Consider the following 104,718-nt stretch of genomic DNA (forward strand, 5'->3'; position numbering starts at 1 on the left):
TGATCTCAGGTAATCCACTGTGTTGGCCTTCCAAAGTGCTGGGATTACAGGAATGAGCCACCGCACCTGGCCAGATTCTGTATTTCTAACAAGTTCCCAGGGACTCATGCTGCCAGTCTGAGGATCACGCTTTGAGTAGCAAGTACCTAGGAAGCTTATTTAAAATGCTGATTCGTGGGCTCAACCTTGAGATTCTGATTTACATGATCAGTGAGAGGGACCCCAGAGTCTTTATTTTTAACAAGTGCCCCAGGTGATTCTGATCCAGTGGTCTGTGGATGTATTTAGAGAACTTATGCATTTGTTTGTCATAATGAAGAGTAATGAGCTAACAAGCTGCCTTGAATAAAGGTGGCTAAAGAAATAGCTAATGGATTGCGGGCATGGTAGAGAAGGAGCCCTTTATACAGGTACTTTCTTATGGATGATGAGGAAGAGTGATGTCAATATGATGTTTGCAGTACAATGTTTGCAAACAGCCTTTGTTCAGATACCTAAAAATTTCCAACACAGAAGCTCATGAATGTGCTAGTGAAGTCGTGAGTTCTTTAGTCTCACTCTGTTGCCCAGGCCAGAGTGCAGTGGCACAATCTTGGCTCACTGCAAGCTCCGCCTCCTGGGTTCACGCCATTCTCCTGCCTCAGCCTCCTGAGTAGCTGGGACTACAGGTGCCCGCCACCACGCCTGGCTAATTTTTTTGTATTTTTAGTAGAGATGGGGTTTCACCGTGTTGGCCAGGATGGTCTCGATCTCGTGACCTCGTGATCTGCCCGTCTCAGCCTCCCAAAGTGCTGGGATTACAGGCATGAGCCACTGTGCCCGGGCAAGTCATGAGTTCTTAATACAGAGTTTGGCATTGTTCATAACAACAGGCCGGGATTGATATTTCAGGAAATAACCAGAGCTACAGCACATGTGTTTTTGGAAAGCTGATTTTCACAGGCAGTTAAAAGTATAGGATTAAAGTCTAACTTAATCCCCTACACTCTACCCTTTGCTCGCTCTGCTCAAGCCACATGGCACCTGACTATTCCTCCACGTGACAAACACATTGCCACCTCATATCTCTGCACTCACTTGCCCTTCTGCCTGGAACGGGCTTCCCCTAGAGATCTTCTCTTTTAATGCAGCCAGGTTTCTGCTCAAAGTTCTCCTGTTTAGAAAGGATTTCCCTAACCACTTTGTCTAAAACAACCCTCTCCTCGGGCTTAATTCTTCTGCATAGGCTTATCACTACCAGACACTGGAGAAAGTAATTGGTTTCTTTTCACCATAAAATAGGACAAGGTCAGCATAGAATGTATTACTTCAGGTGACTGGAAAACTTTAGGTGAACTTCAAGTTGACACAGGTACTATACAGGACATCTGGATGACACAGTTCTGGGTCATGAAGAACAAGCCTGAGACTACAAGAGGCCGAGACTCATTGGAAGACAAAGAACACATGAGTCAGGCAAGACAGCCATAGATCAAGCCCAGGCTGGAAGTAGATGTTGACTGCCTAGAACAGCGTCAGCAAACTACGATCCATGGGCCAGATCCTGCCCACTGCCTGATTTGTAAATAAAGTTATACCGGAACCATTTGAGTATCACCTATGGCTGCTTTTGTACTCCAACAGTACAGTATTGTATAGTGGCAACATAGACCAGGTAGCCTGCAAAGTCTAAAGTGTTTACTATCTGGCCCTTTACAGAAAAAGTTCGCTGGGTTCTGGTCTAGAAGCTCTCTCCTTGGTACAATTACTGTCTGAGAAGTGAAGATGGGCAGCATTTGTTCGAACACTACTGGGGAGACTCAGAACTTGTGGACTCTATATCTCTCACAATGTGAGACTCCACAAGACAAAGTTTGGTGTTTATTTGTCAAGGGAAGGGGAAAGGAAGGAAGGCACTGGAGACCCAGGAAACAATGCAAGACACAAAGGGATACAGAGGCAAAAGGAAGAGTTGAAGACACGGGCAACGTTGCCAATTAAACCACGGTACTCAGCTGAGCTTGCCTGAGTGCAGAAGGAGCAGGGACACTAGAAGTGTGCCCTGGCCCATGGGAGGGGCGTGTTTCTGCAGGTGCAGAGATGGGGTGAATTACTCAGGGCCTGGGGAAGGAAACACAAGGAAGACACATTAAGCCCCTGAGGGCAGACCTTAAGAACATCACAGCATCTTCAGGAATCAGAGGTGAATCTCTAACTGTGGGCCCTCATACTCCCACACTAGTCAGTTATTGGATACGGCCACCCCCGGAGGAGTGCTGGCCTTGGGTGAGGCTGTTTCTTCAGCTGACACAATTTCCAATGAAGGTTACAGCTGAGGACCTTCTGCCAGCAGTTCCCAGCAGCTGGGGAAGAAGCTCTCTCTTCCTGCAGGAGCCTCTAGGCAAAGCTTTGCAGCATCTGCCACGTCTACAAAATGATTTAAGAGAAGCAGATGTCGCATTCTTTTGGAACTGACATTATTAAAGTAATGGACATTTACTCTGTCATTCACTCATTTTTATTCTGTAAATTGTATAATTATATATATATGTATAATGTGTAATGTTATATACATTATTTATATGGCAGGCTCTAGGCATATAAAAGAAAGCGTGAAACAAGACCTCTGCCCTCCAGAAGCCCATAGTCTGGAGAGCAGGAGAGGGACAGACAGAGGGACATACATAGCCCAGCTGAGTGAGAAGTGCTCTAAGGGAAGCAAACACAGGCCTTGGCACATCACAGAGAGTAGAGGGGCCTGTGAGAGACTCAATGAAGGCTTCTCGGAGGAGGTGACCTCTGAACTAGCCTCGGTGACTTTGTTTGCAGTCATAGGTGGAACTGAAAAGAGTTTCTGTTTACCCACCTGCACCAGGCAGAAAATTGGCTGATGCGGTGTTTGACAGCCTTCTTTCCTACATGGTACTGGGACCCTGAGATCAAACTTTCTGGTTCCTTGTTCCAGCAAAAAACCCAAGCTGGTTACACTCACTGCCACTAGATGGCAGTACTTGGTTAAAAGTGCTTGAAACCAGGGTTTTATTACACATCAGCCCTAGGTCTGGTTTTGGTTTGGAGGGAGGAGGAAATCCTTAGGAGTGGCAATAGAATTGTATGGATTACAAAGAAAATTTTCTTTAATTAGTTAAATTGCAGAAGTCATATATATTCATGTGCCAAAAGAGTTTAAAAATCAAGCAAATATTGGCTGGGCACGGTGGCTCACACCTGTAATCCCAGCATTTTGGGAGACTGAGGCAGGCAGATCCCTTGAGGCCAGGAGTTCAAGACCAGCCTCGGCAACATGGTGAAACTCTGTCTCTACATCAAATACAAAAATTATCCTGGCATGGCACCATGGGTCTGTAGTCCCAGCTACTCAGGAGACTGTGACCCAGGTGGTTGAGGCTGCAGTGAGCTGTGATCACACTACTGCACTCCAGCCTGGGCAACAAAGTGTGACCCTGTCTCAACAAAAAAAAAAAAAAAAGAAAATCAAGAAAATACTAAGGTGTTATAGGCTGCTATAGCCAAAGCAGATTGGAAACTATTGCTAGAAAAAAAGAAGAAAAAGGAGGAGGAGGAAGAGGAGGAGGAGGAGAAGAAACAATAAATGCTTTTCCAGAAAATTATCAGCATTGGAATTTTTTCTATGAGAATTATCTTTCCTTAGTATATCCCTGCTACCTCTTGGTTAACTACCAATTGTGTACCCACATTAGTGATGTTATATTTAATTTGTTTTCCTTGATCTCCAAGTAGCAGTAGCTTAAGCACTTTTCCCTGTTCCCTCACCTTCTCTGTTAAGTAGATGATGATCGGAAAGCAGCAGTTGTCTAAAATGTTTGTAACATATTAGAATCAGAAGATAGGTTGGACCTTCCCCTACATTTTACAGATGCAACAAATAGAGTTGAGGCTCATCTTCAAGGTCACCCGACTCCTTTTCCAGTACAGGCATGCCTTGGAGATACTGCAGTTTTGGTTCTAGACCACCACAATAAAGTGAAATCAGCAAGTCATATAATTTTTTTTGTTTCCAGGTACATATAAAAGCTATGTTGACACTATCCTGTAGTCTATTAAGTGTGCAATAGCATTACGTCTAAAAAGCAACGTACCTACCTTAATTTAAAAATACTTAATTGCTAATGTACACAAATCAGTAGCTCTCTTATACACCAACAGAAACCAAGCTGAGAATCAAATCAAGAACTCAACCCCTTTTACAATAGCTACAAAAAAAAATACTTAGGAATATACCTAACGAAGGAAGTAAAAGACCTCTGCAAGGAAAACAACAAAACACTGCTGAAAGAAATCATAGATGACACAAGCAAATGGAAACACATCCCATGCTCATGGATGGGTAGAATCAATATTGTGAAAATGACTATATTGCCAAAAGCAGTCTACAAATTCAATGCAATTCCCATCAAAATACCAACATCATTCTTCACAGAACTGGAAAAAACAATCCTAAAATTCATATGGAACATAAAAAGAACCTTCATAGCCAAAGCAAGACTAAGCAAAAAGAACAAATCTGGAGGCACCACATTACCTGATTTCAAACTATATTATAAGGTCATAGTCACCAAAACAGCATAGTACTAGAATAAAAATAGGCATATAGACCAATGGAACAGAATAGAAAACCCAGAAATAAACCCAAATACTTACAGCCAACTGATTTTCGACAGAGCAAACAAAAACATAAAGTGGGGAAAGGACACCCTTTTCAACAAATGGTGCTGGGATAATTGGCTAGCCACATGTAGGAGAATGAAACTGGTCCTTATCTCTCACCTTATACAAAAATCAACTCAAGATAGATCAAAGACTTAAATCTAAGACCTGAAATTATAAAAATTCTAGAAGATAACTTTGGAAAACCCCTTCTAGACATTGGCTTAGGCAAGGATTTCATGACCAAGAACCCAAAAGCAAATGCAATAAAAACAGATAAATAGCTGGACCTTAATTAAACTAAAGAGCTTTTGCACAGCAAAAAGAACAGTAAGCAGAGTAAACAGACAACCCACAGAATGGGAGAAAATCTTCACAATCTATACATCTGATAAAGGACTAATATCCAGAATCTACAACTCAAACAAATTAACAAAGAGAAAAAAAATCCCAACAAAAAGTGGTCATGGCTAAGGACATGAATAGAAAATTCTCAAAAGAAGATATACAAACGGCCAACAAACATATGAAAAATTGCTCCACATCACTAATGATCAGGGAAATGCAAATCAAAACCACAATGCAATACTACCTTGCTCCTGCAAGAATGGCCATAATTTAAAAATAAAAAAAAATAGATGTTGGCATGGATACGGTGAACAGGGAACACTTCTACACTGCTGGTGGGAGTGTAAACTAGTACAATCACTATGGAAAACAGTGTGGAGATTCCTTAAAGAACTAACAGAACTACCATTTGATCCAGCAATCCCAGTACTGGGTTTCTACCCAGAGAGAAAGAAGTCATATGAAAAAGATACTTGCACACACATGTGTGCAGCACAATTCACAATTGAAAAAATGTGGAGCCAACCCAAATGCCCATCAATCAACGAGTGGATAAAGAAACTGTGATATATATATGTGATATATATATATATATGTGTGTATATATACACCTATATATGTATATATACACACATTACCTGATTTCAAAGACATATATAAGATATATATATATATACACACATATATATATGATGGAATACTACTCAGCCATAAAAAGGAATGAATTAGTGGCATTCGCAGCAACCTGGAAGAGATTGGAGATTATTATTCTTAGTGAAGTAACTCAGGAATGGAAAACCAAACGTATGTTCTCACTCATAAGTGGGAGCTAAGCTATGAGGATGTAAAGGCATAAGAATGACACAATGGACTTTGGGGACTCAGGGGGAGAAGGTGGGAAGTGGGTGAGGGATAAAAGATTACAAACTGGGGGCCGGGCACAGTGGCTCACGCCTGTAATCCTAGCACTTTGGGAGGCCAAGGGGGGCAGATCACCTGAGGTCGGGAGGTTAAGACCAGCATGACCAATGTGGAGAAACCCCGTCTCTACTAAAAATACAAAATTAGCTGAGCTTGGTGGTGCATGCCTGTAATCCCAGCTACTTGGGAGGCTGAGGCAGGAGAATTGCTTGAACCTGGGAGGCGGAGGTTGCCGTGAGACGAGATCGTGCTGAGACGAGATCGCGCCATTGCACTCCAGCCTGGGCAACAAGAGCGAAACTCCATCTAAAAAAAAAAAAAAGACTAAGAATTGGGTTCAGTGTATACTGCTTGGGTGATGGGTACACCAAAATCTCTCAAATCACCATTAAAGAACTTACTCATGCAACAAAACATCACCTGTTCACTAATAACCTATGGAAATAAAGAATTTTTTAAAATTAAAAAATAAAAATACTTAATTGCTAAAGCCAGGTGTGGTGGCATATGCCTGTGGTTCCAGCTACTTAGTAGACTAAAGCAGGAGGATCCCTTGAGACCAGGAGCTCCTGTCTAGCTTGGGCAACATAGCAAGACCCTGTCTCCCAATAAAAATAAAAATAGATAAATAAAAATACTTTATTGCCAAAAATGCTAGTGGTCTTCTGGGCCTTCAGCAAGTTGTAATATTTTTACTGGAGGAGGGTTTTGCCTTAATGAGAATGGCTGCTAACTGACCAAGGTGGTGGTTGCTGCAGGTTGGGGTGGCTGCAGCAATTTCTCAAAATAAGACAACAATGAAGTATGCTGCACCCATTGACTCTTCCTTTCACACACAAAAAAATTTCTCTGTAGCATAGGATGCTGTTTGATAACATTTTACCCACAGTAGAACTTATTTCAAAATTGGAGTCAATTCTCTTAAACCCTGCTGCTAATTTATCAACTAAACTTATGTCTGTTCTAAATCCTTTGTTGTCATTTTGACAATGTTCACAGCACCTTCACAAGGAGTAGATTCCATTTCAAGAAACCGCTCTCTTTGCTGATCCATAAGAAGCAACTCTTCATCTGTTCAAGTTTTAGCATGAGATTGCAGCAGTTCAGTCACATCTTCAGGCTCCACTTCTAATTCTAGTTCTCTTGCTGATTTTCACATCTGCAGTTACTTTCCCCACTGAAGTCTTGAACCCCTCAAATTCATCCATGAGGGTTGCCATCAACTTCTTCCAAACTCCTATTAACGTTGCTATTTTTACCTCCTTTCATGAATCACAAATGTTTGTTTTTCTTTTATTTTTATTTTTTCTTTTATTTCTAGTTGATGTGTAATAATTGTACATATTTATGGGATACAGAATACTTCAATACATGTATACACTATGTAAGGATAAAATCAGAGTAATTAGCACATCCATCATCTCAAACATGTATTATTTATGTTGTAAACATTCAGAATTTTCTCTTCCAGCTTTTTGAAAATATACACTAAATTATTATTAATTATATTCACTCTACAATGCTACAAAATACTATAACTTATTCCTCCCGTAGAGCTATAACTTTGTATGCATAACCAACCTCTCTCTATCTTCCTCTCTCTACTACTCTACTCAGCACTTAATAACCACAGTTCTACTCTCCACTTTTATAAGCTCAATTTTTTCAGCTCCCAGATATGAATGAGAACATGTGATGTTTATCTTTCTGTGCCCAACTTATTTCCGTTAACATAATGTCCTCTGGGATCATCCATGTGGCTGCAAATGACAGGATTTCATTTTTTTATGGCTGACTAGCATTCCACTGTGTACATATACCACATTTTCTTTATTCATTCATATGTCGATAGACAGTTTGGATGATTCCATTTTTTGGCTGTTGTGATAATGTTGCAATGAACATGGAGGTATAGGTATCTCCTTGACATACTAGTTTCCTTTCCTTTGGGTAAATACTGGATATTATTGCTGGATGTTATGGTAGTTCCATTTTTAGTTTTTTGAGGAACCTCCACACTGTTCTCCATAATGGCTATGTTAGTTTACATTCCCACTAACAGGGTATAAGAGTTCCCTTTTCTTCACATCTTCACCAGTGTGTGTTTGTTTTTGTTTGTCTTTTTGATGATAGCCATTTTTACCGGAGTGAGATGATAGCTCCTTGTGTTTTTAATTTGCATTTGCCTGACATTAGTGATGTTGAGCATTTTTTTCATATATTTGTTGGCAATTTGGTTTTCTTGTGAGAAATGTTTATTCAGATCATTTGCCCATTTTAAAATCAGATTATTTGGGCTTTTGGCTGTTGAGTTGTTTGGGTTCCTTGTATATTCTGGATATCAATGCCTTTTCAGAGGAGTAGTTTGCAAATATTTTCTCCCATTCTCCAGGTTGTCTCTTCCCTCTTGTTTGTTTCCTTTGCTGTATGGAAACTTTTCAGTTTGATATAGTCCCATTTGTCTATTTTTGTTTTAGTTGTCCATGCTTTTGAGCTCTTAGCTATAAAATCTTTGCCTAGACCTATATCCTTGTTTCCTTTACCATTTCTTCTAGTGGTTTTATAGTTTTGGGTCTTATATTTAAGCCTTTAATTTTTTGAGTTAATTTTTGAAGATGGTGAGACATAGGGATGAAGTTTCATTGTTCTGCATATGGATATCCAGTTTTCCCAGCACCATTTATTGAATAAGATGTCCTTTCCCAATGTATGTTCTTGGTGCCTTTATTGAGAATCAGATATAAATATGTGGATTCATCTCTAGGCTCTTTATTCTGTTCCACTGGTCTATGTGTCTTTTTATACCAATACCATGCTGTTATGATTACTATAGGTCTGTAATATATTTTGAAGTCAGGTATTGTGATGCTTCCAGCTTTTTTATTTTTGCTAAGAATTGCTTTGGCTATTCAGTGTCTTTTGTAGTTCCACAGGAACTTCAGGATTGTTTTTTCTATTTATGTAAAGAATGCCATTGGTATTTTGATAGGGACTGCATTAAATCTCTAGATTGCTTTGGGCAGTATGGTCATTTTAACAATATTAATTCTTCCAATGCATAAGCATGGAATGTCATTCCATTTTTTCTGTTCTGTTCGATTTCTTTAATCAGTTTTTAATTTTCATTGTAGAGATCTTTCACCTTCTTGGTTAAATTTACACCTATGGAGTTTTTTTAGAAATTGCAAATGGGATTGTTTTCTTGATTTCTTTTTCAGCCAACTTGTTTTTGGTGTATAAAAATTCTACTGATTTTTGTATGGTGATTTTGTATCCTGCAACATTACTGAATTTATTTATCAGCTCAGAGTTCTTTGGTGAAGTCTTTAGGTTTTTCTATATATGCTATTATATCATTTGCAAAGAGGGATAATTTGAGTTTCTTTTTTCCAATTTGGAAAACTTTTATTTCCTCTCTTGCCTAATTGCTCTGTCTATGACATCTAATAACAGTGATGAAAGTGGCCATCCCCCATTCAGTATGATATTATCAGTGGGTTTCTCATATATGGTCTTTATTGTGTTGAAGTGTGTTCCTTCTATACCTAATTTGTTGAGGGCTTTTATCATGAAGAAATATTACATTTTATCAAATGCTTTTTCTGCATCTACTGACATGATCATGTGGTTTTTGTCCATCATTCTGTTGATGAGATGTTTCACACTTATTGATTTCTGTATGTTGAACCATCCTTGTATTCCTGAAATAAATTCCACTTGGTCATGACATATTATCTTTTTGATGTGTTGTTAGATTTAGTTTGCTAGTATTTTGTTGAGGATTTTTGCATCAGTGACGTTAATTTTCCATTCGTGAAATTGACCTGCAGTTTTTGTTTGTTTGTTGTGTACTTGTTTGGTTTTGGTGACAAGGTAATGGCCTCATAGAATGAGTTAGGAAGAATTTGCTTCTCCTCAACTTTTTTGAGGAGTTTGAAAATAATTCTTGTTCTTTAAAATGTTAGTAGAATTCAGTAGTAAAGCCATCTAGCCCTGGGCTTTTCTTTTTTGGGAGATTTTTTTTTAAGTGCTTATTCAGTGTTACTGATGATTGGCCTATTCAGGTTTTCTATTTCTTCCTGGTTCAATCTTCATAGGTTATAGGTGTCCAAAAATTCAACCATTTCCTCTAGGTGGGCATTTGTTGGCATATAGTTCATAAAAGTCTCTAATGACCCTTCTAATTTCTCTTATCAGTTGTAATGTCTTCTTTTTTGTTTCTGGTTTCATTTGGGTCTTCTCTCTTTTTTCCTTGGTTACTCTAATAGCTTGTCAACTTTGTTTATCTTTTCAAAAACCAACTTTTCATTTCATTGATCTTTTTGATTATTGTTTTAGTCTCTATTTCATTTTGTTTGTCTCTGAATTTTTATTATGTTTTTCCCTTCTACTAATTTTGAGTTTGGTCTGTTTTTGCTTTTCTAGTTCCTTGAGGTAGATTATTAAGTCATTTATTTAGTCGTCTTTCTTTTTTGATTAGGTGTTTATTGCTATAAACTTCCCTCTTGGTATTGCTTTTCCTGTATCCCATAGATTTTGAAGTGTTGTGCTTCCATTTTAACTTGTTTCAAATAATCTTTTGACTTTCTTAATATTTTCATTGACCCATAATCATTCAGGAGCACATTATTTAGCTTCCTTTATTTGTACAGTATCCAGAGTTTCTCTTGTTATTGATTTCTAGTTTAATACCATTTTGGTCTGAGACAATATTTGATATGATTTTGCTTCTTTATTTGTTGAGATTTGTTTTCTGGCCAAATATGTGGTGTATTCTAGAAAATGTTTCATGTGCTCATGAGAAGAATGTCTGTTCTTCAGCTGATGTATAAAATGTTCTGTAAATGTCTATTAGGTCCATTTGGTCTATTGTGGAATTTAAGTTTGATATTTCTTTGTTGATTTTATGTCCAGGTGATCTGTCCAATGCTGAAAGTGGGGTGTTGGAGTCCCTAACTATTATTGTATTGGGGTCTGTCTCTCTCTTTAGCTCTAATTATATTTGCTTTATGTATCTGGGTGCTCCATTGTTGGGTGCATATATATTTGCAATTGTTATATCCTCTTATGCAACTGATCCCTTTACCATTATATAATGATCTTCTTTGTCTTTTTAAATTTTTTTTATTATACTTTAAGTTTTAGGGTACATATGCACAACGTGCAGGTTTGTTACATATGTATACATGTGCCATGTTGGCATTCTGCACCCATTAACTCATCATTTAACATTAGGTATATCTCCTAATGCTATCCCTCCCCCCTCCCCCCACCCCACAACAGGCCCTGGTGTGTGATGTTCCCCTTCCTGTGTCCATGTGTTCTCATTGTTCAATTCCCACCTATGAGTGAGAACATGCAGTGTTTGGTTTTTTGTCCTTGCAATAGTTTGCTGAGAATGATGGTTTCCAGCTTCATCCATGTCCCTACAAAGGACATGAACTCATCATTTTTTATGGCTGCATAGTATTCCATGGTGTATACATGCCACATTTTCTTAATCCAGTCTATCATTGTTGGACATCTGGGTTGGTTCCAAGTCTTTGCTATTGTGAATAGTGCCGCAATAAACATACGCGTGCATGTGTCTTTATAGCAGCATGATTTATAATCCTTTGTGTATATACCCAGTAATGGGATGGCTGGATCAAATGGTATTTCTAGTTTTAGATCCCTGAGGAATCGCCACACTGACTTCCACAATGGTTGAACTAGTTTACAATCCCACCAACAGTGTAAAATTGTTCCTGTTTCTCCACATCCTCTCCAGCACCTGTTGTTTCCTGACTTTTTAATGATTGCCATTCTAACTGGTGTGAGATGGTATCTCATTGTGGTTTTGATTTGCATTTCTCTGATGGCCAGTGATGATGAGCATTTTTTCATGTGTCTTTTGGCTGCATAGATGTCTTCTTTTGAGAAGCGTCTGTTCATATCCTTTGCCTACTTGTTGATGGGGTTGTTTTTTTCTTGTAAATTTGTTTGAGTTCATTGTAGATTCTGGATATTAGCCCTTTGTCAGATGAGTAGATTGCAAAAATTTTCTCCCATTCTGTAGGTTGCCTATTCACTCTGATGGTAGTTTCTTTTGCTGTGCAGAAACTCTAAATCTCCTGAAGCTGTTAAGCAACTTCAGCAAAGTCTCAGGATACAAAATCAGTGTGCAAAAATCACAAGCATTCTTATAACCAATAACAGACAAACAGAGTGCCAAATCATGAGTGAACTCCCATTCACAATTGCTTCAAAGAGAATAAAATACCTAGGAATCCAACTTACAAGGGATGTGAAGGACCTCTTCAAGGAGAACTACAAACCACTGCTCCATGAAATAAAAGAGGATACAAACAAATGGAAGAGCATTCCATGCTCATGGGTAGGAAGAGTCAATATTGTGAAAATGGCCATACTGCCCAAGGTAATTTATAGATTCAATGCCATCCCCATCAAGCTACCAATGACTTTCTTCACAGAATTGGAAAAAAGTACTTTAAAGTTCATATGGAACCAAAAAAGAGCCTGCATTGCCAAGTCAATCCTAAGCCAAAAGAACAAAGCTGGAGGCATCATGCTACCTGACTTCAAACTATACTACAAGGCTACAGTAACCAAAACAGCATGGTACTGATACCAAAACAGAGATATAGACCAATGGAACAGAAAAGAGCCCTCAGAAATAATGCCACATATCTACAACTATCTGATCTTTGACAAACCTGAGAAAAACAAGCAATGGGGAAAGGATTCCCTATTTAATAAATGGTGCTGGGAAAACTGGCTAGCCATATGTAGAAAGCTGAAACTGGATCCCTTCCTTACACCTTATACAAAAATTAATTCAAGATGGATTAAAGACTTAAATGTTTGACCTAAAACCATAAAAACCCTAGAAGAAAACCTAGGCAATACCATTCAGGATGTGGGCATGGGCAAGGACTTCGTGTCTAAAACACCAAAAGCAATGGCAACAAAAGCCAAAATTGACAAATGGGATCTAATTAAACTAAAGAGTGTCTTTTTAAATTTTTACTTTAAAACTTCTTTATCTGATATAAGTATAGTTACTTCTGGACAGTTTTGGTTTCTGTTTGCATGGAATATCTTTTTCCATCTCTTCACTTTCAGTCTATGTGTGTCTGAAACTAGGTGGGGTGAGTTCTTGTAGGCAGCATAAAGTTTGGTCTTTTTTTAAATTCATTCCATCAGTCTTTATGTTTCAGTTAGGGAATTTAAACCATTTACATTAAACATTATTATTGATAAGTGATAAATTACTTCTGTCATTTTGTTCATTGATTTCTAATTGTTTTGTATATCCTTTGTTCCTTTCTTTCTCTCTTATTATTTACTTTTGCAATTTGGTGGTTTTCTGCAGTGATGTTTGATTCCTTTCTTTTTCTCATTTGTGTAGCCACTCTCTCAGTGAGTTTTGTACTTTTGTGTGTTTTCATGGTGGTAGACATTGTTTTTTCACTTCCACATGTAGGACTTCCTTAATATTTCTTGTAGGGCCAGTCTAGTGGTGATGAATTCCTTTAGGTTTTGCTTTTCTGGAAAAAAAAAAACATTTTTCTCTTCTATTTCTGAAGGATAGCTTTGTTGTGTATAGTATTCTTGGCTGCCACTTTTTTTTCTTCCAGTACTTTGAATATATCATCCCATTCTCTCCTGACTTATAATGTTTCTGATAAGAAATATGCTGTTAGTCTAATAGAAATGTCCTTATATGTGACTTGACATTTTTCTCTTGCTGTTTTTAGAATTCTCTCTATATCTGTGACTTTTGACAATTTGACTGTGATGTGCCTCAGGGAAGATCTTTTTGGGTTGAGTCTATTTGAGTACCTTTGAGCTTCCTGTATCTGAATGTTTATATCTCTTCATTTACTTCGGAAATTTTTAGCTATTATTTCATTAAATAGATTTTCTTTGTTTTGCCCTATATATTCTCCTTCTGGAACTTCCAAATTTGAATGTTTGTTCTATTGATGGTGTTCTCCATGTTATGTAGGTTTCTTTACTCTTTTTAATTTATTTATTTTTTTTTCTTTTTTGGTCTGACTGGGTTATTTCAGATCTGTCTTCAAATTCAGAAATTCATTTTTCTTCTTGATCTGGTCAATTGTTGAAGCTGTATTATATATTTTTTCATTCATTAAATTCTTCAGTTTCAGGATTCTAGGTTTCCTGTTTGTTTCTTTTTTTATGATTTCTACTTCTTTTTAAAATTTTCCATTCAAATCATAGAATAGTTTTCTTATTTCTTTGTATTATCTATCTGTGTTCTCTTGTATCTCACTGAGTATCCTTAAGATCATTATTTTGAATTCCTTTTTCAGTCATTTCATATATTTCATTTTCTTTGGAGCCTGTTACTGAAGAATTAGAGTGTGTGTGTGTGCATGTGTGTGTGTTTCAAATGTCATGTTTCCTTGCTTCTTCATGTTTCTTGTGTCCTTATGTTGATATTTGTAAATCTGGTGTAATAGTTGGTTCTTCCAATTTTTGGAGTAGCCTTCATAGGGAAAGTCTTTTTCCTATAGATACATCCATAATGTTGGTTGGGTAGGGTACTTTTGCTATGGCTCTGGGTAGGCACCATAGTGTACTCTGCATGATTTATTTGGCTATAATCAATGTCAGTGGTGTCAGTGAGTTTCTCAGTGGCTTATGCTACTATTGTTTGTAGAGGCTGTGGTGAGGCTTTCCTGGGAACTGTGGTGCCAGGCAGGCCAGTTCTTAGGCCCCTGAGTGGTGTGGCTGAGCACCATCTGTTGTGGTTGCAAGCCCTGATCAGTCTGGTCCTTGGACCCCTGGGCAGGGCACACAGGTGGCAATAGCAGTGAGATGAGTGGGACAGTCCTTGGGCCCCCAGGAAGCATGTCAGGCAATTGAAATGACAGCAACAGTTAGGGTGAGCTAGTTCTTGGGACCCTGGCTAGCACACATGAGTGTCCAAAGTGGTGATGGCATGATTGTGGCAGCAGGCCAGGCAGGCCAATCTTTGGGCCCCCAGGTGGTATGTAAGAGTGTGAGCAGTAGTGGTAGAAGTCCAGGAAGGCCAGTCCTCAGCCTCTTGGGCAGCATATGCAGGTGTCTGCGATGGCAGTGGTGGTCAAGGAAGGCCAGTCCTTTGGCCCCTGGGCAACAAGTGCAGATATATGCAGTGGCTGTGGTGGTCTGGGCAGCCAGCCAGTCCTCAGACCCCCATGCAGCATGCATGAGCAACTGTGATGGCACTGGTGGCCCAGTCAGGCTGGGTTTTTGGTGGCCAGATGGCTCATACAGGTACACAGCAGCCCCTTCTCTGGAGGGAGTGGGACTACAGTCAATGGCAGTGGTCCCAAGCAGGTGGCTCTCAAATTCTGTGGAACGTATGTTTTGGCTCCCTATGTCCTAGGAGCAGCCTCCTTGAGGCGCTGAACTCTCTGTTCCCTGGGGTGTAGGCCACTGCAGGGGCTTGGATGCTAGGAACACAACCACATTGCTGGGTCCAGCCAGGGTTGTAATGCTGCAGCTCTCTGAGTGGATATGTATCCCAGGGCAGGATGTTGTGTGGTGTTGGCTCCACTCTCAAAATTGTGCCATGTTGTAGCATTTGGGTCCCAGGAGAAGGATGTGACTCAGAGTAAATTCCTTCTCTGGGACATTAGGCAGCTCTCTATACTACACTCAAGGCCTGTGAGGGCCAAGGGGCTCTCCTGTAGCTAGGATTGCAGGTGTCTGTGGTGAGAATGTGAACCATCCCATGTAAGTGGGGAAAACAAAGAATATTACACTACTGAGTCCTTAGCAGACGACCCTTTTTAAAAAAGCGAGCATAAATGAAAGAACAACCAATGAAAAATTATGGAGTATTTTATCAACACTGATGAATTGGGAAGATGATATACAGTGAAAAGTGTGCCCGCAGGGGAATGAAAACACTGGAGCATAGGAGAAGGGTAGCAGAGAGGTTGCAGGTGGACCTTGCAAATCAGGAGAATGCAAAGATCCCCTCCCTTACCTGCATGTTCCTACTGAGGTTTGTTGATGATTCCTAAGTGTGTTGTAGCATCAGGGAAGCTGTGGAAGGCAGCTAGGAATATGGGTCATAGAGCAGCTCTCCAGTGCTTTACCAGATAAACAGAGATTGAACCTGCTGTGACAGGTGAAGTGGGGTAAGTCAGTTGTGCTTCTGGAGCATTCCCTGAAATGGAGATGATAGGGGTGTGCCCAGGTGGGCACCTGAAAACCAAATCAGTCTCATGATCCTTAATTTCCATGATAATAAATCAGGTGATACTATCTCAAGCTAAAAGGAAAATAAGGAGGAAAATGAGGAAAAGGAGGAAAGAAAGCTTATAAAAACATGCCATTTAGAAATGTGGAGAAAGTAGCTAAAAGAGTTGAAACTGGTTACAGCCATCTCATTACTTCATCTTTTTTTGTGTGTTTTTTAATTTGGGGAAGGGTCCTGGATTGCCAAACTTTAGTGTGTCCCCAAAACACCAGGGGAGCTTGCTAAACACCTAAGCCCTGTCCTGAGACACTCTGACTCAGTAGGTCTGTGATGGACCTAGACATCTGAATGTTTAACTTGACATAGGAAATGAGTGGACCACTTTGGGGAATTCTGCTCTAGATTCCAAGTGAGTAGAGAGTGGAATGTAGCAGACTTCAAGTTCTCTTCCAGCTCCACTCCTTCCTACCTGTGTGACTTGTGCAGATTACTTCACTTCTCTGTTTGCTCATTAGTTAACAAGGGATTGCATTAAGTCAAGGCTTCTTGAACTTTTGGGGAGGTTAAGTTTGAGAATCTATTGAAAGCCTTATCAAAAAAATGTAATCTGAAATTTTACACATAATTCGGGTGTTTCTGGGCTCTCTAGGCTCCTAAAGACTCTCAGTTATAATTTCTTAGAATAAATGTCCTTAAAGATCTGTCAACTTTGACATTAATGGATGATCTGGATTCTGGATGCTGTGGGCAAGCTGGCTGGGGAGAAGACACAACTCGCTTTAGACAGCAGGTTTAGAATCCCAGCCTGTGGGTGGTCTCCTGACATACATTGAACCAGCACCTCATACTGCCTTTTACAGGGATGAAGAGCTGGTCACTAACTTGGCAGATACAAACAGGACACAAATCTCCCCCACCTTCACCAAGATAATGGTAGCTAAGCATCCTGGGCATGCTGAGTGACCAAGGACATCCAGGGCAATAAAAAAGCAGAATATCTCAAAAGGGTTGCATTTATCAGAAACTGACTATCAAGAAAGATAAACGGATCAGCCTGAGGAAGTGGCCTGAGCTCTACCCTTCTCTTTCAGATCCTAGAATAAATGGCCTTTCTAGAGAAGTACAAAATTTGTTATAGTAGTGATTTTGATAATGGCTGCAGTGCTAATTCCTCATTCCATCCATGGACACATAAATGAAAAACTGGGCTGGGAGAGTTCACATTTACTGGGAAGAGGTGAGGCAATCTGTGTAGTCATAGGTTCAAAGGTCTGTAGTCAACTTTGTCAAGACTGATGAGACCTTTCACCTAGAGGGGAGCCATGGTACAGCTCTGCCCATTTTCTAGGGTCACTGGAAGCCTCTGGGATTGAGTGTTGACTTCATACTATCCAGGTCTAATCAAAAGAGCCATTGATTAGATTGCTGCTTCCCAATCTAAATAAGACTATTATGATATGTGGCTCATGGCCAGATGGTCAATGGTCACAGGGCCAAGTTTTTAGATAGGAAAAGTAGGCTCAGGGTCACTAAAGGTGTGAGCCACCCCACTGGGACATACATGCTGGCACCGGCCTCCTGACCTCTGTTTTCCACTCCTCCCAGTCTAGAGTGGGAGGCCGTCCACATGGGAGTGGAGAAGTAGAGAGGACCTGGTTTGACCACGAGGCACACATAAGAAGACTTACCTGCCAAAGATATTAATTTTGTTATCAGCCTGCTGTTCTATCTTTTCATTCCCAACCTAAAAACCCAACTATTACATTGTGACTGGGTTACAGAGCAAATCAGAATCAGGTTGCCAACTGGGCTCAGATTTTGTCTTTCTTGCCTTTTTTGTTAGTTATGTTATGACGTGATCATCTATAGTAATTATTATTTTTATATTTTAACATCTTTGCAACCAAAATTCTAATGTTATTGGTTTATGAATTTTAAAAACCAGAGACACTGGGGTATAAAGCAGGATTGCTAAAATGCCCCTCTTCACTGTGCCCTGCCCAGGTCTTCTTATTCTGCTAGACTTCTTTTATCACTTCATCTGGTTGACACAAAAAACCATAAAACAATGAGAATAGGCAATATACTTTCCAGGGTTATATGCCCTATATTTCAATAGAGAAGATTCACAGATCAACTCAGAAAGGAGGTACTCTCCACAATAAAAGTTAAAAATTATCCAAAAACCATCAAGATCTGACTTCATTCCCATTCTTTCCTCAAGCACTCACTTCTCTAGTCACATTGACTATTTGCTTTCACACATTTCTGCTTGGTATATGCTTTTCCTTCTGCCCATAGTGCCATTCCCCTTTGGTCAGACTGTTGAACTCCAGTTTATCCTTCAATATTAGGCCTAAGTATTACCATTTCTGTGAAGTTCTTCCTGACTTCTCCCACCCTCTTTCTTTCAGGCAAGTCGTATGCCCTTTATCTCTGTGCCCATAGTAACCTGGACGTATCTCTTGTTTAGCATCTAACACTCTGCATTTGAAAAAGCTGACTTGATTTTCTGCCTTCCCTATTAAACTCTGAGCTCCCTTCCTCAAAGACTCTATCCCTGGCTCTTTCTACACCCAGCACCTAAAGTACAATTCTTGGCATACATTTGCGCTAAGGAGATCCCTTGGACTCAAATGAAAAACAAGGAAGCAAGTGAAATTGATTGGCTAAAACCTACACCAACTGCCATAGTTAAAAACGCAAGAAAACTTTAAAATTTAGAATAAAACAAGATAATCCACTATTACCATTATTGTTATCACAGTTCTGGCAGTCTTAGCCAAGACTATAAGGCAATAAAATGAAATGATATGTAGAACAATTGGAAGGAAAGAGCTAAGATTATTGCTACTTGAAGATAATATGATTATCAAAAAAATTTTAACTCCTGTTTCTGGCCAAGATTAATCATTCTGCATGACACAACCAAAAAACAAACTATATAAGATAGTTTCCAAGACACTAGACATCATACAATGAAGGAAACTGATCTCTAAGAACCTGGAAATAAATTATGAGAATCTTACAATTGCCCCAGCTTATTGCTTTGAGAGGGTTTCTAGGCTATGGCACACTTAGGCAAAACCCAGGCAGACTGTGGTTAATTCCTTGAGTTGAGGAGACAGAGCTAAGGGTTCAGGAAGACCAAGTCAGCAAGGATTGCAGAAAAGAGTACTGGAGAGGAGACAGATGCACAAGTAAGAACTCCAGAGATCTGCAGATCTTCAAGTAGTCCCCAGACAACTGATCAGCAAGGAAATTATCCAAGGCTAAGGAAAGAACCAACCAAAAGGATGAGAGGGTAACAGTATCTGGCACTCACATAGGGCCAGGAATAGTGCCTGTTTCTACCAGCACAAATGAAAAACCTCATGATTTATGGGCATTGAACACATTATGCTAAAAGGTCTTGTCTTAGTACTAGGTGAAGGATTAGCCCTGGCCAGACAGTCCTGCCTATCAAATCTTAAAAGCAAGACTTAAAAAGATCGAAGTATTTCAAAGTAACTAAACTGCATCTCAGAGCAAAAGACCCAGAATATTTATGGGAATACAAAACTATTCTCTACTCAACACAGTAAAATTTACAACATATGGCATCCAATAAAAAATTACCAAGCATGCAAAGAAACAGGAAAAAATAGCCATAAAAAGTAGAAAATTCAATCAATTGTACCTTTTCAAAATTTATGAATATGCTAAAAATAGAAAACAAGGATATTGAAGCAGTTGTTTTTCTTGTGTTCTATATGTTTACCATGTTAAGTGAAGATAGAAAATATCTAAAAACCAACCAAACAAAACCACATTGAATGTTTAGAGATGAAAACTGCAATGTCTGAATGTCTGAGATGAAAAATAAACTGGATGGTATTAAAAGAATATTAGCAACCAAGCATGGTAGCTCATGCCTGTAATTCCAGCACTTTGAGAGGCCAAGGCAGGAGAATTGCTTGAGGCCAGGAGTTCAAAACCAGCCTGGACAACATCGCAAGACCCCGTCTCTACAAAAAAATTTAAAAATTAGCCAGGTGTGGTAGCACACATTTGTAGTCTCAGCTACTCAGGAGGCTGAGGTGGGAGGATCACTGGAGCCCAGGAATTCAAGGCTGCAGTGAGCTATGATTGCACCACTGCACTCCAGTCTGGGCAACAGAGCAAGACTTGTCTCAAAAAAAAGTTAGACATTATAAAAGAAAAGATTAGTGAACTTGAGGACACAGCAGTAAATACTATACCAAATGACAAACACAGAGACAAATAGAATTTTAAAAATAAACAGAGCTCCCTCTGTGAAGTTTCCTCTGACTTATCCCACCAGCTTTCCTTCAGGCAAGTCATGTGCCCTTTATCTCTGTGCCTGTAGCCCCTTGGACATTTCTCTTGTTCAGCATATGATACATTGCACTTGGAAGAGCCAACTCACTTTCCTGCCTTCTCTACTAAGCTATGAGGTAGTGAGCTATAAGACTTCAAGTAGCCTAATAGAAGTCCGATTGGAGCCCCCAAAGGAGAGGAGAGAGAAAGAGGTATGGGAAAAATATTTGAAGAAATAATAACCAAAGCTGTTAACATGTAGATCCAAGAAGCTCAACAAACCCCAAGCGCAAGAAACATGAAAAAACTATACCACAGCTCATCATAATCAAATTGTTCAAAAATCAATGATAAAGAGAAAAATATTTAACACAGCCAAAAGAAAAGGCATGTTACCTAGAAGAATAAAGATAAAAATTATAGCAGACTTCTTATAGAAAACAACAGAAGCACAGAGTGAAGCAACATCTTTAAAGCAGTGAATGAAAAAAAACCTCTGTCAACCCAGAATTCTATATCAGTAGAACTACCTTTCACAAATGGAGGCAAAATAAAGACTGTTTCAGACAAACAAGCTGAAAGAATTTATAACCACCAGACCCACACTACAAGAAATATTAAAGTCTTATAGGAAGAAAGAAAATGATGCCAAATGGAGATCTGGATCCACAAAAGGAAAGAATACCAAAGGAAATGGTAACTGTGATGAAATTTTAATTATTATTTACATCTCTTTAAAAGATAGTCATTTAAACCTAAATAATAACAATGTAGTCTGAAGTTTATAACATACATAAAGGTAAGATGCATGATAACAGTAGCACAAAGTTCTAGAGGGAAGAAATTAAAGTCTACTACTGTAAGGGCCGGGCGTGGTGGCTCATGCCTGTAATCCCAGCACTTTGGGAGGCCAAGGCAGGTGGATCACCTGAGGTCAGGAGTTCGAGACCAGCCTGGCCAACATGGTGAATCCTTGTCTCTTCTAAAAATACAAAAATTAGCTGGGCATGATGGCAGGTGTCTGTAATCCCAGCTACTCAGGAGGCTGAGGCAGGAGAATCACTTGAATCCAGGAGGCGGAGGCTGCAGTGAGCCGATATCATGCTGATGATCTCCAGCCTGGGTGACAGAGCAAGACTCCTTCAGAAAGAAAGAGAGAAAGAGAGGAAAGAAAGAAGGAAGGAAAGAAAGAAAGGAAAGAGAAGGAAAGAAAGAAAGAGAGAGAGAAAGAGAGAAAGAAGAAAGGAGGGAGGGAGGGAGGAAGGGGAAGAAAACTACTGTAAGGTAGAAAGAAAGAGCGAGAAAGAAAGAAAAAGAGAAAGAAAGAAAGAACGAAAAAAGAAAACTACTGTAAGGTTCTTGTACTATATCTGAAAAGACATATTATCACTTAAAGATAGCATGTGATAAGTTAAGATGTGTACTTTAAACCCTAAAGGAATCACAAAAATCATAAATATTTCATATCTAATAAACCAAAAGAAGACAGAGAAAAGAAATCAAAAATACATTAAATGGGACAAATAGTAAACAAATAGCAATATGATAGATTTCAACCTGACTGTTATCAATGAACACTTTAAAAGTTTATGGTCTATAGGTTTAGGCAATGGTTTCTAGATACAACATCAAAAGCACAAGTAATAAAAGAAAAATGATGAATTAAATTTAATCCATCATTTTTTTGCTTCAAAGCAAACTCACAAAATGAAAGTGAATATTTGAAAATTATATATCTGATAAGGAATTTGTGTCTAGAATATATAACGATCTCTTGCAACTCAACAGCTAAAAGACAAATAACCTAGCTTTAAAATGGGCAAAGAATTTCAATAGAATTTTCCCCAAAGGAGATATATAATTGGCCAATAAATGCTCGAGATCGTTAGTCATGGGAGAAATATAAATCAAAACTACAATGCAATACCACTTTATACCCACTAGAATGGCTATACTAAAGATGGAGTTATAACAGCAGTTGGCAAACATGGAAAAATTAGAGCCCTCATACACTGCTGGTATATGAAAATGACTGTGTTTTGTTAGCAAGGAAGATGGGTAGGGGATGTTAGGAAGCAACCAAAAGTGTCTGCTGCATTAATAGATATGTGCAGAAACATTCCTGGGTTAGTAGTTGCCTTGCATTTAGGATAAAGATATGAAACGGAGGCATCTCCAACGTTGTGGAGACCGTTCAAGATTACTCTCAGAAGACCTGCCTTCTCTGCTGTTTCCCGGCTGTGTGGCCTCAGGCAAGACACTTTCCTCTCTGAGCCTCAGTTTTCTTTCTGGTAAAATGGAAGTCAGTGTATACGTGTGTCTACCAAACAGGTAGTTGGAAATGAGTAAGTCTTGGTGAGCTGTGCTACGTATGATAAGGTTTCATCATTTTATTATAGTCTTCAGGAATTCGAAGTCTCTTTGAATCAGTCTTTCAATTGATGTTAACCAAAAATATATACAAAAACCAGGGTCAGGAGTTTGTCCACTTTGGCTTATTTGGAAAAGGAGTCAAGTGAATGGTTTGAAACCCCTGAATGGTCCCATTTATCCCGCATATCTCTGTAAATAAAGGTTTGAATCCCAATTATCATGGCTAATCCTGCCCCTTCCCAAAACACTAGGGTTTCACTTTGCTCTGACTTTGGAAAACGATTCCCATCAGAGCTACTTTCAGTAAAAACATCCAACGAAGGCTGACTGCTTCCAGTCCCATGAGTTATAAGGGAGCAGTTTAGTCAAATAATGTTAGTTGAAATTTAACCTAACTGTCAAAAGCTTTGGTCAAAGAGGAATTTGGGGTCAAAGTTGAACCTGTGATTTAACCCGTCCCACATACACACACCTATCAGCAGATGGGGTGATCTGTCTCACCCCCACTCTCAATGGACAATGTGCATTTTGTGAGCTCTGCCTGCATCATGCAATCTTGTACTTCCCAGGCAATTTCCCTGGGGCCACTTCCCATCTAGGGCAGTGGGCTTTACAGTTTCTATGAGATGCTTATAAGAATATTGCTAAATAGAGTCCTGGCTCTATCTCATAGACCTCTAATTATTCTCTCATCTTCACTCATGCAAGGCATTTGTTTTTATGTGTAACCAAAGATCCTGCCAAGAAGCACTTGTAGATGAAACTGGAGACATTTGTTTTATTCTTATCCGTGCACTCAGGCATTCAGTAAGCACATTATCAGTGCCTTCTAATCTCAGCAACTTTGCTAAGCTCCAGAGATACAAAAAAAAAAATAGTCCCTGCCCTCAAGAAACTTACACAAGTAATAAGCAGAAGAAAATAGAAAAAGAAATGTCATTACAAACCCAAAACCTCCCTGTCCAATTTTATCATCGTACCCTTGACTTAATATTATGATTAATATTTCCTAAAAGTTGAAATCCTCCTAGTAATAGATCAATAGACTGAAAGTAAGCAGTAGAAAATTTGCTTTTTGTGCTTTCTGAAAACTTCGCTTCTTAACCAAATTTTCTAATGTTTTAAATTTAATAGTTCAACCAGAGTTTGAGGCACAAAGGGAGAGATAGTAATTCAGGGAACCTCAAGATTTTCCCTTCAACCTCCGACTGAATGGAGCCTTCAGTACCTCTGTGCCTATTGGCCGTGCTGCAGGAAAGCTCAGTTATGAAAGCTTCCACTCTGAGATCTTGGCAGATCAAAAACTATACGGAGCATTTGGCGAGGTACCATTTATGTGAGGCAGTCCCAAATGTCTGGCACATTTATGGGAAGCATCCTGATGAAGGATTTACAGTGGTTTCTTCTAACTGGGATCACTCCTAGGTCTAGGACTAATAAAGAGAAGATCGGAGCAGCTTTGACATGAATGGATCCATCTGCCCTGACCTCCAAACAAGTTTCCTATGAGTTTGGTGAGTGTGGATTCCCATGGATCATAATCCACCTGGGAAATCGGATGGAATCTGACTTCTCATCTTGCATCAATGTGACTGGTAGGGATGGGTTCATGCTCTGGAGCTGGACTCTTTGGGTTTGAATCCTGGCTCTTCTGTTTCTGCCCTGAGAGAACTTGGCTAAGTTCCCTTACTTCTCTGTGCCCCAGAGTGCTCATCTCTAAAATGAATTATAATGTACTGTAAATGGGAAAATTAATATAGTGTGCCTAATAGCAGTGAGCATTCAGCAAGTATTAGCTGTGTGTGTGGCTGTAACAGCCAAGGGCCGGCTGGAGGAATGCGGTGCCTCTACAGCAGTGCACCTCTGAGTCCTAGGGAGACAAGCGACTGTGGTCCAGGTCTGGAAGGAGACTGGGCAGCGGCTTTTCTCATCTCTACAGTTGGGAACTAGCACTCATCCTTCTCAGGGAGAGGGAGAGAGTGGACTGAATATTTCTCACAAAGCAATGACTGCCTCATTAAAAAAAAAAAAGTAATCATATAAGAAATATGTGAAGATATTGTGAAAAAATCAAATAAAACAAGTAAAAAGTACCTTTATATTCCCCTTCCCTTCCCACTGCTCTCTTCAGAGGTAACCACTATTCACAGTCTGGGATGTGCCCTTCCAGACTTTGTGGATGTGTATGGGTGTATGGCATATGTAATTTTGGTTACTGGGTTTTTAATTGAAGTAAAATCATTCTACGTATTTTTCTGTAACTACCTTTTGTTACCTTAACTGTACATTTTTGGAAAATATTTCCAAGTCATTACCAACAGAACTCATTCATCCTTGGTAATGGCTACACGGTAGCCATTCACATCACAGATGGTCTATAATCTAGGTAATTGATCTGTAATCAAAACTGCTACCAGCCAGCCTGGGTAACAGAGCAAGACCCCATCTCTAAAAAACAAACAAATGAAAAAACATGATAGATATTTTGGTTATCTGCCCCCCAACCTATTTCTTCATGAATCCAAATAAATTCAAACTTCTTGGTTATTCCAGGTCACAGACCCTTAAAGTAATTGTTTAAATGAGAAGATGCTACATTTTCAAGCAGAGACTGATTCACTGTAGCTTAATAAATTTTTACTGAGCCCATACTGTGTATATTTTGTCCTGAGCTTCAGAAACCAGGGAATCCCATTGGTTAAGGGGAGCCTGGTGCAGGGATCAGCAGCCTGAATGAATTCTGCTAAACAACTTTCATCTGGCTTTAGCTATTTCTGTTGAGCTATCAACACAGATGTTGGGTTTTGCTCTCAGAATTTTAAGGACACCTGGCAATGGACAGACAATCTACTGGAACTGGAGGAGAGGGGGAGGCGTAGTGTGCAAACACACAAATGGCCATTGTCCCAATATTACAGCCATTGCTTCATTCACCAGACATGTATTGAGCCTGTCTGCGCCAAGGACCAGGAAAGACCAGTAGGGGAGACAAAATGAATCCCTGTACCCTGCCACCGAGCACCTTAGTGTCCAGAGGAAAGGAAGGCATAACCTAGGTGAGGTTGTAAGATACAGTGGTCTAAAAAATAAGAGGCCCAGTGATCTAGAGCAGGACAGTTCAGAGTGAAGAGAAATGCTTCCAGCTAGGAGAAGGGGGCAAAAGGAGGGGCAAGGATGACTTTTCTCCCTACATCGCTCTCCTTAGTGGGTGCCATTAACATCCCCATGGTCACCCAAGCTGGGCTTCCAGGGGTGTCTTCAGCTTCTCCTCTTCCCTCAAGCCTACCTATGATGGACCCCCAAATGTTCTCTGTTACAGTTACAGAATGTCCCTCCAATTCATACCCTCCTGCCTACTCCCAAATTCAGGTCCACATCCTCTCTTGCCATAACTTTTGCCAGAGTTTTCTAACCCATTTCTGTACCTCCAGGTCTCCCCCCATCCCATCTTTCCTGCTGCCTTGGAAGTCATCTTCAAAAATCACAGATCTGACCATGTCACTCTTCTGCTTGAGAACTTTTGCTGACTTTTCATTACCTACCGCAGCAAATCCAAAATTTTGTCACTAGCATATCAGATTCACTATTTTAGTTTTTGTCTTATCTTTGTATGTCCTTGTGCCAGTTGTTTACCTATATGTCTCAGCTCCTAACCCTCACTTCATCACTCTATTCTGTATTTGGGGATCATGGTGTCTACACATTATATTTTCCAGACTTCCTTGCTAGCTGTGTCTCTGCTAGGACTAGAATATGTCAATCACCTGCTCAGTGGGAATTAGAAGTCAGAAGTAAGAGACAATCTTCCTTCTGCAGCTTTGCTGGAAATTCTAGTGGTTGCTATTGTGGCTGCAGCCATGCAGTGGGTCTAGCTCCCAGCAGCCCGAGCAGAGGAAGCACCTTTTTCACGGTTCAAACCCTGGTGGAGGTGACACCACTTTATTGAATCCAGAACTGAAGGCACTGTAGAAGCAGTTGTAGATACTTGGGTTCCAGGCCAGGCATTAGCAGCTTTGAATCCTTCTTTCTCTGCTCTCCCAGGTCTTTCCACTCTTGGTAACCAATCTCATGTATTAAATTCCCTCATTTGAAATGCCTAGGTTAATATCTGTCTTCCATATTGGACTCTGACATGCTCTTGTACTATTTTATGCACTATTTTTCTCTCAGTGATTCCCTAAAAATGCTTGACCTTATTCTAAGCAATAATATCCATGAGATCATAAGTTGGTCTATATTTTTCTAATACATATTGGACTAAATGCTTAATTATTAATATTAAAAATATTCATCCATGTACCATCTAAAACCATCTCAAGTGCTGATATATGCCCACTCTGGGAAAGCATGGTCCAGTCCACCTCCCTCTCACTAGCTAGTGTGGTTCCCTCTCCAGCTCCCGCATCCATCTCCCCACTCAGACTCTCCCATGTTCCTCTCTATCCTATCCTGAATCAAGGCCTTGCTTCTGCAGCATTTTTTATGCTTTTGCATGCTTCGCTCTTTCTTCTTGAAAGCATCTTGACTTCTTCCCTGACCAGAAAATTTCTTCTTGCTCTTAATTCAAACATTCTCTAGATTTTGAAGTTTTATTCAAACTTCATCCTATTCAAAAGGCAGCTTTAACTCCCTTTATGTTTCCTACTAGATAGCAAGTTTTTCATACATTCAAAATGTTAGCCCAGCACAAATCTCACATAATAGGTCAGAGGATGCTTGATGAGTGAATAATTAAGCAGTGGATAAGTCGTCTGATGTCTTGTGGCTTCAGCAGGATCTGAAGTGGAAGAAGGAAACCCAAGGGGAGGGAATAGGATGATGCTTGTGATTATGATGAAACACAAGATATATAATTACAGCATGACCCAGATGGGGTATTCCAGTAAATACAGTATTGGAAGAACTGTAAATCCTTGCTTTGAAGAATTGGGATTCAGTATATATGCTTTACACTGAACCTCTGATAAACACAAGAGTCCAGCAGCCACCCCAGGATCCTTAATTTCTTGAGATCTCTCTTCATGCACATGGACTGTCAGGCTCTTTGTTCTGGAATAACAAGACATTTCTGAACCAAGAGTAAGCCATCAATGAATGACTCAAGAAGTCACTGGTGGCTAGACTATTGTCCTGTCAACATTTTCTAGTCATATACTCCATGAAAAGTGTAGTGCTAAGCTCCAGTTTAGAAGAATTTTTAGGAGAGAAGACAAGCTATATCTTTAAAAATTATAATATGGAAATAATAAAAGTCAAAAACACAAGCTTTGGAGTCCAGCAGGCTAGATTTGTGTTTCTACTTGGCAACTTCCAATTTGGGCAAATGAAGGCAGTTATGGACCTCTTTATATCTTAGTTTTCTCAACTGAAAAATGGGAACATATTGCTTGTCTTACAGTATTATTTTGAGAATTCAATGAGATAGTACAGAGAAAGCACTGAGTATTAAATTAATGAAAGCTGTTATCATTATTAGTGTATTAGAATAGAATAGAAATTGCTTTGGGGATGTTGGTCTAGGGGTGCAGAGAAGGCAGAGACCTCAGGAAGGCTTCATGGAGAGGAACCAAAGCTCTGAGTTTTGAAGGAGGCCAGGACAATGCCGCCGTGGCTCTGAAGGGTTGATTACGCCGTGGCTCTGAAGGGTTGATTACCCATGGCTTTAAAGCAGAGAGGATGCAGGGTTGCAGGACAGGGGTGATAAATGGGTCCAGGATTGCTTGGGAGATATTTCTCTTTAAAGTGTCAGGCTGACATTAAACCGCCAACTGGACATTTAACCCTCAGGGACAAGAGACATGGGACAAATAAACAGTATTAGCTCTTACAGCCAAAATAGGAACCTAATGAACCAGGCTTGCGGGTAAGTTTTGGGTTCTGTCTTGATTACATCAGCTGACACATGATTGCCACTGCCTGCCACGCCATCCACGGGCTCTACCCTCTACCATGTAAAGGAGAGCTTGGTGGGAGTCCTAAGGTAAATCATGGGAAGGCCTCATGTCATACAACAAGGACATTCCTAACAAGTTATCATGTAAAGGAAAAGACTGTTCATTCAATACACTTTTCTGTGTAGTATAATTCATTTGACAGTGCAAACCGCCACCCACAATTTTTGTTCAGCATATTTTTATTTTTGCTCCTCCCCATGGGTTCTTTTAGCAGGGAAGCCTCTAAAAATGCTTACGATATTGAATGGTTCATTAGAGCAGGTCTCATTCTAAATACTGTACAGCTGTTACAGGGGAATTCTTTAAAGAACTTACCATGATTGAAGAAACAAAATTGGTGTATATAAAATAAGTCTTAGAAATATCCTTAAATAGTTTTTTGTTGCAGTTTGCACATCCTGAAATTCTACCAAAAGGACTGAAAACAGCACGTAGTAAAAACACAAGACTTTCAGGACCAATGACATGGCCAATGAAGCTGATGCAGACTCTTCCCGCAGCATGGCTAGAGTGTCCAGGTTGAAGCATAATAATTTTTCAGCTGAGGTCACAAGAAAAAAGGAAAACCCCAGATGCTAGGAACACAGAAGGAGCTAAAAGTCAGAGCAGTAAGCAGTGAGCTGAGTCTGGGGCACCTGAGGTGGTTGCCAGAATTGAAAATTGCTCAGATGGCCAGGAGCTTGGGTTTTGTTGCCATCTGGAGAAGGAGATGAAGCCTTGGCACTGCACAAGACACAGCTGTACCATCAGGAAACCGGGGAATGGAGGCACTACCCACTGGCCCAGAGAGATGGGAAGGAAGCTCGTCCCCCAGCCAGGAGATGGAAAAATTGGTCCTCGCTGGTCATACCTCTGGGACATCTGACAGATGCAAATGCAAAGTGTTCTGATCCCCTGTCATATGAGTGTTGCATTTCTCATTTCTGAAGGACTTGACAGTTTACACAATTCTTTTAAAATTTTTTTATTTTTACAATGACCACTTAAAGTTTTTTAAAAAAAATTTTAACTTCTATTTTAGATGCAGGGGTACATGTGCAGGTTTGTTATTTAGGTAAAATGCATGTAACAGGGGTTTGGTGTACAGATAATTTCATCACCCAGGTAGTAAGCATAGGACCCAATAGGTATTTTTTCTGATCCTCTCCCTCTTCTCACCCTCACCCTCAACTACGCCCCAGTGTCTGTTGTTCCCCTACTAGTATCCATGTGTTCTCATTGTTTAGCTCCCACTTGTAAGTGAGAACACACAGTATTTAATTTTCTGTTCCTGTGTTCGTTTGCTTACGATAATGGCCTCTAGCTCCATCCACGTTGCTGCAAAGGACATGATCTCATTCTTTTTTATGGCTGCATAGTATTCCATGGTGTATCTATACCACGCTTTCTTTATTCAGCCTAATGTTGGTGGGCAGTAGGTTGATTCCATGCCTTTGCTATTGTGAAGAGTGCTGCAATGAACATACTCATGCATGCATCCTTATGGGAGAACAATTTATATTCCTTTGGGTATATACCCAGTAGTGGGATTGCTGGGTCAAATGGTAATTCTGTTTTAAGTTCTTTGAGGAATCACCACACTGCTTTCCACAATGGCTGAATTAATTCACACTCTCACCAGTAGTCTGCAAGTGTTCCTTTTCTCTGCAACCTCGCCAGCATGTTATTTTTTGACTTTTAATAGTAGCCATTCTGACTGGTGTGCGATAGTATCTCACTGTGGTTGTGATTAGTTTACACAATTATTTCACAAGGCAAAAAATGTTATGACCATTTAACAAATAAGCAAGTAGAGGCTCACCAAGGCTCCACATCAGGTATAAAGAAGATCTGGGCCCAAACCCAAGTCCTTTCCCTCTGCAGCCCTGCCTGTAGCAGAATTATGGGCTCCTCGGGCCACCTCCTATGTTCAAAACACCCAGGAAATGGGCAGGCTGGCATTGCAGGCACTGAGGTCAAAGGTGCTTGTTCTAAAATGAACACCTGTCATATCCTGGCCACCAAGAGGTGACTCCCCTCCTTTCCCACACCTGCATGCTACCCATCTGAATAGGGATGTGAGAAGAGGGGATGTCTAGTGTGGAGTGAGCGGGGCCAGAATCTTTGGACACTCCAAAGCTGTGCCCACAGAATGGGAGTCTCTTTTTTTCTTTCCTGAAAGCCACTTGAACTTTGTCATTGCAATTAAGCTTATCTCTTCTTGTGTTTGCTCAGCTAGTGGGTGGAAGATGTCATTAACCTCTCCTAACTTTATGGAAAACTCATGAGTATTAATTTTTGAAATGGCTACTAATCTCTGTGCCCTCAAGATTCACCAAAAAAAAAAAAAAAAAAGACAAAGGGAAGTCATTGGGGGTTGCCTAAGAATGGCCATATCTCAGACCTGGGGGAGAGGGGGAGTCCTGCCCCGGCATTGATCAGCTTGATTTACTTGTCAGGCTGCCCATCTGCCAGGGAAACTGTCAAGGCTTCACTGGTTGTGCCAGGCCCTTGACCAACCTCTGGGTCAGCTGCATTCCCAATGCTGTTCTGAGTCTGCAGGTGTTGCCTGGACAGCGTAGGCAGGAAGTACAGGGTGAGGCAGAGTGGTCCACAAGGAGACAGCTCACGGGTCCTGCTGTTCCTCAGACACCAGGAAAGGTGCACCTGGTCCCTACTTCCCCTGAGGCCTCTGGGGTTGGTGCTGACTTGCTCTATGGAGAAGCTTTCATGACGCTCCTTCCCACTCCCCTCCATAGATCCCAGAAAGCAGCAGTGTGGGGCATGATACTTGACATTTGCGATCAAGGGGAGAGGGCCTAGTTGTGGAATGTATAAGCCAGACATCCCTTTATCTGAGCGGGATGTCAGGCAGGCAGCTGGGGGCATGAGAGAACATGGGCACTTGCAGCAGATTCTCCCAAATGAAGCAACTGATGAGTGTGATGGGAGTTGGGCATGGTAATGGCTCTATCACGGTCATTTTCCTTGGTGATTATTTCATTGATTTTAGGCCGCAAAGCTCCTAAGCTCCCCATCTAAGCAAGTGTTTATGTATTCCTTCCTTGACAAATGCTAGAAGAGCTCTTTAGGTAGGTAGTGAATAGAGTCTCAGGTATAGAGGTGAATTTAGCCCTGGCTGAACCTTCACATGGTCATTAGACAGACATTTGCCAGCTATTGGCGCAGGCTTTAGGTGTCACATGTAACCCAGATGAGATCTAAATAAAATGAGCTTGAATTCCTCCAAAGCCCTTCCTAGGATTTCTAGGGACCTGGGGAACGCTGTAGGGAATGCAGCCCCACAGACACTCCACTTCCTGGTACTGCTTCTGCGTGTGCCATCTCAGCCCCATCACATCCATCCAGAAATAAAGCTCAGCCTTGCATCATTTTCCACTTGCTCACATATTGATTCAGGCACTATATTTTGCTGAAGCTTTTGAAATAGTTGGGGTGGAAATTAAAGAAAGATGGATGGGGATTCACTGCAGCAAATGAGCAGCTTCAAAGCCAATGCCATCCTGGAGCTCTTCTTGCCTTGTGGTCACTGGGGGTATCTCAGTGACCCATCACCCCATGGGTGGCCCCTCTCCTGCCTGCCTGCCACATTCCTCTCTCTTCTTTCTGCAGTCTGCGGGAGGGACAGGAAGACACACCCAGCCTCTCCTGGTCTCCTGCGTGAGGGAGCTGCCCTTCTCTTCACCAGCTTGGCTCTCGCTGACACACGACGGGTCTGAGGTCTGGGGTCTCACACACTCTATCTCCCAGGCAGCTAATCCAGTCATTTATACACACACACACACACACACACAAACACACATGAGGAATTCTCATGCCAGTTCTTAAGATAATGGATTTTTTACTTCCTTACATATACAAAAATGAAAAATCATCATCTCATCTGGAGACCAGGGTCTAATATGGACCCCTTTAGTACAATGAGACATGTTAAAAGATGTGTAATCAAAGCTCAGAGCAAGATGAGAGAAGGACTGTGGGTGTGCCCATCCTTCTTTGAGCCACCTTGCTCCTTGCTGCCCGCTGCTCAGGTAGTCGTGGTGATTATAAAAAGCCATAAGTTCTCAGCACGCAGGCCCACTTTGCTTGCTGCAGGGACAGCCCCAATTGTGGCCTGGGAGGCACCTTGTGTCCTAGACACTGTCAGAGGAGGGCCAAGCAGGGAGGGCCAGAGCACCCCTCTGTGCTGGAGGGAACGGTCTGCTGGTGCCAGAATCTGCATGGCAGGACACTCCATTAGTGAGTGTTCTCTGCCCACACTGCTCCAAAGGTGAGGACCTCCCTGTGGCAGGGTACACCTTAACACCACCTGTCAGGGATGCCATAGAAGGACCCTGGCACTGGGACTGTGGGTGGAGGAGAGAACTTCTGAAGTGCTTTGCTGGATCAACATGTCCAAATGTTGGAGACCACGGAGGGCAGAGAGAGTGGCATGGATGCCCCTGATGTGTCCACTTGGCCCTGTGGCTGGAACTGTGGCTTGAGGAGAAGGAAGGAAAAAGGATGGAAAGGTAGACTGGAGTTGCCTTTTGAGGGCTGGCAGCCCTGCTAGAAGTTTAGGCAATGGGAGTCATTTTCCAAGCCTAAAATTAGAACTCATGATAGGGAAATGGAAGTGTTATTGGGGGTGGCCATCATGACCCGTCACGTGACACCAGGCCATCCAGGACCTGTGGCCTCTGAAGTGATGGGAACCACCGAGGCTCATGCCTGGAGCAGTGGTGCGACTCAGCCTATGCTTCAGGATGATCTGTCTAACCACAGAGTAGAGGAGGCCCAGAGGACGAAGGCTGGAGGCTGCGGGTGAAAAGGTTGACTCCAAAGTCCAGACAAAGAAGGGAGAGAATCTGGGGGTGAGGGGGTGCTTGTAAAGAGCCGCCTCAGAGGCAGGAACTGGGACATGTGCACCCATTGGGCACCACACCTCTCTGTGCTTCACAACAAACTGGCACATCCCAACGCCACTGGAAGCCCTGCTGGGCCATCTCCCCAAGGCCAGTGCTGTACACATAACCCTACAAGACCAGTTTCCTACACATAACCCCCCAGATCCCTTGTCCTGTCTTCTCAGCGGGGCTGGAGCAAGTCAGCAGGTGCCACTTTCTCCTGCCTTGTCTCTGCCTAATAAAATGTGTCTCAATGTTTTACACCTGCCATTTAGCATGGACTGCTTTAACACCTCAAAAGGCCTGTGGAGGAGCCTATAATCATCAAGGAGGAATTCCCAGAATACAGAATAGCACTAGCAGCTGATAACAACCTAAAAATTAAGTTTGTGTAATAATGGGGGTGAGAAGAGATCATAAGGTTATGTAAGTAAGGTGAGGTTTTGAGTTCAAAGGAATTCTCTGGTATTTTTCTGTGTGTGTACACATGCACCCACACACTTGTGTGTATATGTGTACAGACATATATAAACACTTATGCATATAATGTGTATATATGCATTACATATATGCACATTCACACATCTTTATGTACATAATACATATATGTATATATAAACACCGATGAACACATATGCACACATCTATATATATACACGTGTGTGCATATATACACATACATGCATATACACACATTTCATGGAGTGTGGAGAGTCACTTAAAGGCTGCAGGGCCATAAGGCTTCCTGCTTGACTGATATTCATTAATGTTTGCTGAATTACAGCAAACCTTTGCTGTGCCCATCCTGTTCTTTATCATTGACCATTGCTCTCAGGAGTTAATGTTTGAACCTGGCCATAAAGGAATCAACAGCTGCTGACCTCTGGCCGCTATTCGAGGGGAAGAGAGCCCCCTATAAAACAGCCTACAGTGGACAGTCTGGTCGGCAGAGCCGCAAGTCAGTCGTGAAGAGGGAGCTCTATCGCCACCATGAGTTTCTCCGGCAAGTACCAACTGCAGAGCCAGGAAAACTTTGAAGCCTTCATGAAGGCAATCGGTGAGTGCTGGACTGAAAGGCAAAGCTGTGGGTCACATCGATGAGGGTCTGGCTCTACCAGCAGTGGCTATTTAGGGTCCGAATGTTGAGATGGGGGGAGAGATTGAGGCTATATACACAAACTAGGGGGCATTTTACTGACTTCTGGAGTTATTTGCAGCAAGTCCTCACCGCACAAGGCCACCCCATAGGCAAATAGAAAGAGCACTGAACTAGGGTGTGGTCTGGATTGATGGCCATGTCATTGGCACTTCGTTGTGTGATCCTCTTCCTGCATTTATTCATTCTTCAAACAAAGAGTGATTCAAGGCCAACCACACACTGAGCATTGTGCTGCATAGATATCAGAGAGACAGATGATAAAGGTAATAAGGCATTTTCTTATCAGGGAAGAGAAGAGAAGAAATAAAGGTAATAAGGCATTCCCTAAGGTGTATGGAGCGCTGACTGTGCCAGGTGACTGTGCTGACCATGGGATATGCAGTACCCCATCTATTCCTTGCCAAAAAACTAAGCTGGGTACCATTGTTTTCCCAATTTACAGTTGCAACTGAAGCCCAGAAAGGTTTAGTAATCACAAGCAAGGTCATGCAAGTAGGAAGTGTTTAAGTTAGGATTGGAAGCAGGCACTGGTTCTCAGAGACCCTGCTTTAACCCCTGTGCCTCCTAGGGTCATGTACAGGAGGATGTGGCTCACAGAGAGCATGGGGGGATGGCTCAGTGGAGGTAAAGAGAAGGCTCAGGCTGAGCCTTGGAAGACAGGTGTCTAGGGAACTGGGGGCAGGGATCATGCTCCAGGCAGAGGGAGCCCTACAAGCAAAGGGTGTAGCATGGCAAGGGAGGGTGCCAAGAATGAGAAGGGTGCTGAAGACAGCAGAGGCAGGGAGAGAAGGACCTTCAGCGCTGCCAGAGAAGGATCTTCTGCAGGCAAGTCATACCACCTCTGTGTCTCGCATCTCTCCCTCGTGCAACAGGACCCTCTGTGCTCACTGTCCACCCACATAATTTTTGTGAACCTCAATTTGTATAACAGCATAGACAAGTTCTGAAATTGGTAAAGCTCTATCCCAGGGCAAGGGATTGCTGGTATGTCTTCCTCCAGAGCCTTGACTGCAGAGGTGGACACAGGCTTGCCTGGCACAGCACCGCTTTGTGTGTGTTGGCCTGGCATGATTATCAATAGCTCCCCTTTCACCTGCAGGAGGGACCTAGCTTGGAAGATCAACTGTCTGGTCACCAGGGGTATGGGGAATGAAATGCTCACACTCCAAGAGCAAAGTCATCAAAGGAGGAGGGAATGAGGAAGGAGAGTGAGCAAGAACCAGGGTGCTTACAAGAGGAACGGTTCTTCAGGCCAGAAGAGTGTCCTTTTTATAAATTGACTGGCAAGATAGCAGCAGGCTAGGCGAGGTCACTGTCCCTTCCTTCCTGAGGCCACAGCCCACGCTGCTCACAAGCCCCCAGTGAGTTTCTGTGGCCCCTTGGGAGACACAGTGCCCTTCTCTGTCCCTCCATGTCATGTCGTTTCTCTCACCTACCTACCACGGTCATGAAACTCCCACCTCTGCCCATATCTAAACCTCAGACGGTTTCCACCAGGTCTGCCGGAAGAGCTCATCCAGAAGGGGAAGGATATCAAGGGGGTGTCGGAAATCGTGCAGAATGGGAAGCACTTCAAGTTCACCATCACCACTGGGTCCAAAGTGATCCAAAACGAATTCACCGTGGGGGAGGAATGTGAGCTGGAGACAATGACAGGGGAGAAAGTCAAGGTAGGAGGACATTCCTTCTGCTGAACTTTCCTTGGAACCTGGCCCTGGGACCTCATTCCTCAAGGCTCAAACCTCACAATTCCACCCACAGATACCGTCTCTGAACCCACCTCCCATGTGGGAGAAGCAGAGAGACAAAGGCAGCTCTTAGGGAAGAATATTATAGGGAAGCTGCTCTCCTCTTCCCAGGGACTGTCTGGGGGGTGTTCCAGCCCCTAAAGTCTGAGCTCTCCCATATGGAGGATATGGGGGAACCAGGCATACAGCAGGATTCTAAGTCTCAGGTTCTCCCAGGCCTAGTGCTCCTAGCACTAAGAGTCTTCTAAGCAGGGCCCAGGAGTGGGGCAAGTGGGAGTTTGTGAAAAACCCTTAACTGAGCCCAAAGTCAACTGACCTTCACTGAACCTAGAGCTGGTGGTTATAGGGAGAGACTTCTTGAAGGAGGTGCTGGCAATACCAGAATACCAGGGCCCCAGACAGGTGCTCAGACCCCGCCTTCAGGGGTGGTCATGAAGTCTCTGGCTTCAGCCACCCCATCTGTAAAATAAGAACAGTCAACCTCCCTAGACTGAAGGCAGTGGGCAGGGCAGCATCACTTCTGCTGGGCACAACTCAAGGTGTGCAATGACAGCTGGGGTGTGGGCTGTGTGAGTGGTTGGCAGATGGTGGCAGGGGGATCCTGGCAATGGGGGTGCCCATCTCCTCCTCCCTCTGAAACACTCCATGCTCTAGTAGCCCTCTTCTCTCCTCCCCGCGGACAGCTCTGTTCATTGGGCTGGACGTATTTGTCTTTTTATCTCTTCTGGTCACTCTTTATTTCTGCCTCTCCAATTAGAACATTATAGGTCAGGATGATTTTAGGAGGAAAATATTCTTGATGTGCTCGTGGTCAAGGGATTTAACTATGGGCCTTTTCCAAATTTTCTTTTTGGAGGCAAAATGTTTAATGTTGCCCAGGGTCTTCGGCTCCCTGCTGGGTTCCTGTCATCTCTTCCAGGATGTATAAGGGCTTGCAAGGAGGCCACAACAGGAAAAGTTAACGCTCTGGGAAGAATAATACATACCTGGTTGGGCGGGTGACTCATGCCTACAATCCCAGCACTTTGGGAGGCTGAAGTGGAAGGACTGCTTGAGCCTAGGAGTTCAAGACCAGCCTGGGCAACATAGCAAGACCTCATCTCAATTTAAAAAAAAAAAAAAAAGAAGAATACATACCAAAGCAAAATATGTATTCTCTACTGGTCAATATTTGAATTTTGCCACTACCTCCCTCCGTTAGCTTGGGAGAATTGAGATTTTACTTGATTTGATTTTAGCACTTGTATTTGGGGCCACTTAGGTGTTCCATGCTCATTTCTAGATCACATGCCATAAATTAAAGTTCTGATAAAAGAACTCCAGGCATTTTATTTAGTTCTTAAATGCACCTCACTTCTATTTGGAGCCAGAGAACTGGAGGCTTGGGATCATAGGAACCAGAGCATTTTGGTTGTTATGAGCTGAGACCTGTGCAGAAGAAGCAACTTCATTAGCAAGGCTCTTGCCCCCCATCACCCCTTCCTCACAGGCCACCTCTCTGTTCCCTGCAGACAGTGGTTCATTTGGAAGGTGACAATAAACTGGTGACAACTTTCAAAAACATCAAGTCTGTGACCGAACTCAACGGCGACATAATCACCAGTGTAAGTTGGTGGTGCTCTGAGCATGTGGCTCCCAGTGCTTGAGGGGAGAGGGGAGGTGATGCATGGGGAGCAGCTCACTTACCCTAATGCCACCCTTCCACCCTCCAACCCCCAAACTTCTTTCCTGTGGTCAGTATCTGCCAGCACTTACTGAGGATCCATAATGTCCCAGGCAGTTTACACACATTATCACTAATCCTTTCTGCTCGGCACTAACCAACCAGCCACAGAGGCCTCCACCTGCCCTGCATGCCCAGGGTGCTTCATAAATGCCTTTGCCCATTTAGCGTTTATAAAGAGAATCCCATTCATGGTCATATTATGGCAGCTTACAAGCCTGGCACAGTCCAGTTATGCAGTCAGCCTTGGTGCCTGGCTGCCAACCACATCCTATACCCTATTTGGGGGTGAATGGTGCAGTGTTTTTCCTGCAGGTATGTCCCCCTGACTCTTCTTTGCCCCCAGAATATGCTTTAGGGAGTCACAGACAACAGAACACTGCCTCAGGGCACTGTCATCACTCTGTTCAAATGGAAAAATTCTTAAACTAGAGAGAGTGTGAGCATCAACCACCCAATGTGCAGTTTCCACCTCCACCCCAGCACATTCCCAGGAGAGCAGGTGAGCAGGAGATGAGCTGTCCTGCAGTAAATCCTGGCCAATGCCCTTTGATAGGTTCCATCTCACCTAATCCTCCTGTCTCCTTCGAGGGAGGCTGGATGAGGGATTCAACAGACAGGTTGACCTGTCCAAGTCATCGGCTAATAAATGGTAAATCCAGGGCTCAAACCCATCAAGCAGCAACCATTGCATTGCTGCTGAAGCTGAGGGGCTCCTTTTCACCTTGATGACATGGTATGTCATTCCAGCAGTCTCATTCAAGAGAACTGGCAGGGGTGGAGGGAACATCCTTAAAAACTCAAAAGCTGATGCATCCACTGTTTTTATACGCTTCACAGCTCTAGGAGGACAATTATGCACTACCCACTGCCTTCCAGGCTGTATGCCTAGTTGTGTCCATGTACATGTATCCTTGGTGCTCAACATGTATTTGGTGCATAGTAGGTACTCAATGAAACTTTGAGAAATTGGATTGGGCTGGTTTGGATGGTCTTGCTATAACAGACATTGATGTAGAAAAGAATTCAGTCAAAGGCAGGAGGACTTTCCAGGTGAGGAGGAGAAGTGACAAAGACTTGGCATAGGATTTTGGAAAACATTGCCAACCTTTCCTCCGGTCCTACAGGAAACCAGATGAATTTTTGAATTGTTTCATATGCCAACATATTTGGTGCCGTTTTTTAAGCTTAATTTTGTTTTTTACAATACAACATCAGATGAACACTTCATAATTTCTTTTCTGGCTTTCAGACCATGACATTGGGCGACATTGTCTTCAAGAGAATCAGCAAGAGAATTTAAACAAGTCTGCATTTCATATTATTTTAGTGTGTAAAATTAATGTAATAAAGTGAACTTTGTTTTAAAAAAATGTCTTTTCTTCTCAGTGCCTTTTCATTGATGGTGCTATTGCTCACCATATTCTCGTAAATATATTTTCGTAAATGTTGATAATCCACATGATCCACACTACCAGGTCAAATCCGAAGAGTAATTCCCTGAAAACAAAACCCATGCTGTACACTCAGGCGTTCTGCCAGGAAAGCCAGGTGTGGCTAGATCTGCAGGAAGGCCCTGGAATGCCCTTTCCCAGTCAGGCACACGGGCAAGTAGCTGGAGCCAGAGGATGTGCAGTGGGCTGGCCTTGAGGGTGCTCTCTGTGGGGACAGGGAGCACGAAGACTGGGCAGAAAAGGAGAGCTATACCCACAAGCACAGCCACAGTACAAGCCCACCAGCAGACAGGTGCAGGAAGGTCGACACTGACCCGCCCAATAAACTTTTCCTCCTGTGGGAGGCTGAGCAAAGGGCTTAGTGAGAGGCGCCAGAAGTGGACAGAGGAGGCTCAGTGGAAGTTCCCTCCATGCTATGGGCAGGGGCAGAAGGTAGGGGAAGGGGAGGAGTCCCTTCAACACTATTTTATGCCGAACTGTTAGGGGTTGAATTGCATTCCCCCAAAATTTATATGTTGAAGTCCTAGCCCCCAGTATCTTGGAATGTGACCTCATTTGGAAATAAGGTCATTGCAAATGTAATTAATTACGATGTCATACTGAAGTAGGGTGGGCCCCTAATCCACTATGTCTGGCGTCCTTATAAAAGGGGGAAACTTGGACACAGAGACATGCACATGGACAGAGACATGTCCATGTGAAGACTAGAGCTATGCTGCCACAAGTCAAGGAACTGTTCGAAGCTGAGAGAGAGTCTTGGACCAGATCCTTCCCTAACTCCTCCAGAGGGGGCATGGCCCTGCCGTCACCTTGATCTTAGGTTAATGGCCTCCAGAATTGTGAGATAATACGTTTCTGTTGTTTAAGCCTCCCAGGTTGTGGTACAATGGCAGTCCTAGCAAATTAATAACAGTACTCATACCCCTCAGAGCTGCCATTTCTACCTTCGTAAGACCTTTCGGCACCCAGAACTGTAAGCCTTGATGAATGACTGAATCGTTCACATTCCCCCTCTTCTCTTCCCACTTCTAGAGTTGAAACTATTACTTGTTACTTGGATTGTTTCCCAGGCCACCTGTAGCCCCTCCCTGCCCCACTCTCACCTGCAACTCTCCAGCCCACCACAGCATCCTCCTCCTTAAACAGGCCACCAACCATAATGCATCCTACCTCATTGTCCAGCACGTAACAGTCACACTCCTAAACCTGGCATCCAAGCCCCTATATCATGGGTCAGCAAACTCTTTCTGTAAAGATCCAGAGAATACATTTTCTCAGCTCTGTGGGCCATTTGGTCTCTGTCACAAATACTTATTTCTGCCATTGTAGTGCAAAAGCAGCCAAATGGTGTGGCTGTGTTCCAACAAAACTCTATCAGCACTGAAATTTGAATTTCATATAACTTGTACATCATAAACTATTACTCTTCTTTTAATTTGTTCCACCATTTAAACATGTGGAAACTATTATTAGTTTGTACCTTGTATAGAAACAGGAGGCAGCCAGATTTGGCCTGTGAACTGTAAGGATGCTGACCTCTGTAATCATAGCCTATCCAACCTCTTTTAGCCTGTAATATACATTCTAATCAAACTAAACAACCTTCCACTCCCCTCACAATTCAAGCACCACCTGCTGTGAGATGTCTTCCCAAACTGCTCAGCTGAAAATACTCTCTCCCTCTCTCTGCCATTTTATCTGGACCAGTTTTTGCAATGCAGTTCCTCCTGCCTCGCACTATTATTTTCTCCATACATTTGTTCTCCTTCTCTCACCTGAGTCTTCTTCTCAGCCTTGGGGAAGAAACAGATGCATTATTTGGAGAACTAAGGCAGACTGAAGGAAAGAGTTTCAGTCTGCCTTTAGAGAATGATATAACTTCAGTAAGAAGTCAGAGTCGGGAGTTACAGGGAGCAAGAAAACAACAGCACACTGTGATATGCCATTTACAAAAGTAAACTCCAGATGAACTAAAAAGCTAAATAGGCCAGGCACAGTGGCTCACGCCTGTAATCCCAGCACTTTGGGAGGCCAAGGCAGGTGGATCACTTGAGGTCAGGAGTTTGAAACCAGCCTGACCAACATGGTGAAACCCTGTCTCTACTAAAAATACAAAAAATTAGCCAGGCATGATGGCAGGTGCCTGTAATCCCAGCTACTCAGGAGGCTGCGGCAGGAGAATTGCTTGAACCCAGGAGGTGGAGGTTGCAGTGAGCCAAGATGGCACCACTGCACTCCAGCCTAGGAGACAGAGCGAGATTTCATCTCAAAAATAAAAAATAAAAATAAATAAATAAATATGAAATGTTAGAGATAGATATGACTGTAGATAGCTTCCAATTATAGAAGACTTTTTTATACCAGATTTTTTATGCAAAAATCATTTAGGAAAAGATTAATAAATTTGACTACCTCAAAAATTTAAAGTTTTATGTAAAAAAGACACCATGAACACAGTTTCAAAAAAAAAGGTGTGGCTTACATAACAAAGGTTAATAGACAAAATATAAAAATATCCCCCAAATCAATAAGAAAATCAACAAGTCAACAGAAAGGTGGGTTGGGGACATTAATAGACATCTCACAATATAAAATATGTTTAGTCTGGTAGTAACCAGGGAGGAGGGATACAAGATGAGGTACCATTTAAAAAATCAAACTAGTAGAAAATTAAAAGGTTGATAACACCTGGTTATCTGCCTTTGGTGGTAAAGATATAAAGTGGTGGGCTGGGAGTGGTGGCTCACGCCTGTAATCTCAGCACTTTGGGAGGCCAAGGTGGGCGGATCACATGAGGTCAGGAGTTCGAAACCATCCTGGCCAATATGGTGAAACCTCACCTTTACTGAAAATACAAAAATTAGCTGGGCATGGTGGCGGGCACCTGTAATTCCAGCTACTTGGGAGGCTAAGGTAGGAGAATTGCTTGAACCCAGGAGCAAAGGTTGCAGTGAGCCGAGATCACACCATTGCACTCCAGCCTTGGCAAAAGAGCGAGACTCTGTCTCAAAAAAAAAATTAAATTAAAAAATATATATATATAAAGTGGTGAACCCCATATGGAGCACCTTTGACAGCATCCATTAATATTTTCAATGTGAAGTCCCTAAAACCTAGTGAAGCCACTGTTGTGTCTCCCTTAAGGAGAGTTTACACACATGCACAAGAAGTGTATAAAGGATGTAGTCGCCAAAAACTGGAAACAAATGCTCCTCAGTAAAAACAGGGTTCGACCAACTGTGGTACAGCCATACATACTCTGACATAACCTACAATAGAGTAAATGAATGAAGTAGATCTGTATGTACTGACATGGAAATATCTCTAAGACAAAGCACTTCTTTTAAAAAGTAAGTTTTAGAAATAATATTGACAGTATACTATCACTCAAATAAATGTTGTTAAAACATGAAACAAAATTATGTTTATACATCTATGTATGTGAACCCATAGAAAAAAAATCTAATGGTTGGACATCATCATCCAGAACACCAGATAATAGCCATTACCTCTGGGAACAGAACTGGTGGGAGGGCGAGAGCTTTTTGTATCATTTATATTGTTTGAATCTTCTGCAAAGAACTCATTTTGTGAAACTGTTATTTTTAACGAGCAATAAATTTTTTTAAAGGCAGATGACAAAGTAAAAATATTGGGCATGAAGACATGGTTCTAGTTAACTAATCTATAATTGTGGATCTCAGCTTTCTCTCCTGTAAAATGGGCAAGACAATCCCTTCCCCCATGGCTTTCATAAGGAGCCCATGAAATGATGCAAGCCAAATTCCATCCAAATAAAACATGTCATTATTTCCATTCTCAGATTCCTCAGTGGGTGTCAGTTGGGTTGGATATTGAGATCGTTAGCAGAAACAGTCGTGCCCAGAAAAGTGAACCTCTGAGAGCAGATGCAGAGGCTCAGGAAGGAAAAGAGGTTTGCTCTGGCCCACCAAGCCGAGAGACGGTGGCACCGAGGTGCTTTGACTCTGGAGCTACGGGAGAAGACAGTAGTACAGACAAGGTCTTCTCAGTCTCAGCAAAGCTTCCAGGGATCTGACAAAATTCCCAGTCTCCCTGCTAAAGGGGTTCTTCCCCTGAGAAAATCTATGGGTTTTTGAGGGGATTGTTTGTGCTTTTTCCTGAAAAGGAGAATTAATTTTACATGTTGAATTTAGATTTTGTACAGGTGCCCAGAGAACTTTGGGCCAGAAGCCTGCTTAAATAAATGGAATAAACAGCTGTTGATGGTGTGGGCTATTTTTAACTTGACCCCTCCCACACTTCGGGCCCCGCCACGCCTCCTCTCTGCCTGTCCTGTGGGCATCCCACCAACAGAAAGTGCTGTTTCCCCATGACAGACCACTGATTTGCAAAGAGCCAGTTTGGGGATCTATATCCATACAAAAGTGGGCTTTTTTTTTTCTTTTTTTTAACTCACTGCCATTAGAGTAAGTACAGTGATTGGTGGGCAGGGGAAGGGGCGGGGGTGCTGCCTAACTTAGTCCATGCTTTACCTTCAGAGCACTTTTTCTGTATACGTTAGAGGCGTGTTGACCATCCCATGATTTTGTAGCATGTCTTACTAGAAAACCATGGAGACGTGGAATTAAATGCATCTTCTCCACATAGCCTAGCCTCTTTCAGCCAAAGCAGGGCTGGGCAGTGCTAAGCCCTGAGGATACAGTGATCCCCGGGAGACTCACTGTTAGTGGGACCATAAGCACGACAGTGTCATCCGCTGTGATGCAAGTAGGTACTAGCTACAGCCCCTGCTGCAGACCAGGCGGGGGTGGTGCCTAGAAAAACATCTCAGAGGAGGTATGAAAGCATCCAAGGGTATTTGCTTCACAGGGAGATGTGTATAAATGGGGCTTGGCAGAAGAGGAGGCAGAGAAGGAACAGAATCTCTACCATGAGTATCCTTTGACTCTAGCAATGAGTTTGAATTTGATCCTGAAGACAGTAGAGAATCATTGAGGGGTTTTAAGCTCTAAGAGTAACATGATACTAAACGGTTTGTAAAAAAATTATTCTGGCCACAGTGTCAAGGACCAGTGAAAAGGACCAAAGCTGAATAGAGACAGACAATTCAGAGGCTGTGGCAATGGTCCAGGCAAGAGATGCTGGGGGCCTCAACCAAAGCACTGCCCATGAGGATGGAACACAGCAAAAGGTTTAAGCATATTTAGGAATTAGAATCGATGGGCTCTAGTTACTAGACCTGGGATGTGCGTTAGCAAGTTGTATCAGTCAAGATGTACCAGCAAGAACTAAGGCACACTGTGAGAATTTAATGAAAGTGTTAGAACACATAGCTAGGCAGATGTGAGCAGGACAGGAGAGGGCCCCCCCACCAAGGAATGTCAGGCAATCATCAGGTGATGGTCAGGTAGTTGTTAAACTGTCTCTCTAAAATAATAATTGGTCACAGCCAGCACTAGGGAAAGGCAGTCTCCCAATAGATAGAAAATCCCTTAAGATGGTGGTCAGCAGCTTCCCAATAAGAGCTCAGGATGTGGGCAAGTGGGTTCAAGCATGTGCATTAAGAGGCAAAATGGCGGAGCTTAACTGATACATGACCTTCCTCTAGGAACCTTCAACTAGTGAGGAAAAAAACACCTCAGATGAGCATGTGCGCAACTCCAGTAAACACACTGCGCATGCAGCCCCGCCCAAGTGCTGGCAGGCCACTGCTCATGCAGACAGCCTGCCCCAAGGAAAAATCAAGGGAGGAGAGACACAAAGCCCCAGGAGCATGCCAACATATAAAACCCCAGATCAAAGGTCAAACAGGGCACTTGGATCTCTCAAGTCCCCCGCTTGGTCCTCTTCTGAGTGTACTTTACCTTCCGTTCCTGCTCTAAAACTTGCCTCAGTCTTTCACTCTGACTTATGCCCCTCAGATGAATGTTTTCCTCTAGGGAGGCGAGAATCACACTGCTGTGGACCCATTCGGATTTGCCAGTGGTAGCAAAAGGACTATTTACAAAGATGTGGTTAGAGTAAAGGGAACCCATTAGGTAGCTGGGGCACCCAGCCAGCAACTGCAGGAAGCCACCACCACCTGTAGACCTGAAGAGACAATGCAGGGGACAGCATTACCGGAGCCCAGGGAGACCTAGAGCCATAGGACAACCACCCAATGGGAGCTGAACCCCTGGCTGGGCAGTTGTGGGGGGTGTTCTTCTGCATTCCAGTCACCTGCTGGTGCTTTTTATTGGTTAAATGAGAAAGAAGAATTCAGCCTTTCTGACACAAAGCAGGGCAGAGAAGAGTGGAGAAGACCTGTGGGAGAAATGGAGAAAAACCAGCACAAAGGGAATTCCTTCAGTTGCAAGTGAAAGAAACTCACCCAAATGGGTTAGGCCAAAAATAAAAATGGGGCAGGGGGAACATGGTTCACTAGCTCATAGAACTAGAAGGGACAGATGGATCCAAAGCTGAATAACAACTCAATATTTCTCCCTCAACACAAGCTGTGGTCTCCTGGGCCTCTCCACACGGCAGAGAGTATGATTGTCAGCACCTCCATGGTCACAAACTGAGATCTTGCATTCCTAGAGAACAGCAAGGACTCCTCCTCCTCCAGTTCAGAAGGGAAAGAGCTGCACAACAACGGTCCAATTGCCTGGCTTGAGTCACAAGCAGTATGGTTGGAGCCACCTAGGCCCAGGTCCCAATTCAGCATACAGCTTGGCATTTGACATCGGCCTTCGCGGGAGTGTTTACACCAAAATCAGCAAATGCTACAGATCAGGGCTCTTATTCACATTGTTTTTAAATCTCTAGTGGCACTCCATTGACTCATGGGCCATGACTGTGTGTCAGGAAATGCTGTGCTGTGACAGGTTCAGGCTCCATCCTGCACCAGCCTGTCCTGAACCGCCTCCTCAGAGCCTCCTGGTGCAGAGCAGTGTCCCTAGAGAAAGGGCTAGAAAGTGTCCACCAAGGCCAAATATAAGTGCCACTGACGGACACAAACCACATATCTAGAATTCTATCTGCTGCTTCAAATTGTAGTCCCCTGCACTGTCCCAGCTCTTGGCCATTCCCCAGAAAGGTGCTGGGTCTGTAAAGGGATTCCACACCTGCCCAGCACAGATGAGCAGAAGGGAAGCAGTGAGAAAGGGCTGTGACCTACAAAGGGAGAATTTTAAAACCCTGCCTTGGTGAACAGGGAAGAGAAAGAAGACAAACTGGACATGGCCATCAAAGAGCTGTATGGAAAGGAATATTCATTCTCCAGGGACCTGGACTGCAGGATTCAAGTCCCAGGTCTTCTGCTCAGAGGCTTGCAACTGTGGATGCATGGCAGGTCCGAGGACTCGATAGCAAGACTGCTGTGGTAAGCAGAGTGATGTCCCCCAAACAGTCCATGTCCTAATTCCCAGTCCTGTTTATGTGTTACCTTACATGACAAAGGGGATTTTGCAGATGTGATTAAGGTAAGGACCTTGAGATAGAGAGATTATTCTGGATGATCCTAGTGGACCCAGTAGAATCACAAGGGTCCTTATCAGTAAAAGAGGAAGGCAGGAGGGGCAGAGGAGACGTGATGACAGAAGGGGAGTCAGAGTGATGTGATTGCTGAGTGGGGGCCACTGCCAAGGAATGTGGGCATTTTAGAGGAAGAAGCTTGCTCTCCTGGAGCCTTTAGAAGGAACACAGCCCTGCTGGCACCTTGGTGTTAGCCCCATGACACCCATTTTGGACTTCTGACCTCTAGAACTGAAAGATACTAAATCTATGTTGTTTTAAGCTACAAAATGTGTGTGGTAATTTGTTCCAGCAGCCATGGGAAATAAACACAACTCCTAAAGACATCTGGGGAACTGTAGTATTGTGCTTGGACCAGATTGTTCTCAGACCAAGCTTCGTGAGCTGGGGAGGCCAGGACTGGGAAATGAGGACTGAGTTTCTGCCAGAGTGAGCAAAACGGTACCATGGCTTACAGCCGTGCTGCCTATTGTACTTCTCTAAGACAGAGGAGTCCTCCTGGCCCAGTTGAGACTGGGTTGTGAATGTAATTAATGCTGGGCCAGGAGGGGCAGGGAGCTTCTAGAAGGGCTGTTTACTTTCATGCACCGGATGTTATCCACAACTGTGCATGCCTTGGTCCAGAAGCCTGGACCTCCAACTGCCCTCAGAACTGTTATTCTTGGCCAGGTGCGGTGGCTCACACCTGTAATCCTAGCACTTTGGGAGGCCCAGGCAGGTGAATCGGTTGAGCTCAGGAGATTGAGACCAGCCTGGGCAACATGGTGAAACCTCGACTTTACAAAATAAATAAATAAATAAATTAGCCAGGGGTGGTAGTGCACACCTTGTGGTCCCAGCTGCTTGGGAGGCTGAGGTGGGAGAATCGTTTGAAACAAGGAGGTCGAGACTGCAATGAGCCATGATCACTCCACTGCACTCCAGCCTAGGTGACAAAGGGAGACCCTGTCTCAAAAAAAAATAGTAAGAAGAAATGTTGCTATTCTCTCTGGTATGTGCCCCCAACTGTATTTTTCCCTTTGGTATCCTTTAGAGAAGTACACTCTGTGACTCACCCAAGCAATGGCTATGTCTGCCCTTTAATACATGTATTTGTCAATACATTGATGGTGCAGTGGGCAGATGGCTTCATCTAAAGGGTAATCAGAGGTCTTAGACTTGCTTGGCATGGCCCTAAGGAATAGAGGTTTCAGGATGCAGATTTCACCCCAGTTTAAGTGAAGACTTCTTTAATGGTCTTTCTGCTATCTATTTTGCTACTCCCATGTAGTGAAGCTCCTTTATAGATTGACAACACTGCAAAGTAATGTGTTCTGAAGTTAGGCCATTACCATGGTTTAAATATTCCCACCACGGCCAATTTTATGTTATAAGTGAGATGTTGGTGAATGTAGAGTTGGGAAGAGATGTGCCCTGCCGGCTCTCCCAAGCCAATAAGAGCTAGTTCCATCACACCCCTGCTTGCCTCTACCCTTCACCTTCATCTTCTAACTGGCAGAAGGGACACCCCAGGAGAAGCAAGGTTGGAATGCTCAAAGTGTAATAATAGGTAATAATAGTCACTGAGCACATATGATGGGTTGGGTTCTCAGGGCTTTACTCTTTAAAAAGTCCTCACAGCAAACTTACGCAGTAGGTAGAAGTCAGAAAACTGAGGCATGGGTGAAATAACTAGTCCAAGGTCACACGGATAAGATTAGGAAAGCTGGGATAAAGACAAACTTAGATGGTTTTTCTTAGTGTCCATGTTCTTAGAAACGACACTGAAGTATTTCTCTAAAATTGCACACTCTAATATGGTAGCCACTAGCCACATTGGCTAACTACGTATAAATTAGTTGAAATTAAATAACATTTAAAATTCTGTTCTTCAATCATACTCCAGTGCTCAATAGTCACAAGCTGCTAGTGGCTACTGTAATGTATTGGACAACATAGATATAATACATTTCCATCACCACAGAAAATTCCATTAGACAGTGCTGCTCTAAAAAGATTGTCAGAAAGAAAGAAGCCACACTTATTTGCTTGGAAACACAAAGTATTTAATAGGATTTGCTGACTGCTATAACATAAAAACTCAAAATACAGTTTCATGGTTCTTTTGCCCTGAAGTAAGCAAATTCATTCATTTGTTCATCCATTCATTCATTTATTCAACACACATTTACTGAGCACCTACCACGTTCCAGGACCTGTGCAAGGTTCTGGGGATAGGAAGATGAATAGAAGGACACAGCTCCTGCCCTCCAGGAGCTCACATTCTGATGGAGGAGGTGACATTCTTGGGTGGTGTTCTAAGGAAGAACAGATCAGAGGAGAGGAGACAGGAAAGAGAAAAAGTTTCACTTTGGACATGATGAGTTTGCTGGGCCTGCAGAACATCTGAGAGGATGAGTGGGGCTGGAGCTCAAATGGAAGATCAGGAAATAAGATTTGAGAATCATCAGCCTTAAGGTGGTCATTAAATGAAGGGCCTGCCTGAGTTCATGCAGAGACTGTGGGCAGAATGAGATGAGAATGAATCAAGGACAAAACCAACTCCAGGAAATGTCAGTATGTCAGGGGCAGGGAAAGAAAAAGGACCAGCGAAGGAACCTGAGAAACCAGATCAGAAGATCATCACAGGGAAGTGGGTCACCAAAATCAAGGGCTGGGAGTGATGATTGACATCGAAAGGCCAAATCACATAGGAACTAAAATGTACCCATTAGATTTGATCTTGGTAAGAGCCCTTTCAGTGAAGGAGTGGGAGTGGAAGTCAATCTGCAAAGGATTCAAGAAGAAATGCAAAGTGAAGAAAGGCAGATGATAACTATACAACTAAAAAAACTCAGTCACGAAGATTACGATCCAAGAGTTCTCAGCATTTTTACTGATTGCACTTGAGAAGGCCAGTGGGGTGAGAAATGTCAAGGATCCAGGATGGAGAAGCAATAATAGATGGAGCAAAGTCTGGGGGTCAGAGGAGGGGAAGGGATCCAGAGGACATTCCAAGGGGGAGAAGGACTCGCATTCCAATGGTCTGAGAGGGAAGGAGGAGCATAGACACAGAGCACAGTTTGTTAAAGACAACAAATATTAGAAAGATAGGATGGAAAAAAAGACTATGAATATGGGGAAATGATCAGTGGCTTAGCACATGACAATGACAAAGAAGGGAAAAAGGTTTGGGGGAGACATTTTATATGAAGGTAAAAGAGTGATAATTTGAACTTGCCAGTTAGATCCCTGGAAGAAGGTTAGTGCCGTCCCTAAGCCTGTGGTATTGTGGCTTGAAAGACTATCAGTCTTCTTGTAAAACCTTCCAGAAAGGAAAATCCTCAAACAAGAGCTAAGTGTCAGATACAAGTATTTTGCAAAAATGTGGCCCATTTGCAGAGTTTTCAGCCACTGGGTAGTGCGCAGAGGGACACAGTGGCTCATCACGTGGTGAGGATGAAGAAGCTAACATTTAGGCAGAGATAACAAACATGGGACCTGGTGGGATCAATTTACTTCAAGATGTAGGGTACAGCTCTGAGGTCAATGGTAGTCCTGGGTTGTGTAGAAGTCTTGGTGACACCCCAAACTGAAGGGATCTTTTCCAGGATCTCCCAAAATATTGGTGAGAAATTTGGGGTCTCAGAAGATAACAGGATAACAGGCTAATCTTGGGATTGGTTGATTCTCAAGACCCTCATTTCTTAGGTGGAAATCACAACAGCCTTCCAGGAGATCGGGATAAATTGGCCACACCTCTGAAGAGGGTCTAACCCAGGTGTACAAGAATCCAGATTCAAATGTTCTTTCTGGTGAGAAGAACAGAAGCCCCCAGGGCATGACAGAAAAAGAAACTCAACAAGGGAAGTAATAATTATTCAGTATTGAGAATGGAGCTTCATGGGGGCCCATGATAGAGTCTAAGCTGGTAAAGACCACCCAGGCACATGTAACCAAATAAAGCCCCCAAGGGCCAATTCTGTAGGGCCCATGATCAACAGGTATGTGTGTTTCCAAGATTCTCTCTCAGCTTCACTTTGAAAATATTTTTTAAATCCTACTAGGCAAATGGCCAGAAAAATATCAGACATTATCTAAAATCACAGGGAACCACAAGGCTTGGTGATAAGGGTGATGGAGTTATTCCCTCTCTGTGTGTTCTAGAAATATTTCTAGAATTCTAGTTGGAACCCAGACTTTTTTCCCCGGACTTTAAATTAAGACCTCAGGTGGTTTGGGCAAGGCCCCCAGCCAGCTTTTTCCACATATGCACCATTCTGAAGTGGTTTCAGGTCTCTGAGTAGAGCCTAAGTGGCCCAAACACAGTGCCCTCTTCATAACTCCACACCAACCACACAGCATTACATATCCTGCTCAGCCAATCATGTCTATTGCAGACCACAGGTGAGACCAGCAGCCCCAGAGACACCTACACAGAGGGGTGAGCAGCCACCTGAGACTCCAGGCACCTGCCACCCTCAACTCAGATGTCATACTCTCTGTGATACCCCCACTGCACACACACACATCACACACCAGACACATTCCCTCCTCTGCACCCTCCTCCATATAGTTTACAATTGCATTTATTATTAGTGTGCTTTAGATGTTTCTCTACATTTTGCTTCCCCACCCAACAACATTTGGAGCTCCTTTATTGGGTTCTAGGGCCTATCATCCAATAATATTTGTAGGAGGAGTTGGTCTGGGCTGGGATAGAGTTAACTTGAATTGAGCCAAAATGGCTCTGGGAAACACAGGGCAGTAAATTGTCACAGCAACAATGTTAAGCATTACCTCAACTTCCTCATTAGGGGTCTCCCCAGAGACCCACCACCTCCAGAGTCTCTCCCTAGCTCCCCAGCCACATTGCCCCTCCTCCACTGGGTAGTCCTCATTGCTTCTTGTGGAACAGAGCTGGGGCTGGCTCATTGCTGGGCTCGGCCATGACCTGCATGGGCTGGTTGTTCAGGGCAGCCTCGCGCATCTTGTAGTACATGAATTCGTTCTGGCGGAACATGCGTAGCTCCATCTCCGTCTGCACCCGCATGGCCTGTGGGACACAGATACACCATAAACAGTGATAGCAAGCCCCTAGGACATGCTGGTCTCTGATATACCTTGGGGTAAATTATTTCCAGCCACGGAGATTCAACTCTACACCCTCAGAATACACACACACACTCATTCATCCAGGGCCTAACGTCCTGGCAGTGGGCCCACTTTGTCAGGGAGAAGGAGTCAGAACCCTGGGAGAGTAGCTGAAGGAACCATTCTCAGAAAAGAATGTTTGTTCTCAGGAACTGCCCAGTGGGGACCTAGATTTGAACCCTGGCCCGTGCAGATACTAGTGTGGGACCTCAGGCAAGTGATGTAATTGCTTCAGCCGTCAGTTTTCTCACCCATTTTGTGGCTTTGTACCTTACTGTGGGTTGGGAAGATTACAGTGTGTGACACACAGAAGAGCCCTCATCCTCCCACGTGTCCATTCAAGAAATATTTCTCAAGGGCCAGGCATTCAGAGGCTGAGGATACAGCTGTGAGTAAAATCGACAAAGGCTCTGCCTTTGACAGGCTCGGTATCCTAGACATAAAGCTAGTTACCCCACTTTTCTGCCCCTCACTTGGTCCTCCTGCCAATTTTAAGGGGCTAATCTATTATTTCCATTTTATAAATGAGGAAACCTGGGATCAGAATAGTAAAAGGACATCCATATCTGAGACCACACCAGTCCCAAATGTCATAGTCATCCTACATTTTATAACACCAAAGTCTGTCCACTTTCCCTAAACTGTGCTGTCTGAGGACAGCCCTGTCACTCTTAAATAAACCAGCCTTTCAAAGCACCAAGGACACCCGCAGCACCATTTGCCAGGCACTAAGTGCATTTCACACATTAATTCATGAACACTCATCACAACCCTATCCTTTCTCCCTATTTTACTGATGAGGAGACTGACAGCCATACATTCAATATTTGCAAAATCACACAACCAGAAAGCGGTGAAGCTGGAACTCAACCTGGACGTCTGATTCCAGAGCCTGTGATCACTAACTCCACTCCATGTTACACAGAATACTTTCTAATATAAATGGCTGTGTGTGTGCATGCACACACACACACACACACACACACACACACACATGCACACCCCATTGTTTATGCTTACTCAGTCCAGGCTTGGGGTGTTATGATTCAACAGACTCAGGCTTCAAGTCTCAGCTTTGCCATTAGCTCGCTATGTGACTATGGACAGATTGCCCTCCTTCCCTGGGCCTCAGTTTCCTCATGTGTGAAGCAAGGTGATATGGTTTGGATATTTGTCCCTTCCAAATCTCACATTGAAATGTGATCCCCAGTGTTGGAGGTGGGACCTGGCAGACGTGCTTGAGTCATGGGAGCAGATCCCTCGTGAATTGCTTAGTGCCATCCACTGAGTTCACACCAGATCTGCTTGTTGAAAAAAGCCTGGCACCTCTGCCTCTCTTGCTTGCTCCCTCTTTCGTCATGTGACACACTGGCTCCCTTTCCCTCCTGGCATGATTAGAAGCTTCCGGAGGCCCTCACCAGAAGCACATGCCAGCACCACAGTTCCTATACAGTCTGCAGAACCATGAGTCAACATAAGCCTCTTTTCTTTATAAATTACCCAGTCTCAGGTATTCATTTATGATAACACGAACAGTCTAACACACAAGGGTAGTGGGCTAAAGCGTTTCTGAGTTCCCTTCTGTCTAGCTGGGAGTGTGTGGACTTTTCTAAAGCAGAGTCCACCTGAACTCACACTCTCATCCTCAGAAAGCTCAGGCCAGGAAGGGAACACCAGCCTCAAGATGCTACTTGCCTCTAAGTCCTTAGTGATGGGGTGGGAGGGTCCGTGTGTCACCAGGAGAATGGCATAGGCTTTGCAGATCATCCCGTGCCCCACCTCAATGTTACCAGCGTGCCAGTTGGTCAGCCCTGCCCGCATCACGGCCATGCCCAGTTGGGCATTGTTGGGGTGGTAGAGCTTCCTGTGGGAGCATAGCAGATAATCATACATCATACCAATCACCCTTATATCTGCACTTAATTTAATAATGTATGAAGTGCCCTTGTTGATTAAGCCCATCTGTCCTCCCCTCAGCACTGCAAAGCTTCTGTAGCCGCCAAGGGGGAACTGAGGCACAGAGATATGGAACAAGTTGCCAAACATTCTACACCGTGAGGCTGTGACAGCTGAAACTCTGGCCTGGGCTGCCCAGCCAACTCCTTGTGAGAAAAAGGGACCAGGAACATACTATCAGAGCTTGAGGACTCTAGCCAAGATGGCCAAATAGGAACAGCTCCAGTCTACAGCTGCCAGCGTCAGTGACGCAGAAGACGAATGATTTCTGCATTTTCAACTGAGGTACCAGGTTAATCTCACTGGGGATTGTCAGACAGTGGGTGCAGGACAGTGGGTGCAGCACACCGAGCATAAGCTGAAGCAGGGCAAGGCATCACCTCACCCGGGAAGTGCAAGGGGTCAGGGAATTCCCTTTCCTAGCCAAGGAAAGGGGTGACAGACAGCACCTGGAAAATTGGGTCACTCCCACCCTAATACTGCGCTTTTCCAACGGTCTTAGCAAATGGTACCCCAGGAGATTATATCCCGCGCCTGGCTCGGAGGGTCCTATACCCACGGAGCCTTGGTCATTGCTAGCACAGCAGTCTGAGATCAAACTGCAAGGCTGCAGCGAGGCTGCGGGAGGGGCGCTCGCCATTGCTGAGGCTTGAGTAGATAAACAAAGCAGCCGGGAAGCTCGAACTGGGTGGAGCCCACCGCAGCTCAAGGAGGCCTGCCTGTCTCTGTAGACTCCACACTACCTGAGCTTGAGCACAGGAAGCTCACAGCACTCAGGAGCACCTCAGACATCTCCCCGGAAAGTGGTAGGAAGGTCAAGGGAAAAAAAATAATTTAAATGTCCTTTTTGAGACAGCGTTGTATTTTCACCCGGTTGGCACCCCTTTGCAGGGCTTCCTTAGCATGTTGCACAGTTTATCTACATTTTGTTAAGACTAACATCCTCCCAAAGAAATGAACTTGTGTCAACTTATTTGGCCAGAAACACAAATTTGCATGACAACATAAACACAGAAAGCAAGAGAGGGTATTGGCAGATGGAAGGCAAGGGAATTGAATTTGAGATTTTTTTTTTTTTTTTTGAGACGGAGTCTCGCTCTGTTGCCCAGGCTGGAGTGCAGTGTAGTGGCGCGATCTTGGCTCACTGCAAGCTCCGCCTCCCAGGTTCACGCCATTCTCCTGCCTCAGCCTCCCAAGTAGCTGGGACTACAGGCGCCCGCCACCACACCCTGCTAATTTTTTGTATTTTTTAGTAGAGACGGGGTTTCACCGTGTTAGCCAGGATGGTCTCGATCTCCTGACCTCGTGATCCTCCCGCCTCGGCCTCCCAACGTGCTGGGATTACAGGCGTGAGCCACCGCGCCCGGCCAGAATTTACAATTTTTAAGCAAAGATGATTGATGGCTCTTTTAAAAATAAATAAATAAATAAAAGCTCCCAGAATTGCCTATGTTGATTACAGGGTGGAGGGCGGGGTCCAATCACTTAAAATCAAGCTGGGGTTAGCCTGAAGGAAGTCAAAAGCAGAAGATGCCACCCAAGTGATAGATGTGCTGGAGAATTTGGGAAAGACCAGGGATGACAAACAGGTTTCATCTCAAGCACAAACTCTGATTGGTCATTACCACTGGAGCACCATGATAAAAAGACTCAGTCAAAAAGAGAACCATGATGGATTACAGACGCCTGCTGTGGGTATAGGAGGGAGAGGCACCAGTAAATGTGCCATCTATTTGCCATCCCTGGAATAGACACACTTCCAGGAGACTATCTGAGACCTAGAATCGTCACCTACATATAGCCGTCCACCATCCTCCTGGCATAGAACGAGGCCTCCTCAAAGGCCTGGAGGTAGGAAAGGACCTCTGAAACAATGCTCAGCATCCGCAGCGTGTAGATGTTGGTGTCAGCAAACACTGGCTCCTGCTTCTGCAGGCACTCCCGGCATAATTTCACAACCTAGAGTGAGACAGAGGCCCTGCCCATTACCATTGCACCAGAGCACACGTTTAATTCACATACGCGACCATCATGATGATACCAGACAATCATTCTTTTTAAGATTGGGGCAATTGCTGACAGAGGTGGGAAAGCACAGGTTTGGGGTATGAATTGCAAAGTGGTCCTATTGGCTAAGGTGTAAGAATGGGAAGGGTAATGGTGTGAGACGTGGCAGATGCAGCACAGCGAGGAGTTTCCAAAATCAATAGGTAGCAGGAAGCTATGAAAGCTATACATACACACACACACAAACACACACATATATGTACAGTCAGATCTGTATATGCACAAGTTCCACATCCATGGATTCAACCCACTTCAGGTCAAATATATATATATTTGGAGACAACAGTCTCACTCCATTGCCCAGGCTGAAGTGCAGTGGCTCAATCTCAGCTCACTGCAACCTCCCGCTCTTAGCTTCAAGCGATTCTCCTGCCTCAGCCTCCTGAGTAGCTGGGATTACAGGTGCACATCACCACGCCTAATTTTTGTATTTTTAGTAGAGACAGGGTTTCACCATATTGCCCAGGCTGGTCTCGAACTCCTGAGCTCAGGCAATCTGCCCACCTCAGCCTCCCAAAGTGCTAGGATTACAGGCATAAGCCACCATACCCGGCCAAAAATATTTTAAAAGAAAGAAAGAATCATACAACAACAAAAAACAATACAAACAATCAATACAGCATAACAGCTATTTACATAGCATTTACATAGTATTAGGTGTTATAAGTAATCCAGAGATGCTTTAAAGTATATGGAAGGATGTGCATAGGTTGTACACAAAAATACACTATTTTATACAAGGTACTTGAGCATCTGAAGATTTTAGTATCTGTGGCAGTCCTAGAACCAATTCTCTAAAGATACAGATATGTGTGTGTGTGTGTGTGTATGTATATATATATATATATATATATGCATGCACATATATACATATACAAATATATTTATATATCTTATAACAACACATTGAGATGAGTACTACTCATAATCCCATTTTACCAGATGAGAAAACTGAAGCACAGAGAGGGTAAGTACTTTGCCAAAGTCACACAGATGGTGAGCAATGGATCAAGCACTGAAACCAAGCAGTTGAGCCGCAGCTTCACCACCATTCCTGTGATTCTCCACTCACTGTGCTTTGGAAACATCTGAAAGCTTTTTTAAAACACTGATGTTCAAGTCCTACCCCAGACCAATTGAAACCAAATATCTGGGAGAGAAACCCTGGATGTGTAGTTTGTATAAGCCCCTGGGTGGTGCTTAGGCTCAGTGAGTTTGAATAATTATGTCCTACTGAAGTGTACAAGATGGATGAGCAGAGAAGGAGGCTCCCAGGAAGCTGGGAAACATCCCCAGAAGGATGCAGCCTTGGCCCTGGTGAGGAAAAAGATGGGCCTGACCGCAATCATCCTGGAGTCAGGCTTTTCTGACTGACTCTTGTGTAGACATAGGCTTAGGCCCTACCCTACAAAGTCCAATGGTCTCTAGATTTTAGGTGTTTGTTGTTCTCCTCTCCTGCCTTTGCTGCTCTCATGGGAGAAATGCCATACAATTCCTTTGATTTGAAATCAGTGAGAACTAATTTTGCTCTGAGACTTTCCCAGAGTTCATGAGGCAACCTGAGGCGGTGGGGGCGTAGCAGAGAGTGGAAAAATGATGGCTGGCAATCAATTCATCCTGAAAACCATCCTCTTAAACCCATGGGGGCAGTGTCCAGAGCCACACCTAGCCCTGCCAAGTCTGAATGGAAAACGAGAAGAAATGAAGAGGAGAGAAGCTAGGGTAATGGAGCCAGTGGGGCCCTCCTGCTCACTCCAGCTCCCACCTCATGCCTCTGACATAGATTTTCCATGTTGTACAATAACATTTTGTTCGTGTGACTGTCTCCCCACCTGACAGAACTCCTTCCAGGCAAGGAGAGTGTCTTGTGTTGGCCACCCCAGTAAGGGCTTAGAAATGTGCAATAAATGACTTAGTAAAGAAGGAGGAAGAGGAGAAGGGAAATAGAAATGAATAGAAATTAATCTCCCAAATCAACATGCCCTAGTGGCGTTAACATTCAAGTTGCTCAGCGAGCTTGGGGAACAAAAATACGAATTCATGGTCCCTGTTTTTCTGTTGCAGATTGAATGAGTCACATCTTGGAGTGTGAGAATGGAAATCAGTATTTCCAACAAGCCGCCCAGGTTAGTTCAATGCAAATACCCCGCAGGCCAGTGTTTGGCAGTGGGTCTCGCCTTTGGTTACAAATTGAAATCACCTGAGAGCTTTAAAAATCTTAATATCAGGGTCCCACGCCCAGAGATTCTGGTGAAATTGTCCTGAGTGGGGGCCTGAGCATCAAAATTTTTCAAAGGTGATTCTAGTGTAGAGCCAGCTGAGAATCCCTGGTGCTTCAAGAGCCAAGGATGAATGCTCAGTTGGGAGAGACTGAAAACTGTAGCTGGCACATGCATTCAATTATGGGAAAGCATGCAACTCACTCCCAGTATGTCCACTGCCATCTGCATTCCCCCATCTCTGATACCAGGTTTAGATATCACAGATCCCCCAGGGACAAGTGTCTGGCTGCATTTGCTCCCCTCAGACCCAGTCTCAGTGGATTAATAAACAGTCACTAAGAGCACACCCCTAAGAGATGCTAAAGGTTTAGGGGTAAGAAGAGTCATGGTCTCAACCAAGGGACATCTTCTAGAAAAACAACCTGCTTGGTAGCCCCTACACCCGTTCTCACCCCATTTCCCTCCCTTACTAGAGAACATTTCCAGCCTCCTCTCTACCCCTATCCTCTATAACAAGTGAATTCTTACCTCATGATACAAACCCTCAGAACGAGCCTTGTCTATCTTTTCCAATGTATCCTTGGAGAATCGTATCATCTCCTTCACCACTTCCTGAGAGGGCTGGGAAAAAGAGACACACTGAGCTAGAGATGCCTTCATGAGGCAACCCATTCCACCTTTGAATAGTTGCCATCTTTGACATTCAATGTAGTGCAAGGTTAATGCCTTCCTCATTCTGAATGCCTCATTCCTGTAAATGCTACCCAAGATCCTGTAGCTATTCCAGTTCCCTCATCACATTTCTGACTTGTGTTTTCTATTAAGCCAAGTCCCAGACCCTTGCTGTCAGCCAATCATCCCAGCCTGTGCAAATTCCTGGCCCTTTGAACCCCAGGGCAGAAACTGACATTGATCCCTATTGCGTTTTCTCTGGCATTTTGGATTCTATCGCCCAAAATATTTGCTGCTCTCCCTTTTTGTTTCAAGTCAACCACATATTCCACAGGTACACCCTTGCATTTTTGTTTTCATCCAAGTCATTGATTTAAATAACAGCCAGCACAGGGCTAAAGACAGAGCCCAAGGACTTGACCCAAAAATCATACTCCAATTTGTCTTCGAGTTCATTAAGGAGGGTCCTTGTGATTATAATTATTCAAACTCTTTCAAATGTATTAGCATCCAGCCTGTATTTCCTTGTCTTGGCCAAAAGGGTATCAGGAGAATATGTCAGCTCTTCCTGTGATATCTAGACTCACTAGGATTACTACATTTGCCTAAGAAGCCTAGTGATCTTACAAAACAAAACAAAACAAGGTTTTGATATTTGAGGCAAGGAAGTGCCATAATTAAGAAGCCAGTTCCCCCAGGGACATAATAATTTTGAAGAAAAAGAGCCAAATTTCTCAAAGTCCAAACAAGAAGTTTACATGCTACGCTTATTCCTATCAGAAGTCCTTTTCTGAAACATTTTTTTTGCTTAAGCAAATCTTTTATAACTTTTTTCCAAAATGAAAATAACTTTATTATTTATTCTGACTGTAAAATTGACATATGCAAGTTGTGAAAATTAAAACAATATTAAAAAGTATGGTTAAAAAAAAAATTAGAAATCCCTAGAACCCACCTAACGACTACAGTTAGTATCTGGGGGAACATTTTCCTATGCATGCATACAGAAATAATATTTAAAATACTTAATGACTGATACAGAAAAAGCACTGACCAATCAAATCACAGACAGTGACCATCAACAATGGGTATGTCAGCCCAGCACGATGGCTCACGCTTGTAATCCCAGCACTTTGGGAGGCCCAGGCAGGCAGATCACCTGAGGTCAGGAGTTTGATACTAACCTGAACAATAGGGTGAAACCCCATCTCTACTAAAAATACAAAAATTAGCCAGGTATAGTGGCGCATGTCTGTAGTCCTAGCTACTAGGGAGGCTGAGGCACAAGAATCACTTGAACCCGGGAGGCAGAGGTTGCAGTGAGCCGAGATCACACCAGTGCACTACAGCCTGAGTGACAGAGTGAGACCCTGTCTCAAAAGAAAATTAAATTAATTATTAGATTAAATTAAATTAAACAATGGGTATGTCTAAATGACTTTACCAGTAAGCACTGGCTGAATTTCAGTCCTACGTGTGCACACACATGCATATGTGTGTGTATGTGCCAATAGGATTGACTATTTTTTTAACTGGAATAACACCATGTATCTGTCTATAGCATTTTTTCACTCAGTATATTGTAGACATTTTCCCATATCAATATAAAACTATCTATATCATCATTTTAATAAATGTAAAGTTTTCCACTATATGAAGCTAGGATAATTTATTTAACCAGTTCTCTGGTTGTCCAATTTTTTCACTCTAAAGAGTTAGACTCGACAGCTTCCTTTCGATTTGTGGTTCACATTGTTTTGTGAAGTCACCCTCAGTAAACTACCAAAAAGTAACAAGAGAATGGGCATTTGTTCCAATGAAAATGTATCCCCCTCTGTAGACCATCTTCCCTCCTTCTCCCAGCTGTCCTGGACCAGTTCTGCCGTGGGTTTTCATCTTGCAGTATGAGAGTCCTCTGGCCAGGACACCTTGCTTCAGGGTCAGGCTCTCCTAAGGAAAGGGGTACTATATTTGTTCTTCTGCCCACCTCACCCACTTTGGCTTTTGTATAGCTCTTGGCTATCCCTATAATTTTGGCTATCCTTGTTTCCATATCCTTGTATCTGGGCCTCCCTGGAGTTAGTTATTCTATGTGTCTACCTGTATTTGTTCCATGGCCTGACTCTGACAATGGATGCACCCATCAGTGCTCTAGCTTCCACTTGCAGGTCTCACTCCTAGCTTAACCTTTGCCTTGACCTTTGATTTGGCTGAGATTTCTGGCTTTGGCTGCCCTCCTGCCTGCTACCAGCTGCTGCCTTATGCCCCGGAATGCTGTTCAGCCCTCTGTGAACTCAAATCATGTCTTTGTTTCAAAGAAGTCATTTCAGTGTGTGACTGCTTTCCTAAGCCTATTGGAATTAAGCCCATGTCTTGCCTGGTTGTGCAGAGTTCTGTGACTGGTGGACCAGTGGTGTACCATCGATCTGTCAAACCTACATTTCTAGTTATAGCCATAGCTTATTGCCCAAGTAATGACTCACAAAATCACGTATGGTTTATGACCCCTAGTATCTAATCTACTGTAAATTCTATTATCTTTAAATCTCAAAATTCTTAGTGAATCTTCTGGAGTAATCAGTAGCTTGTAGAATAGATTAAAAGAATACCAAGTGGTTAAGTGTTCATCAAAGTCTTGCTCAATTTGATGATGTAAGGAGGAGTGTCACTTGAAGCTCTGGAATTGAGTCAATTTTTTTTTAAAGAGGCAACTTACAAGATTCCTCAAAACAACCTGGCAGAAAGGTTGTTAATTAATAAGTGCAACATGTGATAAATCTACTCTGAGAAAGGAAACGGGACTGTTCCACTTGGCTCCACTCTTCAGAGAAAAGGCAGGAACATTCTGATTTGCAGACAGGATTTAAGGAACCCCTGCAGTGAAAGGCCGCTGTCTCCAGGAGCATCAAATTCTACAGAAAACAAGGAGGAAGAGAGAGGGAGGAGCCAGAGGCGGAGGAGAAGGAGCAGGAGTTGGAGGCTCTGAGGGGCTAGGGGAGGAGCCAGAGGATAAGGGGAGGAGCCATAGGAAAGGGGGAGGAGCCAGAGGATAAGGGGAGGAGCCAGAGGATAAGGGGAGGAGCTAGAGGAAAAGGAGCCAAAGAGGAAGGAGAAGGGGTAAGAAGGATGTTGGTTCCCAAGCCTGGAAAAATTGGCACATTTCTATTTGATTTTTTCTTTTCTTCTTTTTTTTTTGAGACGGAATCTCGCTGTGTCGCCCAGGCTGGAATGCAGTAGCACGATCTCAGCTCACTGCAACCTCCGCCTTCTGGGTTCAAGCGAATCGTCTGCCTCAGCCTCCCGAGTAGCTGGGATTACAGGCGTGGGCCACCATGCCCGGCTAATTTTTGTATTTTTAGTAGAGATGGGGTTTCACCATATTGTCCAGGCTGGTATCGAACTCCTGATGTCGTGATCTGCCTGCCTCGGCCTCCCAAAATTCTGGGATTACAGGTGTGAGCCACCGCGCCTGGCCTGGCATATTCCTATTTGAAAACCATGGGTAAAGGCTGGAGAGAGAAAGGGAAAAACCCACCAGTCACTGTAGCTCATGCCTGTAATCCCGGCACTTCAAGAGGCTGACACGGGCGGATCACTTGAGGCCAGAAATTTGAGACCAGCCTGGGCAACATGGTGAAACCCCGTCTCTACAAATAATACAAAAATTAGCCAGCAGTGGTGGCATGCACCGTGGTCCCAGCTACTCAGGAGCCTAAGGCAGGAGAATCACTGGAGCCCAGAAAGTCGAGGCTGCAGTGAGCCGAGATCACACCACTGCACTCCAGCCTGGGTGACAGAGTGAAACCTCATCTCAAAAATAAATAAAAATAAAATAAATTTTAAAAAAGAATGATTATAAAAGAAAACCTAAGCAGCCTAAACAAAGACAGTCCAGAGACACAACTGAGGAAAAATGTCATAAATTTTGCTATTATTTTCTCATTTTAAACATATTTGGTTTTTATTTCTACATAGGTTTATATATGCATATATTAAGGAGCTAGGAAAGATTTTGATGGCAATTGAAGGTTTGAGGCTGGTGTACTGACGGAGCCTTATCAGGCTGGGGTACAGCATTATAGGGAAAAGAAAGGAAATGATTGTGATGACATTGTAGATAGTCCAGCTTGAGGAAATGGTTAATAAGTTAGTCCAGCTCCCCATTTACAGATGAGGAAACTGAGGCCCAGAAGGAAGAGACTTGGCCAAGCTCAGATGTTTAGAGTCATAGCCAGTACTAGTACACAGGCCTCATAATTCTTCTTCCAGTATTCTTCCTACTACATTATGATGGCCTTTTTTTAATGCCTGAGGAAGCATTTGCTTTTAAAAAGATATACTCAATTTTTTTCTGCTCAGTTAGTATATGTGAGTTATTTTTATTTTCAGTTATTTTAATAGAGAAACTCAATTTGATATAAAATATAATAGAAAGCTTTTGCCTTGAATTCAGGTAGGTTCAAGCAGAAATCATCAATCTTTTATATCAAGAGAAATGCCAACTCTGCAATTCATACTGGAGACGTGTGTGTATTGTCACCAGCTGGTAACAACATATCTAAAGTGAAGGGATGGGAACTAAAGGCCACACATAGCCTACTGAATTATTGAAACTGCCAGGTAAACATCAAAAAATCTAAAGAAATGATCACATGGTTGTTTTATTTTAGAATAGAGAAAAGAGAGTCTGGCCTGTTCATAAAAAAAATAAATTCGGTAGTGTGGAGGCAAGTTAAGAAACAAATACTCAGGGCCAGTCTCCAGGAGAGAAGGCTGACTGGCTCACAGATAAGACATGTTATCTGCAGGTTCTGAAAGGTCGGGGTGAGGGTGAATGCAATAACAAATTCTTCTCTGTAGCGCCCATGATGCAGTGTTCAGTGCCTCTCACATACATCCAATATACACGTCCTAGAATACAGACCTTTGATTCTCTAAAAAGAGGTTGTTCCTATAGAAAACATTAATCCTTGGGCCCCACCTGCTTTGTCTCTGCCTGGGAGGGGTGACTGTCAATCTCTTCACCCCAGGCATCGCTGGTCCTCCTACTTCTGTCTGTATGGAAACCAAGTATGCTTGCATGCACATGGGTGTGCGTGTGTGTGTGTGTGTGCCTTTTAATGTTCATAAATGGTAGCACACACAGTGTTAGGGGTTAAATTGTATCCTCCCAAAATTCATATGTTGAAGTCTAGCCCCAGAAGCTACCTCAAAATGAAATCTTACTTGGCAATAGGGTCATTGCAGATGTAATTAGTTAAGGTGAGATCATACTGGAGTAGAGTGGGCTCCTAACCCAATATGACTGGTGTCCTTATAAAAGAGAATGTCATGTGAGACGCCTCCATGCCTGTGCTGATCCCCCTCATCCTCTCCCTGAGCACAGCTTCACTGGAGGAAATGAACAAGAGGAGTCAGTGCTTTCTTTGGTTTTAGCTTCTTGCTTACACTATTGCAGTAAGTGATTATATACTTCACTCTCATTTCTGCTCTGTTGCTTTAACTGGCTACTCTGACACCTGGCGGCTCAGCTCTGTCTCCCAGCTCAGCTGGGTTCCTGACCTCCCCTCAGCAAGCCTTCCTCTGCTGCTCAACAGACTCACCATCAACTGGCAACAGCTACCCAGGAGTTCAGGATGCTGACCAATCTAAACCTAGCCCTGTCTCCACACTGCCCATCCCCATGGGACTAGGAATATCTTTTTGATAACCAGATGATAAATCTCTTTGCCCATCTGATCTGAACACCTTAAATTCTCAACATCACTCAACTCATAAAGGAGCAAGAGGAGGAACCAAAATTTCCAGTGTCTACTCCGTATGCCACTCCTTTTACACACATCATCTTCTTTAATCTTTATAACAACCTCTTGCAGTGGGGCCATCATTCCTATTTTACTGTTGAGAAAACTGGGTGACTTCCCCAAACTCAAACACCTGGCAAGTGACAGTGCCAGGACCTAGCTGGGACCTACCCGCGGTGCTCTGCACTCATGCCCTGCCTCCTCCCCAGGGTGACAGTTGCTCCCTAGGAAGCTCATGGGCAGGGCACACGGATTAGCCGTGAAACCACCTGTGACTGGCTCCTGGAGAAGACGGACACAAACACCCCAGCAGCAGGGCTGTGTGTACCTTGGGGTTGTCTTTCACCCCCAGGAAGAGGTCGTCCTTCAGTTTTTTCTGGCAGTGTTCACATGTGCAGTCAAAGTAGTACTGCTTCTTCAGCTGCCTCTTGCGTTCTTCACTGACGTTGAGGAAGTCGATGTAGGACACAGTCAGCTCCTCTCCTTCTGAGATTTTGCCCAGGGCCCGGAGCTCAATTCTGAAGCAGGGTGAAAGGAAAAGGTGAATTGAATCCAGGCCTACCAGAATGGGATCTGTGCTCTCCGAGGCTTCATGGAGTTGGGTCTCAAAGACAATGACTTTCACTGACACTCAGAAACTCCCATTGACCCCACAAAAGGAGAAATGTGACCTAAAGGATGATTTTCTGGACAATTCTACTCTATTCCTTAGAACAGTCTGATTCATTCCATTCAGTTAACTACTCTGGAATCAGCTCAAATAGACTCCTAGTAGAGAGCTGGGCTTGGTCATAAAACCAGACAGAATGTCCATGCCCGTAAGTCTCCCTTTACTTTTAGCTACTGATTGTCTGTAACAAAGGAAGGTAGAAATAATAAGGCAAAAACTCCAAACAATAAAAAACTAAAAATCTTTTCTGGTTAGTTTGAGGACTACTCTCTCAGAAACATACACATTTGGTTACCCACAACCTTGGCCCATTCTGTATCTAACTTGAAGTCACCTCTTAACCTTCAGTCCAATGGTTCAGGCCAAATTACCTAAGGAGACTTAGCCCACTGGAGATCACTGAAGGCAAAGAAACAAAGACTGGCTCTGTTAGCTTGCTGCATTTTTCACTTTTGTGTTTATTGGGAGATGTGGCTTGTTGGTTGAAGGTGGTTAGCAAGGGCAGATGGCATTTCAGTTCCCTTCCAGCCCGGACCTGACCCTCAATTACCTACAGCACTACCCACTACCCACCTTACCTAATGTGATAGGTACTGAAGATGTTGAAGGTAAAAACCCACTGCAGAACTGACATCCAGCTGAGCCAAACAGGTGGAGGTCAGTCCGTGGACTTCTCAGCCATGCATCCTCCACCACAAGGCCAGACAGCTACAGAAAACAAGTGGTGGGCCCTGCAAGCTGGGTCCTAAACCGTGCTCCTCTATCTCCCCAGAATCCTGGGACCTCCCTGACTAGTAGGAAGCCATCATCCAGAGAGGAAGTGGCAGGATGCAGAGGGCTGGGGAGAGCGTCTGCACAGAGATCCGTGGCCATTTCTTTTACCTCCCAGAAAGGCTCAGTTGGACACCATGCAAAAGCAAGGGCAAGACTCCAGCACCTGAGAAGAGTCCCAGTCAAAGGCAGCCCCTTCCCTGTGGTCTGAGATGACATTCAAGAGAGCAACTGCTGAATGGTAGTGACGTTCATGTCCAGGCATCTGAGGTGACCACTTATGGATAAAAATCCTTCTCCCAAAGTGAGATACACCGACACGCCTATTAATGTGATAATATGTATAAAAACAACTCCTGTAGAGCCTGCAAAACTGAAGTGCCTGCTCACCATTTGTCCCTCCTTTCCTTTGTTCCTTACCCCAATTTTCGGCAGCAGTGGTTACTATAGTGATGACAGGCCAGTAGGAGAGGAAGGCCGGGTGATTCTGCTCACAGTTCTGCTTAGAATCCTATGTCTGAGCTGCAGGGACACTCATTTCACAAATGAGGATAGTGACACAAGAGGGATAGGTCCCACAACACTTTGGGGACAGAGCCAGGATTAGAACTTCATACCATCATGAATGGTACTTCATACCATTCACGATTCTCCTCATCACAGTAGCCTTGCCTGGTTGCTTTCAGGCTGCTTCCCGGGTCTTCGATGCATGGGAATTAAGATGCATCAAAGCCCTTGATTTTTAGGACTCTACTAATGTCCTTAATAATTCTAAGTGAGCAACTCCTGGGCCAGGATAGAGTATGGATCTCTGGTGTTTAACTCTGTTGGGTAAGTAACCAATTCTGCCGCCACGAATCCCTTTTACAGAGGCATCTCACCATAGTGACATATTCTAATTCAACAGTGAATCAGTGACCAATTGGGCTGGAATTTCCAGTAATTTACTTCCCATCATGATTGTGCCAATTCTTGCACGGTCTCAGGGTATCTCTGATTATTTCAATGGTATTAGAAATTTTTCAAAACCAAATTAACTTAATGTCACTTAAATATGAAAAGATGCATATATGTATGCCTCATTTTACCTTACTTGAAACTGGAGATTGGGGGAGGGGAATGGAGACCAGCCTGAAATCAGCACTGCAGGAAGCAGGAAATGAGGGTTTTGGCCCTGGCTTTCCCTCCAACCAGCTTCCTTGGACAAGCTTCATCCCCACTCTGGACCCCAGACCCCTTCTACCTCCAACAATCTGCAATTCTATAGTTCAGCTAATTCAGCCACAAGTAGGCAGCCTATTTAAATATTTCTCACGGAGGTTAGGGACAGAGCCCAGAGCTACAGAGACTTAGAACTAGGAAGGTCCCTAGAGCACTCTCCTCTTGACCTTTCTCTACAGATGTGGAACCCAAGTCCAAGAGATGACGTGAATCATCCAAATTCACGTGCAGCGCACACCAACACAGACTCAAGTGCACCAACCACTTCTACCCCAGCATTCCCAAAGCCTAAATTCCCACACAGCATTTTGTTCTTAATCCAAAGACTATTTCAAGGGCTTTCAACCCCACCCTGAGGAAAAGACCTATCTGGGACCATTTGGTTGTCATTAAGAAAAGTCCGAAGTAAAATTTAACCTAAACTACTAATTCATAGTTGGTCAGAAGCAGTAAGCAGAATACTAGGAATAAATATTTATTTAAAATATCAGTTATAGATGCTATTTTTTGGAGCCCAGTCTGGGCGAGAAGTTGGGGCTTATAAACAGACAGTCCTTTAGTAGGTCAGTCACAGTCCCCATTACATGGTAAGCAGGGTTTAGGGAGACAAGATAGGCTTTTGCTAAGATGATGTGGACTACAAGCGTTCATGCTTCAAGGTTGGAAGAGCAGTGGAAGTGAGGCATGAAAGGGAGGAAGAAAGGAGGCAAAATAAAGCAAAGGCAAGGCAGGTGGTATGTGGGTGAGGAAAAAATGGTTAATTTAAATGCATTAAAAAGACGAGACACTGGGACGCAGAAGGATATTATGGACAGATGGCAGCCAAGAAGTCTCGGGAATGGGTGGCCCCAGCAAACCAGGCAAGTGAGGGAGATGGGTCAGAGGAGCAGGGATGCGTGAAAGGACTGACCCACCTCATCTGGGTATGAAACATGGATTTCACTGCCTCATGACTGAAAGACAAAACAGACACCCATATGGAAATCATTATCATTGGCTGATCAGGTGTGATCCGGTGCAAGGGTGTATAGCATTCTGGGTCACAATATCAAAGCTTTGGCCATCACAACAACCTTTATCCTAGCCCCTTCTAGCTGGACTCACTGGACAAGACACAGCCTGGTATAGTGGAAAGTGCACTGAATTTGGAACAAGACATTCTGGATTCAAAGGTACTCAGCCCTGACCTGAACAAGTTCCTTCCCTTCCCTGTGTTTCAGTGTTCTCACCTGTAATGAGACTGTCATGAGACAATGCACTTAAAAGCAGAGTGCTGAAAAAACATGCACAATGTTGTTATTATCATTCTATTAAGCATCCTGGATGAATAAACATTGCCTTTTTGGATGTTTGTCTTGGAAAGAGTTTGAAGTGCACATGGAGGCTGGTTAGGTCACATAGATAGTACGTAAAAATTGTTGGGGTTCAAATTGGGCCCCTAACCCCATGTCTAGGGTTCTTTCCACTATGGCAGGTGGCTAGACAGGAAATGCAAAGTCACCTTCTCTTGCACAAAAGCCAAGAAGCCTGGATAAAATGTGGCTGCTAGAAATTAGTAGATGCAAGGAAGCCAGAGCAGACACAGAAGAAAGAGTTCCTAGGTTCCTGTGGTTGTTACACCCAATGACAAGAGGAGTCTTGGGTCACCACCACTTAGAAGAGGGCCATCTAGAAGGCCCAGGCCCATATAAGGCTGAATTTGATCCTCTCTGCCAACCAGGTCAAGCTCAGTCAACAGCCCCTCTAGGGAGGATTCCATGTGATCCAGGCCAGTGACCCCAAAAGGCTTCAGAAAGGAAACACAAATGCTGAGAAAAGATTATCATCTGAGTCCAAAATAAACTTTCCCATCTTGAGTGACTTTCTCAATTGCTTAAGAGCCTGGTTTCAGAAATAGGAAGGAAAAGAGAAATCAGGGTACTTGGCATACTGAAGCTTAGGCCCAGTTCTCAGCTGAGAACCAGACACCATTGTCTGGCTTCTAGGAAGTTTTTGGGGGAAACTTGCTCATTGTTGATGGCTCAAAGTCAGCTTGTATCTGTCATAAAAGCTCATCTCTAAGAGCAAAAGCAATTAATATTGCTCAGGCCTCATTCCCCTATATCTCCCCATCCTGAGCCATGGACAACCAGGGGCTCATTCCATCTGCTGATTCTTCTCCATTTGTGCCCCACCCCCAAATCCATCATGTGCCCTTAATTCCCCCCTCATCTGTGCTGTCTCAGAAAAGGGGGCTGACCTCTGAGGGTTGCATCACCCAGGTTTCTTTGTGGTCTGGCTTCTGGTTGGAGTTTGACCAATGGTAGGAGAGCAGAAGGTTGAGGGAATGAGGGGTTGGACTATCTAGTCCATTGGCTTCCTCTTTTCTGAGCCATAGTGCCAGCTGGCTGGTTTCTCTAGACACAGTTGTAAGCCACAGCTGAGCTGTTGGGGGCCCTCTATCCTGGGTCCAGCTCTCACTAGCTGCAGAAATAGTGCTTCCTTCACCTGCCCTTCCAGGCCTAGAGGTGGTGATGGTTTCATGTGTTGCTAGTCCCTGGGCACCTCACCATTCCTTGTTAGTTTCTTTTTGTTGTTATATTGTTTTGTTTTGTTTGGTTTGGTTTGGTTTTAGAGACAAGGTCTCACTTTGTCACCCAAGCTGGAGTGCAGTGGCATGATTATAGTTCACTGCAGCCTCAACCTCCTGAGGTCAAGTGATCCTCCTGCCTCATCCTCATGAGTAGCTGGGACTACAGGCACACACTACCGTGCCCGGCTAATGTATTTATTTATTTTTTATAGATAAGGGGATATCACTATGTTGTCCACGGTGATCTCGAACTCCTGACCTCAAGTGATCTGCCCCTCCTCGGCCTCCCAAAGAGCTGGGATTACAGGCATGAGCCACCAGCCCCTGCCCCTTGTTAGTATCTTCTGTAAATTGTCCTGCCCACACTTCTGTAAATTGTCCCTTCATTCAATTCTATTTGGGTAAAGCCCTTTGAGTGTGCCTCCTGATTCCTGCTGAGACCTTGACTAAAATGACCTCTAGACAGATAATCCTAGGCTTCAAGTTTTAAAATAGTAGTTAAAGGTTTATCTAACACATCCAGGCAGCCCCAAGAAACATACACACTCAGAAATGATCCAGGTTGAATTCTTTGTTATCCTCCATGATGCCTTTCTCTCATTCATGATTATTCTGGAGTGAGATTTCTATGTGCTATACATTTAAAATCTATGCTAGTTCAGGTTTAGCAGGTTGACTTTGGCTTAAGTCAAGCGGAGAAAACACCATAGGTCTCCCCATCCCCTTCACACACACCCCCAGATAAAGACATACTCACTTGCCATTGTTAAATATGACAGTGCAGTTGGGCCAACAGTCATGGTTCACCAGGCCCAGGTTGGGGAAGATGCCTACGCCCACGGCCTGCAGGCCTCTCTGATCACTGAGAGTAAAACCGTTGCAGTTAATCTACCCAGGGGAAAAGATGAAAGAGTCAGTTGACAGACATGGACAGAACAACATCCTAGCTGTTGAAAGGAGCTTTAAAAAACAGAAGACCCAGTCTCAACCTGGAGATGCTTACGGAGTCTGGACATAGAACAATTAGTCTCCTGTTCTCTGCGTGACTCCAAATGATGCACAAGATTAGGTCCATGGGACAGTCCCATATCTGCAAAAATGCAACCCTACCTTGAAAGTTTTTTGTGGCCGTATTCTAAGAGTCAAAGATGGAAATGTTTTCCTTTTTCTGTATCTGGGTCTTACATGAGTATTCCTCAGTCTCTGTCTTGGTTTTTCTCTCTGTACCCTGCTTTGCGTGTGCATGGGCGTGTGTGTGTGTGTGTGTGTGTGTGTGAGCTTTTCCTTCCCCTGTTTCCTCTGCCTACTCAGTTTAAACTCCTGTAGCTGTTCATAAAAAAAAAAAAAAATTGACATCTCTTTTGATTATTTTGTATCTGGTGAACAGTTTTATATTCCCTGCTCACAATTTTTAAATCTGATGGGTGCCATATTTAACACTTATCTCTGAGATTCAAGGCAAATCAAGTTGGTCACTACTGATGCGGCATCCAAGTGATTTTCTTTTCCTTAAAAATAAATTGTTCTTTACAGAAACAGACACCAAATATCTGCTCTCACAGTAGGAAAAATGCGTAAGAATAAATATAACCTAGAATACATTAGTAACTGCATGCAAATTTCCACTTCATCTATAAATACATCTATGAATGCATGCTGTACATAACAGAAACCCAGTAGACATTTATGCCCTCACATGGATATTTGTCATAGATATGGAGGAGTGTCACTTTCTCCATTTATTCTCATCAGACATTTAGTAAGTTCATGACGTTAAGCCTCTGAGTACCACTAACAAGCTGTGCTACTTGGAGCAAACTACTTTCTTCTCTGAGCCCTGGTTTTCCCATCTATAGGTTGAAAAAATTGGACTAGATAAGCTCCAAGGATCTTTTCAGCTCTAACCTTTGGTAACTATATGACCTCTAGCCCTAGTCCCCAGACCTATTAGGGATGCCGAAGATTACTCAACACACCAATTCACCCCAAGGCTATAGAACATAACAGGTAAAAGTAACAGCTTAGGCCTGGCGTGGCGGCTTACGCCTGTAATCACAGCACTTTGGAAGGCAGAGATGGGTAGATCACTTGAGCTCAGGAGTTTGAGATCAGCCTGGGCAATATGGTGAAACCCTGCTTTTACAAAAAAATACAAAAATTAACCAGGCACAGTGGTATGTGTCTGTGGTCCCAGCTACTTGGGAGGCGGGAGGATCACTTGAGCCTGGGAGATGGAGGTTGCAATGAGCCATGATTGCACCACTGCACTCCAGCCTGGGTGACAGAGTAAGACCCTCATCTCAAAAAAAAAAAAAAAAAAAAAAAAAAAGAGGTAGAAGCTCTGGCTCCTGAAAATACAGACTGCTTCTAAACTTTCCCCGGGCACAAGCTAACCATGTGGCTTTTGGAGGTCATGTAACCCCTCTGGGCCTAGGTTTTCTGTTCTATAAAATAGAAATGCTGAAAGCATGGACCTTACCTTGTGTGGTAAAGATTGTGTAAAATAATACATGGGAAGCTGTGGTGGTTAATTTTGTGTGCCCACATGGCTGGTCAATGGTGCCCAGATATTTGGTCAAATACTGTAATGTATGCTTCTGTGAAGGTGTTTTTGGATGAGATTCACATTTAAATTGGTGGAGTTTGAGTAAAGCAGAGTGCCTGCTAGAATGTGGGTGGGCCTCATCTAATCAGTTGAAGACCTGAATAGAATAAAGACTGATCTCCCCTGAGCAAGGAGTTCTGCCAGCAGAATGCCTCCAGACTTGAACTGCAACTCTTCTCTGATCTCCAGCCTGATGGCCTACCTTGCAGATTTTGGACTCACCAAGCCTCCACCATCGTGTGAGCCAAATCCTTACACTCCATCAATCTCTCTCCCTTCGCCCCCCAATATGGTGAAGACTCGAGAGATGTCAGTGTGATGTTTGTCCTCCTCCGTCCTCAGCCTGCTCACCTTCACCACATAAAGGGCCTGGCCTACCAGATGGAACACAACCACCCCCCACAGCCAGGACCTGAGCCTCCTCATCCACCGGGTTCTCGCCCCCACTTTCCGGACTCTTATGGCCTCATCTGGCTTGGTTGCTCCCACCCCAAAACCCTGATTCCCCTCTCTCTGGCTCACATCCCCCACTGCTCCAGGCTCCACATCAATCCTGCCTGGCAGACCTGGAAAAAGGTTTCCAAAGTGACTGGTGAGCAGGAAGGGATAGTGACTGGGGATCTTTATTTTCAATGTGGAGAGGAAAAAAATGTAAAAAGTGCAGATAAGTAAGAGGATAAATTACCATCCAAATCTACCATCCAGAGATGGATAAATAAGTAAAATTTGTATGTGGGATGCCAATTCAGAAAGAGCAGGAATGGCCTCACAGTAAACAAGGCGAGAAGACAGAGTCCAGGATGAGGGGTCTTCACTTCAAGCTCCTGTCCTCCTTCAGTCCTCTTGGCCTCCCCTCCCAACTCTGGCCTGGCAGTTTCTGGAAACTTCTTAGTTGGATGATCCCAGCTATCACCATGGCCCCTCCTTTATAAGGAATCATACTCCAGAATCTCTGGATTTTATTAGTTGGGTCATTTGGAGGCCTGTCCCTGGGCTCAGAAATGGAAGGGGCAGTAGGTGTTTCTGCTACGTGTGGTAAATAGAAGGCGGTTTCTCCAGCGCCTCTGGCTGCCTGGGCTAGACGAGACCTTTATGGAAATAGAAACCAGGGTCCAGGGCAGACAGGGCTTCTGCCTCTTAGTTCACTTCTGAGAAGCCCCACCCTCCCCAAGCGGGAGGAGGGAAGGAAAGAGGAGACAGACAGGGAGGGTGGAGAAGGGACGCAGGGGGCCTACCACTCCGAAGATGTGTGAGATGTACTGCATGCTGAACTGCTGGCTCTGGGGCAGCCAGTACTGCAAGAACGTGTCCACGTCCACCCGCAGCTCCTTCTGCTCCTCCTCCCCAAAGTGCTCCACGTGGTTCTGCAAGTCGTCCACGGACACCAGGCAGCCCTCCGTGAGCCCGGTGCCTTCTCTCTCCACCCGCCACATGATGCGCGCCGCCAGCCTGTGGGAAAGGCAGCATCAGGGGACCACTACAGCTGCATTCATTCCTTCAACACACATTTACTGGGTGTCTCGTGCATGCCAGGCACAATGTTGGGCCCAAGATACAGTTTTAAACTACATGGATGGAATTTATTCTATCATGATGCTTCATATAGTGGGGGAGAGGTAAGTAAACAAGCACATTTTACATAGAAAGTGCTATACAGAAAAAATAATACAGGGTGGCATGATAGAGTGTGACTGGGGTGGGGAAGCTAAGGTCTTCCAGGGAAGTGTCACAGAGGAGGCACATTTGAGCTGGAATTGGAAGGGGTGGAGATGCTGGCTCTGTGACACTGGAGAAAGAGCACTTCAGGAGAGGGCAGTGAGTACAAAAGCCCTGAAGAAGGAATGAGCTTGGCATGATGGAGAAGCAGCAGGAAGGCAGAGGTGGCTGGAGCACAGGGAGCAAGAAATGGAGACCAAATAAAGGTGGAGGTGTGGGCAGGAGCCAGGTCCCGTGGGGTCTGGGGAAACAGAAAGGTGCGGCAGCGTGGGTCTCTCTTAACAGTGTGGCCTACTGGGATGAGCCCTGCATCAGGAGTCTAATGACCTGTTTCCACTTCTTACTGTGTGAGCCTGGGCAAGTCACTTGACCTCTCTGAATCTATCTGGTGGCTTGTAAAATAGGGAAAATATTCCCTGCTATGCTAACCCCCAGAGGTATTCAGAAGACAAAGTGAGGTAATAGGTGTCTGCATTATGTGTGAAGGTATTGGTATTCTTAATGATTGGGGAGTGAAAAAGTGGAGAAGGCAATCTAGGGGGGGAAACAGTGTGAGCGGAGGCCTTGAGGCAACCACGGGCATGCTGCATGCAGGAAGCAGGGAGGGGCCTGGCCTGGCTGGAGCGGGGCTCTGGGGGAAGAGGAGGCCAGGTGGGACAGGAGGAGACCTATAGAGACACAGGGACTTGAGTATGAGACAAAGGGGTGTACTTCACCCCGAAGGCCTCTTTGTCAACTATTAGGTGGCCTGTGATGAAGCTTATGACCCAGGGACACTTTAACGTTCCTGCCACCCACTGACTGCACACTTTTCAGGCACCTGGGGAGGTGATGGTGGTCCAGCACAGATCCTGTTCCTGAGGAGAGACCTGCTGGGCAAAGCACAGGCCCTCTCCTCGTTTTTTTTTTAATTGAAATTTTAATTGAGATAATTGCAGATTCACAGGCAGTTGGAAAACAATACAAAGAGATCCCTTGTACGTTTTGCCCAGTTTTCTCCAATGGTAACATTTTAGAAAACTAATATCACAGCCAGAATATTAACCCACCTGTATTATTCAGATTTCTTCCATTTTACTTACACTCATGAATGTATATGTGTGTTTAATTATATACAATGCTATCACCTATGTAGCTTCATGTATCCACCTACACAGTCAAGATACTAAGCAGTGCCATCACCTCAGGGTCCCTTCTGTCCCCCCACCTCTTTTTGAACCATTTTAACCATTTTTAAGTATACAGTTTGGTGGCATTAAGCACACTCACACTGCTGTGCAGCCATCACCAACCATCTGTTTCCAGAACCTTTTTCATCTTCCCAATTTCTCCTGTTTGAGTCACTGAGTTATTTCTGGAGAAATGCCTTGCGTGGGACTCCAGGTGCCTGGAAACTGAGGTGTCTTCACAGGGAGCCCAGGGCAGCACTGGGGAAAATACAACTCAGCACAGGGAAGATCTGCTGCCTCCAAATAACAAGGGAAGGGTCATGAAGCTCAGAGAATAGAGGTCAATGGGTAATAGATTTCAACTCAGTAACTATCATAGGAGGCGCCATTTACTTCAGGTCTTGAAGAATATGTAGTGTTTCAATAGATGGAGCTAAGGGGCATGGAGAGGTTGACTGAGCCATTTCATCCTGCAGGTTCCTAAAAATCATCAGGATATGACAATTCCATTCTGTACCTTAACTTCACACCCTATGCACACAGTGAAAATGCTCCCAGTCACCATCTCCATCGCCTTTGCTCTGCAGTACTGACTTCCTGAGCATCTCCCTGTAGGCCCAGCACTGAGCCCCACCCCAGCGGAACCTCCAGGATTGGGAATCTCTTGGGCTGGAGCTATAGGCCTTGAGATTCTGATGATGGCCACCAGGAAAGGCCATTAGTTGCAAACTCAAATGCACTCTCTGGTGTAATGTGTATGACCACAGGGAGCAGTGGTGCTGCTGTGACTTAGAAAGCTCTGTATTTTTTCAAAGGTGGCAGATACTACTCAGCTCTAGCCTATTTTGCCAGATCTTCAGTTTTTTGTTTTTTGTTTTCAAGAGAAGTCAGAAATCCTAATTTTAAAATGTGAAATTTCCCAATTTTTAAACATTGGTGGATCAATTTAAAAATACTTGCCCCTTGGCCAGGCATGGTGGCTCACGGCTGTAATCCCAGCACTTTGGGAGGCCGAGACGGGTGGATCGCTTGAGCTCAGTTCGAGGCCACCCTGGGCAACATAATAAAACCCCATCTCTAAAAAAATACAAAAATTAGCCAGATGTGGAGGTGTGTGCCTGTGGTCCCAGCTAGTCAAGAGGCTGAAGTGGGAGGATCACTTGAGCCTGGGAGGTCAAGGCTGCAGTGAGCTATGATCAGGGCCCCTCCACTCCAACCTGGGCAACAGAGCAGACCCTGTATCCAAAATACCTAAATAAACTAAACACTGGGGAGCCCTACAGAAGGAATCTGCAAGCCAGTTTCAGCCTGTGGCTGCAGTTTGGAGTCACTGCTGTCAACAGCCAGTTCTCCCTCTTAGACCTTAAGGGAGTGAAGAGAAGTGACCATATCCAGTCTTTGAGGCTCTTTCCTGACTTGCACTCAGCTTAGCTTCCTTAGATCTGGGAATGTTGTTACTGCTGCCATTCCAGCCTGACATTTGGAAATCCGAAGCACCACCATGGGGCCCAGCTCTCACCTGATGTTCTCATTGGGCACTTTCCCATATCTCTTGATGGCCGAACATTCATTCTTGTGGTTCAGCCAAGCATCCTTCTGGCAGGTGCGGTCGCAGTAATGGGCAAACTTGCACTGCCCACAGCGATGGAGCTTCTCCTGCCTCTTGAAGCAGGTGTGGCACACAAAATTAACAAGGCTGGAAATGGAGAGAGAAGACACATGATTGGGAGCACAGTGGAAAGGGCACCATGCAGCCAGTGGGACACCTGTGTTCCAGTACTGGTTCAACTGGCTGGTCCTTGTTTATCTAAACTTCAAATTTCCACCTTCCAAAATGAGGAGTTTGAGCTTCCAAAGGCCCTTCCCAGCTATAACAATTCCTTTAGCAAAATTTTTTTTTTTTTTGAGACGGAGTTTCACTCTTGTTGCCCATGCTGGAGTGCAATGGCACGATCTCAGCTCACTGCAACCTCGGCTCACTGCAACCTCCGCCTCCCAGGTTCAAGTGATTCTTCTGCTTCAGCCTCCTGAGTAGTTGGGATTACAGGCACGTGCCACCACACCCAGCTAATTTTTGTATTTTTAGTACAGACGGGGTTTCACCACGTTGGTCAGGCTGGTCTCGAACTCCTGACAAGTGATCCACCCGCTTCAGCCTCCCAAAGTGCTGGGATTACAGGCGTGAGCCACAGCGCCTGGCCTACCAAATATTTTTAAGTGACCCCCATGTGAAGGACACTCTTACTTTCTGCATATAAGCCCTTCAATTCAATTCAGGAAGAGTAAATTCATGACCTAAGTGTATTAGGCACTGGGAATACCACAAATTACTAGAGAAACAATTGAACATGCAGTGTGGTGAACACTATGACAGGGGAGCACAGGGAGGTCCTAGACACTTTGGAGAAGACACTTGAATTCCTTATGGACCCCTCGCCCAAAGTCACAGGTCATTGGCATTGTGTTGAAGGGGGCATTTTGGTGACATGTCCTTCTCATTGTTGAAACATACTGTCCCTTTCCTCAGTAGTGTCCCTTTCCCCAAAGAACAACAAATCATAATGATCTACAGTACGATGGGACAAGAGCATTACAGTATTGTAAGCAAAAGAATATCTACACACTATGATATATGTCACAGTTTGTGCGTTTTGCAACAGTAAGAATGACAAGGTTACTGATTTCACTGTCATTGACATATTCTCCCAGCTCAGAGCGACGGTGGAAGTGATGAGGAGGAAAATGCATGCCCATTTGATGGGTGAGGGAGAGAGATGTGGGAAGATGAGGATCCCCATCCGGTGCTTCCAGCCTCTTAGTGTTCCCATTAGAGAGCACCGTGGACCCCATGTTAAACCCATCGTTCAAACAGAAAAGGGCATAGGCTCCATAGGAAATGTATTTCAGGACACAGCCTGACAACCAGAGTGAGGGAAATCTGGCATGATGTACAGAATCTCTGGGCCTCAACCTATGCTCCCGCAATGTGGGGAAGAGAAATCCCCACCTCTGAAGCAAAGAAATAATGAAAACCAGTTCCATGATGTGCAGGGGAGTACTGAGCTCCCGGGAAGGAAGTGGATGGGTAAACTCAAGTAGATGTCCACAGTCTAAACAGGGATCTCAAAAGTATAAGAACACAGGAGCTTTTAGAATCAAAGAATTCCAGAGCCTGGAGGGAGAAGCTTCCACAGAACATTCAAGCACAGAAATCCTTTGTGTCTATCTCTGGCCATGAATATTCTAATTCCCACAGCGAAAAGGAGTTCACTGTTTCTGAGAACAGTCAGTTCATTGTTGGCCAGTCCTAATTGTTGCAAACTTCCTCCTTGTGTTAAGCTTGAATTTGCCTCCCCAGAAAACCTGCTCCTGTACCCTAATTTGGCCTTCTGTGTCCTTGCCCAATGGAACAAACCTGGTCAGGTCAGTTCTTCAAGAATTTGAATACCACTGCCTTGATTCCCATTCATTTCTCTCCTCCAAGTTAAATACTCCCAGATCTTTAAATAATTCTTTGTACATGGTTTCTAGAATTCTCACACCTTTCTGGTGGCCTCTGATACACCTACAGAAATCCCTGTAGCCAAAGGAGAGTGGATTTAGCTGAGAAATCAAGCAACATGTGCTGGCCAGCGCCAGGGGATCAGGCTCAAGGACCGGCCCAAAGGCCAGGCCTGACCCTTGAGCCTGATCCCTAGCACTGATCCCAGTATGGCATCTAGAAGGGGATAGACAGGTGCAGAGCCAGCTGAGGGCACCACAGGGCCTACTGCTCTATGCTACATCCTGGGCTTCCTAAAGTCCAGGCAGTTTTCAGCCTCTGGCTGGCCAGCTCAACACACTGCTGTGTCTGCATCCGCTAGGAGGTGTGTTGGTACTAATTTGTTAACAATCATAAAGTACTCGAGGGCATGAAAGGTTAGTACTTATTTCTGATAAGCAGATTCAAGGTTATCCGCATAGTAACAGCTTCCTTACTCTTACACTTGCCTTCCCTTAAACTTTCCTAGTGAGCGAGGAGTAGAATTACACTAGCATACTTAGAACTGTGCAGGATCTGCAGCCCGTCATAACTAGGCCACAGAGGGTGCACCCTCCCTGAGAAGGTCATTTGTCATAAGTGCCCCAGCAGAATAGAGTACCTGGGCCCACATGGAATTCTGGCCACCTAGTGAACTCTCTAAACCCCTGGAGATGGAGAGCTATGAATTTTTTACATCTGCCTCAAGTCAGGATTGCATTTTCTGGCAGGAATTTGCAGTTCATAAGCAGGAACTGGACTGCTGAAAAATCCAAGTAAATTGGATTCCAAGAAGGCTCCAGATCTTGTCTCCTGGCCAAACACAGGTGAGAGCTTGGGTGTCAACACTTCACAATTATGGTGACCAGAACAGAGTATACTATTCAGATGTGGTGCCATGTACACTTGCCGGATCTCCACATTGTGCTTTCATTAGTTTCTTTAGTGGAAGCCTCACATTAATTTAGGGTCAAATGGCCGGGTGCAGTGGCTCACACCTGTAATCCCAGCACTGTGGGAAGCTGAGGTGGGCGGATCACCTGAGGTCAGGAGTTTGAGAACAGCCTGGCCAACATGGTAAAACCCTGTCTCTACTAAAAATACAGAAATTAGTTGGGCATGGTGGGACATGCCTGTAATCCCAGCTACTCGGGAGTCTGAAGCAGGAGAATTGCTTGAACCCAGGGACAGAGGTTGTGGTGAGGCGAGATCATGCCACAGCAATCCAGCCCGGGTGAGAGCAAGACTCTGTCTCAGAAAAAAAAAAAGAAAAAGAAAAAGAAAAAATTAGGATCAAATTACAAACATAGTCAGTAGAACCTCCCAAGCTTTCTCAAAAGTGCTGCAGTCAAGACAGAGTTTCCACTCTGTTTGTCTACACAGCATTGCATTTTCTAGACATCTTTATGGAGATATGATTGACATACAACAAGTGTTAAAAAAGAACACTTTGATAGGTTCTCACATATGCATCTACCCACGGAACCATCATCACAATCAAGATAATGAACATATCCGGGCCAGGCGCAGTGGCTCACGCCTGTAATCCCAGCACTTTGGGAGGCCAAGGCAGGTGGATCATCTGAGGTCAGGAGTTCGAGACAAGCCTGGCCAACATGGCAAAACCCTGTCCCTACTAAAAATACAAAAATTAGTTGGATGTGGTGGCGGGCACCTGTAGTCCCAGCTACTCAGGAGGCTGAGGCAGGAGAATCACTTGAACCCGGGAGGCAGAGGTTGCAATGGGCAAAGACTATGCCACTGCACTCCAGCCTGGGCAGCACAGTGAGACTCCATCTCAAAAAAAAAAAAAAAAAAAATCAAATAATGAATATATCCATCAGCCCAAAAGCTCCTTTGTGACACTGAATTTTTTAACTTGAAGTGGAGTCTTCACCTTTATCCCTAACTGATGGTTTTCAGTGTAGCATTCCAAAACATCAAGGTCATTTTGAATTTTCTTCTGTCATCTTTTATATTGGTATGCTAATCTCTGAGTCATCTGCAAATTTCAGAGTATGTCTTAGGTTAGGAACAAGGAAGGAGGAGCAGATGTCCACCTCTGGGGCATCAGGGCTCAGACCAGGAATACAAACCCAAGGCAGGAAAGAAAGGGAGGAGAGCCAGGAGGTGATCTGGAGAGGGAACAGTTAGACGCAAGCACAATCATGCTGTCTGTCCCTTGTAACCTGCCACTTGTAACTCCATGCCTGTCTGTTCCAAGGTCGCCCATCAGAGAACAACCCCACACCAGAACTGCTCTCATATTTTACACCCAAATTGACATTTTAGAATAGCCTAGCACAATATCCTCCATCTTTTTATTCATATACATATATTCACACGTTCATATTTCATGTATACACTAATATGTGTGCCTACCAAACAAAAACATTATACTTCACAATTCTCTGTTTTATTGTTTTAAATTTCAAACACAAATGAAAATTCCAGGTGATCACCTAGGTGAACACTTAGAATAACAAATTTTGAGTCTTCATCTTTACAATCACTGCTTATTTCTAATCTACTTAAAAATGTGGGAATATGTGGTATCACAAGGATTGGAGACATAGACTGTGGCCAACACAACCTGGAATAGCTCTGAAGCTTAAGAATTTAGTCTCACAATGAACACATGTAGTTGAGTCCACGTGGCTGACTGTATAACCAAAGGTCCTCAGAATTAACTTCCAGGCAGAATACAATGTTTATTAAAAGATATGTAATTTTAAAATGTGCTAAAATGAGGTTTACCCAACAGCAGTTTTTCAGAACTTAGACCCTTACGGATTTTGGGGTGAGGAGAGGTATTTCATCCTTGACGTTGTTTAGAATTGCTGGTACATGGTGGTAACAAAAAACAGATCGACTTTTATTGTTTTTTGTTTTTTCTTTTGAGATGGAATCTCACTCTGTAGCCCAGGCTGGAGTGCAATGACATGATCTCGGCTCACTGCAACCTCCACCTCCTGGGTTCAAGCGATTCTCCTGCCTCAGCCTCCTGAGTAGCTGGGATTACAGGCACCCGCCACCACGCCTGGCTAATTTTTGTATTTTTTAGTAGAGATGGGTTTTCACCATGTTGGTCAGGCTAGTCTGGAACTCCTGACCTCATGATCTGCCCACCTCGGCCTCCCAAAGTGCTGGGATTATTGTTTTTAAATTCTGTGCAAAGACCCCTTACTCAATGACCTTACTGCAGAAATCAGGGATGGACCCCTTGCACAACCCTGTCCTTACTTAGTCCACACTGCTTGTGGGGTTTATTACGGCAAGTTTTCCTAGCCTGGCTCCAACAGAAAGAATATGTCTGGCCTGGCATTTGCCTCCAAGCTCCCATTAACTAACTTAATACACTTCTAATAGGGCCTGATTATAGAATAATCTATCTGCTATTAACTGTAGCTATATCATGTCCCTAAGAATAAATTCCAGTGGCATGACCTTCATGTTCTCAAAGTCACTAATAACACTGTGACCAGGAGAAGGCTGGAGACAGAGCCTTAAGCTGCTGCAAAGCAGCCTTCACCCAAGATTGGGTGACAGGGAGAACATTACACTTATATAATCAGGCCTTGGATCAATTCATGTTATCTCATGAGATTCTTTGCTATCAAAGAATTCCTGTTATCTCATGTAATAAACTTCGAATACTTTTCATAAAAAGAAAATGTGATCAATGATTTCTTTTCCCATGGTGAACTTGGATGGGTTCCAAATATGAACCACCAAATAGTTCCTCCAGGATCACAGATCTGCTTTATATCCCATTCTGTAATTTTGCTAGGGCCTAGAGCCAAGTTTTAAAAGCCGGTGAAACCCAGGAAGCATTGAGTTATCATTCTTAAATTTAGGTTTCCTTTGGGATGAAGCTGACCTTCTCTCTATGCCCCCGGCTGCTGGTAGGGCTTAGCCGCAAGGCTGGAGCTGGGGAGAAGGAGGATGCAGAGTCAGGCTTTTGGAACTTCAGTGTGCACACACATCACCAAGCAATCTTGTTAAAACTCAGGTTCTGATTTAGTATGTGGGATGGGGGCTGGGATTCTGCATTTCTAACAAGCTCCCAGGCAATACTGATGCTTCAACTTTGAGTAGCAATAATTTTTTTGTTTTCTTTCAAATGTAGTCTGAAATTTTTTTTAAGCCTGTCCCTCTGGTTCCCATCTCCCCTCATAGGCATGGGGTTGGGTATTATGGAAGGTCAAACCTAGAGTTGGTCAGAGCTGGGCTCTACTCCTGACTCCAATGTCTACTAGCTGTGTGACCTTGAGCAAGTCCCCTAACTTCTCTAAGCTTTTGTTTCCTTATGTGAAAATGGGAATAGCAACACCTAGATCTTGCTATCTTTTAGACTACTGACCAGTATTTTTGAATGAAATATACTTACTATTTTAAAAAATTCAAGCAAGATGAAAATTACAAAGAAGTTCTGAAATCTCACCACTCTCATAGTGATTTTGGAGTTAAAAGAAATAACATGTGTAAGGTGTTCAGCACAGAGCCTGGCACTGGATAAGTACTCAGTGGACATCAGTCCAGGCCACCCATCCTGCCTGTCACTCAGAGAGGGCTGGGCCAGGTTGATCGCTGAGCTCCTCTCACCCCCAGCACCAGCTCATTCCAGGCAACTGCCAGAGAGGAAGACAACCCAGCTACAGGAGAACATCGAATAGGGACAAGGGCACTCCCCTGACAGAAATGCCCATCCTGGCTGGGCATGGTGGCTCATGCCTGTAATCCCAGCACTTTGGGAGGCTGAGGCGAGTAGATCACAAGGTCAGGTGTTTGAGACCAGCCTGGCCAACATAGTGAGATCCCGTCTCTACTACAAATACAAAAAATTAGCCAGGCGTGGTGGCAGGCACCTGTAATCCCAGCTACTAGTGAGGCTGAGGCAGGAGAATCGCTTGAACCTGGGAGGTGGAGCTTGCAGTGAGCCGAGATCACGCCACCGCACTCTAGCCTGGGTGACAATGTGAGACTCTGTTTCAAAAAAAAAAAAAAAAGAAATGCCCACCCCTCCCCAGCCTTACTGTCCCCAATGCAGGAGAGTGTCCAAATAACATGAAGTCCTAAAGCCACTTTTTGGATTCCGAGAAAGAGCATTTGTCCCAGGCAGGCTTAGCTGGGTGACCTTCAGCAAGTCTCATTTCTCCCCAGTCTTATATTCCTATTCACACAAGAAGGTATCAACTCCCACTTACACAGCACTTTGCCATTTCAAAGAGATGTTTTTAGTGATTTGTTTTTTAAAAAATCTTCACAGCAACCCTTTAGACTGGCCGAGATCATTATCCTCACAGGGATATTATTCTCTTAAGGGTCCCTGACGCCGGACGCTGCTCGCAGCGCAGAGGGCGGGCGGATGCAGCTACAAGGCCCACCTGCTTGGCCTGCAGCCTTGAATGTGCCCTACTACAGCAGCTGGTCCCCTCTCACTCTGCTCTGTAGCCCTGCTGGACTCTGTGATCTGTCAGAGTGAAGAGGGCTGGAAGGGCAGCTGCTGCTCAGCTCCTTGTATGGAAATAGTTGCTCATGGACAGATAAATGCAAAGACGAGGTGCCTGCATGGTGGGCAAGCCCTCCAAAAACTCAGCCAGAGAGGACTGGACCAAGAGTTCAACAGTTCTGTCTTTCAGGGCTGCTTACAAACTCCCAGCCTGCCAGAAGGTCTCTCCTCAAAAATTAGAGGAAATGTCTTTTTTTTTTTTTTTTTTTTTTTTGAGACAAGGTCTTTCTCTGTCCTCCAGGCTGGAATGCAATGCAATGGCGTAATCACGGCTCATTGCAGCCTCAAACTCCTGGGCTCAAGCGATCCTCCCACCTTAGTCTCCCAAGTAGCTGGGACTACAGGCGCATGCCACCACGCTCGGCTTGTTTTTTTTTTTGGTAGAGATGGAGTCTCATTATGTTGCCCAGGCTGGTCTCAAACTCTTGAGCTCAAGCAATCCACCTGCCTCAGCTTCCCAAAATGCTGGGATTACAGGCATGAGCCTACTGCGCCCAGCCTGGGAGTAGGTGTCTTAAAGAACATCCCATCCTTCAAGTACCCAGATAACTTCACAATATTTTAAATTCTTTTTCTCATTTCTTCTTCTTTTCTTCTTTCCCTCTCTCTTTCCTTCCCTCCCTGCTTCTTTCTGCAAGTATTTATTGAGCATCTGTTATGTGCATTGAGCTAGGTAATACAGGGCCTTAAAAGATAAAGGAAGGCCGGGCGCGGTGGCTCACGCCTGTAATCCCAGCACTTTGGGAGGCGGAGGGGGGCAGATCACGAGGTCAGAAGATCGAGAACATCCTGGCCAACACGGTGAAACCCCGTCTCTATTAAAAACAAACAAACAAAAAACAATTAGCTGGGCGTGGTGGCGGGCGCCTGTAGTCCCAGCTACTCGGGAGGCTGAGGCAGGAGAATGGCGTGAACCCAGGAGGCAGAGCTGGCAGTGAGCCGAAATCACGCCACTGCACTCCAGCCTGGGCGACAGAGCGAGACTCTTGTCTCAAAAAAAAAAAAAAAAAGATAAAGGAAATACCGACTTTGCCTTCAAGCAGTCCCCAGGCTGGGATGGGACATAAACACATATAAACAATGCAGGACCCACAGCCCACAAGCATGGTAACTTGCTGTAAGTTTCGAGGAAGAGACTACTTCAACTGAGGTAGGGGAGGCAATCTAGAAAGGCATCACCTATGAGATGAGGAAGCATTGTTCTGACCTCGAGAGATGGGCTGAGTTTGTACTCAGAGAAGGTTGAGGTCTTCCAGAAAGAGGCACTGATATGAGGCAAATGTGTCGGTGTGGGGGTGTACATATAGGAGACAGAGGTAGCCGTTGGATGAGATCATGAGATTCATGTTTGCACTGACTATTAAATATCTTGACATAAGAAGTCAGTGGGGGCCAGGGGTAGTGGCTTACACCTGTAATCCCAGAACTTTGGGAGGCTGAGGCAGGAGGATCACTTGAGCCCAGGAGTCTGAGACCAGCTTAGGCAAAATAGCGAGACCACTGTCTCTACAAAAAACAAAAATAAAAAGTAGCCAGCCACGGTGGCGGGCACCTGTAGTCCCAGCTACTCCAGAGGCTGAGGTGGGAGGATGGCTTGGGCCCAGCAGGTAGAGGCTGCAGTGAGCCATGATTGTGCCATGACACTCCAGCCTGACCAACAGAGTGAGATCCTATCTCAAAAAAAAAAAAAAAAAAAAAAATTAAAAGGTACTGTTTTCTTGGATCAAGCCTAGAGATTGCCAATTTATTTTTAACATCCCTTTTTTTATTAAAACACCAACTCCCAAGATTTTCTCTGCCACAGCTCACACACCCTATGAAGACCTGTATACATTTCCATGGCCTAGCTGAAGCACCCCCCTCAATTCATGTTCAGAACACATCCTGGGATGCGAGTGGGTAAAGATAGCATCATTATGGGGACAACCTGCCATTTGATCTAATCCATCTTTAAAAGGCAATCATTCTCAGACTTCTGGATTTAAGAATTATTGAGCAATATTTAGCAATACAGCTCACAACAGGTTGTGTAACATGTCGACATGTCTTGCCTCTGCAGCTAAAAGTGCCAAATGAAAAGCAGAATTCTAAATCGACTGTGGTTATTCTCAACATCCAATGCAAACATTTAAGGCTGTCACTTGAATAGTTTAGCACTTACTCATTTTCTGAACTAATTGTTCTGGAATTTCTCTAATCCTTTTATTAAATTATTTCCATTTATAGCATCATTTATCCCCCACTAACCAACCACCGGCTGTTATCAGATTAAAGGCCACATGTGTGTTTGTGTGTCTACCAGGGCTGATCCTGCCATTCCCACATGCTCACACAGAATTACACTGGCTAAACCCCACTGCCTCTGCCGCACCTAAGAAAGCTCATAACTGGTTCCATTTTCAAAAAAAGCCTGGTTGACAGTAATTTATTTATAAATACTCAACTTTTTCTCATGTTCCCCTCTATCTTTTTCCCTATACACACACTATATATACATAATCTCTGGGTCCCTTTCAACTTTGTAACCAGGATAATTTAGAGACTGCTCAAGTTTTTATTTAAAGAACTTTAAAAAAAAAATCCACTAACTGTCCTTGCTCCTTCTTAACATATTTTGTGATGAATTGGATCAATCTAGAAAATTCTTATTCATTGGGGTAGACTGAATAATAGCCCCCCAAAAATTGTCAATGTCCTAATCCCCAGAACTTGTAAATAGGTTACATTACATGGCAGAGGAACTTTCCATGTGTGATTAAGTTAAAGGCCTTGAGACAATGACAGTATCCCAAATTGCCTAGGTGGGCCTAATGTAATTGCAAGTCCTTATAAGAGGAGGCAGGAGGTCAGCAGGGAACAAGATGTTACACTGCTGGCTTTAAAGATTCAGGAAGGGGGCCATGAGCCAAGGAATGTGGGCAGCCTCAAGAAGATGGAGATAGCGAAGAAACAGAAGTGTCAGCCTATTTTAGACTTCTAACCCCCAGAACTATAAGATAATAAACTTGTGTTGTTTTCAGCCACTGAAGTTACAGTAGTTTGTGACAGCAGCAAAGGGAACTAAAGGCCAGGTGCCTAGGGGCTCATGCCTGTAATCCCAGCACTTTTGGAGGCTGAGGCAGGCAAATCTCTTGAGGTCAGTAGTTTGAGACCAGCCTGGGCAACATAGTGAAACCCCATCTTCTTTCCCTCTGTCTTTCTCTCTCTTTCCTTCCCTCCCTGATTCTTTCCACAAGCATTTATTGGGCATCTGTTATGTGCATTGAGCTAGGTAATAGAGGGGAGAACTAGACATAAACGAGTAATAAACAAATGAGTTATGCATATACTTAAAAATTGAGGGCATCAAAAGAAAACAACAATTCATAAAAGAACAAATGTTTAAAAACTTTCACTTCTCTAATAATAAAAAATTCAAGTTAAAACAATACTAAAATAAGTTTTAACAGATTAAGTTGACAAACATGAAAAAGTGAAATAGTTTTCTGTGTTGGCCAGTATTGGGATGAGGAGACAACCCCTGTGCTGCTAGTAGAAAAATGTATGATCTCCTTTGGTGAGGTAATTTGGAAATCTATATCAAAAGCCTTAAAAATGTATTTTGAATTCAAAATTTATACCTGTAGGAATTTGTCTTTAATACATAATCAGAGATGTATGGGAAGATCTACTAGGAAAAAGAAGAGCACACTCTTGATATCCAGAACATAGCATCTACAAATTAGTTCAGCCCTTGTAGAAAGCAGCCTGGAAAATTCTCAAAAAACTAAAACTAGAATTACCATTCGACCCAGCAATCCCATTACTGAATATCTACCTGAAGGAAAATAAATTATTCTACCAAAAACACATCTGCACTCATATGTTTATCACAGCACTATCTACAGTAGCAAGGACATGGAAACAACCCAGGTGCCCATCAATGGTGGATTGTATAAAGAAAACCTGGTGCATATATACCCTGTAATACTACACAGCCGTTAAAAAAGAACAAAATCACATCCTTTGCAGCAATATGGGTGCAACTGGAGGCCATTCTCCTAAGCAAATTAATACAGAAACAGAAAACCAAATAACACGTTTTCATTTTGAAGTGGGAGATAAACATTGGGTACCTATGGACACAAAAATGTGAACAATAAACACTGGACATTCCAAAAGGGGAGAGGGAGGGAGAGGGGGAAGAATTGAAAAGCTACCCATAGGGTACCATGTTCACTACCTGGGCAAGCAGATTATTAGAAGCTGAAACCTTAGCATCACACAATATGCCCATGTAGCAAACCTGCACGTGTACCCCCAAAATCTAAAATAAAAATTAAAACTAATATATGGCATCTAATTAAATTAATATACAAGTCAACAAAAAGAATACTATGCAGCCATTAAAATGGTGTAGAAGGATATTAATGGTTTGAAAGTTGTTCACAGCATATTGTGAAGTAAATAAAACAGGTTACAAAATAATCCAACTTTTTTGAGAGAAAAAGTATATACAATTTAATTACATTGAACCTGAAATTATTAAATGCACCATTTTTATTCACTACTAAGAAATCAAAAAAATCTTCCAATTAAACCATAATGAGCCATAGATTTTACGATACATTATGATTTCAGAGAAGTTAAAATATGTATTCTGGAATTGATAAATATAGCATATTATGTATGTCCCATTTTCCCTCCATTCTGAAATAAACTTCTTTTCCCATATTTTAATATCCAGAATTTAGGGACATTTTGTGTCTTATAATCAAAGCATATATTTAATGTAGCGTTTCTGCCGGGCGCAGTGGCTCACGCCTGTAATCCTAGCACTTTGGGAGGCCAAGGCCGGCAGATCACTTGAGGCCGGGAGTTCGAGACCAGCCTGGGTAACAGGGTGAAACCCTGTCTCTACCAAAAATACAAAAATTAGCTGGGTGTGGTGGCATGCACCTGTAGTCCCAGCTATTCAGGAGGCTGAGGCAGGAGAATCACTTGAGCCCAGGTGGCAGAGGTTGCAGTGAAACGAGATCTCACCACTATATTCCAGCCTGGCTGACAGAGCAAGATTTCATCTCAAAAAATAAAAATAATAACAATAATAATGTAGTATTTCTTCCAGGACCCCCACCCCACCTATAACTCATCAGAATCAAGAAAATATTTTCTATGCATTGTATTTGCATCAGAAAACAAGGAGGATATACACCAGAATGTTAATAGTTGGGTTTTTTTTTTCCAAATGATAAGATTGCAGAGAATTATTATTTTCTTCCTTAACAACAACAACAAAACCCAGCATTGCGAATTCCCATGTTGGCCCCATGCTATGTAGAAGCTAGGAGGATCACTTGGGCTAAGGTACCACAGAGCTCCCACTCACTGTCCTCCTGAGAACTGGAAACTCTCAGAGTGGAGAGTTAAAGGGGCAGAGAGCAACTTTTACCCATTCATGCATCACCCCTGGTATCTCAACTACCATAAAATACTGTGTCCAAAAAAGGCAACTCCTTGATAACGGTACTTCACTCCCTTCGAGCACCCAACCACAACACCTAAGGGGATGGCAAATAGACTTCATTTTTAAATGCTAGTTCTCATTGATTGGTAGCAGCCCCCTGGAAGACCTACTGGAAGGGATTCTGAGGCCAAGTTGGAGTTCAGGAGGAAAGTGTGCCTGATTGATTAGTCATGCCTAGCATTTAATCCAAGTGCTACACAATAGCTAGGCCTGAAAGAATTTTCCCAGCTTTATTCTTGCTCTCTTACCTTCAAGAAGAGTACCTGTTTTTCCAACCATCAAAGGTGAAGAGATCCTAACCAGACTAAGGACCATAATTTAAGGGCCTGGATTGTTACTGTTAATGCTAAACAAAGCCCATTCTAGCAAAGACACAATTCAGGTTTACAAACCAGCATTTCACAGTATGGCATTATATTTTAAAGCCAAATAACACATATATTACTGGCCTAGTAATTACACTTCTGTGATACACACCTCATGTATCTGCTTTCCAAGAGATAGGAGCAAAAATGTTCATAGCAACCATTCACACGGGAATGGAAAAATAAATTTGGTACACAGACACACACAAAGTTTATTCATTTTATTAGTTTTACAAAACCATACAGATGAATAATAAACATTTCGGTAAAAGAAGCAAGTGGCATAAAACCACAAATAATATTGTACCTTTGTTTAAAAGATCAAAAACAAAACATAACTAAATTATATATTGTTTAGAAATATGTGACTGTGATAAAACTATTACTTGTTTTGTTTTTTTTTTTTTTTGAGAAATAGTCTTGCTCTGTCACCCAGGCTAGAGTGCAATGGCATGATCTTGGCTCATTGCAGCCTCTGCTTCCCAGGTTTAAGCGATTCTCTCACCTCAGCCTTCTGAGTAGCTGGGATTACAAGCATCTGCCATCATGCCTGGCTAATTTTCGTATTTTTGTAGAGACAGAGTTTCACCATGTTGGCCAGGCTAGTCTTGAACTCCTGACTTCAGGTGATCCTCCCGCCTGGGTCTCCCAAAGTGCTGGGAATACAGACATGAGCCACCACACCCGGCCAAAACTATTATTTAAAAGGCAGTAGAATATACAACACAAAACCTAGGATAATTACCTTTGGAGCAGGCATGCGACAGGATAGAGAAGATGTAACATATTGGAATATTCTAGTTAAGTTGGTTTGGTGTTGATTTATTGCTATGCTTTATATAATATATGTTAGAATATATACAATATAATATATAATATATATGTTAGAATATATAATACACACTGTTTGAAAGAATTAATTTTCATTTAATGGAGTGCTCAACTAAAAATAAAATCTTTCTCCACATTTGTGTGGAAGAGTAGGAAAGCCCGTCTTGCAGTAACATGGACTAGAACAAGCCAGTTTTGTACTGTGACTTTTGTGGGTGACTCAGTCCCACCTCTGCAATCAAGTTTCTCATCTATGGTGCCTAAGCCTCACCAGGAGCCTAAAATGCATAAAACTTTCCTTTAATGCCTCTTTGGGGTGTCTCTGGTATAATCAAAGAAAGCACAGCTCCCTCATCTGTGCAGTGACAAGTTTGGGTAAAGCATTTTTTGAAAAAAAACTATCTCTTTTAGATTTTTTTTTCAATCATTTTAAAGGTCATTTATACCATTTATCTCACTTTCATTACTATTGCAAAAATAATATATGATTTTATGTAGCATTTATCTGCAATGTACATGAAGGTGTTTTTATAGTTGTTACTTCAAATGAATGACAAATTATTTATAATACAAAAACATGGAAACAATCCAAATGGCCAGTCATCAGCAGGTAAAAGAAGAACACGTAGCCCTTAAGTACTATGTCTCTGAAGAGTGTATAATAGCACAGAAGATGTCAAAATTATTAAATGAAAAAGCATAATAGCTTTTTCATTTGTTTAATGAGTATATTACAGCCAAATGAAACCTATGTTTTAAAACAAATTGAAAATAGATACCCAACATGTTAAGAGTGGTTATCGCTGTGTGGTATCTTATCTTTCTAAATTTCTAAATTTTCTAAATTTTCTAAAATGACAATGCCTTGCTTTTATAATGGAATGAAAGCCCATTCAACTTTAACCTTCTTGAAATGGAACTGATTGGCTAGATTGACTTTGGGGAATTGGAGGCAGCAAATGGAGATGTTCTTCACAAGGCCAGGCAGTAACTCACTGGCAGCGCCAGAATTAGTGTTGACAGTCCCTGTGTTTCTGGGTTGTGTTTTCACTCTGAATCCAGCTGGCTCCCTAACTGTACTCACCCCTCCCCTGACACATACACATACACACACACAAATTAATGAAATAAGACAAGCTCCCCCTGAAAAAGTCACCTCAGCCCCTTATATTCCTCGAGTGGTGGTGAGCCATATGCCCCAGTTCACACCCTTTTCCCTGAAGGTCTTAGTGGGCAGAAGACAAGAGAATGTGAATACTAATCAAGTTATCTGTGGGAAGCAGTGCCCTTTCCCAGGGTGGTCAGTGCAGCCAGCCAACCACAAAGCCTAGGTTATCAGACTCAAACCACACAGATGTCAAGCAGGTCACCCCTTGATCTCAGAAAATATTGACAATTTAATGTAATCACCATGTAGGTTTGTTTAAAATGAAGATTTATTACTAATTTAAAAGCTTGGTAGTCTAGTATGGCTAAGGTCGTGAGGAAGAGGGAATGTAAATTTAATAGAGCCTGTTTGGAGAGCCTATAAAACTGAAAACATCACATCCTATGGTCCAGCAATTCCTCTTCTAGTCCTGTGCCCTAGAGAACAATCGAACATATGTACAGGTAGACAAGATCAAGGATTTTCATTTTATTTCATGAAAAATTAAAAACTACCAATTGTCTCTCAATAGGGGAATGGATAAATAAAATGTCATATATTTATAGGATGAAATATTTAAAATTAAGATTGATGATTCATATAGCATATGAATCTATATGGATAGCTCTATAAAGGAAATCGATGTTTGGAATTTAAAAGAAGTATCTATAGATTTATAGTTCCTGCAAGGATAGACATCAAAAACGTGTTGTTTAGGGAAAAGAGTGAGTTCTAAAATGACATCTGAAGTATGACACTATTTCTGTAAAAAAAAAAAAAACAAACTACAGCCATCCATTTTGATTAAGTGCAGATATATGTATGTAATAGCACAGGAACATTCTAGAAGGAAATACATTGAAATAATAGCAAGGGTAATATCTGAGGAAAGACAGAGAGGACTGGGATTGGGTGATACTCAGATTTTTCAAGGGTAAGTGGATTCCTGGGTTATTCATAATTATAAATATACAAATAGTTCATAATTTTTAAAGTCTCAGCAATTACTTTATCTGGTAATATATTTATAATAAAAAGAAAGCTAAAAATATAGAGCTTTCTGTCGGAAAATGTTTCCCACTGCACCACACCCACGTTTCCATTCCCAGCACACCCTCTCAGCCAAGTTGGCCAGTGTTGGGAGAAAATGCCCCCAAAGCCTTTGCTCACCTTCACCACCCTTCTAGGAGCCACAGCAAATCACACTGGCAATGATCCCTTGCAGAAAAATTTATGCCAGAAAAATTAGCTCTCAGATGTGCCATTTTGTTCGAAAAAGAGCACATGAATTTTATCCCTTCCCCTGATGATCTTTGAGAGCAAAGTATTTTAGAGTTTGGCCCTAGCCAAACCAACAGGAGAGAAGGCAACTCCCCACATTTCGTACCTGTCAAAAACCACTGCGGAATAAGCCCGCTCAGCAAAGATGATATCTGCAGCCCAGAACTCCTTGGTGGCCTTCAGACCCCTTCCTTTGCCCTCAGCAGTGAAGACCTCCACATTCTCCATTCTCCCTATTGTCATCTCAGAGTCTGTCAGGCCAGCGCGGCAGTTATTTAACACTGAGCCAAGTCTCTTGTCATTGCTATTTCAGCACCTTCAGCATCCCAAAGAGCAAGACTATAAATGGACAAGCCACCTCCCCTTCCCTACTCGCTCTCAGCTACTGGGCCCTCACCTCCCCCTCTGCTACTTTTCCTGGAGGTGGGGATGGGACAGACAAGAGAACAAGTGAACTGGGAAGGGTTCCATTCATCACCCAGCAAAGCCGACAGAACAGAAAATGACCATGGGTTAATATGGGATAGGGCCTGAAAAATTTTGAGAGGTTCCATTGCAAGCAGAAGCTATCTGTATGTGCTAAGTTCTGAACTGCAACAATCCTGTTCGGCTTTAGTTGGAGTAGGGAACATTTGGTCAGGAGGGTATTTTTAGCAGCCAGATGCCTCTGTCAATCAAAAGCAGACAGCTGGAATGGCCCAAGAGAAACAAGGTGATATTTGCTGCTCTGGGACCCTTCAGCTGTCAGGCTTGCACTTTCTCAAGTGAGATGGGCCCCTTGCCCCACCCCTTTCAGTCTCTCTCCCAAGGGTGGACTGTTTAGCAGCAGAAGCTAAACTGAGGGCTGGGCACGGTGGCTAATGCCTGTAATCCCCACTTTGGGAGGCCGAGGCACGTGGATCACCTGAGGTCAGGAGTTCAAGACCAGCCTGACCAACATGGTGAAACCCCGTCTGTACCAAAAATACAAAAATTAGCTGGGCGTGGTGGCGGGCACCTGTAATCCCAGCTACTGAGGAGGCTGAGGCAGGAGAATTGCTTGAACACGGGAGGCAGAGGTTGCAGTGAGCCGAGATCGCGCCATTGCACTCCAGCCTGGGCGACAGAGTGGGACTCCGTCTCAATAAAAAATAAATAAATAAATAAATAAGAAGAAGAAGCTAAACCGAGCCCTTGGCATATACATAACAGTACTATTTAGGCTCCAAGGGGGCATTTTTCCTCTCCAGTATCACCTGGGGCTCCTACAGCACCCCTACTCCACAGCATGGAATTCCCTGTTCTTAGCACTGCTGGTGATGCTGGTATGCTGGAGGCAGGCTGGATACAGACAAGGCAGGCTTTAAAAATAGCAACCCCCATCTCTATCTTTCTATCAAATTTCCTTTAACATGTGTCTGCTGCCAGGAAAATACCAACGTGCTCTGTCCTTCTTCTTACTCAGGAGTGAGGACACTGGAAAGATGAATCTAAAATCCCCGTTGAACTAAATGCCACTGTTCTTGGCTATCAGGCAGCTTTTACTGAGGTTTAAAAGAAATACACTTGCAGATGGGGAGCTCTGGCTTGACTTCCATGTAAGATTTTTAGTTCCTGGGATGCATCTATTTCCCGGTGGGGATTGGGAGGGGGTGACGGCGGGGGTGAGGGGCAGTGGGCAGGGGCATTTCCTGGATTTTTCTGAGTCACGTGAATCTGAGTTTGAATTCTAAGCCTGCTACTACCACTTGAGATGGAACCTGTGAAACAAGGGTGATAACTTCTACCTCACTGGATTGTGAGAGTTAGATAATATGTATAAAGGACATAACACAGCACTTAGCACTTCATAAAGTACTCATTAAGTAATAGCTATTTTATTTTATTTACTCTGTCACATTATCCTCCCTAAACTATTACAATGTACCAGAAATTTTAACATGTCTTCAACCAATTGAATCTCCCAAAACACCTTCGACTCTTGGAAGCATGTTGAAAGTTCATTGTCTGATCATATATCCTGATTTTTAGGTAAGAATACATAGCCATGACAGCAAGAGAATATCTCTGCAGCTTCTGATGTACCCTGAAGAGCAAAAGAACTTAAGACATGTAAAGTTAGGAGCCTCAAAAAGTAAACACTGCATGCTCCCAAGGGGAAAAACAATTCTACAAAACAGAGTTAAAAAAAGAGAAAGAGGCCAGGCACGGTGGCTCACGCCTGTAATCCCAGCACTTTGGGAGGCCGAGGCAGGTGGATCACAAGGTCAGGAGATCGAGACCATCCTGGCTAACACGGTGAAACCCCGTCTCTACTAAAAATACAAAAAATTAGCCGGGCTTGGTGGCCGGCGCCTGTGGTCCCAGCTACTGGGAGGCCAAGGCGGGTGAATCACTTGAGCCCAGGGGTTTGAGACCAGGGGGTTTGAGACTAGCCTGGGCAACATGGTGAAACCCTGTCTCTACCAAAAATACAAAAAATAAACCAGGCGTGGTGGCGCATGCCTGTAGTCTCATCTACTCAGGAGGCTGAGGTGGGAGGACCACTTGAGCTCATGAGGCAGAGGTTGCAGGGAGCCATGATTGTGCCACTGCACTCCAGCCTGGGTGACAGAGCAAGATCTTGTCTCAGAAAAAAAAGAAGGAAGGGAAGGGGAGGGGAGGGGAGGGGAGGGAGGGGTGACAGAGCAAGCTCTTGTCTCAGGAAAAAAAGAGGGAAGGGGAGGGGAAGGGAAGGGAGGGGAAGGGAGGGGAAGGGAAGGAGGGGAAGGGAGGGGAAGGGAGGGAGGGGGAGGAGGGACGGGAAGGGAGGGGAGGGTAGGGGAGGGAGGGGAGGGAAGGAAAGGGAAGGGGAGGGGAGGGGTTTTCAGGAAAGGAGAGGAGAGGAGAGGAAATATTAAAAAGGTTTTTTCACTGTAATCCCAGCACTTTGAGAGGCCAAGGCGGGCAGATCATGAGGCCAGGAGATTGAAACCATCCTGCCTAACATGGTGAAACCGCGTCTCTACTAAAAATACAAAAATTAGCTGGGCGTAGTGGCACACGCCTGTAATCCCATCTACTCAGGAGGCTGAGGAAGGAGAATCACTTGAACCCAGGAGGCAGAGGTTGCAGTGAGCCGAGATCATGCCACTGCACTCTAGCCTAGGTGACAGAGCGAGACTCCATCTCAAAAAAAGGTTTTTTCAATCCAGGTTGACTCCCATTGAATACCGTGTATCCACATTGCCTGGCAACTCAGGGTCTTGCAACAACTTGTCTGCCCTCAGGGGCCAGGGGCTCAGCCTGGCTCAGATGAGCTTGTTCCCTAGACTCGGCACTCTTGGAGCAGGTTCAGCCCAAGCCATGGTCAAGGAAGAAATTTACCAGCCCCAAGACCATACGGAGAGAGGAAGCCCAGGGCTTTAATTATACCTGTGGGCCTCAATCTTATCAGAACAATGGTTATTATATTATTAAAGGGTGGTAGACAGAATAACAGGCCCCAAAGATGTGCAGATTCTAATGCTTAGACCTGTGAATATGTTACCTTATATGGCAAAAGGGACTCTGTGAATGTGATCAAGTTAAGGGTCTTGAATAAGAAGATTATCCTAGATTATCCTGGTAGGACCAATGTAATCATGAGGATCCTTATAGAAGGAAGGCAGGAGGGCCAGGGTCAGAGGAGATGCGACAATGCAACCAAGAGGGTCAAAGTCAGAGAGATATTTGAAGGTGCTATGTTGCTGACTTTAAAGATGGAAGAAGCGGCCATGAGCCAAGAAACTGGGAAAGGCAAGGGAACAGATTCTTACCCTAGAACCTCCAGAGGGAACACAGCCCTGCGGACCTTGATTTCAGCCATGTAAAGTCCATTTCTGGCTTCTGACCACCAGAACTGTAAGATAATAAATTTATGTTCTTTAAAGTCTCTAAATTTGTCATATTTTGTCACAGCAGCAATAGTGAATATAGTAAATATTTACTATATTAGTCTCATTATAGTAAATATTATGTAACATGCCTTTTGTTACTTTAAAGTGAAATTCATACATAATATAATTTATTCGTTCTTATACCTAAGAAAAATGACTAGTTTAATCTAACAAAGGTGAAAGAAAATCAAAGTTAATTTGTAGTAATATCTATTGTAAATTAAATGTGTAAATGTGCTCACTATGCATATGCTTGGGTACAACTATATTAGAAGATGAGATAAAATGGCTAGATGTTTGTACCTCTAAGTGGAATCACTATGATAGTGTGAACAAAAATGCAGATTGATTTTGAGGACACAAATACCATATTGTTGCCTGTGACCATAATTTTCTGAAGTGGTGAACGACTCTTAGGGGAGTTCTAAACAAAATAAAGTATGATCTTTCTTTGGTTAACGAGAAGTTGCATTGCTGGAAAATTCAGCGTATATTAAAACTTTACAAAAACTACTTTACGATTACTTACAAAATGGATTTCCAGACTCAGACAATCATAAACTGGCTTTTTGCCTACCTGAAAAGCACATACAGATATTTGAAGTTGTGCAGGGTGGGCAGAGAGTCTTCATTGTACCAGGCTGTCCCCTACTTCTCAGAGGATCTAGCATCTCTGGCCAGGATTAAGGACACAGAGTTGACAGTAGTTCCCAGACTGTTGGTGGGGAAGGGGGCATAAGGCCCTCATATGTCACGTATCAACATAAATCCTGTGTAAAAGTTTTTTGCCCATCGGCCTTTGCTACAGCCCTTTCCGGTTTGTTTTTTCCCCCCACTGAGATTCAACCCTTTTTTGATGACTTTGGTGCTGCCAAGAATATGCCTGTAGCATCCCACAATCATTGTGACAAACAAAAGTTCTTCCCACATTTCTAAAATGCTTCCTATGTAGTAGATTTGCCTCCATTGAGAACTACTGCTCTTTGTCTTGAGAAAAAGCACATCTAGAGTTTTGAAAAGATTTATTATTGATACAGGAGATAGAAAAATTATTTAGGCCGGGCACAGTGGCTCACACCTGTAACCCCAGCACTTTGGGAGGCCAAGGTGGGTGGATCACTTGAAGTCAGGAGTTTGAGACCAGCCTGGCCAACATGGTAAAAACCCATTTTTACTAAAAATACAAAAATTAGCCAGGTGTGGTGGTGCATGCTTGTAATCCCAGCTACTTGGGAAGCTGAGGCATGAGAATCACCTGAACCTGGGAGGTAGAGGTTGCAGTGAGCTGAGATCATGCCACTGCACTCCAGCCTGGGCGACAGAGCAAGACCCTGTCTCAAAAAAAAAAAAATTATTTAGGCAGAGAGTGAGGGCAAAAGAGTGCTCAGCAGAACTTCCCTTCTAACAAAAAGCAGTCCTAGAAATCATTTCCTTCTAATAAAGAACAGCCTGGAAGACCAAACTGCAAACATAGATAAGGAAGCTGGAAGCTTGCACAGGGGATGCCGGCAGCTGCGCCAATAGAAAAGGGCTAGCTGGGGGCCAGGCATGTCCAACATGGGGCTCTACCTTCCCTTTTTTTTAGCATGTGTACAATAAAAAAGAAATGGACCACAAAGAGAAGCTCAGGCAGAGAACCCACCTGCATAATAAAAGATTGGGGTGGGGGCTGTCAGAGATTCGAGCCCTGTGCAGATGACACACCTGGTCCTAACCCATTTTTCACATCCTATGTAGATCAGACACCACCTCCCCACTAGCTCATTTATAAAACCCTCTTCATTTCAGCATGGATCAGCAACCCATTTTTCCTGGACCCCTCTCTGTAGCAGAGAGCTATTCTCTTTATTTTGCCTGTTGAATTTCTGCTGTTAACCTCACTCTTTGTGTGTCTGCATTCCTAATCTCCATGGCTGTGAGACAACAAACCTCAGATGTCACCCCAGACAATGAGGCTGCTTCATTATTGCCCTACTAGAGATGATTGGGCAGAAAAGAAAAGATTAAGGAAGCAGGCCGGGCATGGTGGCTCTCATGCCTGTAATCCTAGCACTTTGGGAGGCCAAAGCGGGTGGATCACCCGAGGTCAGAAGTTCCAGACCAGCCTGGCCAACATGGCGAAACCCTGTCTCTACTAAAAACACAAAAATTAGCTGGGCATGGTGGTGGGCACCTATAATGCCAGCTACTAGGGAGACTGAGGCAGGAGAATCGCTTGAACCCGGGGTGGAGGACAGAGGTTGCAGTGAGCCGAGATCACACCACTTCACTCCAGCCTGGACAAAAGAGCGAAACTCCATCTTGGAGAAAAAAAAAGATTCAGGAAACACATGAGAGCCATTGTTGATGTCTTACATCTTGAAATATGGAAAAAGTAGATTCATTCTGCATCTCCTAAGAGATCAATCTAGGGGCCAGGGTGGACATAACTGTGTGACCATGTGATATAGTGATTAGGGTCGTAGACTTGAGCTTCACAGACCTTCACAGTCATGTTTCTGTAGATGAGCCCTTCTCCACTCCAGGAAGATGTCAATTTTTTCATTGTTAGTGATTTTAGTAAGCATCCAGGCTTCTTCTTTTTTTTGTATCTGAATAAAGAAGGGTAGTGAGAAAAGGAGAAGAATGAAATAGCTCAAGCCAAGGATCTCCTGGTCCAGGAAAGAGGCTGAGCTGGGAGATTTCAGACAAGGGGATGACAAAAATTACCACTATGGAACAGGATGTCCAGGCCGTCGCTCTGTCTCTATTTCAGCTGAACTCCCCACTCCCCAGCACACACATATACACACACAAGCCGAGAACATTCCTATGGATACCCAGCACTCCCTCACCCTAAAGAATGTGAGAGGCAATTGATGGAGGATTTACGAAGCAAGGGTCATGCTGGGTCCCTAATCGCACAGCTCAAAGGTAGAAGAAAGGGACATGATGAGACCAGGAGTGGGGGCTGTTTTGGGAGAGTTATCAGTGTATCATCAAAAGGCTAGGCATGGCTTCAAGTATCCTCTTAACGTAAGAAGGGGCTTTACTTGTTAAATTGCATCATGGGTAGGATCTGTTCCCAGATGCCACTTTGCAGCCCCCAAATCTTTAACTGTAGTTTGTGTTTGTATTACTGCTCTGAGCCTTTGAGCTAATAACCTCAGAGGCCTTGAGAGAGTGAGTACATTTCCCCTCTATGTTGCAATTCAGGGAATATGTACAAATAAGTGTGAAAGAGTGTAGATAGCAATCAAATCCATGTGGTTTGTGATACGTCTTGAATCATTGGGACAGCTTGTGTGTCTGTATTAATACTGTAGCTGTTAATCTATCATACCTGGAAGAGCTCCAGTCATCTCCTTGAAAGACCCACTGGCTGAGCCACACGCCTGCAATGATCACCATCTAGTGGCAGATCAAAGGAGCTGCAAGATTTTACATGGGAAGACTACTTCAGTTAAAGGACAGCCCTTATCCCTGGATTTGACCTCCTTTGTATCCAGAGCTAAGGTTCAATTAGACCAAGGTCAAGGTTCCTTTACCTCCAAACTAAGAATGGTTTTTACCTTCTTTAATGGTTGGGAAAAAAATCAAAAGACTATTTTGGCCAGGTGCCGTGGCTCATGCCTGTAATAGCAACACTTCCGGAGGACAAAGCAAGAGAATAGCTTGAGCCCAGGAGTTTGAGACCAGCCTGGACAGCGTAGTGAGACCTAATCTCTATAAAAAGTAAACAAAATTATCCAGGCATGTTGATGCACAACTGTGGTCTCAGCTACTCGGGAGGCTGATGTGGAAAGATAACTTGAGCCCCAGAGGTCAAGGCTGCAGTGAGACGAAACTGTGCCACTGCACTAAGCCTGGGTGACAGCATAAGACCCTACCTCAAAAAAAAAAAAAAAAAAACTATTTTGTGACACATGAAATTCCGATTTCAGTGACAATAAATAAAAATGTATTAGAAAACAGCTGCACTCATTTTTTTTTGCATATTTTCTATGGCTCCTTTCACACTGCAACAGCAGAGTTGGATAACTGCAACAGAGAACATATGGCCCACAAAGCTGAAAATATTTACTATCTGATCTTTTATACAAAATGTTTGCCAACCCATGCTTAGATTAATAATAGCTTAATACCTGGCAATGTCAAATAGGCCCAGAGTTGGGGAGAAGCTCACTGCTTTCAAGTACATTCACTGACTGATTCATTCATTCATTTCATACACTGTGTGAGGGACCTGATCAAGGAAGAAGTTCTTGTGCACACCTACCACTCACATTCCAGGGTGACAGGAACAGGTGCCCTCCTTGATTATCCATGATGTCCTGCATAATTACATCCTTGACAAAACTTCACACTCTCTAGTCCATGTGTTCTTACTAAAACAGCATGCTTGCTTCCCTCTTTCTCCCTCTGGCTCCAAGAAATCCTTAGTTGTGCAATCCTTTCCTCCCAAGAATTCCTAAATTCACTCATCCTGCATGCATTTATCAGCCCATGTATCAGGCACTGTGCCCACTGCCCCAGATATAAAGATGAGTAAGGCTGGGCATGGTGGCTCACACCTGTAATCCTACCATTTTGAGATGCCTAGGCAGGAGGATCACTTTAGTCCAGGAGTTCGAGACCAGCCTTGTCCACATAGTGAGAGCCCCGTCTCTACAAAAAATACAAAAATTAGCTGGGTGTGGTGGAGCACACCTGTAGTCCCAGCTACTCAGGAGCCTGAGGCTGGGGGATGACTTGAGCCCAGGAGAAGACTGCAGTTAGCCACGATCATACCCCTGCACTCCAGCCTGGGTGACAGAGCAAGACCCTCTCTCAAAAAATAAAGCAAAATAGGCACGGTGGTTCACGTCTGTAATCCCAGGACTTTGGGAGGCCGAGGCAGGCAGATCACAAGGTCAGGAGATCGAGACGATCCTGGCCAACATGGTGAAACCCTGTCTCTACCAAAAATACAAAAATTAACTGGATATGGTGGCACATGCCTGTAATCCCAGCTACTCAGGAGGCTGAGGCAGGATAATCACTTGAACCAGGAAGTCAGCGGTTGCAGTGAGCCGAGATCACGCCACTGAACTCCAGCCTGTCAACAGAGCGACACTCTGTCTCAAAAAATAATAAAATAAAATAAAATAAAATAAAATAAAATAAAATAAAGATGTGTAAAATGTAGGCCCTGTCTTCAAGACATTGACCTTTAAAGGGGATTGTGGAAGAACATGTAAAGGTGGTGAGAGATAGGAGGCTAAGGGGAAGGGTATCCAGGGCTCTGAGGAACCAGCGAAAGCTCCAGAGAAGAGACAGACAAGAGAAGTAGGGAGGGTGACCAGAACCTCAGAACCAGAGGAGATCACTTCAGACCCAAGGACATGGCAGCATGTGCAGAGACATGAAGGCCAAGAAACAGCGTGACAGGTGCAACAACTACAATTGGGAGGCTATTGCGGGAGCTACAGATGGATAAGTAGTATACTTCTCTTTACCATTCTGGCACCAGACTACTGCGTTTTATGTCCTAGTGTTTCATATACATTTGAAAGCTATTCTAACAGCAGCATCTCTTCGAATGTGTGACATTGTTCTTTGCTTATGTTACCACAAGTTTCACGGCACCCTTTGAGGTGGATATTGTGGCCATTTTGAAGATGAAAAAAATGAAAGTTCAGAGAAGTAAGAAATATGTCTGAGGCCTCCTTGTGAAAAACATCTCCAAAGTATAAAACCTGGAGAAACTTTGATCCACGTACACAAGGAGACTGCACAAGAACGTTAAAGCAGCACCAACTGGAGGAGCAAAAATAAGAAACAAACTCAGTGTCTACCGAAAACATGTAGGAGAAAGGGTAAGTAGTGGTGCATTCATACAATGGAATATTATTGAACTGTGAAAGTGAATGAGAACCTCACATATCAGCATGAGTTAATATAAAAAAGGCATGTAAAAAACATTGCAGATGAATAAACAGTATGTATAATAACACCTACGTAAAGTTTTAAACCATGCAATGCAATATTTCATGTTACTTAGGGGTACATACATATGTAGTAAAATTATAAAGAAATACATGGAAATGAAAAATGCTGAATTTAGAATATTTATTTCTGAGGGAAAGAGAAATTCATGAGGAAGTGGAGAAGAGAGCATTCCAGAAAGAGGGAGAAGGGTATACAGTACTGTGAGTTGAGTTTTGCAATAGTGTGGTATTTACAGGAATCAGTATAGGTTTAATGTTGCTGAATCACAAGTAATAGCAGGGTGGGGAGGTAAGGGCAGTGGAAAAATAATGAGATCAGGGAGGTGCACAGAAACCTCATAATACTCAGTTTGACCTTTTCCAACAGACATTGGGGAGCCAGTAATGACTTTTAGATAGAACCCTTTGGCAGCAATATGGAGAGTAGACTGGAGCAGTTGAAGTCAGAGGGAGATCTTAGCACGTTTCTAGCAAGAGATGATGAGAATCTGAAATAAGGCAACGGCAATGTGACAGGAAAGTAGAGAATACCCTAAATAAACTCTTCCACAGTATACCAGGAGACGTGCCCATCAACAGGAAAATCAGTGGAGTCGTGTCCAGCAGTGAAATGAACAAATTACAGCTGTCTTCAACAGCTTATACGAAATTCAAAATATTAAGTGAAACCCAGCGTACTGCATAAAGGTGTAAATCTTATAAAGTTTAAAAACAATCTAAATGTGTTTTAGCCATGCCTATGTGTGATAATAAATAGAGAAAGGAAATGATGAATACAAACCAGGTTAGTGATTTCTTTGGGAAACAGGGGATGAGATGATGAGATACATACATACATAC

The 104,718-nt window shown here is 43.5% G+C and overlaps 2 protein-coding genes across 3 annotated transcripts; one reads left to right on the plus strand and one right to left on the minus strand.

Annotated features, from left to right (window-relative positions):
* The first annotated feature begins 34,619 nt into the window (after positions 1 to 34,619).
* FABP1 (fatty acid binding protein 1) lies at positions 34,620 to 39,699 on the plus strand. Its single transcript, XM_054475756.2, has 4 exons — positions 34,620 to 34,749; positions 36,349 to 36,521; positions 38,111 to 38,203; positions 39,575 to 39,699. Exons 1-4 carry the CDS (start codon positions 34,683 to 34,685, stop codon positions 39,623 to 39,625), a joined length of 384 nt encoding a protein of 127 aa, XP_054331731.1. The 5' UTR covers positions 34,620 to 34,682; the 3' UTR covers positions 39,626 to 39,699.
* A 9,597-nt stretch (positions 39,700 to 49,296) lies between these two features.
* SMYD1 (SET and MYND domain containing 1) lies at positions 49,297 to 94,296 on the minus strand. 2 transcript variants are annotated; one of them, XM_054475757.1, is made up of 10 exons: positions 94,120 to 94,296; positions 77,371 to 77,547; positions 74,202 to 74,415; positions 71,119 to 71,249; positions 68,704 to 68,742; positions 65,456 to 65,645; positions 59,180 to 59,272; positions 56,158 to 56,321; positions 54,102 to 54,270; positions 49,297 to 52,308 (listed from the first exon to the last, which is right to left on the minus strand). In XM_054475757.1, the coding sequence occupies exons 1-10, from the start codon at positions 94,254 to 94,256 to the stop codon at positions 52,150 to 52,152; spliced, it is 1,473 nt and encodes a 490-aa protein (XP_054331732.1). In that variant the 5' UTR covers positions 94,257 to 94,296; the 3' UTR covers positions 49,297 to 52,149. The 2 variants fall into 2 exon arrangements, with proteins under 2 accessions (XP_054331732.1, XP_054331733.1); XM_054475758.1 differs by lacking the exon at positions 68,704 to 68,742.
* Between the last annotated feature and the right edge of the window lie 10,422 nt (positions 94,297 to 104,718).

Source organism: Pongo pygmaeus, chromosome 12, assembly GCF_028885625.2.
Source record: "Pongo pygmaeus isolate AG05252 chromosome 12, NHGRI_mPonPyg2-v2.0_pri, whole genome shotgun sequence".
NCBI classification, from domain to species: Eukaryota; Metazoa; Chordata; class Mammalia; order Primates; family Hominidae; genus Pongo; species Pongo pygmaeus.

Bases quoted from the DNA above. Each gene is read 5' to 3' on its own strand.
- FABP1 (XM_054475756.2), top strand. From the start codon at position 34,683: ATGAGTTTCTCCGGCAAGTACCAACTGCAGAGCCAGGAAAACTTTGAA. The intron at 34,750-36,348 runs GTGAGTGCTGGA...GGTTTCCACCAG, and splicing joins AGCCTTCATGAAGGCAATCG to GTCTGCCGGAAGAGCTCATC. The intron at 38,204-39,574 runs GTAAGTTGGTGG...TCTGGCTTTCAG, and splicing joins ACGGCGACATAATCACCAGT to ACCATGACATTGGGCGACAT.
- SMYD1 (XM_054475757.1), bottom strand. From the start codon at position 94,256: ATGACAATAGGGAGAATGGAGAATGTGGAGGTCTTCACTGCTGAGGGC. The intron at 77,548-94,119 runs GTACGAAATGTG...CTCCATTTCCAG, and splicing joins TCCGCAGTGGTTTTTGACAG to CCTTGTTAATTTTGTGTGCC. The intron at 71,250-74,201 runs GTAGGCCCCCTG...TCCCCTGGGTAG, and splicing joins TCTCACACATCTTCGGAGTG to ATTAACTGCAACGGTTTTAC.